Source organism: Rhinoraja longicauda, chromosome 28 (genome assembly GCF_053455715.1).
Source record: "Rhinoraja longicauda isolate Sanriku21f chromosome 28, sRhiLon1.1, whole genome shotgun sequence".
NCBI lineage: Eukaryota > Metazoa > Chordata > Chondrichthyes > Rajiformes > Arhynchobatidae > Rhinoraja > Rhinoraja longicauda.
The window spans coordinates 22,545,707-22,689,885 of record NC_135980.1 but is presented as its reverse complement, the minus strand read 5'-3'; the positions used below and the strand labels follow the sequence as shown (position 1 = coordinate 22,689,885).

Sequence of the window (144,179 nt, the reverse complement as noted above, 5' to 3'; positions counted from 1 at the left end):
TTTCATGTATTTAATCATTTTCCTTTTCCTTCTTCCTGTTTTCCCAAAGTCTTATCACTCAAAATTTCATAACCAAAATTTCATGTTTGTCCCCTGTCCACAACCGTAGTAGATATTTTGCTCTGCATATAAATAAGTTAAGTTATAGGAGCAGAATTAGGCCAGTTGGCCCATCAAGTCTACTCCACCATTCAGTCATGGCTGATACATCTTTCCCTCTCAAATCCCATTCTCCTGCCTTCTCCCCATAACCCCTGTCACCCGTACTAATCAAGAATGCTTGGTATTTTGTTGCATTTAATCATACTAAAGGAGATCTAAGCACAGACTCGTTTCCAATAAAATAACTTGAACACTTTTAATTTTTATGCAAATTTCCAGCCTTGTACATCTTTTGCAATTGATGCCCCTGTGATTACTTCTATCAGTATGCACAAATAAATTATTTATGAACCTGATGAACAGCTGCAGTCCCAGCACAACCTTCCAAGACTTTTACTTATGATCTCACTTAGTGCAGACATTCTTTAGGCAACCCTTTTCTTATGAGATGGAGGGTAAAAAGGTCCTGTGCAACATAGAATCAGACATCCAGGCCTGCCCGAAATGTCGCCTGCACCTTTTCTCCAGAGCTGCTGCCTTACCCGCTGAGTTACTCCAGTGCTTTGTGTCTAACTTCTTAAAATTCCTGCATTCTGAGTTCTTCCTTATTTGAAAAGTTGATTCACTTGCATCAACCAGCATTCCTCCTTCCAAATGCCATATTTCTGCTGCTGTGACTCATCAAAGGATGCACTTTAAATCTAGTCATTTTTCCTCCATAATTGTAGGATGAATTGAGCATTTTCAGCACTTTGTATATATGTTTGTTTATAGCATTTTAACATATTTTGCTTTGATTTTTCGCAGATTTTACCCTCCGTTCAGTCTACAAACTGTGGGCTTAACACTTGAGCAGAGTTGGTGAAAAGATTGCTGATTATAACTATAAATTATGTATTAATAAAACCTTAATTTATTGGCTGAGTTTAACCTCTGTGCAATTTTCCGTATTAACATAATGCACATCATGGTAGGAGGTGCTTACTCTGTATTACTGAACCACTTTTTATAATATAATTTTCCAATTTTATTTTTAATGTGTGCAGGAAATTACGAAGTTATCTTAATACAACATACAAAAAAATGTTCTGAGCAATGTAGAGGGACCATCTTTCCCTGACTTACAAATTGTTTATGAAGATTTTTTTTGTTTTTCACAAAAATAGATTGTACTGGAAAGTAACGAAGAAAAAGAATCAAATTTAACTACACTATTCCCAGGACAGAAAAAAAGAATTTCACATATTTCAAAGCAAGAAAATGTAAGTGAAGCAATGAGAAATCCCATTTTCTCTTGTACTTTACAGATTTCAAGCCAAAGACTCTTTAGAGAATTAGATTCATTCATTTTCTCGCCTGGTACTGAAGTTGAGATTTGATTAATTTAAAAGTCGATAAGTACATTTAGCAATTTTGCTGTATGCTGTTACTGCCCGAGTATCCTTTATCAAAAATAGAAAATATTATCCAGAGGAAATCGTTTAAGTAGCAAATATCATTGTTATGTAGCTGTTGTGAATATTCCCTGTTTTGAGGAACAGTTAAGCACAAAGTTAACCAGCGATCATACACAGCAGCAGTGTACACTTGCTGTGTTTTAGTTAAGTTTACGAGGTGGCCGACTTGTGAGAATTGTGTCAATGGAACTGGCTCATACACGATAAGGAACAATACATGTGCAGAAAGACCTTGGGTGACGGCAGTTGCCCACATCAGCTCTGCAGGCCTGAGACATCAAGGCTCCAAACAAGATTGTACTCGAGAGATAAAAGGGCTGCAACCAGTGTTACTTCTATGACAATCAGGATACCTCAGCTGCAGCAGAGAAATATTTAAATTGTTCCTTAGCCAAGTTGCCAGGCAGAGGCAGATGGCTCTGCCATACAAGAGCTCTCTCAATGGTGATCTTCCATGTTATATTATAAAGCACAGAATGAGAAAAGGTGTGTCTCTACTCCACCATTAAATCAGCTTTGGTTTATGCAGCTGCAATAGCACAGGATCAGAAATCAACAAACCCTTAATGTCTTTTTTGAGATACTCTCATTACTATAGGAAGTTAGCAGATTAAAGGACAGCTCCAAAGCAGTTCCCATAGTAACAGAGACAGAAGGCACTGTAGATGCTGAAATCTTGAGCAAAGCACAGTATTAGACTATAAGAAAATAACTGCAGCTGCTGGTACAAATCGATTTATTCACTAAATGCTGGAGTAACTCAGCAGGTCAGGCAGCATCTCGGGAGATGAAGGGTCTCGACCCAAAACATCACCCATTCCTTTTCTCAGAACAGCTTGTACTGGAGCCTACCAGGGAGAAGGCAATTCTGGATTTAGTGTTGTGTAATGATCCTGATCTGATAAGGGGACTAGAGGTAAAAGAGCCATTAGGAGGCAGTGATCACAACATGATAAGTTTTACTCTGCAAATGGAAAGGCAGAAGGGAAAATCGGAAGTGTCAGTATTACAGTATAGCAAAGGGGATTACAGAGGCAGGAGCTGGCCAAAATTGACTGGAAGGAGGCCCTAGCAGGGAAGACGGTAGAACAGCAATGGCAGGTATTCCTGGGAATAATGCAGAGGTTGCAGGATCAATTTATCCCAAAGAGGCGGAAAGACTCTAAGGGGAGTAAGAGACACCTGTGGCTGACAAGGGAAGTCAAGGACAGCATAAAAATTAAGGAGAGGAAGTATAACATAGCAAAGAAGAGTGGGAAGACAGAGGATTGGGACTCTTTTAAAGAGCAACAAAAGTTAACTAAAAAGGCAATACGGGGAGAAAAGATGAGGTACGGGGGTAAACTAGCCAATAATATAAAGGAGGATAGCAAAAGTTTTTTTAGGTACGTGAAGAGGAAAAAAATAGTCAAGGCAAATGTGGGTCCCTTGAAGACAGAAGCGGGGGAATTTATTATGGGGAACAAAGAAATGGCAGACGAATTAAACCGTTACTTTGGATCTGTCTTCACTGAGGAAGATACACACAATCTCCCAAATGTTCTAGGGGCCGGAGAACCTAGGGTGATGGAGGAACTGAAGGAAATCCACATTAGGCAGGAAATGGTTTTGGGTAGACTGATGGGACTGAAGGCTGATAAATCCCCAGGGCCTGATGGTCTGCATCCCAGGGTACTTAAGGAGGTGGCTCTAGAAATAGTGGAAGCATTGGAGATCATTTTTCAATGTTCTATAGATTCAGGATCAGTTCCTGTGGATTGGAGGATAGCAAATGTTATCCCACTTTTTAAGAAAGGAGGGAGAGAGAAAACGTAATTATAGACCAGTTAGTCTGACATCAGTGGTGGGGAAGATGCTGGAGTCAATTATAAAAGACGAAATTGATGAGCATTTGGATAGCAGTAACAGGATCATTCCGAGTCAGCATGGATTTACGAAGGGGAAATCATGCTTGACAAATCTACTGGAATTTTTTGAGGATGTGACTAGGAAAATTGACAGGGGAGAGTCAGTGGATGTGGTGTACCTCGACTTTCAGAAAGCCTTCGACAAGGTCCCACATAGGAGATTAGTGGGCAAAATTAGAGCACATGGTATTGGGGGTAGGGTACTGACTTGGATAGAAAATTGGTTGACGGACAGAAAGCAAAGAGTGGGGATAAATGGGTCCCTTTCGGAATGGCAGGCAGTGACCAGTGGGGTACCACAAGGTTCGGTGCTGGGATCCCAGCTATTTACGATATACATTAATGACTTAGATGAAGGGATTAAAAGTACCATTAGCAAATTTGCAGATGATACTAAGCTGGGGGGTAGTGTGAATTGTGAGGAAGATGCAATAAGGCTGCAGGTGACTTGGACAGGTTGTGTGAGTGGGCGGATACATGGCAGATGCAGTTTAATGTAGATAAGTGTGAGGTTATTCACTTTGGAAGTAAGAATAGAAAGGCAGATTATTATCTGAATGGTGTCAAGTTAGGAAGAGGGGATGTTCAACGAGATCTGGGTGTCCTAGTGCATCAGTCACTGAAAGGAAGCATGCAGGTACAGCAGGCAGTGAAGAAAGCCAATGGAATGTTGGCCTTCATAACAAGAGGAGTTGAGTATAGGAGCAAAGAGGTCCTTCTACAGTTGTACCGGGCCCTGGTGAGACCGCACCTGGAGTACTGTGTGCAGTTTTGGTCTCCAAATTTGAGGAAGGATATTCTTGCTATTGAGGGCGTGCAGCGTAGGTTCACTAGGTTAATTCCCGGAATGGCGGGACTGTCGTATGTTGAAAGGCTGGAGCAATTAGGCTTGTATACACTGGAATTTAGAAGGATGAGGGGGGATCTTATTGAAACATATAAGATAATTAGGGGATTGGACACATTAGAGGCAGGAAACATGTTCCCAATGTAGGGGGAGTCCAGAACAAGGGGTCACAGTTTAAGAATAAGGGGTAGGCCATTTAGAACGGAGATGAGGAAGAACTTTTTCAGTCAGAGAGTGGTGAAGGTGTGGAATTCTCTGCCTCAGAAGGCAGTGGAGGCCAGTTCGTTGGATGCTTTCAAGAGAGAGCTGGATAGAGCTCTTAAGGGTAGCGGAGTGAGGGGGTATGGGGAGAAGGCAGGAACGGGGTACTGATTGAGAGTGATCAGCCATGATCGCATTGAATGGCGGTGCTGGCTCGAAGGGCTGAATGGCCTACTCCTGCACCTATTGTCTATTGTCTCGCGAGATGCTGCCTGACCTGCTGAGTTACTCCAGCATTTAGTGAATAAAACAGTATTAGACTAATTCAGCAGGTCAGGCAGCGTCTGTGGGGGAAATGGATAGGTGACTTTTCTTCAGGCTGATTGTAGTAGGGGGGGAACAACTGAAAAAGAAGTGGGGAAGGGATAAAGCCTGGCAAGTGATGGGTGGATACAGGTGAGGGGAATTTGATTGCCAGATGGGTGGAGTAAGTGGCAACGGCTAGTGATGAAAAGAAGAAAGAGGGTGGCAGGTAAGCAGAGAAGAGGAGTTAAATGTAAATCCAGAGGCAGGGATATGTGGAAGGAGATGGGGGGGAGGGGAAAGAGAGGTGAGAGAGTGGGAGAAATAGATGTGCACAGGGATGGAGGGGGCACAAGACAGAGAGAAGGGGTAGGGGGGTATTACTTTAAATTAAAGAGTTCAATGTTTGTAATACAGTAGTAACAAGGAACTGCAGATGCTGGTTTTACAAAATAGGACACAAAATGCTGGAGAGACTCAGCGGGCCAGGCGGCATCTCTGGGGAGCATGGACAGGTGATGTTTTGGGGTGGGACCCTTCTTCAGACTGTTCAGATTGTGTCCTTCAACGCTTTTACTGTTGGGTTGCAAGTAAACCACAAAAGGTAGCAGCAGTAGTAGGGTTTAGGTGAAGGTTGAACACAAGCACCTATGTGGGCCTGTTGATTGAAATAGACAGCATGCTGTAAGTTTAAAGCAGGTTGCCACGGTATGATTTGAACTTGTGGCTTTGTGGCACTGGACTATTCTATTTAAGCTAAAATCAGCAATGAATGAGTTTCTTTGAACAGCCACTTCAGGAGTACAATAAAGATAAATCATCTTTAAAACATGATTTAAAGAGATTTAAATTTCTTTTAAGCCTCAACCTAGTATCTGGGGCTGACCTTTGGGAGATAGTTGTAGGCTCTCCTTATGCATATGCAGGTAATAACTTAAATTATTTTTCCACAGGTAGAACCTGCCAAACCAGTTTTCCGTCCTTTTCGTAGATTTACTGCCCAAGAGGTTTGTTATCAGCGGGGTCTGATGGCACATCAGCAGGCTGCACAGCTTGCAGAAGTAGAAACATCAGTCGGTGTATCTTTCATCAACCGAGGACAGAAGAAGAGAATTGCACATACGCCAAAACCGGAGATGACATTACCAGATAATCAATGTAAACAGTCCTTTCAATTATTATACAAGTCTGGATATAATATTGTTAATTTAGCAGTATTCCTTTTTGTTCCTGGGAATAGTTGTGACCCATCACTCTATTACCTATGATCTTTGTATATGTATCTTTGGGTCTAATTTTATGTCATTTGGGTCTGATGTCAGTTTTGAATGTCTCTCCTTGCTAAAGAAGACAGCAATTATAGATATGATGCAGTGTTTTGGCTCGGGTGAAATGAAAAGTCACTCTTAAAACTCAACACAAGAATTCATAGCTTCACATATTTTGGAATTAAAATATGCATTATATACTCATTTTATCACTCCATGCTGTAGCATGTTAGAGTTGCTGAAAAATAATTCTCTGGATAGGATTGTCAACCTAAAAAAAATGTTGAATAGTATTGACCCAACTATCATCTCACATCAGTCCCGTAGGTGCAAATTTCCCCTCGTGTATGACTGAAATCACAAAATTATAAGATTTTTGCTTTGTTGGCAATTAAAAGAAAACATAATTTTCCTTAAGTGACTCAAGTATGTATCTCTAAAGGTTGGTAGAAATGTTCAACTTCCTACTTTCTTCTCGCCCCTCATGGCACATACAAAAGCTATTGATGGGAGACAATTTAAAATTTGAGGTTGATTCATTTTTGTTGGGAATGTTAAGAGTTACAGATAGTTACAGATACAGGTAGATCTCATTAAATGGTTAAAAGGCTCAGACAGCTGTGTTTATACAGCTTGAATGCCAATTCAAAGCGTCAATTTAAAATGTGTGTCTGGACAGTGAAAGACTTTGTTTTTGAAGGAAGCAGCACATCCTCCTTTGACCCAAGCTAACATTCCCCTTTGGTAACTTGTGGTATAAAGAATTCGAAGCAGGAATTCTGGTGCATTTCCTCAAGGATTTGATTCTCATCTTCCCCCTCCCTCAACCCCCAAAACCATTTTAGAGTTCCTACCGGCATTGTTCTTTTGGTTAAATAATTTACTGCTAGTTAAAACATTCATCTTTGGCTATATTAGGCTGTACCCAATCCCATGCAAATGCTTTTGATCTTAAACAGATGTTAAGCATTAATAATATATAGATATTTGTTGTTTGAAGTTTTGTGTTCTTACTTTTTTTTATCCTTTAGCTCCAATGAAGCTGAACACAGAGCCAATAAAAAGAACTGCATGTCCTAATAGCCCAAGAAACAGCAGATTTGGCTTAAAACCTCAAACTGCCATTGGCATGGCATCAAAAACTGTATCAACTTTTGCACAGAAGAGGATAGCTCATACTCCAACTTTGAAGGTAAACCTTTTTCACTGACCTACATACATGCCAGAAAATGGAAATGGTAAATTATTTCGAGTATTGTAAAGTATTTGTCAGTGTAGCTCCTGATTCCGGTTCACTTGCAGCAATTAGATTGAAATGTCACTTTTTTTAAAAATCCTAGCTACCGACCTTCTCATTCTTAACCCCCCCTCTTGTTAGAGAAAAGTGTTACAAATCACCTGTGTTGCATCCAATTTGAATATTTGCCTTTGTGCTAAATGGCACATTCGAAATATTATTTAAGCAGTAGCATTACAGTCTATCACCTTGCAAGACAGTTCTTCCATTTAATGTTACTTGAAATAAATAATTTGTAGTTGTAACCTGAAAGACCTAGGGTTGGATTGTACCTTGCCTCTCTGGTCAGCTCCTGTGCTGAAGGACCAGATACATTTCATGTCTGGTGCCACAGCACAATGCCAAGCAAAGCTGGTGCAGTCAGAGCAGCCGTGTTCAGTTGAATAACATTGACCTTAACTTTAAAAAGCAAAGTGAAGGAAAGAAATGTATCTACTTATTAATTCATGTGTTTTTTTAATGTTCATAAGTTAAATGTGCTTTTATTTGATTTGTTACTTTTTAAAAATTAAATGTCTCTTAACTGTTTCCAAATGTCTCTGATTGTAGACATTTAGAAGCATTGGGAAGGACCTCTTGATGGCATGAGTTGTCAAAGAGCTATGAGAGTTGTCTGTTGATGGCCTTAATTTCCACAGCCTGTGATCTAGTTAGTATTTGTGAAACTGCACAGCAGGAAAGACGTTGAGACATTGAAAGCATTTTGGCTGTATGAAGTAAGTGAGATGCGGGCTTTCTGCAAGAAAGGAGAGCCTGATATAGGCCGTGCCCAACATGACTTGGTCTATAATCTATAGGGAATTATGTCAGTCAGTTCCAGGAGAATAAATTGAGTTTCCTTACCAAATCCAGTCCAAATGGTAATTGGCAAGAAAAATGATAATGTCATGTGGTTTCTTTCTTCAATTTATATGTAAAGTGAAGTTTAGGTTAATGGGCAGTGACAGTTGACCTGTGGAAGTGCATTTTGTAGAGGATGCCGAAGTATCTGGAAGAGTCTCGAGCTAAAACAGTGAAACTAATTCTTATACTTGGCATTTAATGTCCTCATTTACTTGTGTAGTAACCTTGAGCATCTTGTGGCATTTATTCATCCAGTGTGGCTTGATAGAATTGTTGCAACATTTGAACTAAACAAAATTATTTCCTGTACTTCCCAACCCTTTCACTGTGTCCCCCTCCAAATAAGTCAAGCTTGAAGAGACCCACAATTCCTACAGAATATGGGTCAAAAGTTCCAACTAACGTGAGGCAACGGTATTTGAATGTTTTCATCGATGAATGCTTGAAATTCTGTGCATCTGAAGAAATGGCATTTGACAAGGTATAAAATTTCATTTCTATGGTGAAATCATTTAAGATTTTCTGGTTGGTGAAACCCAATTCTAATAATGGAGATCTCCAAGCATTTGAAATGTAACACTTTTTTGAAAGGATTGCATGCCAAGCAAAATCTGTTTTAATGCTAATTGTGCTATCAGTTAGTTGGAGCTGCCCTTTGAACCAGTGATGAAGTATATTTAATTAGCAATTATCAATTGCTCACAGCGAAAGACCTAAAAATATACCTCCGTGGAACAGCATGTGCGAAGCGAAAGATTTGGTTCTATGAGCATAAAATCAATTAGCCTTGTCTCTTTGACATAGTAAAATTTCTCAAGGTGCATATTAGAGATAAAAGAATGGTGCTAGGCCATAAAGAGTTAGGAAAAGGGGAGGGGGGATAAAAGTAACTTGGCAAGAGAGAGAATTAAATAAAGCAAGATGATTCTGCTTTGGGACACAGTTTTTAATTCATCCGTTACAGTTTAATTCACAGTTCATTGGAAGGGACCAACCCGAAACGTCATCTATCCATGTTTTCCAGAGATGCTGCTTAACCCATTGAGTTACTCCAGCACTTTGTGTCCTTTACAGATTGAAATTGTGATACAATCTTTTCATTATTTTAGATATCAGGAAATGTATGATCTTATTTTTGCTGACTCATTTCTGGTTTTGAAAATATGATAAATATGAACATTGCTTGGGGGTTATGAATCGTTTTGCTGTTAATCATGCAAGCGTTTTCCAAAGTATAAATTGAAAATCCGTGCTGTTTCTTCAAAATATAATTTAGATATAAGGCTTATATGGCTAACTGAGAAATTGACTAAATTTGAAATTGCAGGCTTTGAGTGAAGAAAGTACAGTGTATCAGCGAAGTACCAGTAGAACAGTGTACTTAAATGTGGCTGTAAACACCTTAAAGAAGTTGAGGAGCCATAGCAATGGCATGCCATCACCTCCAAAAAGTACGTTACTGCATGATATTTATGTTTGTCTATCATCAAGCTAGTATGGTATGATCTTGCCTTTTCGCCTGAAAGCATTGACTGTTTGGTTCAGTTTGGTTCAACTGGTCTTCCAGTAAACTGAACAAATGTCTGTTCATAGCAAACCCTTTGCACTGAGTCTTTTGCAGGTTTGATGTTGGAAGAACATAACTTAATTAAATTGTCTTGTGTCATTCACATTATTCCTTGAACAGTCTTATTTGCACCAAGCCTTAAATAAACTCGGAGGAATACAGCACGGAAACAGGGCCTTCGACTCAACTCTTGACCAAGATGCCCTATCTAAGTTAGTCCCATTTGCCTGCATTTGGCCCATATCCCTCTAAACCTTTTCCTATCTGTGTACCTGTCCAAGTCTCTCTTGAATGCTATTACCATCCACAACAACTTCCTCTACCCTCTGAGTGGAAAAAGTTGCACTTTGGCCTCCTATTAAATTTTGCTCCAAATCTTGTATGAACACGTCCTAAATTATTTCACGGAGATGTAACGCAAGAAGAATTATTTGATGCAAGTAGGTGGGATTTTGGGAAAGGTTTCATCAGAGCAGATTGAAATGAAGAGATTGGGAGAAAAAAATCCAGATTGATTTAAAGCTTGACAATCAAAGATGGAGCCAAATGACGAGGAGGCAGGAAACTGATTTAAAAGGACCAAAGTTCAATGAGGTAGAGAGGATTTGAGTAGGCTGTAGAAAATTGAAGGGCTGGACAAGGTCGAAAAAGGAATTTAATACAAGGATTAGACATTTAAATTGGAAAGTTTGAGCCATGAAATATCAGCAAGAGAAGGTAAGATATGGATAGCAGTGTTTGGGGTGAACTGAAGTTTAAAGAGGATAGAAGATGAGAGACTGGCCAGTAGACATTGTAATGCATTAATTTAGTGGTTGCAAAGTCTTGGATGTATTAAGCAACAAATGGCCTAAGGTTGAGATGAGTGAGTGATGGTTTTTGGGTTGGTGAGGATATGGCATCAGACAAGTTGAAATGCATAGAGTTAAGGATAGTGAAGTTCAACCTGAGGTTCCCACCAGTAAAGTCAATGATGAATGGATGGTCTTTGTGGCAAGGATTGAAGTTAACGACTCCCATCTTACCAATGATTAACATGGAAACTCAATGTAAATTATGTCAGTCGAGATACAGAGAAGGTATTAGCACAGATGGAGAATAAGATGAAATCGGTCTGTATGTGGGTCCTGCTTTTGGCTAACTACAGAAGGCAAAATTCAAGCAGTGAGCAAGCATTCAAGTAAGAAAGTAATCGGAGGTGAGTTTCAGGGTAAGTGAGACTAAAAGGCTAGGCAACTTCAAAAGGATGAATATGAGCAGGGATATTTCTACAACGGATGCGGTTTGGTATAATTGGATCACTTTCCTCAGAGGTGAGGATAAAGTAAGCGAGATGGAATTGCCAAACTCTGGCTGCGGGAGAATAGGTTCCATGATGTCATGGGAGTTTGAAACAGAGAGATTAGTAACTTTTAAAATAGAGTTCAGAGGAGTAGAGGCAGATGCCATGTTTGAAGGAAAAGAGATTGCCGCAGCAGGGAGAGTAAACGGTGTGATAGGTGATCAAATTTGGGCAAGTAGAGTATAGGTCTAAGTTCTATAAGAAAATAACTGCAGATGCTGGTACAAATCGATTTATTCACAAAATGCTGGAGTAACTCAGCAGGTCAGGCAGCATCTCGGGAGAGAAGGAATGGGTGACGTTTCGGGTCGAGACCCTTCTCCAGCATTTTGTGAATAAATCGATAGGTCTAAGTTCAATGGTGATGAAGTGTCAGTTAGGAGCAAAGTCTCTGCTCTTGAATCAAGCTTATTTCAAAATTAAGATGTTAGTGTAATTGATCAAAATCTTAGGTGTTAGAGCCATGTTTATAAATAAAGCTCGAATGAATTGTCAAGTGTGAAGTGATTGTTGGCCCACTGACAATCTAAGGAGCCAGTGTTGGCATCAATATAAACGTGGATAGCCTTCCACCCCAGCCCCAATTTACACAAAGATTTTTTTTTCCCCCAATACTATCATTAAAGTGCATTGTTGGTCAGTACTACTTTAGGTTAATTTTCACACTCACCAACTAAAACAGGCAACTTCACATTATATTGATTAAAATTATCAAGATGTTAACATCTCCACAAGTTAGCCTATTTACCACGCGAGAACAAAAGTCCTCCACTTTCTTCAGTCAATTGTTAAGTGTCAGCGTTAACTGCTTCTCTTTTCACAAATTTTCTTTTTTCACATCTGAGTTTTTAGCACTGTTTTTCTTCAGTCAACTTGGCTCCAGATAAAATAATACAGAAAAAGGAAAGTAATATAAAACATTATTGTGGCAGAAGAATCACTTAAAACAAGTAAAACCAATGGCTGGCAGTTAGTGCTGTGCCAAACTCATCATCATCATCATCATCATATATATACAGCCGGAAACAGGCCTTTTCGGCCCTCCAAGTCCGTGCCGCCCAGTGATCCCCGTACATTAACACTATCCTACACCCACTAGGGACAATTTTTTTACATTTTACCCAGCCAATTAACCTACATACCTGTACGTCTTTGGAGTGTGGGAGGAAACCGAAGATCTCGGAGTAAACCCACGCAGGTCACGGGGAGAACGTACAAACTCCTTACAGTGCAGCACCCGTAGTCAGGATCGAACCTGAGTCTCCGGCGCTGCATTCGCTGTAAAGCAGCAACTCTACCGCTGCGCTACCGTGCCGCCCAAAACTCTTGACTATATTTCACAAAATTGGGATTCTTGTACAATTACAGAGATCATGAACTTGTAGGCCATTCTTCTGATGAGTATTTTTGACCTGTTCTCGCTGTGAATGCTCGTGGTTTTCCTTTCTGGAGCATTAACGTGCTACAATTCCTGAGCACTTACTCTGGGAAATCTGTCTTCTGACCATATACCTGCGTGGATCTGGTGTGAGAACAATAGGTCTATTCATTTCTAATTAAAGGATTAACTGTAAGGGGTGATGAGGAATGCTACAAAAATATACATGTTTACTTCTTGAAGGACATGTTAAATGTTTGCATCTTCAAATTATTTTAAATATATTTTTAGAATTTTATTGCTTGCAGTGATTATTGTATTTGTTGAGTATTTCACGTGTATAGTTAAGCTGTATTCAAACCCTTGACAGGTTTGACAGGTTAGACAGGTTAAGGATGTGGCATAGCCTGCGGTCAGTTTTTGTTTTCCCAACCATGTTATGGGCAGAACTAGTTTGGGCACTTTATTAAGTCAGCATAACATTCAGCTGCAGGACCTTGGTGTTTGGAATTCGCATTTGCCAGCAAGTGCGAATGATTTGGACGAGACGATTGGGGGCTTTGTGGCCAGGTTTGCGGATAATACGCAAATAGGTGGAAGGGCAGGTGGTGTAGAGAGAGCAGGCACTCTGTAGAAGGACTTGGACAGGTTGGGAGAGTGGGCAGAGAAGTAGCAGATGGAATATAGTGTAGCAAAGTGTGGTATCATGCACTTTGGTAGTAGGAATAAAGACGTATTTTCTAAATGGGGAGAGAATCCAGAAATCGGAGGTGCAAAGCGACTTGGGAGTGCTGGTGCAGGATTCCCAAAAAAGTTCATCTGCAAGTCGAATCGGTAGTAAAGAAAGCAAACTCAATGAAAACAAACTAGCATTTATTTCAAAAGGGCTTGTACAAAAACAGGGATGCAATGCTGAGGCTCTATAAGGTGCTGTTAAGGCTGCATTTGGAATATTGTGAGCAATTTTGGACACCCTATCTGAGGAAGGATGTGCTTGCTCTGGAGAGGGTCCAGAGGAGGTTTACAAGAATGATCCCAGGAATGAGTAGGTTAGCCTACGATGAATGTTTGTCGGCACTGGGCCTGTAGTCGCTGGAGTTTAGAAGAATGGGGGGGGACGTCTTGAAACATACAGAATAGTGAAAGGCTTGGATAGAGTGGATGTGGAGAGGATGTTTCCACTCGTGGGAGAGTCTAGGACTAGAGAAATTAAGGACGTTCTTTTAGGAAGGAAATGAGGAGAAATTTCTTTAGTCAGAGGGTGGTGAATCTGTAGAATTCTTTGCCGTGGAAGGCTGTGGAGGCCGTCAGTGGATATTTTTAAGGCGGAGATAGGTAGATTCTTGATTAGTACAGGTGTCAGAGGTTATGGGGAGAATGCAGGAGAATGGGATTAGGAGGGAGAGATAGATCAGCCATGATTAAATGGCAGAGTTGACTTGATGGGCCGAATGGCCAAATTCTACTCCTATCACTTATGACCCTCTGACCTTATGAAGCAGTTTCAGTTTAATATTACTACTGTAATTTATACTGGATCTGGCTTTGGGATCTGGCCCAAAAACAAAAGGAAAATCAATGTTATTCTGTGCTCCATCTCAGTAATTTTAGGCCTTGGAATTGGATGCATGCCACATATAAAAGTGTTGCAAAATCAAAGCCCAATGTGTAAAATGCATTATCACCTACTTAAAAGAATATACTTAAATATTCTTACTAAAGCAGCTAAATATTTAATAGACTATAATTTTACACTTGAATTGTTTCAGGTTATATAATAGGTTATTAAGTACACTCTCAGTTCTTGGTCAATCCTGTTTCAACTTCTATCTGCATTTTCACTCTGTTAGAAGCAGCTAATGTATCCACAAACAAGAAGATGCAGTCACATGAAACATTGCTTGGGGGAAAGTTAGCCATGAAAACAAGTTTCACTCTGAATAGATCTGGAAAGCAGCAAGATGTTGAACTCAAGGGTAAGTGAATATATTAATTTGATGTTTCAGCTGTGGACTTTTATTTCTGTGGAAACATGCCATGCTGTGAGATTACTGGGCCCATTTCTCATCTTGGTTTATTAATCGTGACCATAAAGATTTAAAAGGCACGCTTTCTAAATATTGAAGAATTTGTTTGGAAGCTTAAAGCTGACTGCCAATTAAAGTAGCTCTCGCAGAAGATCTTTTGCCTATAAAGCCGATTCACCTCTACCCCATTCAACACACAAGCCAGCCAGATCAGATACTTTAGGATCCAATGATCCTTTAAGTATTTGATCATATTCGTGGATTGGACTGTATTAGGCGCTCTGTCACTGTGGACTGAGATCCCATTTGGCACCAACTCCTTGTAGAGGATTGTGGTTTTAGATGAACAAGCAAAGTAAATTTATAAATGCGGTATTTTGCTAACCGGCACATTTTTGTTTTTAAACTCTTAACAGATTACCACTGCAAACCTCAAAATAACCCACCCTTGGTTTTTGGCAACTTGTTGGACGTTTGCCAGGCTTGAGTATGCTGTTAAAATGGAGATGTAAACAGTTGAATTAAAATAACTTCCACATGTGCATTGGTTAGCAACTTGGTTTGAAGACATTTTCACATGATGAATGAAGTCTACTTGGCCAAATGAAAAGAATTTATTATGATTTGTAATCCATCTATCTAAAATCTTGTTTATTCAGAAGAGTCTATAAACATTTTAAAAGAAAATGTAGATTTGAATTTGCAGAAACCCTACTCTAATCCCAAAGCTCGATCAATTCAGGATTTTTCCTTTAGATTATAAAATGTCTTCATATTGATTTGTTGTTCAGTGTATGGGGAGAACCAGATCAATGTGATTAGTTAGCCAGAGATATTTTTTGCTAAAATTGAAGCCAAATGTAGACCCTTTGGAAAATTATGCAAGGGCCAGGAGACAGGGTAGGGAATAAGATCAAATACTTAAAGGTTACTTGTGGTGTCTGGCAAAGATCTGTGTTATGGTGTCAACCGTTTAATTTGGTTAAAGAGGTGGGAAGCCTCCAATGCAGGTTGACCAAATGATATGCTTAAATAGCATTGCAAGGAGAGGAAATAATAAAATCTTAAAATTGCACAGATATTCATGTATTGAATAGGTTATGGTTAACATATTTCAACATGGGTTAATACAAAGTTGTTCATTTTGGATCAAAGGAGATGGAAAAGAGTGCCTTCAAGATTTGCAGCAGAGATGACTTCAAGAAGGACCGTGAAGATGGCCAATTAAAATATCAAGGATGTGTGGAAAATAATTCAAGGCTAATTGTATTTGGAGCTTTACAAAAATATTGGAAGACAAGGGCCAGGGTAGAATTTCCAGAACAGGGAAAGTTAAGGATTGTTTAATTGAAGTTTTCATGATATTAAAGAGAACTAATGCGATTGATTAAAAAAAATATATATTGTGATGACGGGTCAAGAACTAGGGATAGTGTCGGGTATTTTAGGATTGAAGTTGCAAACGCAGGGTGGTTAATTATTCCTTTTAAATGCGAGTATTGACATTTTATTAAATAAAACAAATAAAAAATGTGAGTGTATTGAGTTACTGTAGGTCTCATTGAATGACTGAATGGATTCAAGAGACAAAATGGTCAATCTTGTGATTTTTGGTGCATGCTGTGATTAGCATCTATTGACCACACATGCAGCAAAGTCTACTGCCTGCAGTGTTTAGAAGTAGTGTTTTTTTTTAAATTTCTTGCAGATGGCTCTCTGCGTCTTAAACATTGTTGTTTCTAGATTGTGAGGATTATGAGCAAAAACCTAAAGAGTCATTGTATCAGTCATCATGGGCTCATGAATGCATGAACTACAACATGTTGGAAAGCATAGTGGAAACTTGCTCTATGTTTGAAATTGAGAACCCCAGGTGCAAATTTTGCAGACATCTAACCCATGTGACCTTCAACATTCTCTTCATATTTTTGTCCCATAGCCCCACAGTGTGGTGGCTGTTAAAATTACCAATCTATATCATTTGGGATTAATGTTTAGAGAGCACCAGCTCGAGTCATTTTCAAATTAGGAATTTGTACGTGTTGGTTCTGTGCAGCTCTTTCATTTTAATGGGGATAGTGTAGGTGGATTCTTAGCCTGATGGAAGGTTTAAATTTCACGTGTTGCTCTCACTTACAGCAGGGCTTTATTGGGCTGGCGCATTTAAAACTCACTACTGTTGGCCTTGTTGGAGGTGCAAGTTTCTGAAGATCTATATGCAAACATTTCAACCTGTTCCACAGATTACAAAAGTAAATGTCGATACTTGAATTGAATTTTTTTTTCTCTCTAGAGTAGGTGGGCATTAGAAATAGACCCTGGAACATAACAACTCATTGCCTCTTAAACAAGCAGAGGTCTTGCTGCCTATCAACCATCACTACAGCCTGCATATCATCAACCAAGAATCTTCACCATTTACAATTACGTGGATTAAATATCTGTGTGAAAATTCTAGTTGTTGCCCAATTACAATTGCAATAGCCAGTAGACTGAGGCAGTCGTTATATATTATATTATATTTGTATACAGTATATACAAATATATTATATTATATACAGTAATGTGTAAACTTGAAGCTCCTTCTGTTACATCAGTGTAGTCCTATTCCTATTTTGAATTGGTACTCCAAAGTGCTGGGTAAATATTGCTCCATGTCATGCGAGTCATTTCCATGGACCTGAAGCATAGCAATGAAAGGAATTGGGAGTTATGGTAAAGGAGCTTCAAATATTAAATTACTCCCAATTCCTTTCATTGCAGGTGCTATGCTATACAACAGGCTAAGTGAATATATTTTAACCGAAGAACAATTGCGAGAGAATTGTTATCCGAGGCCCCATGCAGAGAAACCGGGTGTTGCAGTGCTTTTTAATCAGAATGAAAAAAGGAACATCCTTGACCGTGAGTAAAAGTATACCTCTTGGTGAGATTGTTTTTTTTTAATAAAACTAAAATAAAATGAATGAACAAAAGATCTAATATCCTCCTTTCAGTTACCTTAATTGACCCACTGTGAAAATTGAAATATTTGTCATAACTAAGCAACCAATTCAAAGTTACATTATCAGTAGTTTAGTTTATTGTCAGGTGTACCGAGGTGCAGTGAAAAGCTTGTGTTGCGTGCTAACCAGCCAGTGGAGAGACGATACATGATTACAATTGAGCCATTCACAGTGTACAGATACATGATAAGGGAATAGTGTTTAGTGCAAGGTAAAGCCAGTAAAGTCTGATCAAAGATACTCCTAGGGTTCCTGATGAGGTAGATAGTAGTTCAGGACTGCTCTCTGATTGCAGCAGGACGGTTCAGTTGCCTGATAACAGCTGGGAAGAAACTGTCCCTGAATCTGGAGGTGTGCGTTTTCATACTTTTTACCAATATAATTTTACCAAGATAGTTTTACCAATGCCCTTATTCAACAAGAATTAAAACTTAGAAATCCAAATGATCTTTTGAGTTTTCACTCATCACTCTAAAACTCGGTGCCAAGAAATTAGTTGATAAATTCTCCAATTCCCTGATTTTTCTAGAATCTACCACATCCCCTCCTCTCCCCCCCCCCCCCCCGAAGTGCTGCTAATTGTGCGCCTCTTTGCATCCTTCTAAACTTTTCAATCCACCTCCTTTGGCAATCTGATTTTCCCATAAAGGTATTCATGGCCCTCTGTTGGGAAATTGAAGGTGTTGGATGATTGAATCTATTGCCCTACTAGTGAATACCCTTCTGACCTTGCAGTCTAGGCATGGGCATGAAAAACCTTCACTTGAGTGAAGAGCCATGGGAATGTATAACCCGTGGAAGCATCTCATTGTGAGCCGTCTTCAGGAAAGGAGATCATTTAAAATTGAAAAAACATACTGGCTTGCGACATGATTATAGTAAATTCCAGGATATTTTTGTATGAGGGTGGGGGGGCACGGTGGCACAGCGATCGAGTTGCAGCTTTATTGCACCAGTGACCCAGGTTCAATCTTGACTACGAGTGCTGTCCGTACGGAGTTTGTACGTTCTCCCCGTGATCGCGTAGGTTTTCCCCGGGCGCTCCAGTTTCCTCCCACACTCCAAAGACGTACGGGTTTCTAGGTTAATTTGGTTTTGGTTAAAAAAATGTAAATTGTTCACAGTATGCAGGATAGTGCAGTGTATGGGGATCGCTGGTCGGCATGGACTCAATGGGCCGAAAGGCTTGTTTCCACATTGTGTCTCTAAACTACATTTTAAAGTGTCACAAAGTCTAGGTGTTTCAAGTTTGTTTCCTTACATTTAGCTTCCTTAAGGATCTGCAGCCGTTGTGGAGCTGAATATGCTGTTTCTGTTAGTGGGAACTGTATACGGAAAGAAGAATGCAACTACCACTGGGGACGGATGCGTCGTCAGAAAGGTAAGTTAAGGAAATTTAAATTGAGGAAATAAAAACTATACAATAGCAACCTTTTCCATATCCCTATAATTCTTGGATACATCGCAGAATATATATCAACACTCCACCGTGTTCCCTTAGTTCCTTATTAGATTTATGTGTGTCAATCTTAGTTTTACTCAATCCATCAGCACCTCAAACAGGTGGGCACGGCCTCCCTACATATATCTCAGCAAGCCATTTCATTATGTGAATATAGACACAAAATGCTGGAGGAACTCATCGGGACAGGCAGCATCTCTGGCAAGAAGGATTGGGTGACGTTTCGGGTCGAGACCCTTCAATTTTATCTGAAATTATCATTATCTGAAAACCTCTGTCAAGTTTCTCCATGAAGAGCATTCCATATAAACTGAACAGTAATACTCTGATCCTTTGGTAAATCTGCAAGGAAATTGTTAAAACCATGATTGAGTTTAACTGTTTGTGTCAGTACTAAATCATCCTAATCTGCATTTCTTGATGGATAGTAAGAAGATCAATATTTTGTGTATTGATTGTCAGCCTGACAGTATTTTTAATTAAATAGTCCCAAGATTCCCTCACTTTAAATAATCAACTCTCCACAAAAGTGTATATTACTCAAACCTCAATAAAATCTAAAGTTTTATTTGCGAGAAGCCAAGTAGTTAACCAAAAAGCAAATACCAGAATCAATTTTCTAATTTAGTTTGGAGATGTACCATTAAAATGGGTTCTTTGGTTTCCTGAGTTCACACTGATCATTGGTCACCCGTTCTCACTAGTTTTATGTTATCCCACTTTCACATCCACTCCCTACACACTAGGGGCATTTTTGGAGGCCAATTAACCTAAAGACCCAAGGTAGACACAATGCTGTAGTAATTCAGCGGGACAGGCAGCATCTCTGGAGAGAAGGAATGGATGACGTTTCGGGTCGAGACCCTTCTTCAGACACGCCTTTGGGATCATAAGGTCAAGTGATAGGAGTAGAATTAGGCCATTCGGCCATCTAGTCTACTCTGCCATTCAATCATGGCTGATCTCTCTCTCCCTCCTAAGCCCATTCTCCTGCCTTCTCCCCATAACCTTCGACACCTGTACTAATCAAGAATCTATCTATCGCTGCCTTAAAAATTCTGAGGCTATGACCTCGAGTCCTCGACTCTCCCACTAGTGGAAACATCCTCTTCACATCCACTCTATCCAAGCCTTTCACTATTCTGTATGTTTCAATGGGGTCCCCCCTCATTCTTCTAAACTCCAGCAAGTACAGTCCCAGTGCTGACAAACGCTCATCATAGGTTAACCTCATTCCTGGGATCATTCTTGTAAACCTTCACTGAACCCTCTCCAGAGCCAGCACATCCTTCCAATATGGTGCCCAAAATTGTTCACAATATTCCTTATGCTCACAATATGCCTTATAGAGCCTCAGCATTACATCCCTGTTTTTGTATACTAGCCCTCTTGAAATAAATGCTAGCATTGAATTTACTTTCTTTACTACCGATTCGACTTGCAAATTAACTTTTTGGGCATCCTGCACCAGCACACCCAAATCCCTTTGCACCTCCGATTTCTGGATTCTCTTCCCCAATTGGAAAACAGTCTGCGCTACGGGATGTGTGCGGAAACCCACATGATCATGGGGAGAACGTGCAATCTTTGCACAGATGACCCACAAGGTCAAGATCAAACCCAAGTCTTTAGGCTATGAAGCAGCAGCTTTACCAACTGTGCTGCCCACTAATTGACTAGTTTTCATTCTTTTACTTCCATTTCCCCCACCAAACTATCCAGGTCCATAGCTCGCAGAAGGTGCTTGAACAAAGTAACCATCAAACTATCTTTCTCCCCAGTAACAAACTTCCACAGTCACATTTCCAACCATGACGCAGTAAAAAGCATCAACCTCAGTATATTTGTACTTTATGTGCATACTGATTCTTGGTGCGGAAGTCTAAAGAAATCCTTGATTTTCTATGGTTTTGTTAAAGCCAGACTCTTTTCTAATCTTGTTTATGCTGCAGTACCTGGTGGTTGGGAAACACAGTACAACTGCTGTGCAGGAGCAATAGGATCTCCAGGCTGTCAGACAGCGAAGGTAAGCTCTTCAGATGACTATTAATTTGTCTGTAATGCTTTTTAAGATGTCTTGAGCGAAAGGTTCCATATAAATGGGTGACTTTCTATCACATGACAGCAGTCGGGATGCTAGTGTTTGTTCCAATGAGGCAGACTTTGTAAACTTGATCCATCTTTTAACCTCTGGATTTATCCGGATTGTGACAGTTAACAGTAAAAACTGCACAAGAACAAAAGAACTAAGATTTCCTGGAAACTAAACTAAACAATAAAAATGTTTAATATATTAACATTTTGATTCTTCTGTATCATGTTTTGTTACAACTATTATGCACACAGCGATAATACAGAAAATGTATTCCATTTGCAGCAACATGTTCAGGATGGTCGCAAAGAAAACTTAGCTGGCTTTATGAAGACCTTTGAAAAAGCAATGCCACCAGATGAAAACCCAGGGATCTTTGCTCTGGATTGTGAAATGGTAGAAAATATGGACCTACTACTTTATTAATCGTCATTATATAACGGGGTCAAAAGAAGTATAATTACGTTGCACCAAATCACTAAACTTGTAGATCAACTATATTTATTTCCCACATGGGGGAAAAATTAAAAGTTAACCTAGTGAATTTATGTCATCATGTTAAGAGTAGGTTAGGTGTTCTTGCATGAAAAGTGGAACCAAAGGGTTTAAAGAAATCTACATAAGATATTGATGTGGCTGGGTTTGTAATTCTGCACTTACCATAATCTTAAACAAGCAGTCTTCAACATAGCTTGGCTTAGTTGAGAGTAATAAACTGAACAAAACAGTATAGACAGGCTCTGGAGCACAAATAAGTAGAAGGGCTGTTTTATCATCAGTGTATTTGAAATGCAGAAAGCAAGAGCTAGAGGTATACATCAACATTTAGTCCTTTCAATGTCTTGAACCAGCTGCGTTAAGTAACAATTTGAGTTACTAATAACAATTACTTTAATGTTTCAGTGGGTTCATTTTTTAAACTTTATTTTCAGTTGACTTGTGGGATGACTTTTTGCTTAAAATCACTTTTTTTGGTGCAATGCCCAAATTTTTGAAGAAAGAAATGCTGATAAGTTATAAGAACCCACATTGATATCAATCCTGAGCAAGTATTGGAGTTTTGTAGGTGTTCAAAATATTATATTTTATAGGATTGTTACATAAATGAGTGCATATGAAACCTTCATGATATAATAATTTGTTTTCTTTAATATTTCTTTAATATTAATCTATTATTTTCTTTCTAGTGCTACACAAAGCAAGGTTTGGAGCTGAGCAGATTGACTGTTGTAAACTCTGATCTAAAGGTGATGTACGATACATTTGTCAAACCGGACAGTAAGGTCGTTGATTATAACACCAGGTAGGTTATCGAGTCAACAGTTGAGGTTCTTTGCAACATCTTAGAATTGGCTCAGAATGATAAATGCTTTCTGCAGTTACCTTTTTAAGACTTCGACTATCGTGGTTGAAATAGTGCCAGGGGCTAGTTACAATACTGAAGACTGACCACAACAGCAGGGTTACTAGTCATTCTGTAAAGCATATTTTATTTTCATGTCTAAAATTGGGGCCTCAAAATATTGTACTAAATGAAAAGCTTCTTATAAAGTGATACTTGGATGCTTCCCCTTAGCACCTGGATTCTTTCCAGAATATTTAAAGTTTATATTTAAACTGTTAGGGCATTAATGTAAACCCTGACTTTCCGAATTACAAATTTTAATATAAACTTAATGATTTAATTTCATATCTTGCTTTTGAAAATTGGCGTTCACTCTCCTATATTTCAGTTCTTAAAGTTTACTACTTGCATGACTGTAGTTTAATTGTGCTGTCAGTACTCGTATTGATTGTATTCACACTGATCAGTCCCATGGACAAAATAATTACACCTTGTACTGTACAAACATGTGTTGTTTAGTAGTAAGAAATGTAATTGACTAACTCAGCAGTCAGACATAGTGTCAAATTCAGAACTGGTTCAATGTCTTGCTTGATAGTATGACTGCTACCTTCAACATTGTGTGATTTCTTGTAAACCCTATTTAAAGCAATCTGTTATTGAAAAGCGATTTGGAAGATCTAGTTAAGTTTAGAGATACAACGTGGAAACAGGCCCTTGCGCCTACAGAGTCTGCGCCGATCAGCAACTCCCGTGCATTAACTAGGGACAAATTTACATTTAGACCAAGCCAATTAACCTCCAAACCTGTACGTCTTTGGAGTGTGGGAAGAAACCTAAGATCTCGGAGAAAACCCACACAGGTCACAGGGAGAACGTACAAACTCCATAAAGACAAGTACCCATAGTCGGGATCAAACCCGGGTCTCTGGTGCGGTAAGGCAGTAGCTCTACTGCTACACCACCATGCTGCCCGAAATGTTGATGAGAATGGGATCAATCCTCTAAATTATGAAATAAATTTAGCTCCACATTGCCACAATACATTAGACATCTCCTGAATGCGCTGAATATATTGTTTTGTTATACCTTTCTGAGCATCCTTTATACTCTACTGGAGTATACCCAAAATCCTACCCGGAGGTTCCTTCCAGGTGCATGCAAAAGTTAGACCTTAAATTGCACGTAATTTTCGTGAAAATCTGCTCATCACTTGGTATTTTCTACATCTTATTGGAATAGGCCTAAACTGAAACCTAAACTGGGGTTAAATCAGCAGAGATAGTTGGTGCCCAAGGAGAACACTGAATTATTATTTCAGTATTCTTACTTGGGCACTGTATGTAGAAGAATATCTGGAAAGAATATTTTTAAGACTTAAATTCAAATTGAAAATTAGGACGATCAAAATTGTCTTTAGTCTCGACGTGGCCTATATCCTCCCTGTTCCGTATCATAGCTGAAACCAGGCTGTTTACAGCCTTACCATCTCTTTTTGATCCTGAGTACGGCTTCTGGGAAATATTCTGTCCAATTCTCATTCCACTTACTTTCACATCGACAATATTGACTATCATTGCCCCTGACTCAACCTATCTGCTGAAGAATCCTTAAACTGTGCTTTTGTCAATTGAGCAATCAACCATATAACGCTCTTCTAGTTTTTTGCCTCCTTCTCCATCATTTACAAATCATAGCTCATCCAAAGCTCTGCAGTGTTCCTCTATTCCCTCAGTTCCTGAGCCATTATTGCCTTGATTTAATTGAAAAAATCTTCCTGTCAAAACCTCATCTCCATCCACTTTTGCAACACTCTTCAGCCCCACAATCCTCTGAGATTCTAAGGGGAGTAGGAGGCAACAGTGGCTGACAAGGGAAGTTAGGGATGGAATAAAACTAAAAGAAAAGATATATAACATAGCAAAGAGTAGCCGGAAGCCAGAGGATTGGGAAGCTTTCATAGGACAACAGAAGGTAACAAAACGGGCAATACGGGCTGAAAAGATGAAATACGAGGGGAAGCTGGCCAAGAATATAAAGAAGGACAGTAAAAGCTTCTTTAGATATGTTAGGAGAAAAAGAGTAGCAAAGTCAAATGTGGGTCCCTTGAAGGCAGACACAGGTGAAATTATTATGGGTAACAAGGAAATGGCAGAAGAGTTGAACAGGTACTTCGGATCTGTCTTCACTAAGGAAGACACAAACAATCTCCCAGATGTACTGGAGGACAGAGGATCTAGGGGGGTGGAGGAACTGAAAGAAATTTTCATTAGACGAGAAGAAAGCTAATGGCCTTCATAACTAGAGGTTTTCAGTATAGGAGTAAAGAGGTTCTTCTGCAGTTGTATAGGGCCCTGGTAAGACCACATCTGGAGTATTGTGTACAGTTTTGGTCTCCTAATTTGAGGAAGGACATCCTTGTAATTGAGGCAGTGCAGCATAGATTCACGAGATTGATCCCTGGGATGACTGGACTGACATATGAGGAAAGATTGAAAAGACTAGGCTTGTATTCACTGGAGTTTAGAAGGATGAGAGAGGATCTTATAGAAACATATAAAAGGACTGGACAAGCTAGATGCAGGAAAAATGTTCCCAATGTTGGGCGAGTCCAGGGGCCACAGTCTTAGAATAAAGGGGAGGCCATTTAAAACTGAGGTGAGAAAAAACTTTTTCACCCAGAGTTGTGAATTTTTGGAATTCTCTGCCACAGAGGGCAGTGGAGGCCAAATCACTGGATGGATTTAAGAGAGAGTTAGATAGAGCTCTAGGGGCTAGAGGAATCAAGAGATATGGGGAGAAGGCAGGCACGGGTTATTGATTGGGAACGATCAGCCATGATCACAATGAATGGTGGTGATGGCTCGTAGGGCCGAATGGCCTCCTCCTGCACCTATTTTCTATGTTTCTATGTTTAATATCTCTATGTTCTGGCAGATTGTTTGATGATCAGATGCACGTTCAAGTCCTAGATACACTGCTGTTAAATGCATTCGCTGCTTGCCTTCAAAATTTGGTGTCCTTTAAAGCACTTTTAGTTCATCTAGATTATTTAGTTCAATGTCTTGCTTTTGAAAATTGGTGTTCACTCCTATATTTCCAATTTGAAAGTTCACTACATGCATGGGTGTAGTTTAATCATTCTGTTGCACTCCAGTGTGGCGGTGTGGCACAGCAGCAGAATTGGTGCCTTACAGCACCAGGGACCTGGGTTCAATCCTGACTGTGGGAGCTGTCTGTTCTTTCTCCCTGTGACTGCGTGGATTTTCTCCAGGTGTTCTGGTTTCCTCCCACATTACAAGAATGTACAGGTTTGTAGGTTGATTGACTAAGGTAAAAATTCTAAAATTGTCCCTAGTGTATTAGTGTGTAGGGTGATCGTTGATCGGCGCGGACTTTGGTGGGTAGAAGGGCCTGTTTCCTAGCCGCATCTCTAAAGTCTCGCATGAATAAATTACATCCATGCAAGAAGTAAACTTTCAGAGTCTTGGTATAGATGGGAACGAAATATCCGCCCATCCAAATGTATAACCAGGGATCTTAAAATTTTGTGTTCATGTAGATTTTCTGGTGTAACAGAGGAGGATATGGCAAACACAACAATCACGATCCGTGATGTACAGGCAGTATTACTGAATATGTTCAGTGCTACCACCATATTAATTGGGCACAGCTTGGAAAGTGATTTATTTGCACTAAAGGTATGTTGTTTTCGTTAAAACTTAATTTTTACATTAATCCCTTCAGGCAAACGATGCAGTGCCTATCAAAAAAAATTGTTGTAAACTTTCTGCAGCAAGATGATAATTGTATAGGAATTGTTATTTAGAAAAGTATAGTGTGGGAAGCTTCATGATGTACTGCAGACTTCAGTTTTAATGTTAACCTTAATTTGATGATTCTCAATAAGAAAACCTATTTAAAAGTTATAGTCCTTGTTAATTACATGAAGCAGAAAAGGAATTTAAGTTGTAACTACATGAAAGTATTATTGTCCAATGTTCCATTATAGATTATGATAAATTACTTAGTTGAAATATGTAAATATAACAAGCTTCTACTCAAGTAAATCAAAAGTGCAGGAGAAGTGAGAATTTATCGTTGAGTTGGAATGTATTGAGTTTTATGATGATAAAAATGAAGTCTAATGATGGGCAATTGAGCAGATACTGACATAACCATTGTGACTCAGTTGATGGACTGATGATCATGTATCCCATTGTTCTGCTGAGCTCTGAGGCAGAGAGCCTCCCTTGAAACTCTCAAAAATACAAACACACACGCTAGGTTCTAGATTTTAGGTTTTTGCTCACGTTTCTGAACTCTTACTTTATTACTGGCTTTAATTATTTAGTTGTAACGCCTTCAATTGTTTAATTGGTCAATTCTGGAGTTCACTTCTTAAACTTCTATCACTCTCTCTTGCATCTTGAAAAAAATGAATTAAAATCTGGACAAATATTTTGCTTATCTTGATTTTAGATTGTATTTGATAACCACCCAGAAACATTCTGGCATGATAATTTTATATTAAAGTTGCTATACAAGTTGAGGTTTTGTTAATGTAACTTGGTACATTCAACTATAATTTGGCTGGAAAGATTTAAAATGGAGTTCAATTCTCATGAATTCCACTGAATTAATAGGTGGAGAATGGATGTGGTATAGTAATGAGTCAATACAATGTCTTTCTTTCCCTTCAGCTTATGCATAGCACAGTGATTGATACGGCGATTGTGTTTCCACATCGAATGGGCTTGCCATATAAAAGAGCACTGAGAAATTTGATGGCAGACTACCTCAAACGCATTATCCAGGATAACGGTAAGTGGTCAAAGGCAAGACAAACATTTTTATCGTCTTTGAATGTAAGCAGTGTCAGAACTCGGATTGGAAGCTCTAGTTATATGAAAATAATGTTGTTATATATTTAAGCATGAGTTTACTTTAGGCTTTGACATTGTTGTGCCAGTGACATCCCATCATCCTTCAGGATACTAAGCTGCAGACGACTGTAGATGGGAAATGTGCGTAGTTGAACGGAAAACAAAAATCATTTCTGCAGCTCCGAAAAGCTTGGATGCAATCCATTAATCAATTTGATTTTAAAGAGCTGGTCTATCATTGATTTATATTTGCTGGAATATCGAGGCTACAATCCTTCTATGGAAAGCAACAAGTAATCAAGCCAAAACGCAGAAGCTTTTGAAAATTCCTTTGTACTGAATAGGCATTATATTTAGAGTTTTAGAATTTATTATTCAGAAATTTGTGGGAATCTTTAATTATTGAATAATGTTACTATGAATAGGGCAATGCCAAACCTTGAACCACAATTGCAACACTTTTCATTGGTTAGTGCTGGAAAGAGATCGGCTCAAATAATATTTCTTGAATGATAGATGGGCATTATTGGAAATCAGTCAAGTTGCAACTATAAAATAAAAGCAGAAAATGTTGGGAACATTCAACAAGTCAGATCGTATCTGGGCAGAGTAACAGAGTTAATGTTTCGGGTAGAAGACACTTCACCAGAGCATTCTTTACCTTGGATCTGAAATGTTAATTCTGTTCCTATTCCCACAAATGCAACCTAGCCTACTGAGCATTTCCAGCCATTTTTGTGTTTATTATAGCAGATTCTCAAACATTCCCTTGAGAAATAACACCGTTGTTATAAAACTTAATTAGGTACAGTGCTTTCGTTGTTGAAGGGTTCATCAAATTTGGACAACTGTAAAAGTGAATTTCTTCATTAATTATTTTTCTTATTTCCATTACCTAGTTGAAGGACATGATTCCAGTGAAGATGCTAGTGCCTGTATGGAACTAATGATCTGGAGATTAAAAGAAGATGCAAAACTAAGAAGATGACATCTCCTGTGTCCCTTCTTTTGTCAAGCACCTAGAGGACTGGAATTGTCAGCAAGATTCACAGTGGATATGACAAGACAGGGATGTTATGATTCGTAGGATATTTGCAAAACTAAAGGCAAAGATTGGCTGTTTTTTTAGGGAAAGAAACAATCTGATTCAAAATTGCCTTTTTTGTTTACAGTATTTATTTGTTTTTGTACATGTGGCAATCTTTTCAGACAAATTGCTCCATGTCTATTGTAAATGTCTAAATACCGTAATTTGACTTGGTAGCATTATGGCATTTCTTTAAAATGGCATTCCAAGAAATGCAGACATTCTTGCTGCAACTATTGTGTAAGGTTAAGTGTAACTCAAATGTGCAAAACCAGTGATTTTTAAACTCTGATTTAAGAAAGAAAAATGGATATGCTTTCTCCTCCCTTTTCTGTTTCCTTTCTTCAGTTTTGTGGTTTCCAATGCTGAAAAACTGAAAGGTATGGTTCTTTTGTATGTAGTGCCTGCTCATAACTTTACCTATTTGTTGTACATGCCTTTTCAAAAAAGGCATGGTATGTTATCTTCTATGTCTAGTGTTGCATTATACTTCTGAAGGAGCAACCTATTGGATTGTTCTTCAGATGTCATGTCCTAATTTTCCCATTATCCACCAAGAATTAGAACAGATATGTACATGTTTTCCTATCGTTTTGGTTAAGCATTATTTCACTGCTCTTGCGCCTTTTTAATTGGCCATGAGGGTCCATTTTTAGAAATTTATAGACCAAGCAAGGCACACTGACTCCCTTTTGCACTGGTTAACCATTTATTACTGCCTAATTTCATACTAATCTTTAAATAGTACTGACTGATATTCTGACTTTGTTATGAGATTGATCTTTTGTCTGTATTTCTTTTGTACTGTACTTTATTTTTTATCATTTGCCAACTGTTGCAATAGAAGTGGAAAAGCTGGGAGCATCTTTAGTGAACACATTCTTAAAAGTGTGCTGCATTGCTTTACTGACCCATGCACCTTTGAAATGCACCCCACTCCCATGCCAGTGCATTTAAAAAAGGTTAAATTAAATGTAGGTGTTTATACTGAAAATATTTGGCTGTTTTTTATAGCTCAAAATTGTACATCAATGGAATGTCTTTCTAAAACAAAAATACTGCTTTTATTTGCAGAATATTTGTTTGGATTTGCTTCAGAAAACTCCAAGGATGGCACTAAGACACTTGCTATAATGAAAATTCAAACAGAGCTGTAGTTGCACTTACAAATTGTGTCTTGTGCAGTGCATATATCCTGATTGTTGCAATTTATATCTCTTGGTTTTCCAGTGAATTGTATAAATATCTCTGTATATTGTTTACACCTATACTTTAATATTTAAGATTGAAAGTAGGTGACAACAGTTTGAAAGTATCACTGGATACTTTCATGATTGTAACTGCTAAAATTATTGATTTTATGCAAGGGAGTCTTTTTCCTCCTAAAGACCATTTATAGTAACTATGGATCTGCACGTCAAGATATGAAGACAATCGCGAAGTTACAGAAAGCTTGTGCCATGTGGCATAAAGGGCTGGTGTCGCTAATGGAATGTAAAACAAGGACAATTCATGAGTTAATATTACTGTGGGCTGCTTGAAAGTTCAGTTGATTAGAACATGGAACAGTAGAGCACAAGATCAGGCCTTCCGTCTACAATGTCTGTGCCGAACCTACAGATAAACTAATCTCCTCTGCCTGCATGTGATCCATATCCCTTCGTTCCATGCATGTTCATGTGCCTATTTCAAAGCCTCCAATGCCACGATCACATCTGCCACCACTTCCACCCCTGGCAGTGCGTTCCAGGCTCTCACCACCCTCAGTGTAAAAACAGAACTTGTCCTGCACATCTCCTTTAAACTTTGCTCCTCTCACATTAAAGCTATGTCCTCTAGCCTTTGTGCAATTAATAATCAGTGTAGGATAGAACCATACTGGAAGTGTTTCGTGATTAGTTCCTAGGCAAGGTCGAATTGATGAACAGCAGTGGATAAAAATATGAATACTACAGCTAAAAGAATCAGCTAATGATTTCTACTCTCCATTCAAAAGCAGTCTATGTAAGGGGGAAATGGAGAAAATCTACTTGAGGTATGGGAGAGCTGTCAGCATTTTATGATGCAAAAATAAGCTGGAGATTTCAGTTCAGAAAATTTAACCAAAAGCTAGCAAATAAACAGTCCAGGTTATTCAATGTTTGGAATGTGCTGCTTATAAATATTTTATTAATCTTAAATAGTAAGGAGAAAGATTTGTACTGAATATGTCGGTGAGAAAAATTTAACTATCATCTTCAAATTATTTTCATGGAGCTCCTTCATGGCTTGGAGGAATGTGCCATTTTCTGTGGTCCAAAACGAGACAGGAATTTCTGTTCTTTTCTGGCTTAACTAAGTTAAGTGACCTCAGCAAACGTTGAGGCACCATAACTGGCCACTGCCTTTTCCTTAACCCTGCATGCTCCATCTGTCTTTCAATGGTTAGTCCATACTAGAAGCTCTACTGCTCAGGGCACGTTTGTGGTAACGACATAATTTGGCTTCTACTCAGGGGATCTGGAATTAATTCCAGAAGGAGTTGAGAAAGGAACCAAGGGGAAACTGTTCATATTTAGTTAATTTGACTTCATTGAATGCACAGTTTCAACTGCAGCTAAAGACACATTCATTATCTGAGCTTTATCTCTTGTTTCAAAAAGGTAACAGAGGCTATAGTGATGGAATAACAAATTCAGTTTTTAATTACTTTTTCAGCTCTAAGCAATAATTGATCATCTTTTTTCTACCGAAACTCCCCAGTTTTAATACAGTGAGACAGTGATTAATGCAGAAGACTAAGCCATTATTCAGGGCACCCGACTCTGAATCTCTTTCTACCAATACTCGCTGTTTCAGCAAACCACCTTTCTTGATCTTGGACTACTAAGATCACCTCATGATGGCAGAACAATTCAAGCAAGGACAAAACGAGCACTGATCTGCTGAATTGTTCCTCTTGCTTGCTGTTGAATAGCAAAGAAAGGAGGGTAGTGTTCGGGCAGTCCTACTTTTTTGGTTCAAAATCTTTGATTAAGTCCAAATGAAGAAATAAGCACATTTAGAAAGCAATGTTGTAATTACTACCAAAATTAGTAAGTTTGGAAGAGGAGAGATTATTTGTCAAGATTGCAAGGTTTAATTATCATACGTTCTAAGAGCAATAGCAAATTAACAAGTTTCACTTAAAATGTACAAACAAATTTGCAAACATGACCTTTTGAGTATTTTTTTAAATCAAAATCATTACAATAGCAATTCACCACTTAATATCTTAATCTATTTAATGTGCTGTGTATTATTTGTTTTTTTTTACTTTAATAGATGTAAAGCGCTATAGTTCTTCCTCAGAATAACTCAATGTTGTGCATTGTTCTGTGAACCAGACCAATGTAGAACCTTTAATGTTCCTGAAGAATGAAAATAGTAAATTTTGTAAAGAGAAAGTATTAAAAATATGTTCAGTTCCTCAATTTTTGTGGCTATTCTCTGAACAGAAAATAACTGTGCTAATAATCTGAAAATATTGATAAATTTAAGTATAATACTTATCCAATCTTGCACATTGGGTAGAAAACTAACTTTCTGTAGTGTATAAAATTACTAAGAACTGTGAGTATACAGAACATATACCGTAGTAATTCATGTTCCTTGTTTTGCAATAAACTTTTTTGTTAAAAAAGTGAAAAAGAAATTGTAATTGCTTATATTTTAATGCTTACAATAATACAATACCAGTGAAAATAAATCCTTCAAAAGCGTGATGCATCGCAACTGTTTTCATATGGGTAGTTTTTACGAGAGAGTTTATATCTCGTTACTTTTCTCAGCATTTATCCAGTGGAGTACTGTGATCCAGATTTCTTTTGTGAGGGAGTTGAGCTAACAGAAGCGAGCTTCCAGTCCAACACTTGCAGCTTGTCACAGCCATAACAAAAATTAAATCAATGGAGAAATCCATAGTCTAGAAATCTTCCAGAGAATGCAAGGCAGCGAAACAGCTCTTATTTGTGATAAACAGGAGCTGAAAGAGCCATTTGAGAAACAGGTATTGGGGGCTATATTTACAAAGTGCATTAGCTGGCGGTGGTTATTTATTCTAGTTACTCCAGCACTTTGTGTCTTTTATAAACCAGCATCTGCAGTTCCTTGTTTCTACATTTTGATGGTCATTTATTCATTGTTTTAGTCATAGAATTAATTAAGCTTGGGGAGGAAAGCATTTTTAGGTCTTCTATGTTGAAATGGATTGTACACCTTAACTGAAAAGACCTACAAAATCACACAATATTTTGCCAATAAGATTTAAAAGCCATTGCTCGTTCATGTGAAATACTTAAACAAGTAACTCATTTGGCGCAACAGTTTATTTAATTGATGATTGTCATTACTTTGTGCGATCCTTTTCAAAATGACCAACATTTTATCTTAAACAGTTGTATCCTTCAGCCCTGACGGATAGAAAAGCTGATTTTGGGTGACTGATCTGTAGATTTGTTTTCCAAGGGCTAGCCTCATCTGTTGACCTCTACACAATGTCCGTGACCCTTTGGGTTATAGGTGAACGGGGAGATCGAATTTGGTAATCAGGAAGTCTTTTAACTTTTTCAGTATTGTGCTTTTGGTAGCACATGCTATGTTGTCATCTGTTTCTTAAAGTTGAAAAGCTACATTGTGGTGCCATTGATCACCAATTGAGTTTTGCAGAGCAGTAAAGAGCTTTTAAGTGCTTAACTGACCAGTGAATACCAATGTTAATTTCTATATTGATTGGTGATTATCAAATTGACCTTGGACAGATTGGCTGATTGAACATCTGTTGTAGAGAGAAAGCCAATGCAAATTTTAGAAACCTAGTTTTCACCTGCTCATATATATATATATAATATATATATATATAATATATATATATATATATATATATATTACCCACCTTATTTTCAAAATTAGATTTTGTAACTAATCTAAACAACATTAGAATGCATGTTTCACTGCAAAACACTATTAAACATGTCAGGATGAATATTATTTTTCTAAAATGGTGCAGAATACCTGGTTTAACTTATTGACAAATTTCTTTGATTTGTAATTCTTCGCCAACTGCCCACTGGCATCATAAAACAAGCAGCAGATATTTAGCCTCAAAGTACGTTGAAATTTGTGCATCAGAACGTACTTTGAGGCTAAATATCTGCTGCTTGTTTTATGATGCCAGTGGGCAGTTGGCGAAGAATTACAAATCAAAGAACAGTGCATATGAGCCACAAACATTGCCTTGCAGTTTTACTCCATAAACTGAGTTTAACCAGTGAGTTAAATCAAACCATGTACAGCTTTATGGATGTCAATGGCACTCCTTTTTTAAAGATGGCAAAAAGTGTTGCAGGCCACTTTGGTTGCCGATTGAAGACAGAGCAATGCACTGTCGGGATGAAGGGAGTAGAGTGGAACTGAATTCTATTCAATTACCTGAAGAAGAATTATGAAATTTAACATCTAAAGTAGCCAACAATGTTTACAGTGATAACAGGGCATGAAATTAAAGGACCTTCTTGACCAATCTTGAATTATCTAAGTGACAAATGGTTACACATTCCAAAACACTTTTGACAAAGTTCCTTATGAATTAAAAGAGGAGGTACAAAAACGAAACATGTACTTGGAGGAATGATCTCAGGGTGAAGGCGGAAGTGAGGGTTGTATTTAAGGCTGAATGGGATGGCCATGATCTTGTTTCCATTTCACATTGACGAACCCCATGCAAGTTCAATTTTGCAGATTATCAACTAGAATAGTCATTGTAGTGAGGAGACAACTTGTAAAGTACCATGCCAGGTTTTAGATACTGGAGCAAAATGTTTAAAATGTGATTACAAAAATATCTGAAGGGATGTGAAAGGAGATCACGTGCTCTGAATTTGATTGAATTAGTTAAGAATGAGGGTGGAATAAAAGTGCTATCAATTGTTGGTGATTGGCATTTAACGTGTCTTACTGGTACAGATATGACAACGATTTGTCTTGCCAAATAACACAGCCTGTCTGCACCATTCTAACTACACCTTGAAAAGTATGCTGGTGAGACAATATATTGTGCAATATATCCAATTCTGTTCACATAAGCACATGGAGCAGCAGATATTGTAGACAGTTCAAGAGGCACATAACTATTTCAATATGAGTTGCATTGAGAGACTTGGATAGTTTGGTCTTGAATGCATTTATGAGGCAACTGGGGAGGGGGGGGGGAATTAACCTGGCACCCGTTTTCACTCAAGGCAAATATCAGATTCGGGAAGTACTTTGCAGGGAACATGGAATGGACTCATTTAAAGGGTTGTGGGGATGGAATTCCTAGAACGATTTAATAGCTCACCAGATACATTGAGAGACATCAGGGCCATTCCTGATGGATGGCCCAACTACATCTGCAATAATTTTGTGATTGTGATTACACTTGCTTTAATGTTAGTGTTTTTTAGATTCAGAGATATGGTGTCGAAACAGGCCCTTTGGCCCACCGAGTCAGCAGGGACGTCTTTGGAATGTGGGAGGAAACCGAAGCACCCGGACAAAACCCACGTGGTCACGGGGAGAATGTACAAACTCCGTACAGACAGCACCCATAGACAGGATCGAACCCGGGTCTGGCGCTGTGAGGCAGCATCTCTACCACTGTGCCACCCCGCTCTTCAACAACCACCATAATCAAAGGATCTTCACCTTGTACTGCTTGCTTGGTTATATCCTACAGAACAATAGCAGACTAAAATCATTTTACATATAGGTGTACTTGTATTTTCAAGACAGTATATAATTAATGGTTTGTTCAAGTTGACATTAAGATATTATTTATTAAGATGTGCAAGTACACTATTTCTTAGAATATAACAACTATTTTTCATGAACTTTAGGACATGTCCTGAATGCATGTTGCATAAGGTAGGGGAATATTATGACATAATATAATTGTAAAATAGATGTTGCTGGTCTTCAAATTTCGGTTTGGAAAATAACAAAGTAAAACTTTTGTCTCCATCAGGCTAACGGACATGGTGGAGATGGGTTGCCACATTTGTCAACAGTTCCATTGGCTAGGAAAACGTTTACCTGCAGCCAACAGGTCTGACACATCTGACTGGCCTCTCTATGGCTCAACTTACCACAGAGCCCAGCAACAGAGTACTGGTGTCCAGGTACACTTTGTATTTACTCCGTCAGCTTCATGCCAAGGCAAACTGGAGTAAGAACCCTGACTTTGTTCATTGTACGAGGATTACCCACCCTGTGAAGAAAGGTAGACGAAGGTAAGTGGATGTGTTTTGTTTTCCATTATTTTTAATAATTATTTGCAGTGCTTTTAATTGAGTTTAATTTTTTAATTTTTGTTAGCATAGTTATTCAAATCTACTTAAATAGTTCTCTTACCACTGTTTGGAGCTGCTGGAGGTGCAGACCTTGGTCAGGCTCATGGGTCACATCTTTGGAACTGTAGGTTCCTGAAAGTTTTCCATATCGGAAATAGTTTAATGTAGGTGGGTACCACCAACAGTGATTTGGAACATAGAACAGTACAGCACAGGAACAGGCCCAAAGGTCCACGTGACAAACATGATTCCAATTTAAACTATTTTTTTTTGTCTGCATGTGATCCATATCCCAACATTCCCCAGTATATCTACATGTCTATCCAAAAGCCTTTTATATGCCCCTATCGTATCTGCCGCCACCATCACCCGAAGCAGTGCATTCCATGCACCAATTTCAGGCAAAAAGAAAAGTGCTGGAGTAACTCAGCCAGTTTAGACAGCATCCCTGGAGAACATGGACAGGTGACGTTTCGGGTTGGGACCCTTCTTCAGGCTGAAGACTGTTCTTCAGAGATGCTGCCTGACCCGCTGAGTTACTCCAGCATTATGTATCCTTTTGTGCAAACCACATCTGCAGTTCCTTATTTCTGCCAATTTTAGGCAGCCGGGCAGATCCATTATGCTGTGACTATCGAACAATAAGAAGTGGACTTGCTGAGCCTTGTCCTTTTTCGTCACCCATCAGTCCCTATGTTTAAATTGGTAGTAAATTGTCAATTGCCATGAATTAAACTTCTGGAAAGGGAGAGACTCAGCCATGTGTCCTGAACAAAGGTTGCATGGACCACAGCTGGTAGAAGTAGATACCCTTCCCTGAATGCACTTGCTAGTGATGATTTAGCTCTTTTCATGCACAGTTGCTTCTGTCAGTTTCAAAATGCCGAGTGCATTGAATTTATTTTCACGTTTCAGAATTTGAGCTCATAAATTGCTCGTCCAGGTGCTATAAAACTGTAAATGGGTCTACATTTCAGAATAGCTCTAGAAAACTGTGAAAATAGGGTATCCTTGTCAGTGTCATTAAACACAGGCCATGCAGGCTCTTGAGTGGAAACTCCCCTCTTGCACTCAATTGCACCAGGAAAACAAGATAACGTATTTCATATCACCAATGCATCCCCAAGAGAGATGGCAAGCATTTCAGATCACCAATCTGAATTGGAATATAAGCAAGATAGTTTGAAAATTGAAAGGATACTGCACTGTAAACAGTAATGATGGTTGAATGTGTTACAATGCATGCATCAGAGTTTTAGTTAAACTTGGGTCATTGATACAGCATGAAAACTGTCCCTTCAACCCAACCCATCCATGCCAACCAGGTTTTATATATATTTGCCTTTCAACCATTTTCTAAACCTTTCGTATTCATGTATCTGTCTGATTGTCTTAAACATCACCAATGTACCTCCTCTACTGCTTTCTCTGGCAGTTCATTCCACATAAGCACCACCCTCTGTGTAAAGAATTTGCTCCTCGGGTCTCTGTTCATTCTTTCCCCACTTATTTTAAACTTGTGCCCTCTCATCCTGGAATCCCCTACCCTGTGAAAAAGACATCTCACTATTCACTTTATGAATGCTTCTCGTGATTTTGTAGACCTCTATAAGGTCACCCTTCAGCGTCCTACCCGCCAGGGAAAAGAAGTGCCAATCTATCCAGCCGGTGGTGGTGGATCTTTCCTGTATCCTTTCCAGCTTAATGACATCCTCGGAGGTGGAAGGTGGAAGTTTGGAAACTGAGCAGGAGAGCATTGCAGTAGTTTTATTGTGAGAAAACCTGTAATGATAAACTTCTAATCATCATCTTGATGTTGGCCTCTAAGCTGCACACCATCCTGACTTGGAAATATATCGCCTTTCCTTCACTGGGTGAAAATCGTGAAACTCTCTCCCAAACAACATTGTGGGTACACCCACACCTCAAGGGCCGCAGCAATTCAAGAAGGCACCTCACCACCTCAAGGGCAACTAGGGATGGGCAATAAAATGCTTGAATGAAATTTGAAAAAAAAAACAGAAGAGTGTGGTGAAAGTATCAAAGGCAGCGGCAGAATAATTGTCAAAGTCTGCCGCACATAATGGGAGCTCTAACTCAATTAGAGAGTCATAGAGTGATACAGCCTGGAAACAGGCCCTTCGGCCCAACTTGCCCAAACATGACGGCCAACATGTCCCAGCTACACTAGTCCCACCTGCCTGCGTTTAACCCATATCTCTCCAACCCTGCCCATGTACAGTGCCCTCCATAATGTTTGGGACAAACGCCCATCATTTATTTATTTGCCTCTGCACTCCACAGTTTGAGATTTGTAATAGAAAAAAATCATATGTGGTTAAAGTGCACATTGTCAGATTTTATTAAAGGGATTTTTATATATTTTGGTTTCACCATGTGGCAATTACAGCTGTGTTTATGCATAGTCCCCCCATTTCAGGGCACCATAATGTGGCTTCACAGGTGTTTGTAATTGTTCAGGTCTGTTTAAATGCTGCCTTAATGCAGGTATAAAAGAGCACTCAGCACGGAGTCTTTCCTCCAGTCTTTCCATTGGAAACCTTTGGAAACTTTTATTGCTGTTTATCAACATGAGGACAAAAGTTGTGCCAATGAAAGTCAAAGAAGCCATTATGAGTGAGAAACAAGAATAAAACTGTTAGAGACAACAGTCAAACCTTAGGCTTACCAAAATCAACTGTTTGGAACATCATTAAGAAGAAAGAGAGCACTAGTGAGCTTACTAATCGCAAAGGGACTGGCAGGCCAAGGAAGACCTCCACAGCTGATGACAGAAGAATTCTCTCTATAATAAAGAAAAATCCCCAAACACCTGTCCGACAGATCAGAAACACTCTTCAGGAGTCAGGTGTGGATTTGTCAATGACCACTGTCTGCAGAAGACTTCGTGAACAGAAATACAGAGGCTATACTGCAAGATGCAAACCACTGGTTAGCTGCAAAAAATAGGATGGCCAGGTTACAGTTTGCCAAGAAGTACTTAAAAGAGCAACCACAGTTCTGGAAAAACGTCTTGTGGACAGATGAGGTGAAGATTAACTTGTATCAGAGTGATGGCAAGAGCAAAGTATGGAGGAGAGAAGGTACTGGCCAAGATCCAAAGCATACCACCTCATCTGTGAAACATGATGGTGGGGGTGTTATTGCCTGGGCATGTACGGCTGCTGAAGGTACTGGCTCACTTATCTTCATTGATGATACAACTGCTGATGGTAGTAGCATAATGAATTCTGAAGTGTATAGACACATCCTATCTGCTCAAGTTCAAACAAATGCCTCAAAACTCATTGGCCGGCAGTTCATTCTACAGCAAGACAATGATCCCAAACATACTGCTAAAGCAACAAAAGAGTTTTTCAAAGCTAAAAAATGGTCAATTCTTGAGTGGCCAAGTCAATCACCCGATTTGAACCCAATTGAGCATGCCTTTTATATGCTGAAGGGAAAACTGAAGGGTTCTAGCCCCCAAAACAAGCATAAGTTAAAGATGGCTGCAATATAGACCTGGCAGAGCATCACCAAAGAAGACACCCAGCAACTGGTGATGTCCATGAATCGCAGACTTCAAGCAATCATTGCATGCAAAGGATATGCAACAAAATATTAAACATGACTACTTTCATTTACATTAAATTGCTGTGTCCCAAACATTATGGTGCCCTGTAATGGGGTGGACTATGTATCAACACGGCTGTAATTTCTACATGATGAAACCAAAATGTACAAAAATGGCCTTTATTAAAATCTGACAATGTGCACTTTAACCACATGTGATTTTTTCTATTACAAATCTCAAATTGTGGAGCACAGAGGCAAATAAATAAATGATGGGTCTTTGTCCCAAACATTATGGAGGGCACTGTGGTCCCGTGGAGGGTGATTAGCAGTCAGTTCGGGTTGTAGTGGATGTAATTGCCCATTCATCCACGGTCGTTAAAAGAGAGACAGAAGAAAAGAACTGAAGATGGATTGCATGAAGCCAAGGAATGGCAGTGTAAAAAAAATTACTATTGTGATTAGCACTTTGCCCAATTACCAGCATCTTATACCTGGCATCATCCTTACTGTTTTAACTCTCTTGTCTTTGAGAAGATCACAGACCTCCACTCTTAACAACAACCCCTTTCCTGCCTTTACGTTTGCTTAAAACACGTTGAATCTCTAATTTTACTGTTCTAGTGAAAGATCAACATTTGGTTCAAATCAAGTTCATAACAGCATGTTCATCATTATAACTTGGGTTGGAACTAAGGGGTGGATATAGATTCTGGTGAAAGCTGAATTGAATGGTGAGAAAGTAGTTCAGATTGTGTACCTGATCAAGGAAGGTCAGGCATGTTGAAATTGTGCTCATTTAGACATTCTAGGTTGTTTAAAACAAGCAGCGGCGCCAGAGACCCGGGTTCCATCCTGACAACGGGTGCTTGGCTGTTCGGAGTTAGTTCTCTTTATTTTTTTTCCCGGTGCTCCGGTCCACTCCCATACTCCAAAGGTTTGTAGGTTAATTGGCTTCGGTAACATTGTAAATAGCCCCTAGTGTGTTGGCTAGTATTACACTACTCCATAGCTGCTTGGAGCTCAACTAGTGCTGGTCGTGAACGGTGGTCGTGGCTGGCGCGACCCGATGGGCCGGACTCTACAGTCTAAAGTAAAATTAAAACAGTAAGCGCTTGGAATCCTTGTTAAAAATAAGTGACGTTAAGTAAGGGTATGGTGGCATTGGCAAGGTGACCGTTTCATGCTGATAACCAGTCAAGTCCCAACAGACAATGTTGTGTAGGAAGGAACTGCTGGTTTTACACCGAAAACAGACACAAACTGCTGGAATAGGTCAGCGAGGCAGGCAGCATCTCTGGAGAAAAGGAGTAGGGGACGTTCCGGGTCGAGACCCTTCTTCAGACTGAGTGAGAGACGGTGGGGAGGAAAACCAGAAGTGTGAAAAGGTGCCTAACGCAACACAATCTTGCGTTGGGGAAACTTGTTCCCATGGCCATTCCTTGCAGCTTGAAATCCTGAATGAAGTCTTGGGCATTCAAGGGGTGTCTTTGCAACCGGGGCGGAAGAAATATTCAGCGAGGGAGGATGAAAAGAACAGGAGATGGGGCATAAAGAAGGCAAGGAACTGCAGACGCTGGAATCTTGAGTAAAACAAAATGCAAGTCAGCGGGCCAGGCAGCATGAACGAAGGGAAACGGTCGGGACCCTTCTTCAGGCGAGAGTTGGATGCAGTGATAGACGATGTGACCCCTCTTACCTGCTCCGTTATTCACTGAGATCTTGGCTGGTCTGTTCAATTTCACTTCCCTGCCTCATCTCCATAACTTTTTTTCTGTGCAAGAAGGAAAGAAAAAGTCTCATTCTTGAATATCAAAGTTGTCACACTTGGCCTTAAAGAAGGTGTCCAATCAAGCAAGGCACGCCAGCTGGAGACTGAGGGTGGATCTCGCTCGTACAATGGTCACACCAACTCTTCGACAAAGAAACACCAAGGAAATCGACCTTGCCCTTGCGATTGCCAAGTTAATTGTCTTTTTTTTTTGCGACCTTAGCCGCAAAAATAGAGTGTGCGATGACCATTTATATTAAAAGGAAACTTTAGAGGTGGAAAGTGCTTGCAAACTATAGACATTGAGTAGCGCCGTTGGGAGATACATTTCTAAACCTGCAACAAAACATTTGACATGTTGATATTTATGTTCGTGGAGAGAAGTCTTTTCCCTCTCGTGCTCTCTAATATTGGCCGGCCGGATAACACGTGTTATCAATTCTGGTGTAAAATTACATCACAGTTTTTGTAGGTGGGTCTTTCTTTTTTTTTGCTGGGACGCAAGTCGGGGCCTGGTCAACCTGGGCGAGGGTGTCTGAGGTTGTGAGACCCGATGACCCCCAGGTCACATCACTGAGGATGCGTCCCAGTGCATCCAGAAGATGTATCTTGCACACATTGGTGTCTCTTGCTGCGCGAATGTAATATCCTGACACAATTAAACTCTGTGCGTTTTGTCTTCCCGAGAAAGTACCCGCTGTCTTGTTTGGGAGGGGTTGTCGCAGGTGGATTATCGGCTTTGGAGAGACAACTTCGGAGAAGATGGACTGCCCTGTCGATGTTTATGACTCAACTTAGATTGGCAACTGGCGGCGAGCTCCCTTTCATTCTGAGCTGGGGAGAGTGCGAAGATCTGTGTGTACCGAGAAATATACACAAAATCGCACACATCACGGACACATTGCCAAGTGGCTTAAACCAAATAACTTTTCACTGAGGTAAATTCATAAGTGATAGGAGCAGAATTAGGCCATTCCGCCCATCAAGTCTGCCCCGCCATCCAATCGTGGCTGGTCTCTCTCTCTCTCCCTCCTAACCCCATTCTCCTGCCTTCTCCCCACAACCCCTGACACCAGCACCGTTGTGTTTGGCTGCCTGCCACTGTATGTTTCTTTTTTTTTTCCTAATCAGATGTGCAGCACTTTGGTCAACGTAGGTTGTTTTTAAATGTGCTATACAAATAAAATTGACTTGACTTGACTTGACTTGACTAATCAAGAATGTAAAAACGAACCCCGAAACTTTCATTTATTCACAAAATGCTGGAGTAACTCAGCGGGTCAGGCAGCATCTCGGGAGAGAAGTTTCGGGTCGAGACCCTTCTTCAGACCGAAACTTTCATTCTTCTTATTGGAAAATATAGGGTGACTCCAGAAATGGAACCTAGAAACATAGAAAATAGGTGCGGGAGTAGGCCATTCGGCCCTTCGAGCTAGCACCACCATTCAATGTGATCAGGGCTGATCATCCAAAAACAGGACCCCGTTCCTGCTTTTTTCCCCCATATCCCTTGATTCCGTTAGCCCCAAGAGCTAAATCTAACAATCTCTTGAACACATCCAGTGAATTGGCCTCCAATTCCCAAAGTGGTCGTTCTTTGTTCGCCTTCTCTTTAATAACTGTCTTGTAACATGATCAATAACTGTCCCGGGCCGGGCGCCTGCGAGTCCTCTTTGCTTGTCAGACTACATTAGTTTCCAACAAAATAAGTCGTTTAGATCATCTTTTGCCCAAATTCTCAAGTCTTTTGGACTCGGCAGATTAGCGCGGGGGGCTTTTGTTTGGCCACACAGGGGATTAGGAAAGATGGGCCGCGAGAAAAAGTTGCGATTTAATCGTCCGTTTATCCCTCAATGCCACGAAAATGGTGTTGGTTGCGGATTAGATACTTACAAAGCGACGCCTTGTGCACAAGAAGCTGATGGGGTGGAGATTCTCCTGTTGGTTTCTAGTCAGACGCATGGCTGCGGATTTGCCGTGTGTTATTGTTCCTTTACCCAAATCCTGCTTTTAATTTGTTGGCCAACTCCTCGATCCCTTTTTCAGCAATCAATTCCAACATTAACTTCACAATAAACAGCAGGGTCTCGGTTAACGTCGCTCCGAATTTCCAGGGCTCGGATGCTCAGCGCCGACCCATTCTCTCCAGCTCTGGTCGAATCCCTCTGAACTATGAATGCTACATGTTCCCGCCTTGAACGTTGTCACCGACGTTTCACTCGATCGCCTGCATCTCGGGGAAGTAAAAAAAAAAATCATTGTGTCAAATTGCATCAAAAAATAATTTCCCAGCTAGTTTTAAAATTGCGTTTAGCTTTACGTTGCTTGAAAAAGTTTACAGATCAAGGATATATTGGCTTGTCTTTTAACAAGGGGGAGCCTAAGTGAAGCGACAACAGCCTCCGTGTTGATTTTGAATAACATGCTCAATAAACACTCCTCTCAAGAAAGTTTGTTGTAGCAACACGCTGCCTACTCAGAATTGTAATATAAGAAAATAACTGCAGATGCTGGTACAAATCGATTTATTCACAAAATGCTGGAGTAACTCAGCAGGTCAGGCAACATCTCAGGAGAGAAGGAATGGGTGACGTTTCGGGTCAAGACCCTTCTTCAGACTGATTGTAATAGTCTTGGTGGGTTTTTAAAAAAATCAAATAAGGCAGCGAACACCGAAACAATCTGTCGATAAATTAATGGACATCATGTAGCATCAAATAATGAATGACAGCGAGGTGTTTTAAGGAAATTTCGTACAGATAATTGGTTGAGTGGGAAATTCATGGTGATTGATAGCACCCCTCTCTCCACGCAAGTATATTCCTCTTTTGTACAGCACAGACTTCGGCCCTTCGGCCCACCTTGTCCATATCGACCAAATTGCCATTTTGGGCCAGTCCCAATTACAGCTAGTAGATCTAGTAATTAGAACATAACAACCACGAGTTGCTATCTATTTGTTGCTATTTAAACCACGACCCGGACTGGTGATGTAAAATCTCACTCGCATTCCCTGATGGCAATGTACAATGCCCTCCATAATGTTTGGGACAAAGACCCATCATTTATTTATTTGCCTCTGTACTCCACAATTTGAGATTTGTAATAGAAAAGAATCGCATGTGGTTAAAGTGCACATTGTCAGATTCTAATAAAGGCCATTTCTATACATTTTGCTTTCACCATGTAGAAATTACTGCAGTGTTTATACATAGTTCCCCTATTTCAGGGCACCATAATGTTTGGGACACAGCAATCTCGTGTAAATGAAAGTAGTCATGTTTAGTACTTAGTTGCATATCCTTTACATGCAATGACTGCTTGAAGTCTGCGATTCATGGACATCACCAGTTGCTGGGTGTCTTCTCTGGTGATGCTCTGCCAGGCCTGTATTGCAGCCATCTTTAGCTTATGCTTGTTTTGGGGGCTAGTTCCCTTCAGTTTTCTCTTCAGTATATAAAAGGCATGCTTAATTGGGTTTAGATCAGGTGATTGACTTGGCCACTCAAGAATTGACCATTTTTTAGCTTTGAAAAACTCAATTGTTGCTTTAGCAGTATGTTTGGGATCATTGTCTTGCTGTAGAATGAACTGCCGGCCAATGATTGGGTTTTGAAGGATTTGTTTGAACTTGAGCAGATAGGATGTGTCTATACACTTCAGAATTCATTAAGCTACCATCAGCAGTTGCATTTATTTCACAAAATGCTGGAGTAACTCAGCAGGTCAGGCAGCATCTCAGGAGAGAAGGAATGGGTGACGTTTCGGGTCGAGACCCTTCTGCAGACTGATGTCAGGTGGGCGGGACAAAGGAAGGATATAGGTGGAGACAGGAAGATAGATGGAGAATTGGGAAGGGGGAGGGGAAGAGAGGGACAGAGGAACTATCTAAAGTTGAAGAAGTCAATGTTCATACCGCTGGGCTGCAAGCTGCCCAAGCGAAATATGAGGTGCTGTTCCTCCAATTTCCGGTGAGCCTCACTATGGCACTGGAGGAGGCCTATGACAGAAAGGTCAGACGGGGAGGGGGAGTTAAAGTGCTCAGCCACCGGGAGCTCGGGTTGGTTGAGGCGGACTGATCGAAGGTGTTGAGCGAAACCATCGCCGAGCCTGCGTTTGGTTTCGCCGATGTAAATAAGTTGACATCTAGAGCAGCGGATACAATAGTATCAGCAGTTGTATCATCAATGAAGATAAGTGAGCCAGTACCATCAGCAACCATACATGCCCAGGCCATAACACCCCAACTACCGTGTTTCACAGATAAGATGGTATGCTTTGGATCTTGGACAGTTCCTTCTCTCCTCCATACTTTGCTCTTGCCATCACTCTGATATAAGTTAATCTTCGTCTCATCTGTCCACAAGTACTTTTCCCAGAACTGTGGTTGCTCTTTTATGTACTTCTTGGCAAACTGTAACCTGGCCATCCTACTTTTGCAGCTAACCAGTGGTTTGCATCTTGCAGTGTAGCCTCCGTATTTCTGTTCATGAAGTCTAATGCTGACAGCAGTCATTGACAAATCCACACCTGACTCCTGAAGAGTGTTTCTGATCTGTCGGACAGGTGTTTAGGGATTTTTCTTTATTATGGAGAGAATTCTTCTCTCATCAGCTGTGGAGGTCTTCCTTGGCCTGCCAGTTTCTTTGCAATTAGTAAGCTCTCTAGTGCTCTCTTTCTTCATAATAATGTTCCAAACAGTTGATTTTGGTAAGTCTATGGTTTGACTGATGTCTGTAGCAGTTTTATTCTTGTTTCTTAGTCTCATAATGACTTTTTTGACTTTCATTGGCACAACTTTGGTCCTCCTGTTGATAAACAGCAATAAAAGTTTCCAAAGGTGATGGAAAGACTGGAGGAAAGACTAGGTGCTGAGAGCTCTCTTGTACCTGCATGGAGGAGGCATTTAAACACACCTGAGCAATTACAAACACCTGTGAAGCCATGTGTCCCAAACATTATGGTGCCCTGAAATGGGGGGAACTGTGTATAAATGCAGCTGTAATGTATCCTCAATAAGGATTGTAAAATAGTTATTTAAGAATATTTGTTCTATGGTGATTGGTTTGTTTTGAATAATTTCGTGCTGTAAATGGGGTTCGATCCTGACCTCGGTTTGCTTTCTGTGTGGAGTTTGCACGTTCTCCCAATGACCTCGTGCATTTCCTCCGGCTGCTCCGGTTTCCCAAAGACGTGCGGGTTTGTAGGTTAATCGGCCTCTGTAAAAAATTGCCCCCTGGTGTGTAGGGAGTGGGCGAGAAAGTGGGATAACATAGAACGAGTGTGAACGGGTGACGGATGGTCGGCGTGGACTCGGTGGGTCGCAAGGCCGGTTTCCGTGCTGGACATTTCAATTAAATGCAATTCATTTGAGAGGTGGGTGGATCCATTGGCAATCTCTGGAAAATCCATTGGCTGTCCAGCGCTAGCGGGCAGTCCCATACCTGCCCCAGCGGGGGGCGGCAAGCCCGGGCATCGCTGCTAGGACGTGGAAGCATCGCGCTATAAATAAGCCCTTGTGGGGAGGGGGTACCCTAGTGGAATAGAGGACACAGCGGGGCGTTTGAGGTCGTCTGCTCCCGTGAAACGGTGAGTAAAACCTAGCGCTGGTGAGTCGCTCGCGGCCAAAAACAACAGAAACTTTCATTCGAAACCAACTTTTTAAACTGCTAAATCTAATTGACTATTAGATGACACAGATGGGGCTGCAAATATTTAGTCGGGGTTAGCCTTGGATTCGAATTTGGGTTGGGGGGGACGCATGAAAAGAAAAGATAGAGGCAAAAACGTGAAATTATAGAGACACGAGGGACTGCATGCGGTTGCTGGGATCTTGAGCAAAGTGGCTTCACAAGGGGAATAGAAGTTGCTGGGAAAATGAAATTAAAAGTGCTGGAAATCAATTCGATCAATAACTAAGGAGAGCAAAGACTGGTTGATATTTTGAGGAAGACGCAGAGGGGCTGGAGCAACTCGGCGGGTCAGGCAGCACCTGTGGTGGGAATGGATAACATCCCAAGTCGGGACACCTCCTTCAGACTGATTCACTTTAAAATTAATTTATCCATTTTTGCTGCAGATTTAAGTGACTCATTTGGTGACTTTTGTTTTATTTTATTTTTAAACATATTTTTTAAAAATAGACTAGAACATTTGTGAGTTTTGCTTTATTAGTTGAGTGCGAGATGTGCGTTTGTTGAATAGTCTTTCAGCGAGCACGGGTTTAAATCAGAACCATTCACAGCTTGAAGATAGACACGAAATGCTGGAGTAACCCAGCGGGACAGGCAGCATCTCTGGAGAGAAGGAATGGGTGACGTTTCGGGTCGAGACCCTTCTTCAGACTGGACGTGGGGTCTGAAGAAGGGTCTCGACCCGAAACGTCACCCATTCCTTCTCTCCAGAGATGCTGCCTGCCCCTCTGAGTTCCTCCAGCATTTTGTGTCTATCTTCGGTTTAAACCAGCATCTGCAGTTCCTTCCTGCACCATTCAAAGCTGATGCATGTTGTGGTTTGGGTTGGGGTATTTCAGAACTTTTGGTACATGCCTTGCAGAGAGAGATAACCCAAGAGTGCTCCCCTCATGTAGAACTCATAAAGATTGACATTCGTTCCATTAAACGCAGTCCATACATTGCATTAAAAAAAAATCCCCCATACATTCCGTTCGAGCCTTCTGACAATTACACAGTCGGTCAGACTCGCATTGCCAAGCTGCCTTCCACAAGAAGGATAGTTGTAGCACCGAGTTCCGAAAGCGCTGTGTAAGTGAGCTGTTAATTCCTTCAATCGTGATTGAAGATTGTAAAGAGAAAGCGACTTGTTGGAAATAAGGACCTGGGGCGCGAGGAAGCACTTTGTGCTTTGAAAACCGCGACTGGACAGGATTTCTCTGTGCAAGCAGAAACTGCAAATGCTGGTTTGAACCGAAGACAGACACAAAAAGCTGGAGTAACTCAGCGGGACAGGCAGCATCTCTGGAGAGAAGGGATGGGTGACGTTTCGGGTCAACACCCTTCTCTGTAACGATCTCTGACTGTCATCTCTCTCTCTGTCTCTCTGTCCATCATTCTCTGACTGTCTTTTTACCTCCCCCCTGACCCTCTAATCTCCCCTTCTCTTTAATGATCTTTGATCTATCTTTACCTCTCTCTGACAATTTGACTTTCTGATTCTGATTCCCCCCTCTCTCCCCCTCTCTTTTTCTCTCTCTCTCTCATTACAGGACGCCCACCATTCCACAGGGAGATGAGTTCTGTCTCAGGAGATTCCAAAGGGTGGCTTTACACCAAATAATCTTGTGAGCAGAATTCTACTGACCTCAATTTTTCCTGTTTTCCAAGTGTCTCTCCGGTCCTTAACATCCAGCTGTTTAATGGGGCAGTGGGGAAATATCAAAGCACTCAATGTCTTTGTTTAATATATTAAACAAATTCACGTCTTTTCTTTTTTTTTTAAAGATATTAACTGTGAAAAATATAAAGGAAAACTTCAAATCTCTCCATATGACAAGGTTTGCCAAGTGTCATGAACAGGGTGTATTATTATAGCGAGAACACCCACTGGTGGCAGAATGTGAACTCGCTGGCGACAGGATTCTACCTGCACCGTCAGGTGGGTGAACAGGTGGAGCCAGCACAGCCAGGAGGGCGGCAGCCACTCATCCACACCCTCACCGTGGCCGAACACTTAGCTGGTGAGTGTGCATTGTTCAGGAACCCAGGAAAAGCCAAGGGGGACATAGCAGGAACTCCAGTGCTGCTGGAGTAACACAGCAAGTCAGCAAACATCATCCCTGGAGAACGCGGAGAGGTGACGTTTTGGGTCAGGACCCTTCTTCAGACCGATTGTGGAGAGGGGGGGGAAGGAAAGAAAGCTGGAAGAGAGGAGGGGGGGGGGGGACAAGACGAAGCCTGGCAGGTAATGGGTTGATACAGGTGAGGGGGGCGGGGGTGGGGGGTGTTGATAGGCAGATGGTTGACAAATATTAACGATTAAAAGACAGGTGTGAGACAAAAGGATTGAAGCATTGCAAATTTGTGAAGATAGATGAAGGGATGGAGGTGGAAGGGGAGAAATAGGTCTAATTCTAGGTGGGGCACAGGGTAGAAGAGGTGGAGAAAGGGAGGCTGGTTGGGGGGGAAGGGAGAGTGTTATTTAGTTATCCACGTTGGGCACAATGCAGGAGGGGAGGGGGGGGGAGGGAACAACAATCTGTTGTGTTTTAATGATGTTTACCCCTACCAGTTAAAACTTGTAACAAACTAATTACTGGACCACTAACACAAGCACTGCACCGTCATCATACCTTATGTCATGTGCCACCAAATCCATTACCATTCCATTGATTTCGTTGTTCATGAAAATTGGGCATATTTTTAATAAAGCAGTGGCAATTTTAGATCCACTCGCATTTTAGGTGAATAGGATGAGTAATTTTTTTTCATTTTCAACAAAATCCTTCTGAAAATTTCCATTGTGAATAATTGCACACATCACTTATTTGTCCGTCCAGTGTTCTAACATTTAATATTACTGCAGCCTTGGCCTATTTCACAGACTCGCACAATTTCATGCTGTGAACATATCGAACAGTACAGTGCAGGAACAGGTTCTGACTATCTACCCTGTCTATGCTAGTATAATTGAATATACATTGATCAGGTCTTCCCTTCAACTCCAACGTGCCAGAGGAAAAAAAATCAGTTTGGGCAACCTTAAAGCTAATACCCGCCAATCCAGACAGAATTCTGCTTTAAAACAAAGGTGCAAAGTGCTGGAGTAACTTAGCGGGGTAGGGGACCCTTCTTCGTACCCGAAACGTCACGTATCCATGTTCTCCAGAGTCACTGCCTAACCCGTTAGGTCACTCCAGCACTTTGCGTCTTTTTTTTGGAAACCAGAATCTGCAGTTCATTGTTTCTTGCAAAGGGTGAAGAGGAGGTTTACCAGAATGATGCCTGGATTAGGGAGTATTAGCTACAGGGAGAGGTTGGACTGACTTGGATAGTTTTCTCTGGGACACTAGAGATATTTAAAGTTATGAGAGGCATCGATAAGGTAGACAGTCAGAACCTTTTTTTCCCCCCAGGGTGGAAAAAAACAAATACTAGAGGGCATGGCTTTAAAAAAACGAGAGGGGCAAAGTTTAAAGGAGATACACGGGGCAACCTTCTTACACAGAGGGTGATGAGTGCCATTTAAGAGACTTTTGGACAGGCATATCGGTGTGGAGGGGTGTGAATTATGTACAGTTAGATAAGAGATGGTCTTGGCATCATATTCGGCACAGGCATTGTGGGCTGAAGGGCCTGTTCTTGTGCGGTACTATTCTAAGTTCAAACAAAAGCTTTTCACTGCCTCTCGGTATACATTACAATAATAAATCAATACCAAGGTAGTTCATTGATTGTGAAATAATGGTGCCCTGCACTTTTACTTTAGTTTACTTTAGAGATACAACATGGAAACCGCCCCTTCGGCCCACCGAGTCCGTGCCGACCAGCGATCACACCCTACACACTAGGGACAATATACAAGTTACAGAAGCCAATTAACCTAAAAATCTGCATGTCCACGGAGCACCGGAGAAAGCCCACGCGGTCTCAGGGAGAACGTACAAACTCCATACAGACAGCACCAGTAGTCAGGATCGAACCATGGTCTCTGGCGCTCTAAGGCAGCAACTCTACCGCTGCGCCACCATGGATCATAAAGGAAAAGATAACAACAATGACATTCACACCATAGCATATTAAAAAAATGCCGCAGCAGCTTGTTTGTGAATAGGGGGTCATTCAGTGTGATTTTCACGCGACTGGTTAATTTATGTTTTGAAGAAATCATCCTGGAAGCGAGGTTCGGCAGTGACCATCCGAAGCGGCGGCGAGGCAGGACTGCCTTCAGCTCCCAGCAGCTGGAGGCCCTGGAGACGGCCTTTCACACAACCCGCTATCCCGACATGGCAATGCGGGAACGGCTGGCCATGTACATCAACCTCCCAGAGCCAAGGATCCAGGCACGTTCACAGATCACTGTTGGACCGATTTGTCATTTTTAGCAGCCAGTCCTTTGGATAAATAGTCAGAGCAACTGAAAGTGGTCTTTGTTGAGCTGGAACATTGTCAGCATTCTGTTCTAGATGGGTAAAATGGCACTCGCTATGACACTTTGCTTTGGCAAAGGAAAGGAATGAAAGGAAAGTTTCTTTCAGTGGGAATATGGGGCTGGCAGCATGGACGAGTTGGGCCGAAGGGACTGTTTCCGTATTGCATGACTCCTGTGTTGGCAACAGTGGTGTAGCTGGCAGAGCGGCTGCCTCGCAGTGCCAGAGGCCCAGGTTTGATCCTGACCTCAGGTACTGGTTGTGAAGTTTGCACATTCTCCATGTGACGAGATGGGGTTCCTCCCACATCCCAAAGACGTGCCAGTTTGTAGGTTAATTGGCCTCAGTAATTTGCCCCGAGTGTGTAGGGAGTGGATGCAAAAATGGAATAACATGGAACTAGTGTGAACGGGTGATGGTTGGCCGGCGTGGACTCAGTGGGCCGAAGGGCCTGGTTCCATGCTGTATCTCTAAAACTAAAGTGTCACCCACTCTGATTTTTTCAGCCAAAGGAAGATCCCTATTTATTTGTAAGCATCCTGGGAAAAGAATGCAGAAAATATACAATATTTCAAATCGTGTCCAATGTAATATAAGAAAATAACTGCAGATGCTGGTACAAATCGAAGGTATTTATTCACAAAGTGCTGGAGTAACTCAGCAGGTCGGGCAGCATCTCGGGAGAGAAGGAATGGGTGACGTTTCGGGTCGAGACCCTTCTTCAGACTGACATCAGTCTGAGGAAGGGTCTCGACCCGAAACGTCACCCATTCCTTCCCTCCCTCCCGAGATGTTGCCCGACCTGCTGAGTTACTCCAGCACTTTGTGAATAAATACCTTCGTGTCCAATGTAACTTGGGTAGGAATTGCGAACGATAGTTACAGTGTATTTGTTTTGTCGTTGTTAGTTATAGGTATATATCATTAGCAGTGTGGTTTAAACAAAAATAGTTAATTTTTCACCAAATGTAGGTGTGGTTCAAAAATAGAAGAGCTAAGTATCGCAAACACCAGCGGAGTTTGGAGAAAGTTGAGATTGTGAAGGGAATAAAGGAACGGGAAACGAGTGAAAGCAAAGAAAGAAATATCCAACAGGAGAAAGACAAATGTTACATTGGTGGTGAAGGCTCATTGGAATCCTGTGGCACTATTGACCAACCGCCAGTGACTGAGACCAGAAACACCAGCTTGTCTGGTACAAAGTCCGGCAGCGAAAATCGAGAAAGTCGTCATCATATTGCTGCAAGTACAGGTGAGAAACGGAAACCTCCACCCTTTCAGATTTGTCCTTCACCCTGGTGTATGTTTGAGATGTTCATATTGAGCGGTCAAAAAACAGAGCTGCACAGTGGTGCAGCTGGTAGAGCTGCTGCCTCGTAGCGCCAGACACTCGGGTCCAATCCTGACCTCGGGTGCTGTCTGCGTGAAGTTTGCATGTTCTCCCTACGACTGCATGGTTTTCCTCCGGGTGTGGATTGGACATGGTGGTCGGTGTGGGCAAATAGGGCCAGAGGACCTGTTTCCACGCTTTATGACTATATGACACACACTGTTTTTTTCACACAGAGTGGTGAATCTGTGGAATTCTCTGCCACAGAAGGTAGTTGAGGCCAGTTCATTGGCTATATTTAAGAGGGAGTTAGATGTGGCCCTTGTGGCTAAAGGGATCAGGGGGTATGGAGAGAAGGCAGGTACGGGATACTGAGTTGGATGATCAGCCATGATCATATTGAATGGTGGTGCAGGCTCTAAGGGCCGAATGGCCTACTCCTGCACCTATTTTCTACGTTTCTATGACATGACCATAGAAAGTAGTTGCAGCAGTAGGCTATTCGGCCCTTCGAGCCAGCACCGCCATTTAATATGATCATGACTGATCATCCAGAATCAGTACCCTGTTTCTGCTCTCCCCCCCCCCCCATATCCCTTGATTCTGTTAGCCCTAAGAACTATATCTAGCTCTCTCGTGAATACATCCAGTGAATTGGCCTCCACTGCCTTCTGTGGCAGAGAATTCCACATATTCACAACTCTCTGGGTGAAAATGTTTTTCCTCATCTCAGATTTTCTCAAATTTGGAGACCAAAACTGCACACAGGGCCCTGTACAACTGCAGTAGGACCTCCTTGCTCCTATACTTAAATCCTCTTGCTATGAAGGCCAACATGCCATTTGCTTTCTTTCACTGCCTGCTGTACCTGCAATCAGCACCTCATATTTCGCTTGGGCTGCTTGCAGCCCAGCGGTATGAACATTGACTTCAACAACTTTAGATAGTTCCTCTGTCCCTCTCTTCCCCTCCCCTTCCCAGTTCTCCCTCTATCTTCCTGTCTCCACCTATATCCTTCCTTTGTCCCGCCCCCCTGACATCAGTCTGAAGAAGGGTCTCGACCCGAAACGTCACCCATTCCTTCTCTCCTGAGATGCTGCCTGACCTGCTGAGTTACTCCAGCATTTTGTGAAATAAATACCTTCGATTTGTACCAGCATCTGCAGTTATTTTCTTAAACTAAAATATGGTATGTTTCTTGCAGGTCCCATTGCAAAGACTGTTCAAACAGAGGAAGATATCAGGATTCCGCTACCAGAATGTCCCAACCTACAGCATCGTGGTGCAAGTCTCCACACTCAGATCCAGCATCACTTGGCTTTGGCAAGTGTGCTCCCACAGTCATACAATGGAATCCCTGCTCCAAACCCACATGGTAATCACGCTCCTGCCCTGTATCCTGCTTACTCCCGAAAGCTTCCCTCTTCTCTAGAAACTGCTCCTGCCTCCTTCATTCATCACTCTTATAAATTATCAGACTTGATTCCAAAACCCAGTGCCATGGGGAGTCTCAGACAAGCCCGACAACAGGCCAATCTACTGGGCCTCAACCTCCAGTATTAAAGAGCCTTAGTGAGTGGTTGACCAGGTATGTTCTTTGTAAATCATTTGAAAGTGAATAAAATTAATACATTTACATTGAAACGCAATACCTTGGTTACATTAATCTTCTTGATCTCACACAAAACACTTTATGACTGGTAGACACTTATAACTGCAGATGCTGGAATCTTGAGCAAAACACAAAGTGCTGGAGGAACTCAGCAGGTCAGGTAGCATCTGTGGAGGCTAGGTGACATTTTGGATTTGAACCCTTCTTCAGACTGATTGTTGTTGATGGGGGGGGGGAGATTGACTGGAAAATGGGTGGACAAAGACTAGAGATGAAGAGCAGAGAAGAAAGAATGAAAAGTAAAGCCAGAAGGGGGGATATAGTGGAAGTGGACGGAGGATGTATGTGATGCGGAGGGGGGGGGGGGAGGTGAAAGAGTTAATAAGAATGATCACAGGAATGAGTAGGTTAACCTATGATGAGTGTTTGTCAGCATTGGGCCTGTATTTGCTGGAGTTTAGAAGAATGAGGGGGTACATAATTGAAACACAGAATAGTGAAAGAATTGATAGAGTGGATGTGGAGAGGATGTTTCCACTAGTGGGAGTCTAGAACTAGAGGTCATAGCCTCAGAATTAAAGGACATTCTTTTAGGAAGGAGATGAGAAATTTCTTTAGTCAGAGGGTGGTGAAACTGTGGAGGCCGTCAGTGGATATTTTTAAGGCAGAGATAGATAGATCCTTGATTAGTACAGGTGTCAGAGGTTATAGGGAGAACACAGGAGAGATGGATCAGCCATGATTGGATGGAGGAGTAGACTTGATGGGCCGAATGGCCTCATTCTACTATTCCTTATGAAAGAGGGCCAGGAGGACTAGTGGCAGGAATGGGTGCACATCTGGTGCGGGGAGAGTGTTGGGTCATAGGAACGAGAGAGGGAGGGGGTGTACGTAAAATTTGAGGAATCAATGTTCATACAGTTGGGTTGTAAGCTATCCAAGCAGAATATGAAGTACTCCAGTTTGCGTGTGAGCTCCATTTGACTGAGTGCAAATAAAAATCCCGGTCTGTTTGTCTGGATGAGGTGTTTTTCACTAAATTGGTCACACCGTATGCCTAATGGACAGTACTTCGTGGTTGGTTGTTTTGTTCTAACCACAGCCCTAATCATTTAATCTCATCTCGCAGTCTGATAGGTTTTATCTCCGCCAGTTTTTCATACAGGCCATGCAAGGTGACCTGACCCACTTGACAGGTTGCCCGCATCATAGCTGAGCAAAGTGCATTGTGGCATTACCGCCAAGCACCTACTGTAAATAACTTTCCGGTTGCTGAAAGTTACTTGAAAATAACCTCATCTCTTTGAGGCACCCCAACCTGCAAGATCAACAAAGTGGAAATTCGACAAGCAATTTAGAACAGAGCACAGGAACAAGCTCAATTTTGGTTCATACTTTAAAATAGCTTATTATATTAACAAATGGCATTAAAGTGAGGCAAAAGGGATATTTCCTGATTTGCCCCACAAAATGTGGAGGCTGGAGGAGGCAAGATGTCACCAGGGCAATTATTTGCTGCATTGTCAGTGCCAAATGCCAAAGACTAGACCCATTACAGAATGGAAATAGGCCCTTCGGCCCAACTTGCCCATGCCGACCAATATGCCCCATCTACACTGGTCACACAAGCCCAGGCTTGGCTCATAACGCTCTAAACCTGCCCCATCCATGTACCTGCCCAAATGTCTTTTTAAATGTTATGATAGTACCTGCTTCTATTGGAGGTCCACCATCGATTGTCCGGCACCCTTGGTTCCAGAGCCTTGCCGGATTATCCATTTTACTGGACCAAGAGAGGTCACGTAATAATAAATCAACAGTACACCTCTGAACCACTAATTAGACCCTTTCCGTGTCTCTAAAGCACCATCCACTGCTAGAAACATGAATAAAGAATTGACAATTAACAAAGAAGTAAACAGTTAATCTTTTAGGACGGAGGCACTCATCCTAAAAGAGCGTGTTTCTGTTTCTGTTTTCTACTGCACAACCGCCAACAACATGCCACATGCAATGCTCTTGGAATTTTGTCCAGATTAAAGGAGGTGCCAGACCATCAGTTTCCGGAAAATTGGTAGCGTATCTGTACCAATGACGAAATGGGCTAAAAAGTGGAGTAATTAGTAAATCAGAAATCCTTGTTGGAATCTTTGCGTATTGCTACTGTTTTTTGGACTCTCCAGCAATTCAGACCAATTTTTCTTCTTCCATCTGTCTATCTAACCTCAGCAGCTGAACTGCTGCAATAAGATTACTTTATAATAATAATAATAATAATAATAATAATAAACATTTATTTTTTTATAGCGCTTTTCCAAATGCTCAAAGACGCTTTACAAAAACAGTCAAGACATAAAAACAAACAAACTATCCTGATGAACAGAGGATGAAAGACAACTCCAGCTGTGTATCTCACACTTTGTTGCCCACGTCTTATGTTGCGATCTGCAGCCAATAAGCTGGATCAATAAGCACAATACAACTAAGCTAAGACACATAGTGCCAGAGTTACTCCAGCATTTTGTGCTTTAAAAAAACCCCGTAAACCAGCACCTGAAGTTCCTTGTGTCTCCATAACTAAGCTAAACGCACACAGCTTTTGGAATTCCAGTGTTTATGGAGTCACACATGTTCTTCAAACAAAATTAGAAAAAAAATCTAAACTAACTGTGTATTCACTTCACTGGACTATAACAGTGCATTGGAAACTTCAGACTATTATTAGTTTTTTATTCACAAAATGCTGGAGTAACTCAGCAGGTCAGGCAGCATCTCGGGAGAGAAGGAATGGGTGACGTTTCGGGTCGAGACCCCTCTTATTCGTTTTTTTATTAGTCTGCATTAACAGATAAAAATGGTTATACTTTTGAGATTTTATGAATCATTCTACCTTCTGCAGGATGGGCGGAGGGGGAGAGAGGAGGGGGTAAGAGAGGAGGGGGTAAGAGAGGAGGGGGTAAGAGAGAAGGGGGTAAGAGAGGAGGGGGTAAGAGAGAAGGGGTAAGAGAAGGGGTAAGAGAGAAGGGGTAAGAGTGAGGGGAAAAAAGGGGCAAGTGTGGAAAGAGGGAAAGAAAAGGGGTAAGAGCAGTGAGAAAGGGGGTAAGAGTTGGGAGAATAAGGGGTGGGAGTAATGGGGGGAGGGAGAGTAAGGGTGTGAGGAAGAGAAGGGGGATCTAAACACATGCAGATTGTTTCCTCAGCATTCAAACATGGGTATGATGTTGCTCAGCAGTTTATACCCTGTAAATGGCTCGATTGTAATCACGTATTGTCTTTCTGCTGACTGGAAAGCACGCAACAAAAGCTTTTCACCGTACCACGGTACACGTGACAATAAACTAAAGTGAACGGAACCGATGAAAAGATCCAAAGAAAATTACCAAGCATGAACAGACAGCAGGCATTGAAATAAGCTGGATCCACAGTTGCTAAGTCTTGCAGCAGTTCTAGACAACATTCTTCGTTTCTTTTCTCACTGACCTTTGTGACACATCGTCATTTTTTTGCTGGTGTCTGGAACAAATTAAGATATTTTATTAATTTATAAACTTGTAGGATTGGGAGGTGAAATTCAACACCAATAATTGAGGAAGAGTTGGGAAGTCACATACAAGTTGGAAAGTGAGGGGCTGGGTGGAGTAAAGAAGGATGGAATCTCATCGTGCCAACACAACAACCTGGCAGTGCAGCACTCAATTACCTTGTCTGGCAGTTTGTTTCATACACCCACCACCCTTTGTGTGAAAAAGTTACCCCTTGGGTTTCTATTAAGTCTTTTCCCCCCTCACCTTAAACCTATGTTCTTGATTCCCCTACTTTGGGCAGGAGACTCTGTGCGTCCATTCGACATATTCCTCTCATGATTTTGTACACCTCTCCAAGATCACCCCTCATCTTCCTGCGCTCCAAGGAAAAGAGACCTAGCCTGCTCAACCTCTCCCTGTAAGCGAAGGCCCTCGAGTCATGCTATCTGTATCATTGCTGCTTGTGGCCGCTGCTGTGTTCAAATTTATTGCAAATCTTCCTAAATTACAATGGTCATCACTTAAAATGAACAGCCTCGCCAAGCAGAGAAAGCGGGTATATAAATAAGCATCAATTTTCCAGTTACGAAACAATTGCAGGCCATCGCCCTTGAATGTCAACTTTCTTTCCACAGATGCCGAGTACTGCCAAGGTATTGCATTTTCATTCAGGTTTGCAGCATCTGCAGTTTTACGTTACCATTGCAGGTCACAGATCTTTGACCGTCACGTATCCTTTAAAGAGCAACGTCCTCACCTTTTCTCTTTGCAAATCAAGGTGAGGCCAACTGTGATGATAATCACCAGAGCGACTACTTTGCAGATGAGGACAGAAGCAAAATATATCAGGTTGTTATTGACAGCTGTAAAGGAAAAAAGAAAATAGTGACCAGCTGAGAGAGGTGAAAATTAGATTTGCTAAAAACACGATGAATATTGAGATTTTGCTATTATTTGCAATCAAACACTCATTCTGACTGTATTCTTGTATTTTGCACAATGTCGGTGGAGCCACATTTGGAGTAGTGTGTTCAGTTTTGGACAATCTGATAAAGGAAAGATGCTGTGAAGCTGGAAATAGTGCAGAGAAGAATTGAGAGGATGTTGCCAGGACTTGAGGGCTTGAGCTCTAGGGAGAGGTTGGGCAGGCTAGGACTTTATTCCTTGGAGCGCAGGAGGACGAGGGTTGATCTTGAACTGAATTGAATTAAGTACATTTTATTAGCCAAGTATGTATACATACAAGGAATTTGCCTTGGTGCTTTGCTCGCAAGTAACAACATGACATACAGTAAACAATTACGAATAAAACATTATAATTTACACGTGTGAAGAATGAAATAGAATACCAGAGCAAAAGGAGGCAACAGACTTTTAGTTGTTGAGTAGGGCTACTGCTCGTGGAAAAAAAAGCTGTTTTTATGTCTGGCTGTGGCGGCTTTGACAGTCTGGAATCACCTTCCGGAGGGAGGCTTCTAGAGGTATTTAAGATTATGAGGGGAATAGAGAGAGATAAAATGTTCAGTTTTTTACCTAGATTAGTGGAATCAAGAACTAGGGGAGAGGGGAAAATTTTAATAGGAATCAGAAGGGCAACTTTTTCCCACACAGAGAGTGATGAATATATATGGAACGAGCTGCCAGAGGAGATGGTTGAGCAGATACTACAACAACATTTAAAAGACATTAGGACATTGCTCTTTAAAGAATTCACAATGGTCAATGATCCGTAACCTGCATTAGGACGGGTACATGGACGGGAAAGGTTTAGAGGGACATGGGCACAGGCAGGTAGGACTAATGTAGATGGGGCATCAACCAATGTAGATTGGTTGGCATGGGTAAGTTGGGAGTAAGGACATGTTTCCATGCTAGACAAAGTGCTGGTGTAACTCAGCGGGTCAAGCAGCATCTCTGGAGAAAAAGGATGTGTGACTTTTCAGGTCAGGATCGTTCTTCACACATCCAGAGAAAACCCACCCAGTCACAGGTAGAATGTGTAAACTCCATAGAGACGGCACTCGTAGTCAGCATCGAACCTGGGTCTCCGACGCTGTTAGGCAGCAACTCGACAGGTGCGACACTGTGCTGCCCCGGTGCAGTGGCACTTCTGAGATTGTTGGACTTGCCACTGACGTCCTTTTCACTTCTACCTCCATTCTGTCTCTTTGGCTCCGTTAACTCATTTTACATGGCTAGCCTTGGGATACAAACTCTGATTGGGCACAATCCTGTAAGCTTCAGCATCTAGTTTAATCCCCAATGCCCCAAATTGAACTATGAACAAAACTCTACAAGTTTCCATCAATAATAAAAGCATGAGTATAATTGACTAACTTACAATGGACATGAACATTGATCAAACCCACTCCGATGATCTGGGCTGACAATTGTGAGGCAGCACAGCAGTAGTACACTCCAGCATCTTCCATCTGGAGGTCGGAGAGCGTCAGAGTAAAACTACGTTTGTCAGTTGCCATGGTTTGGTTGCTGGTTTTGTATCTGCTCAGTGATTCATTACAGTATCCGTTATCCTTTGTCCAGTGCACTGTGAGAGTTGTATTCAAATACTCATCAAATTCCACAATACACCTCAGCTTGAGGGAGTCTCCTCTAAGCCCACTCAGTTTGGAAACCGGAATAAACATTTTGAATTCTTAGGAGACAAGAAGAAGCTATTTGTAGAATAATAATATATTAATAATAATATTTAGCAATATGTATATATAGATAAAATATGTAATATATATATGTAGTCATATTTTAGTAATAATGCAGTAATAAATAATATCGTAATGATAACAAATAAAGTAGTATAGAAGTTGAGATTATTTATTCAAACTAAATACCGGAGACACCACTCTTAATTAGTTTTTTCCCCCTAATTTTTATTGATCATGTAAAGGTGGTCTCGAACTATTTGGAGTAAACAGGCCCTTCAGCCCACCTGATCTATGCCAGAGCGGAAATGAGGGGATAAAAGGGAAATGTGGGACTCAAGGATGGAATTCGAGTGTGGAATGGGAGAGGAGCAGACAATAATTCTGGAATAGAATTTCCAATAGTTGATATGCGTAAGAAGGAACTGCAGATGCCGAAACGTAGAAAATAGGTGCAGGAGGAGGCCGTTCGGCCCTTCGAGCCAGCACCGCCATTCATTGTGATCATGGCTGATCGTCCCCAATCAATAACCCGTGCCTGCCTTCACCCCATATCCCTTGATTCCACTAGCCCCTAGAGCTCTATCTAACGAAGATAGACACAAAAAGCTGGAGTAACTCAGCGACAGGCAGCATCTCCGGAGCGAAGGAATGGGTGACGTTTCTTCAGATTGAGTCTGAACTTTTCAATAATTAAACGTTTCAATAATTCATAAATGCTTTCTGGCTCCAAATAATTTATAGAGCAGCAGGTTTAATTAAAGATAATTAACTTAAAATGGAATGCATGTTGATAACTTAACTAGCTTATTATCAGTATTACAAGTGTTAATAATTAAATTTATTCATAATCGGACTAACGATGTTTCAATTTGGCACTGTTAAGATATCTTCTACTTGAAGTAAATTAGTGTATTGGCATAGTCCCAGTAACAAATAAACCTGGGGAAAAAACGACATCTTTAATATTTATTCCATGTGCCCTTAAAAAAGAATTTTACTCCATTTAGGTGATAACGTACATGGGATTAAAATGCCATGAAGTTGTTCTAATTGCATTGAAAGAAAAAGGTCATTTCATTGCCAACAGAGTCTTTCACTGTGGACACCCCTGCTCTGGTGATCACATAAGAATATGTGAAATGCATAAATGGCTCTCACTATTTCAGATGTATCTGAACTGTGAAACCTTTTCAATTAAAATTGCATTCAACTGCTTATACGTGGCTGAAATACACAACAAAAATTGGGGCAAGTTTAAACTGTTGTTAAAAGCATAATAATTATAGGTTCAGTGCCTTATTGAAATATTATGTCATAAAATCATTTGAAACCATACTATCTTACATCAAATGTTCTTGTACTTACTAATCACCAGAACTGTTATCATATGGCCCATCGCAGTAATTAGATTGAAGCTGGGAAACTTGGCCTGACACTGATAGATACCGGTGTGGTCGATGTGAACTGGGGAAATCTGCAGAACTGAAATCAATGTACCCGATCCAAAATGTACAACGGCTTTGGTTCGATTAACAAATTCAACCAAATGATGTAGAAAAGTGCAACCATTTGATGTCTGCTTGCACCAAATCAACTCTGGTTTCGAGGGACACTTCTCACAATAGGTTGCTTTGCATGCAAGAGAGAACATGCCACCTTCCACTGCGTAAATGGTGGATCTTGAATAAAAGACTCTTAGTAGACATCCGCCTTGACTATGGCCTAAAGATGGGGAAACACAAAAAGTAAATTTCCGATAATTTGTGGCGTATAAATTATTAAATTATTTTCAATAGTTGTGATCGTTTACTACCTACTGTTGAGAGAGAAGATACAAAGAACAGCAGACGATGGTTTACAAAAAAAGATAAAGTGCTGGAGTAACTCAACAGTTTTCCAGAGATGCTGCCTGACCCGTTGAGTTACCCTGACCTGCTGAGTTATTTCGGTACTTTGTATCAGATATGCAAGATTGTGTTTTAATTGGCCTCTGTAAAATTGCCCCTTGGTGCGTCGGGAGTGGATGATAAAGTGGGCTAACATCGAACTCGTGTGTGCGGGTAGATGCAAGGAAATGCAGATGCCTGTTTACAAAAAAAGACACAAAGCGCTGGAGTAACTCAGTGGATCCGACACAACCTCTAGAGATATAAGAAAATAACTGCAGATGCTGGTACAAATTGATTTATTCACAAAATGCTGGAGTAACTCAGCAGGTCAGGCAGCATCTCGGGAGAGGAGGAATGGGTGACGTTTCGGGTCGAGACCCTTCTTCAGACTGATGTCGGGGGTGGGACAAAGGAAGGATATAGGTGGAGACAGGAAGATAGAGGGAGATCTGGGAAGGAGGAGGGGAAGGGAGGGACAGAGGAGCTATCTGAAGTTGGAGAAGTCGACGTTCATACCACCGGGCCGCAAACTGCCCAGGCGAAATATGTGGTGCTGCTCCTCCAATTTCCGGCGGGCCTCACTATGGCACTGGAGGAGGCCCATGACAGAGAGGTCAGACTGGGAATGGGAGGGGGAGTTAAAGTGCTGGGCCACCGGGAGATCAGTTGCGTGTCGGCGTCGGCGGCAGCGGCCCCGGGGAGGCGGTGGAGGTCGGCGTCGGCGGCAGCGGCCCCGGGGAGGCAGTGGAGGTCGGCGTCCCCGGGGAGGCGGTGGATGGTGATGGCCTCAGGTAGGCCTCGGCAGTCGGCGGCCCCGGGGAGGCGGTGAGGAGCGGTACTGCACCTGGTGGCAGTAATGGCGTCGCGGGCCTCTGCCTCGTGGTGTGCCGGCCGGCAGTGCGGAGCAGCGGTGGAGTTGCGGGCCTGCGGGCGGTCGAGTCACTGCCGAGGATTGTCGGTGGAGGCATCCGTCTGGAGGCGGGTGAGTTTGCGAGCCTTGGTGGAGTCCAGGTAGGTGAAGAATCGAGTGTTGAGGGCGTGGATCCGGCGTAGGATGAAGTATAGTTGGGGCCCGTTGCAGGTATGGGTGAATGAGGCCCAGCACTTTAACTCCCCCTCCCATTCCCAGTCTGACCTCTCTGTCATGGGCCTCCTCCAGTGCCATAGTGAGGCCCGCCGGAAATTGGAGGAGCAGCACCTCATATTTTGCCTGGGCAGTTTGCGGCCCGGTGGTATGAACGTCGACTTCTCCAACTTCAGATAGCTCCTCTGTCCCTCCCTTCCCCTCCTCCTTCCCAGATCTCCCTCTATCTTCCTGTCTCCACCTATATCCTTCCTTTGTCCCACCCCCGACATCAGTCTGAAGAAGGGTCTCGACCCGAAACGTCACCCATTCCTCCTCTCCCGAGATGCTGCCTGACCTGCTGAGTTACTCCAGCATTTTGTGAATAAAACAACCTCTAGAGAACCGTACTTGACCTGCCGAGCCACTCCAGCACTTTGTGTCTCAATAAAATATTACCATGACTAAAAATAATATAAATTAAGTTTGATCTACTTTGATTTTAAAGTGCACTTTAATACAAATTGTATTCTCTTTGAGTAAAAAAGCATGTGATGAATTCTAAAAAAAGAGAGTAGCATACTGACAGAGATACAAAAAAGTATTAAAAAAATAATGTTCCTATAGGTTTTAAAGAGCCTATGAAATTCTAACTTTTACAGAATGGGATATGGAGTGCAATGCAAGACCAGTAATTAAAGAATGATTCAGATTGTTGGACTAAATTTAGAACGTGTTCAGTTTTGGGTGAATACTCAAGGAATAACGTCCAACCCATAGATATGTTGAAGAGCTTGTTTAGAATGATACAGGGGTTTTTATATTTTGAATGAAGTCTAGGGATATTGCAGATGGTTTCAATCAACAAATAAAAGTATGATCATTTCTGCTGGTAAAAAATTGTGCAAGTCTTTGATAAATATCAAAGTTACTTAGAAATTTCAACTGTACTTGCAGAAGGGGTAAGACACATTCTCTCACCCTTTGGAGGAGCAGGTCCAATTGACTAATCTTAACTGTTTTGGTCTATGATCCAACAACCTAATTCAGATAATATCTGATTCAACTTTGCATGAACTTTCTTTGCTATAAATTGTTGGACAAATTGTATGTATGAGGGCAATCACTAATTAATCGGGTGTAAACTTTTCTCTTCACCAATAAATCAATTTAGCTAGCACGATCATTTTCATTAAACACTTGTAACATAACTTGTATGCAATTGTTTGAGAGCCACAAAAAAGGTATTTACCATTATTAAAAAGATTACCCTGTGATCAAACAGATGGGAGCGAGTTACACTGTGGCACTAAAGTAAACATGGGCGCGTCAGGTTAAATAACCCTTCATGTCCCAATTTTTAGGATATTAAAACTTCCTTAAACTTATGTCTATAGTCTTCAACGCCGAAAGAAAATGCAAACATAAAAATGGTCTTACCTTGTACCATGTGCATCCACCAAATAATTAAGAAAAGTATCCTAAGATGTATCCTTCCACCTTGAAGACACACAAGGGCCATCTCAACAGGCGTTCACAACAATGTTTTCAGTTGTATGGTTTTAAAATAGATGTTGAAAAGCAGCCCAAGAAGCTCCAATGGTCTTATGTTTAAGTGCAAAGATAAATAGTGGCCAGCAGGATGTGGTTCTTTTGGAAAAACAACTTTGACCAAAAAGGTTATTGTGCCATCAGATAAAACAAAGCAATTATTCCATTATTACATTTAATTTTCCATTTTCGTGTTATCCACTACTTCAGAAATAAATTGTCATCTATACATTTTTAAATTGCATTGCAGAATTAGTTTCTAAGGAATAGAAAATGTAGCCTATAAAGATGATTATTGCACCAATGACCTCATCGTAAAGGTGGAGGGTGCCTCTGTAAAAATAAAAAATTACAGCTCACAATTATCTCACCTTTGACAACCTCAGCAGATCCCAGAGTGTTTTTGAATACTGTTGTAACCGAGGTAGGTCGAGAATCACCTTCATTAAACCATTGTATTGCAATTGCAAGGAAATTACAAGGGCAAAATGTTCATTTATTTTGATTGTAAACCTTCATTCTGCCACAATATTAGCTTTAGACCAGCAAGACTAGTTTAGTTTTGTGATATTGCATGGAACCAAACCCTTCGTTCTACCGAGTCCACACCAACCATCGTTCACCAGTGTCAGGAAATTAAACGGAGATCCTTATTATTAAATATCCTTATCAAATAGAGAATCTTGTCATTAGATCCCTGCTGAAACAGACAGTGGTCAATATGCCAACTGATCTTTTACATCAAAGTAAAAACATTTTCAAATTACATTGAGATAAGGCTAGATGTAGTTTCCAAAGAGAAATCTGGGCAGTGAATACGAACAGTTGTTCACCCGACCTTCTCCCTCATTCATTGTTATGGCTAAACTTTTACCTTCCATCATTCATATGTTCAAAAGTCTTAAGAGCAGAATTAGGCCATTCAAGTCTACTCTGGCTGATCTATCTCTTAGTACCAAAATCTTATTGTCTTACAAATGCATTTTTTATTTGCTTCCTATCCGCAGCCCTCAAGGGCATTCAAAATGATTGCAAAAATCATTCATCTGTCTTAAATGGCTGACGTCCCTTTTTCCAGCACAATTGCACAGCTGGTAGAGCTGCTGCCTCACAGCGTCAGTGACTGTGGTTTGAGCTTAAACTTGGGTGCTGTCTGTGTGGCTTTTGCACGTTCTCCCTGTGACCCCGTGGGTTTTCTCCAGATGCTCCGCTTTCCTCCCACAACCCAAAGATGTACGGGTCTGCAGGTTAATCGGCCTCTGTAAATTGCCCCTGGTATGTACGGAGTGGATATGAAAGTGGGATAACACAGAACTAATGTTAATGGGTGATCAATGGTCGGCATGGAGTAGGTGAGCTAAAGGACCTGTTTTCATGCTGCGTCTCTAAACTATGGTCTCTAGGTCATGACTCTCAAATTGGGAGAAAAACAGAACAGCCTCACATCCTTTCGATCAAGTTCTCCAATAATCTTACACGGGTTCACAAAAACACATGATTCTGCATTCTAGGTACTACTCAATCCCCACTTGTATTGAAGTCCACATTCTAGGAACCGGTGAAAGGAACCTTATTTTAAAATAAAGTTGCTAAATAATTTTCTCAGGAACGGAGGATTCGGCCTCGGGGAAGTAAAGGAAAACCATATGGCACTCCAATATAACACCTGATCAAATGTCTCTGAAAACTGAAAGATACCATTATCCATTGGTACTAGTTGCATCTACAAAAACAAATTGATCAAATGCATATTACGTTCATAAGAATGCTGACCACAATCACAATGTTATTTGCCAAATGACCTGCTACTATATTTTTAATAGACTCTAGTAATTTCTCAGCCCTGTAGTAAACTAACTGGGCAGAGTTCAGTTTCTGGTCTTATTCCTTTTATAAATAGCATGGTTAGTCTCACTGTCTTCCTGTCCATGAGAACCATTTAAATCGAGAAAGTTCTGCGTGAGCAATATTAATGCGCCTGCTCTCATATCAGGATGTAGGCAAAAACTAAAAATAAATTTGTTGGCTTTTATCCCTAATGATTTCCTTTGTGCATTTTCCTTTCAAATATTAATGACCTTAATTTCCTATTACACCCTTGGTTCTTCAGCTTTGTACTTGTGCTATCCATAAAGAAGACATTGAGAAATATTTGTTAAAAACAACTTTACCATTTGCTTAATCCCATTACATTCAGAAACTGGAAAATTGTAAAGTCCATGTTTTCTGTTGTCAATCATTTTTCTGAAGAAATCTTCAAAATCTGTAATTTTTTAATGGTTACTCATTCTGTTTTAAGGGGGAGTTTTAAGGGGGATGGAGTGGGTGAGTGCGGTGGGGATGGTTGGGGAAGGGGAGGGTGCTACACCAATGCAGGAGGTCTGTACCCAATGGGTCCACAGCAGCTAGTACACCTTTAAAACTTTGCTTTCTGAAAAAAAGACCAAAGACCTCCTCTGTTCCCTTCCAAATCCTCAGATTTGTCTCCAGTGACTTTTACAGACTTCTACAGGATGTGAGGTGAAACTGGAGCACCCAGAAGAAACCAATGCAGTCACAGAGAGAACATGGAAACTCACAACAACAGCATCCGAAGTCAGGATTGGATCTGGGTTGCAAGTGCTGCCAGGTAGCATGTTCTACCACCTGCGCCACCTGTAAATTTAAGGGGCATTTCAGATTTGACCAAAAGACTTTCAAACAACGTGAAATTCAGGGTCACTCTTTTCTTCAGTATTTATTAAAGAAATGATTAATTAATTAAATTCTCTCATTAAGTGCTAATCATGATGAATGCATTCCTTAAAAGAAATTCTTTTGGCTGATCAGGACGGGTTTGTAAAAGCAAAATTACAAAACATAACAACTTTTTAAAATGGCTACAAGATTGAGGTCCAGAAAGTAAGACAACAGCTTTCTGAACAGCCATGTTTCCTACATTGTAATGCAATCTTCCAACCCATTTATAAGACAGCAATGTTTGGTTTAATCATATTACCCATCTTTTGTCACCCACTAACTCTGTGCAGGATGCCAAACTGTGGGACTGAGAATTAACTGTAAACATCTTGCAAGCATCCAAGGTTGGACGTTGGATTCTTAAAGACAGGACTTACAACCAAGAGCTTAGCCCTTGCGTACAATGTTCACATGGGAAACCTGTGGCCCAATAAATCTTCAGATCAACCTCTGCACTTCTTGCCACAACAATACATTTTCAGCCTGATTCTCTGCTTGCAATGGGAATTGTGCCCAATGTTTTTAAGAACGGAACAGCAACTGTCAGCAGGCATCTCCGAGAAATGAAGTGGTAGGTTCCATAGAAATGAAGATGGGGTATGAACAGTACAACAAAGATTTTTCACTTGCGCTTTCAGATAGAATCTTAGCAAACCCACTAGTCGGGTATACATAGATTTATTTATAGGTGGAGTTTTACAAAGAGTTTCATCGCTACCCCATTGTGGACATTGTCTATGGAACTCATGCTCTATAATGCAGGAACTATATTCTGCATTCTATATTTTCCTTTGTATTTTTTTTAATCTATTGCACTTGAATTTGACTTGACTGTATGTATACAATATCTCATGATTTTGGATCGCATGCAAAAAAAAGCTTTTCACTGTACCTCAGTACATACAATAATAATAAAGCCTTGGATGTTTTTTGATGTTAAGCTGGAGAGAGTGCAGAGATTTACTAGGTTGTGAAGATTTGCGGGTATGAGCTTCAGGGAGAAGTTAGGCAGGGTAGGATTTTATTCCTTGGAGTGCAGGATGAGGAGTGATCTTTTAGAGGCATATAGGATCATGAGAATAGATAGGGTGAATGCACAAAGCCTTTTACTCAGCTTAGGAGAATCAAGAACATTGAACATAGGTCTAAGATGAGAGGGGAAAGTTTTAATAGGAGCCTGGAGGGATACATTTTTCACATAGAGGGTTGTGGGTAAATGGAATGAGCTGCTAGTGGGGGAGTTGAGGCAGTTACTATAACAAAATGTAAAAGACATTTGGAGAGGTACCGTGGATAAAAAAGTTTAGTGGGAGATGGGCCAAACAAGGGCAGATGGGACTCGTGTATACGATGCATCTTGGTCAGCATGGGCAAGTTGGGCCTGTGTCTGTTTCCATGCTGTATGACTCTAATGAAGCCCTTGATTATAATTGTTTCTATCATTACCCTAATAGCCTGAAACTAAATGATAGAATCTGATGCATGCTAAGCCCACAAATACATTGCCTCTGTGTGATGATAAGCAGATCCATTGTAAATTGGTTAAGCTCTGAATCACAGATCTGTGTTCCAAGTAATCGTCGTGTAGTCACACACACACACAAAGCACATTTTCAGCCATGATTGAATGATGGGTCAAATGTCTCTATTCTGCTCATGACTAATGAAGTTATGAACATTACAAGTATTATAGAATCCATCCTTTGTTCTTTATAAAATGCGTTTCACCCTCTCGGCTTTGTGATGGAGTTGAATTATTTCAGAGATTCGTTCCACAAAACACAGTCGGCAAGAACCTGGTGACTGATGCGATGTTAACGTTAATGTCAAAATCGACTAAAAATTGACAACAGGCTAGCGTGTGTACATTTTATTTTAGTAACAAGTCCATACAGCAAGGTAAAACAGGCAAGTAAAACCTGTTCTTGATATGGTGTGAGCATTTGCTTTTGTTTAAAGATTTTACACGATAAATGTGACACATCTCTTGAACAAAGCAAGTTCACAAACATTGAAAAAAACAGTAATTGCAGATGTTGGAATTCAGAAAATTCAACAGAAGGCTGGAAATACTCAACATCTTTGGAGAGAGAAAGAAGCAAAAGTGACTGCTTTAGGTTGATGATAGGTTAATGGTTTCTCTCGACACAGATGCTGCCTGACCCACACATTTCCAGCATTCTCTGGCGTACTGCTGAAATATTTTTGTTGTCTGATTGGCGAAGAACAAAATAACTTCCAGCAGTGAAAAATAATTAGACAAAGGTCACTGTATGAAAAAGCAAAAGGCGGCATAGATTTTATATTTTTATTTGTTTATCGACACAAAAAGGTACAGCAGCTTGTCAATTTTTCTCCAAGAGGGAATGTTGATAGTAAATTATTTTAAACACATGGTTCAAAATCCTAGAATAAACACACAGAATTCTACAAGAGTATTCTACATGCCATTTTGACAGTTTTGACCATCAAACAAAACACCACTATTTGAGGAATAAACATTTAAGAAAGACAAATTGAAAGTAAATGTTCTTTCTCTGGACACAGGAGTGGCAGGCTACTTTGGGTTGAAAGCTGCTTCCACAGAATCACTACAGTTCAAATCTTCAGGAATGCAGTATCAATTTTTAATACACAAACCGGTTCAATACACTCAAAGGGTCTGGACATTTTAAACATTTGCTGGTCTCAGTAACCAGTACATAATACACATGGCTGCATCATGAGATCATGTTCGAAACCGTGTTTTGTAGCGGCCAAAAGGAAACAAAAAAAATCTTGAACACGCGATCAGAATGTCTAACGGCAAATGATTGTGAAGATAAATAATGCACATGCCTTGTGTTATGTAGTTCATGCTTTCAAGGAAGAACATAATACAATTCTAGTGGGATTTACAACAGCTCAGCAGCTTTCTGTCAATGTCTGCTTCAATTCATCAAGTAGGTTTCCCAGAAGAGTAGAATCGCTGCATTTCCCATCCACAGAGATGGAGTTATCACCCTATGTAAAATAAAATTGTAGTTCTTCAAATAAAAATTCTCACAGAGACAAACCTCACAGGTACAAACCACTCAGCCCAACACGTCCATGCAGACCAGGATCTAATCCAGTCCCATTTGTCTTCTTTTGGCCCAAGTGTCTTTTAAATGTAGTTATTGTACCTACCTCAAGTACCTCCTCTGGCAGGTTGTTCCGTATACCCAAAACTCTGAGTGAAAAAGATGCCCCCTCGGGTTCCTATTAAATCTTTCCCCTCTCACCGGCCTTGGCATCCAAGTAAACTAGTTTGATAAGCCAGCCTTTTGTATTCAATATTTAACTTTGATAATAGTTTCTCAAAATCTTGAGCTCTCTAATCAAGTCAGCAAATGAAGTAACAATGTTATCCGGAGCAATTAAAGTCAAACGTTAACTTTGTCTGCAGTGAATGAACTAATGAGACCTCGACTACCCATTCCATCTCTCCAGAGATGCTGCCTATCCCACTGAGTTACTCCAGCATTTTGTGTCTAGATTTCCACTGATGTCTATGATGATGCCCCTGAAATGCCTGTAACACAACCACCTCTTTTTCTAAGATGACCAAATAGGCAACTAGAGTCTCTGGAGCTTTAATCTAAAGGCAGAAGAGGAAGAACATCAGAACCTTTTTTTGTTTTTGTTTTGAGCAGTGTGTTGGGAAACAGGATTTGTTTATAGAACAGTAATCATTGCCCCACCAATGAAGACTGTCACTGGCTTACAAGTTGACAGTGTCTGCAGAATAGTTGTCTCACCATTGTCCACTTAACCCCAAAATGGGCTAACCGATTTCAAACACAAGTTCTATGCAGTTTTTGAAGAAAGCCGGAAAGAGCGTAGAGAATATTTACAGGGATTTTGCCAGGACTTGAGGGCCTGGGCTATAGGGAGAGGTTGGGCAGGCTAGGACTTTATTCCTTGGAACATAGGAGGATGAAGGTTGATCTTATAGAGGTATATGAGATCATGAGGGAAAGACTTGTGAAATGTGCAGTCTTTTACCCAGAATAGGGAAAATCAAGAATCTGCGGGGAACGCTTTAAAGTGAGAAGATTTTATAGGAACCTGAGGACCAATCTTTTCGCCCACAGGGTGGGGGGGTATATGGAACGAGCTGCCACAGGAAGTAGTTGAGGCAGGTACGATAACATATACAAGGCATTTGGACAGCTACATGGAGAGGAAATGTTTAGAAGGATAGGGTCCATACCCAAGCAGGTGGGTCAAGTGGGCATCTTGTTCGGCGTGGGCAAGTTGGGCCGAAGGGCCCGTCTCTATACTCTATGACTCGATAGAGCCAAAGGTGGTTCTGCTCCAGAGCAAAGTTTGAAACAACAGAGTACATCTCCATTTTATCCCTAATTAACACAACCAGTGAGGAAAAAGCAATCGTGTCACTCGCTCATCAGCAAAGCAAGCATCGTGTAATGTGCAAAATACAAAAATGGAGCTTTGAACATCCCCACACCTTAAAGCAATTGTCAGATTAAAATAGCCAGTTTGAAGCCGACTAATATGACGAGGTTAAATTCATGGAGTCACACGAAAGCCTTCAACAGGTGAATGGAGGTCAAGGTAGCACTTGCATCACAATATTCTGGTTATTGATTCATACTCACGATTTTCACCAAAAGACACATGTGATGACCCTGGATAGAGCGGCTATACATAGATGCACATGAATTGATTCGTTCCACAACTAGGAGAATGGAAAGAATCACATTTTACACATCTCATGTCTTGTACTGTCAACTCTACTGTTTTTAAAACAATCTTTGGATACAAAATGTGAAGAATCTTTGCAAGGTCTGTTGCAGTAAACTGCTAAATATTATGAAATTATTGTAGAAAATTATGATGTAGTTTGGGAAGTCAAAAGGATGGTGCAGGTAGTTACAGTAAGTGAATATTGCAGGGCTGGGACAAAAGGAAGAAAGACTGTCTTTCATTGTAACCTACAATTCCACATTGGTATTTAACCAAGATACTGCATTCTTTAGAAGATCATGAATCACATTATATTGAGATAACAATGGGAAGAACATAAAAGAACACTGGCCCTCAATGCCTGTGCTGAACATGATGCCAAGTTAAAGTAATCTCTTCTGCCTCCACATGATCCACATCCCTCCCTTCTCGGTATATCCACGTGCTTATCTAAAAGCCTCTTAAATGCCAGCATCATATCTACCTCCACCACCGTCCCTTGCAGCGAGTTCCAAGCACCCATCATCTTCTGTGTATAAAAACCTGCCTTGAACTTTTTAAAACTTTGTCACCTTAAAGCTAAGCCCTCTAATCTTTGACATTTTCACTCTGGGGAAAAAGGATCTGACTGTCGACCCTACCTATGCCTTTCATAATTTAATATACTTTGTTAGGTCTCCCTTCAGCTTCAGAATTTATATACCAATAGAAAGTTTGATTTAACATTAAGGTAAAAATAAAATAGGTGTTTACTCCATTCGATCCCTTTCCTGTAATAAATACCCGTATCAAATTGTATCAACCAACATTCTCAAAAAACAGAAGTATGAAGGTTTGGAAGTCTATTTGGGTGACCAAAGCGCGCAAGTATGGGAAATCAAAAATGAGATCAATTAATAGATTTCTGACTAAAGACTTGTTAGGGAGCACATTTTCAGTTTCTATACTATTTAGAAGTGACATATTTCTGGCACAATTCTTGCCACTGTGCAAGAATGAAGCCTGGTCTGGCCAGAATTTTGAGATGACTATTAAAATCATTTTGAACAACAGTGGCCAAACTTGCTTACATAAATGATAAAAAATGAAATTATTTTAAAAATCAGTGTAACTAATATAAATGTAGCAAGAACATGTTAAGCAGAATTAATAGGCATTGCTTTGAATGTAAATCATCGAAATTGAGAAAGGAACTACGGGGCAGGTCAGTCTGATCTGGTAAGAATAAGAGCTGTTTCATAGGAACTTAACAGTGAGTCAGCTCAGACAAATTCTAAGAGCTGTAGTCTCCAACCCACTATACAAAGAATGCCTCTGCAACTCTTTCAATTGTCTAGTCTGAGGAGAACTCTGATGATGCATCTTGTCACGTTGTGTTGGGAAAGTAAAATTAGGGCTAGTTTCAATTATAACATACAAAACAATGCAATAGATTCAGACGATTTAAAAGGGAGCTAGAGTTTGGGTCGCAGCGTGTACAACACTGCACACATTCAAAATCAAATGTGTTGAGTTTGTGCATTATTGACTAAGAATAAGAGGGCACATCACAGAAAAAAAAAACCAAAAACATTTTGTCCACTTGAAAGAAATTGATGACAGAGAACAGCATTCAGCCAGTACAGTTCTGCTTTCAATTTCTATCACAATGTTAAGAGTGTTTTCTATTGGTTTGGATTGTTCCTCAATGGCTCTGAACTGATCAGCCAGTACTTCATGCAGCTATTATTTCCATTCAATGCATCTGCAACAAACTCTTTAAAAAGTACAAAGTCAGCTGTATACGTGCAATCTACATTCAAGGGAATCTCAAGTGGTTGTGAGGAAGCTCAAGAAACAAATCTGCATTAAGTACCAGAGAAGTGGTGATGAAAACAAATCTTTGCCAGAAGAAGTTGGAATGAGATACTTATTCTGTCCACTTTTATTGAACTAATCTTTAGTTCACCAGATTCCAGCAATTTTGAAAACGCGTCACTGCAAAAGAGGAAGCATTTTAGAAACAGTATCGGGAATCTTACAATAAAATAGGATAACGCAACAAAGGCGCATGAGAATGCAATATATATTTTTAATAAGAGATCACAAATTTTAAAATACTTTAAGCACATCTCAAACGTTCCCAACAACCAGCCTAAACAGGAGAAAGTTCTACTTTATAAGTTTATTATTACTTATCAACATGTTACTAGAATCATTCTGCCCATATCCCGTCAGTAGTATACATAAAACACAATGCAGGAATGTCCGGGAGTTCCCAAAGTCCCCATTCGACGGCAAAGCCACATTTATTGCCATCTATGCCAGTAGGCGAGAGGAAACCTTCACAAAAAATAACCGTTCCCTTAGATTTTTTAAATTGGATATCAATAGTCAATTAAATGGTGAAACTTAAGTCGAAGAGCAGTGCCAGAGTCACTTGCTGAAGATCTTTAATCAACCATTTAGATTCTTACAAAACAAAAGAGGTTTAAGAGGCACTCTTTCTCCTGTTTGTTTAGGAAGTCAGCTATTAGATTTTTATCCTCTTGCCATTGCATGCCCTGTACCATGATGGTCAAAAAGCACTGCTGTATTTGTATTCAACCCCAGCAAATTATGGAGCCACAAGGAAATGCAACTGCTGAAATCTTGAGCAAAGGCTGAAGTCTGAAGAAGGGTTCAACCCAAAACATTGTCTGTCCATTCCCGTGACAGATCGTGCCTGGCCCATTAAGTTCCTCTAGCGCTTTGAGTTTTGATACAAATTATGCCTACATTTTGACGATCAGCTCAAAAGGTTACCAGATTTATTGATGTTAGCAGTTCTTTTACTGTCCTGCCATTAAATACAACTGGGAAGTTGAAAAGTTTGCAAGTTCCCACTTAATTTGTTCCTATTTTGTTCGCAATTAAAAGCTCAGCAATCCTGTCATTGGACGTAAGCTGCACGTTTGAGCCACGAAAGGCAAATCGAGCCAATTCTGTTCATCTGTCAGACATCTAGCAAAATGGTAGATTCTTGAGCAGAGAGTAGACCTCAAGAGGAGGTGGATCTGCTCTCAGGTCATCAATGACAGCCATTTCTATCTTAGTTTGCAAATACAGCATGGGAACAGGCCCTTCAGTCCACACCGACCAGCAATCACCCATACACTACCTCTTACCCTACACATGAGGGACAATTTACAAAAGCCAATTAACCTACAAACCTGCACCTCTTTGGAATGTGGGAGGAAACCAGAGCACCCGAAGAAAACCCGTGCGGACACAGGGAGAATGTACAAACTCTGTACAGAGAGCACCCATAGTCAGGATCGGACCCGAGTCTCTGGTGCTCTTGAACTATTTTAAACATCTCGGACAACATATTAAAATACTGAGAGGTAATTAAAGAAAATATAATAAATCAAACATTTTTTTAATTGAATCGGTGATCTTGTTCAAGTGTGTTGGGAGCACCTCAGTTAAAACCCTGGTGTGAATTGCATGCTGACCCCCTCTTCAGCATGTCACTGCTCCACTACTGGGCCTCAATGCAGTAAAGCAGATAGCTATTGTATCTCTAGCCATTCTTGGGACTTCTCTGCTTTTCACCATGCACAAGTTGATCTGCAAATGATCTGCAATCATCCAACAACTGATGGTTCTCTTTGGAATCAGTCAACACAATTGGGGACATTATTCAGCTGCAACTATATTAGCGTTTATGCTGTGATGGCACTCCTGGGAGCTTGTGAAGTTTATGTAGAAATGAGCATTCACATTAAAACGGAAAAAAAACATGAAAACTCACCTATAACAAGGCGTCGTGATCATGTACGAAGTGCAAGTGAAGTGCAACTTGAAATCAAGTTTTTCATGAGAAGATCCATCATCCGTCTGGAAAAAGAAGTAATATAGAAGACTGAACAATACCCAAAAGAAACAGAAATAAAGATTAGCTGTCGAATGGACTTACTTTGATTATAAATGTAAGTGTTCCTTTCAGTTTCTGTGGCATGACGATGCTTTCCACAGTAAACACAAACCGAGCTTCGTTTGAAACATCTGGAACAACAAATTGCAAAAGGTTAGTTTTCAAAGAAACACCAGTCAGAGTGTCAAACAGGCCTCTTGGCCCAAGTGGTCTACCTCCGCTAGTCCCCATTGCCTGTGTTTGACTCATATCCCTCAAAACATTTTGTGCCATTGTACTTCTGTTGTTGTTGTAATTGTACACTCCTCTAATAATTCTACCGAGTAATGAAAGGCCTACATGAAGTGAATGCAGAGAGGATGTTTCTAGAAACTGAAAGCACAGCCTCAGAATTAAAGGATATATCTTTAGATTGGAGATGTGGGGAATTTCTTTAGCTAGAAGGTGGTGAATCTGTGGAATTCATTGCCACGTGAAGGCTTTGGGTATTTTTTAAACTGAGATTAATAAGTTCTTGATTAGTAAGGGTGTCAAAGGTTATGGAGAGAAGGCAGGAGAATGGGGTTGAGAGGGAAAATAGATCAGTCATGATCAAATGCAGGAGTAGACTCGATGGGCTGAATAACCTAATTCTGCTCCTATGTCTGATGGTACTCTACCACTTACTGTGGCAGCTTGTTCCTTATACCCACAACCCTGTGCGAAAACATCTCTGCAAGGTTTTTATATGAATCGATCCTTTCAAACAAATTCATTGGCGCACACATGTAAAATACTCAAATATTTCGTAATTTTGAAAGAAAAAATGGATTGTCTTGCAAGCATTCAACATGCACAATGTTCCATTATTATGTTATAGATGGCTGCTCCTTTTTTTATCCATTGTGGTTGGACTCCTCCACATATATTGGGAACAAAACAAGTGCGACAACACTCTGTGACAATTAGTGCTGCACAGTGGCGCAGCTAGTACAGCTGCATCCTCACAGCCGCAGAGACCGTCATCCGTGTGGAGTTTGCATGTTCTCCCTGTGACTGCGTGGGTTTTCTCTGGGTGCTCCGGTTTCCTCCCACATCCCAATGACTTGTTGGTTTGTAGAAAGTGGGATAACATAGAACTAGTGCAAATGGGTGATCAATAATTTGTGTAGATTTGGTGAGCTGAAGGTCCTGTTTACACGCTATCTCCAAATACACAAGAACTAATAAGCAAGTAAAATGACTAATTACAGCAGACGAATGAAATGTCTTACCAGGTGGAAGTTGGAAAGGAACTGATATACCGTCATGTATGGAGGAACCTTCTGGTCGAATGAGTTTAGTGTTCAGAGAATTTAAAACATTGAAGTCCATCGACTTGAGATAACCATTACTTTGGTTTTCAAAGATGACTGATACAACTACTTGACTTCCATCCTGAAGATTTCCTTGAATATCATACATCTAGCAAAAAAATTAACAAATTGTATCATATATTTTAAGTTTCTTTTGCAAAAACAAAATGTCTGTTGAAATGCAGAGATGGTAAGAATCTCAAGCTTGATTTTTCACTCTGATTCTGACTAGTGCATGGTGTTGACTCGGTAGTTTAAATGTTGAGAATGGCATCCAAAGCAATACAGTAATAACCTTATATTGTTGAAGGTGGGATGCAAAGTGAACTCCGTTAATTAATCATTCAAAGAATAACAGGTAAGTAAGATTTTCTAATCACACTGCCTCCAACTTGGAGTTGAAGTTTCTCTATTGTCAAGTGCTCCAGATTGCTTGTCAGTATTGCCTTAGATTGATGTATATTGGGAATTCTTGAGTTCAGGTCTCATCTTAAGAAGCCCAAGAAACTGGAAAGGTACAGACTCTTTGGTTTAAAGCAAGGGTTTCTACATCTAATATAGTTTAACATTCCAATACTGCTTTTGGAGATTGCTTTCTCAGTCAATTTGTATCCAGGATTACTGTATTAGTGTAAGAGAAGAGCTTTTCCAAACCAATACCATTAACGGAACAGACTGATTGCAACTAAACTGGACACACTACCAATGCATTGCTAAAAACACCATGTGGTGTGGAGCAATGAAGGTAATTGCTCTACCACAACCCGAATTGGTTTAGGGGAGTTTAGCATCCAATATTACAAGACATAATATTGAAAAAATCAGCACTACCTATAAACAAAAAAAATGATGCTCACAAAAAGGCTCCTATGCATACATAGACTGCGCAGTTTTATTATAGCTGTTGGTGAGATAATGTACACACAATGACTCCTTAACATTGTTCTGCTTCCAATATTAAATTATAGACATGAAGGTACAGCCCTTGCTCTGACACTGTATAAATCCTACTTGCAAGCTTGAGATTTTCTCCGTTGATTTACTTTACAGGTGTATATAATTACTATATAGTAGTTATAATTCCGGGTGAAACATTAATTTTATACAGATTGTACTGAAAGTATAATGACTCAGGCAACCATAAGCCGTCGTACAAGTGCATTATATCAATAATGTGTGTTATAAACTAAAAATTACAGAAACTCATTTCTATAAAAATACATTGCAGTGGAGCCAGATCATAAAAGTACAGAACAAGCCACAGCTTACATGAAGGTATCTCCACCTCGAACGTTTTAGGAGTTTAAATTGGTTTGTATGAATGTAAATAATATATCAAAGAAAATCATAATGTTCAGAACTTTGTTCAAAAAAATAACCGTATAAAATATATACTGCTCAAAAATACTGAATTAATGCACTCACCATTTTTACAAAGGAATTTTCTGCAAGGAGGGAGTAGCTGGACATTGGCTGCAAAATATTGAGAACATCAGTACCAATGATTATTAAATATATGAACGAGAACTTCTTCACTGATCTGTTCAATTATACAACACAGCAGCAATACTCATGCATTGGCTTTTGACCATTTTTATCCATCCAAGACCTGGAAAATGGGGTTGAATTGGTACCTGGTTGATCATTAATGAACACTTGGGGACAAATGGTGCCCCTCAATGTCATCAATTTCTTTACTGGGGAAAAATAAGTAAAAACCACATGGGGGGCTGAGAGATGATTTGGTAAAATTAATCTCTGACCAACACTGGGTAGTACACATTGGTGCAGGAGATCACACTAACACTGCCTGACCTCAGAGAAATACAGGAAACTATCGTTTCTAGCATAGGCTGGTAATGTTCACAATTCTCAATGAAAAGTACTGCTCAACTACCAGCCTCATAAACTTCACCCGTCATCTTCTTTGATAATGAGTTTATGTAAACACAAAGTAGTTTATTTGTGTACTTTCACACCCAATCGACTAATCCATTAATCAATACTTCAACTACAGGAAAGCTAACTTAATCTAGCTGGGCAATTACGAACTGGGAATTATTCTTGGGTTCTTTATGTTTCTTCAATGACACAATATTGCCAGCCATGTGCAATAAACAATGCAAAAGTTGTACTATTCTAAAAGCGGCTTCGCCAAGGTTATGTATGAGAATAATATGTTATGTATGAAAACTGTATACTTTGATACATAGTGAAAAGCCCTCTCCCACCAGTTGCTGCTTCATGGCTAAATGTAGCTCTCTGAATCTTGGCTATTGTACCAATCTCAGCTGATGTTAACCTTTAAAGCTTCAATCAATAACTTTCCGCAATTGAAAATGAGGTATAGAAATACATTTTCAAAATATTTCACAGCTATCGTGCCTGTCCTGACAATATTTGTAACGGGATAATATAAAATGTGAAAGAATACTGAGAATAAAATACTCAAGGTTAATAAGGATGTTGGCTGGACTGTACACTGTTAGCAATGTGTAAAGATTTAATAAGTTAAGATTGTTTATTTACAGAACAGAGCATGCGAATGTTTAAAAAATTAGGGCCTCGATAAAATAAAACAGGAAGGAGATTTTTTTAATCACTTCAGAATACACAAACCAGAGTTTAGGTTACAGATATAAAGTAATTGGTTGTAGAGGAAGATGTGGGACAATGTTTTCACCCAGAGGGTGACAGGGCACTGGTATTTGCTGCCCAAATAGTTGTTTAAGGCAGAAATATTCACCACATTTAAAATAAACTTGACATACGAGTTGTGACCTGCAGAGCCACAGACTTAAATGCTCGAAAATGGGATTAAGCTGGGTAATTCTATTTTCGGCCTGCGAAGAAATGACAGGCCAAAAAGACTGTGTTAGAAATTTTCTGATGGTATGTTTCAACCAAGTCAGGGTCAGCTGAAACCTACTTACTCCGGAATTAAAGCCTAGATATCAACATACAGCCTCACAAATTCTGACCACTTATGAAGAATATTTTGTCTTTTTCTGTGAGGTTTGCTAGATTTCAATTAACTGCTGTATATTTTTCTCAATTGATCTCCACATTCAGTTTGAATTTTTTTTATTCCAACATTTAAAAAAAATTAGAAAATCCAATTTTGGATCTAATTACGTAGAAAGGCCATTATAGACAAATCAAGTTATTTAAACACTACAGTTCCTCCCCAAATGCATCTCTGACAGTATTGACGACTGAAAAGGGGGAAAAGACAGTTTTTCCTCAGAAAAAGCACAAAAAATTAGTTGAAGATAATTAATTCTAATTACTTGACATGACATGGTACATGGATAGGACAGGTTTGGAGCGATATGGACCAAATGCAGGCAGGTTGTACTGGGACATGTTGGCCGGTGTGGGCAAGACGGGCCGAAGGGACTGTTTCCACACTATATCACTCTATAGCTTTCAATAATGCTCATATTAAATCGATTCCTCATTAAAACCACATCTTACAGAAATAAGGTCCCACAATAGAGGAAAAGCAAAAATCATCCACAATATATATTTTATTGGAGTTACTTTACAACAATTCTTTGCATAAAATAACTCTAGTCCTGTATCAATGTACAATTTATCTTACCGGTAACGGCTCATCATCAATGCTGCCATTCTGAACAGATTCTGGGGCCCCTTCAGCACTGCGGTGTTTCTTTTTCTGTGATTTCTTTTCCTCTTTTGACTTCTCTTTCTTATGCTTCTTCTTCTTGTGCTTTGATGATTTCTAAAGCAGTAATGATAAAGAAATCACAAAATTTTAAGACAGGCTGCTTACTAGGAGTGTGACCTTACTGTATTAATATTAAAATTCTAAAGTTGACAATGAGAATTTTAAAACGCTGAATATATTCCCTGTTTTTTTATTGCAGATCAAATTATTTTTTTTAAAAATTGGCATGACATCTAAAAATGGGAAATGCAATTCCTGCATTAATTGAGTCTGATTTTTAAATCATGCTCGATAAAATGCAGATTACATAATTAGCATAGTACCGACATAGCAAGGCTGATTTTGCAATATTAAGAAGCACTAAAGATGGTGGAGATAATCAAGGGATTTCCTTGCCTACGTTTGAGGTGGGTCTGATCTGCCTGTGAGAGGATAAACATCCAGGAATGGAATAGTATGGCACTTCAGAGAATTATGGATCCCTGAAGCTGACTTCGCCAGGATGTGACTTGATTTAGTGTGTAGAAAGGAAAAGCAGATGCAGGCATATACAAAAGATAGACAAAGTGTTGGAATAACTCAGCGAGTCAATAGACAATAGGTGCAGGAGTAGGCCATTCGGCCCTTCACTGTGAACATGGATGATCATCCACAATCAGTACTCCGTTCCTGCCTTCTCCCCATATCCCTTGACTCCGTTATCTTTAAGATGCTCTATCTAACCCTCTCTTGAAAGTATCCAGAGAATCGGCCTCCACTGCCTTCTGAGGCAGAGAATTCCACAGGTTCACAACTCTCTGGGTCAAAATTGAGACATAAGCCACACATAAATCGCCAAAGATAGACACAAAGTGCTGGAGCAGCCCAGCGAGTCAGGCAGCATCTCTGGAGAAAAAGGATGGGGGATGTTTTGAGTCGGACCCCTCCCCTATACTTTCAGTCTGAAGAAGAGTCCCGACCTGAAACGTCACCCATCCTTTTTCTCCAGAGATGCTGCCTGACTCTTATCTACTCCAGTACTTTGTTTTTTATCTTTGATGATTTATGTGTGGCTTATGTCTCAATTTAAACGCCATATTACATGGTTATATCATGAATGGTTTGGTTGTACTCATGTATGGTATGAATGAATTGATAGCATGCAAAGCAAATTTTCACTCCATCTCTGTACACATGACAACAATAAAACAATACCAAGCTTAAATGGGTTAAAGCAACTAGGCAGAGACTGAATGTTATCTTGGTCTGCTGGTTTTATCGTTATTCTGGTGTTGATAAAAGGATTCAGAAAAATGTACAGCCTTGTCTTTCTCATAAAGTTTGTTTAATTGAAATCCATGTCCTTATGGTAAAAAAGTCAATTTAGATAAACTCACTGATTCTATATCCCGCAAACTCTTTAAATTTCAGATGCCTATATTTTATACATTGTGCATAACAAATAAATCTCCATTGTACAAACACCACTCCTTTAAATTGTGGAAACTGTAGTAAAACGCCTTAAAGCACTTAATTGTTTCGACATGCATTTTGTAAATAATGAAGGAAGAATTAAATTCCTGTTGGTGGAGCTGTTGAGCCAATAGAAACTAATGTACTTCTATCCCTCACCAACCAAACCCAATACATCTGTAACTCAGAGATGCTGCCTGTCCCGCTGAGTTACTCCAGCTTTTTGTGTCTATCTTCGGTTTTAAGTAGTTTGGATACCCTTGAGAAGAAGAGTTGCTGTTACAGTTAGAGTTACAGTTGTGTAAGAAGGAACTGCAGAAGCTGGTTTAAACCGAAGATAGACACAAAAAGCTGGAATAACTCAGCGGGACAGGAAGTTTGCCAGTCAAAGTCCTTTTTTTACCCTTGTTGTTATCTCTCTCTCCATCACCAAGTATTTCCTGAAGTTATTTGATCTCAAGATCGTTGTCTACACCTCAACAGTTCACTCAACTTTCCTTACTGATACCCCTACTGATCGACATTCAAAGTTGGCATTCACTCAACTTGGGTACAATCGCAAACTCCCCTTTCAAACCTCACAACTATCCACTCACCACAGCCCATCTGGGCACAACTCCAATCTGAACAAGAAAGGATTTAATCTATCATCCATTGTTCTTTCATCAATCATTTTAAATTCACTTTGTGGGGAATCCTGATTGTTCTGAAAACATCAACTTGCCTTTCAAATAAATAATGTAGGAAAATAACTGCAGATGCTGGTATAAATCGAAGGTATCACAAAATGCTGGAGTAACTCAGCGGGTCAGGCAGCATCTCAGAGAGAAGGAATGGGTGATGTTTCGGGTCGAGACCCTTCTTCAGACTGATGTCAGGGGGGTGGGACAAAGAAAGGATATATAATCATCCCAGTTTCCTCAGTTCCACCTAAGTGAACTTACAAATTCAGTCCATTAAGTAATTTCGATACCATCATTGGAGTCATGATTTCTATCTTGATGCCAGCTCAGCAAAGAGGGGGTTCCAATTTAGTTTTCTCATTCACCTCCAGACCATTCATAGAAACATAGAAACATAGAAAATAGGTGCAGGAGTAGGCCATTCGGCCCTTCGAGCCTGCACCGCCATTCAATATGATCATGGCTGATCATTCAGCTCAGTAGCCTGTACCTGCCTTCTCTCCATACCCCCTGATCAACAACCTCCCACTGACCATTTTGTAGCAGCATCACCTCCTTGAAGCCTGTATCCGTAATATAAACATAGCACAAAAAGTAAGGAAATTTGTGTTTGGTAGATTATTTCTTTGTTGTAACAATGCTTCTTGGCAATAAATCTTATACCGTTGGAAAGCCTGTTTATTTCCCTTTTAAATGGTGCCACATTTGCAAGGAACATGCATTTGTGGGATGAGCAGCAGAGCTGAGTATATGGGTTGCGCCCATGAAAAATTTGCCAAATCTTCTCTGCCAATGCCAAACAGCTTATTCTGCTGTTGCTATTGACTCTTGTTTTGAGCTTCTGGTACCCCCAGATGCTGACAATCAGGTGCCTGATTGGCACCTGATTGGCAGCATCTGTGAGCATGGGCCCTGCTACAGTGGTCAGTAGGTGTCTGCTCCAAGAATCGGCATGCCACGTTTGACTGATCTGGATAGGGCCCGTGCGATAGGGCAACTTCAAGCTGGTGTTCCGCAAAACCAAGTTGCGGCATTATTTGGAGTGAGCACTAGTACCATCTCCAAAGTGAAGGCCAAGTTCCATATAACGGGGGATGTCAGTGACAGGCCGCGAAGTGGGCGTCCCAAGAAGACGACACCCGAAGAAGACCGTTTCCTCACCCTGTCAGCACTTAGGAACCGTAGGCTGTCTTCTACAGATTTGCAGTCAAGGTTTGCAGGACGATATGGCCGACGGCTCTCTGCCCAGACAATTCGGACAGACTGCACGCAGCCGATCTCCGGTCTCATAGGGCTGCCAGGAGGCCTGCCGTGACTGCCCTTCACCGTCAGGCCCGTTTGCGCTGGTGTCGGCAACACGTGCACTGGAACCTGAACATGTGGAGGAACGTTATGTTCAGCGATGAGTCCAGATTCTGCCTACGGCAGTTGGATCATAGGGTCAAAGTGTGGAGAAGACGCGGAGAATGCTATGCTGATTGCTGCACCGATAGAGTAACATCTTTTGGTGGAGGCAGTGTGATGGTGTGGGGCGGCATCTCCCTCACTGGAAAAACGAGGCTTGTCATCATTGGAGGCAATCTCAATGCAGAGAGATATCGAGATGAGATTCTGCAACCAGTGGCAATCCCATATCTCCACAGTCTGGGACCGAACTCTATCCTCCAAGATGCCAATGCTCGCCCCCACAGAGCAGGGTTTCTCAGAGACTACCTCCAGAATTTGGGAGTGGAGAGGATGGAATGGCCTGCCAGCAGTCCTGACCTCAACCCCATTGAACACTTGTGGGATCAGCTTGGGCGTGCTGTTCGTGCCAGAGTGACCAACACAACCACGTTGGCTGACTTGCGACAAATGCTTGTTGAAGAATGGGATGCCATCCCACAACAGTGTGTGACCAGGCTGGTGACCAGCATGAGGAGGAGATGCCAGGCTGTTGTGGCTGTGTATGGTTCTTCCACACGCTACTGAGGCTCCTGTTTATTAAATGAATAAATTGTTAAATTGCCAATATGTCTTGTTTCTTCAGACTTCAATCATCCAATCCACCAAACAACACCGAACAAGAGTCAATGGCAGAATAAGCTGTTTGGCATTGGCAGAGAAGATTTGGCAGATTTTTCATGGGCGCAACCCACATACTCAGCTCTGCTGCTCATCCCACAAATGCATGTTCCTTACAAATGTGGCACCATTTAAAAGGGAAATAAACAGGCTTTCCAACGGTATAAGATTTATTGCCAAGAAGCATTGTTACAACAAAGAAATAATCTACCAAACACAAATTTCCTTACTTTTTGTGCTATGTTTATATAAGTTCTCTCTATCGCCTTCTTCTCAAGGGTATCCAAACCACCTAAAAAATCTCTCCCTTGTTAACTTTCCATTGTCTTAGTCTCCCCCCCTCCCACAAGTGTAAAATTAACATATCGGAATATTCTCCTGAGTAGCTGCTCCTTTTCTCTGTCCCACAAACGACACTTTCAACAATCCAGTTGTCAATCCTTTGCCCAGGTTCTTTCGCAAAGCATAATTTTTTTGAAAAACCAAGAATTTGGGCAATTCACCTTTAAAGGCCACAGAAAAACCTGTAAACATTACACTGCAATTCAGATCAAGTTCTTTATGGAGAAAAATCATGCTTTCATATTTCATCCTGGACAATGCATCTTTAAACTCAGATAAGTAAGTGCAGGTAGGTATTGCTGAAGTATAAATGAATCTTGGACCTGAAACATTAATTCTGTTTCTCGTCTTAATCTGAGCATTTCCAGCAATTTAAAATAATTTCAGATTTCTAGCATCTAGTTTCTTTTTTCCCCTTGTCTTGCTGATACTGCACCAACAAACGCTGTTGGGCTATAAACATGCAGTCCCTCATGCATGCAGTTGCAGATTTAAAATTTAGTGTTTGCAAGCAACAATTTAAAAGATTTAGCATCAGCAGCAGATTTTATATGCGGTGGCAAAGGACTCCAAACAGGGATGGTTCTGGGGCTCAGCGACTAGCGGAAACAGTATTTGTTGGTCTTGATGGTTATGTAATTCAAGGATTGGTTTAGTCGAGTTCCTGTTCTGCTCACATGCTATTGTTAGTTATTCAGTTATCCAGCAAACACGAAGAGATGATGGCAACCCTTGACTTGAAACTAGGGTGTTATTGTATATATATATATACACACACATACTTTTAAAATTACTTCCAATATTTTTCTAATATTACATACTTCAGAACAGTTCACTAACTTTTACATTCAAAATGGACTAATTTAAAGAATTTGCAGGTTATTTAAGCATGGGCACATTAGATTTACATATTTTAAAACAAAGTAAAAGAATTTAACAGATGCATGGTAATATACAGATGTTTTTGGTTTATGCAACAACTGTTTTAATGTTAACAATTTTCAAAAGAAACCTAGCTTGATAAAAGAGTAAGTGGATGCTAACAAAGATTAAATTATATAACTGCCATTCATTAAAGACAGAATGACAAATTCTAGCATTACCAAGCAGACCCCAGGGAAGTTGGTTGCAACAAAAAAGTTGAAGGATTTAATTTTCAACAGTATATAGTTGAGTAGCAACAGTGTAGAATTTTATCATTGAATTTTTATACCTACCAAACGTCATTTTTTTGGGGGAAAAAGTCATTGACAACAAAAGCGCAGTTTCAAAATCAGTTTTCAAAATACGTTGCAACTTACTGCTTCCTCTTCTTCCTTTGTTCCAGATATTTCTTCTACTATAGAAGCTTCTTCATTTTTAAGTGATTCTGTCTGTAAAAACATCAAAACTTCTGCTGAATTTTATCTGATTATTCAACATTTTATCACAATTTCAGATCTTGTTAAAAAGCAACCAACTGGCCTGCAAATGGAACACCAAATCAATAATATATTGTCTTAATGCCAACATAATAAAAGTTAACTTTTTTCTCAGATATGGGGAAATATATCCAAGGTTATATATTGTCCAGTTTTTGAGTGCTGGAGTAACTAAGCGGCTAAGGCAGCATCTCTGGAGAACATGAAGGAGTGACATTCCGGGACGGGACTCTAATTCAGACTTCTGTGTCTGAAGAAGTGGCCCCAACCTGAAATGTCACTATCCTGTTGAGTTACTCCAGCATTTTGTGTCTTTTTTTTGTGTTGATGGGTGATTGATGATTGGTGTGGATGCAGTGGGCCGAAGAGCCTGCTTCCATGCTATACCACTAAAGCAAACTGACCTGTGATTTGCTTTGTTCTGGAGCTTTGGACAGCCAGAAGTCGAGATCTGATCCCTGAACATGGGAATAAAGAAAAGGAAAATATATTCAAGGTCATCGCTAGTTCTGACATGAAACTTTGCTCAAAATCACTCCGAATCTCTTCACTGATATTTCTATCTCTGCAATAGCACTAAAGGTCCTTATAAATTTGTAAAAGCTTTTATTAGGTTGATCATGAAAATATTCTTTGGGTGCAGGCAGGAGGGAGGTGGCAGGAGAACTGTTGATAACCATCTTCACTATTGTTAGTACCACCCACTTTAGTGTCATCGGTCTCCTCCATTACACTGTGGCCTGAGCATCACTCAGTCCTTCTATTGTTATTCATATCTATGTAACCTCCACACTGTCACAGTCACAGTACAATACTAACCTCTGTGGGTTTTTCATTGTCTGCTTCTTCTTTCAATGTTGGTGCAATAACTTCTTCAGGTGCAGCATGTTCATTCTCTGGATTTTCATAAGACTTCCTATGTTTTTTGCCAACCTTCTCTTTACTTTTCTGTCGTAAGAGAAGTGAGAGCAAAAAAAACAAAAACATTCATTACTTGTGAACAAACTCAAATATTTCTCTCTCTCACAGCATGCCAGAGGTCTGAGTGATCAAAAGCAGCGAGCCCCTGGGCTACCTTTTTTTGTTGCTTGAATTGAAAACCATGGGTCAGATTTATACATATACATCAAGTGGAACGTACTGAACAGGCATTATTGATTGACTGCAAAATTTCTGGTTGGCAAATACCACCAGTTTATCTAAAAGTCATTCAACTCTGTAGGCATTTCAGGATAGTTCCTGCAACTTTAGCAATGACTTATGACATTTCACACAATATTTATTCCCAATAAACTGTGCAAAGACTTTCAACAAACTTCAAGGAAAAAGGTTCATTAAGTTTTCAGAAAGAGTAGCGATAAAAATGAGTGGTGCTTAGCCGCAGTTTTAACAGCCATAAGAATTCTTACTGCTGCTGTAATGGTGACATTCAGCAAGAGTAAATTTGTCATTGTGCCAAGAGGAAATGGGAACTTTGAGTTGTTTAAATGCAGGCCACTGCATCTCATGCTTCATTAAGCACGTTTTACAAGTAAAATCCCAGACCCACTCATCTACGTACACGTCCAAGCAGAAATGACCGTAAAATAACAAATTTACATCACTGGAATTAACATTCAGAGTCAACACAGTAAATAATACCTTGCAGTAAGTAGCTTTAAAGCCTCATTTTATGCACAAAGGATTTTTGAAATGCCAGCTTAAAGAGCAGGAGAAAGATTTAAATTTGTTGCCGATTTCACATTCACACAGGATGTGTCTGGTCATTAACACGGTACATGTGCTGAGTAAAGCTCTTTGGTTCTACTCTCCAGTGGTGGCTGTCTAATGCTCCATATATTGATGTCTTGCTGGCAGTTCCACAGAAAATCATGCGTGAGCTGCAGTGAGAGTCAGATGGGATCCAAACTTCAACAATAGAAGAACATCTCCAATGCTACTCCAGTCACTAGGAATAGATGGGCAATAAATCATAATGTTCTGTGTGGCTTAGTAATCAACTGGTACACTGTCCTGGGCTTCCTCCATAGCAAGACTAAGGCTATGTGCAAACTGGAAAAACAACACACGGTGGTACAACCGGTAGAGTCGCTGCCTCATAGCACTAGAGCAGGGTTCAATCCTGACCTTGGGTGTTGTCTGTGTGCTGTTTGCAATCTCCCAGTGACTGCATGGGTTTTCTCCCACATCCCCAAGACGTGCGGTGTGTGTGTGTTAATTGGCCTCTGTAAAATTGCCCTTAGTGTGTAGGGAGTGAATGCAAAAGTAGGTTTACATACAACTAGTGTGAACGGGTAATCAATGGTCGGCGTGGACCTGGTGGGTCAAAAGGCCTGTTTCCATGCTGTATCTTTAAACTAAACACCTCATTCTGCTTGGGTAGCTTAAAACCTAATGCATCAATACCAAATTCTCTAATTTTAGGTGACACTCTCCTTCCTCTTTTCTTTCCTGTGAGCCCTACCCCTGTGTGCAACCATTTCTCCAACTATCCCGCTGCTCTTTCTCCCTCCCCCAACCCTGCTCCCCTCCTCCCCTTCCATCTATATCCCTCTCTCTGGCTTTACATTTCATACCTTCAATAGGAATCCGAGGGGTAACTTTTTCACATAAAGGGTGGTGAGTGTATGGAACAAGCTGCCAGAGGAGGTAGTTGAAGCTGGGACTATCCCATCGTTTAAGAAGCAATTAGACAGGTACATGGATAGGGCAGATAGGATAAGAACCGTTTGGAGGGTTATGGACCAAGCGCAGGCAAGTGGGACTAGTGTAGCTGGGACATTGTTGGCCGGTGTGGGCGAGTTGGGCCGAAGGGCCTGTTTCCACACTGTATCACTCCATGATCTTTTCTTTCCTTATCTGACACCTTATTGTCTCCTTTTCATCTCCAGTGTCACTAACTCTACCCACCTGCTATCCCACCCCCCCCCCCCTCACTTGTATCCACCAATCACTTTCCAGGCCATGTCTCGACCCATATTACCCTTTGTCTATCCCTCCTATTACAATCAGTTTGAAAAAGAGGTCTATTCCAAAATGTTACCTTTCCATTCCCTCCACAGATGCTGCATGACCCACTGAGTTACTCCAGCACTTTGTGTTTTGCAACAAATTAGAACTAGTGTTTTACTTTTACATTGGGCCAGGTGAATCAAATTTAGATTTCTGAGATTCAGAGAATCTGGATCTATCATTTAAACTACTTCTGAAAATCCCAGGGAACAATAATTTCATAAACTGCTTAAAGTATTAAACAATTTCAATTTACCCGTTTCTCTTTATCTCTCTTTTCTTTCTTCACTTTCTTGGAAGGTTTCTTACTTTTTTCTTCTACGGGAGCAGCTTCAATCTCTGGCGACTTCTTTTCACTTACTCGGTGCATCCTGACAGGCAGCTTTTCATTATCTGTCAAAGGCCTTTAAAATGTATTAAGATTTACAATTAAGTGGCTATTAGCTTCATAAAGCTATGAAAGAAATGAAAAAGTATTTGAATTTCCATTCACTCTTCCATAACTTAAAATTCAAACATATTCAAAAATATTTTTGCCTATCATTCATGGAACAAGTGAAGTCGTGCAAGTTGAAAAATTGAAGACAACACTTGCAAGACAGTATGATAAGACAATTCTCAGCACATCTGTTGAAATTATTTGTTTGGCCAAAATAAGCATCTTTGACAACATAGCTCTCTTAGAGAACTACTTGAAGAACAATACAAAACACAATCAAAATTATCGCAATGATGAATTATGGTTTCCAGGTGTTTTTTTATTACCAAAGCTTGAGAGAATGAAGCTGGGAGATAGAATCATTGAGTATGGAAGCATGCTCTTCAATCCAACTCGTCCATGCTGACCAAGATGCCCATCTATTCCAGTTCCATTTGCCTGGGTTTGGCACAAATTCCTCTAAACCTTTCCCATCCATCCATCCATCTGTCCAAGCCATAATCTCACAGACCATTTCTGATTTTATCACTAACACCATGTACTAACACCTTTCGTACCACCCTATATACCTGTGATGCCACTTTCCCTCTGCTCTATTCCGGACAGCCTGATCATTCCCTATGAAGGTCCTGCCCTGGTTTGACTTCCCAAAACGCAACACCTTGCACGAATCTGCATTAGCCATTCCCGAGTTCACTTATGCAACTGATCAAGATCCTGCTGTAATTTTTGATAAACATCTTCACTGTCTACAAAACTGCCTACTTTAGGCCATTAAAATTTCTATGGTATGGTAAAACAGCTGAACATGTAAAACCTGGTTGACAACAGAAAATAATAGGCATCTTGTTACTGTGTGTATATATAATCAAACACATATAATAATTAAAGATTTTTGAAGGTAGAATGCTGAGAACAGTTTATCAAACTGGGAGAAAATATGAACACCTAGGTTTCGGTCTTAAATATATCAATACTGCACTAACAGTCAGAACACCGACATGCCTAATACACAAAAGGAGAATAGGAATCAACAAAGCCAGTTATCAAGTATTCATGGGCATTAAGGAATGAATATAAAAAGGATAGAAATTATTTATTTTGTGATGTTGTCAGGCACAATGAAAGAAAGTCAGATAATAAGAGATTTGAAACTAACTAAGAATTTCTAATGAACTGCATGGCATTTGCCCATACCAAACCTGTGTTTAACCCTTTGAATATTGAAATCGTGAATATGAATGTGTTAAGAAAATTGAGTAGCCGAAAACTGATTGCACTTGCCATTACTTGGCTTTTGACAAAATAAACTTTTTGTATTTTTAATATTATGCTTCTAATTTCAATGGGTTAAATCTTTAAAACCACATCAAACCCATCTTCAACTCAAACGGGTTGATTTAAGGTCAAGAGCAAACACAATGTTACATACCTTCCTTTGTTCATAGGATTTAGACTTTTGTTGGGACACAAAGAGGATGGTTTTGCGAGCAGGAGAAAGAATGACAGAGAGAGAATGACAGAGAAACATGGAGCGGCATATTAAATGTATAGAGAGAAAGAAAAAAATAGAGTCACAGAACCATTAAATAGCCATAAATGTGATATTCATTTCGGATCAATTATAGAACTTATCACTGATGCAATATAGTGTTATGTTACCATAACACATTCAGCTATCATTGTAGTTACATTACAAATGAACAGATATAAACAAAAGGCTGTAGTGCCAGAGGTTAAGTTTTCTATAACGGATTTAATATTAAGATGGAGGTGTGTGGGAGAGTATGGGGGGATGAAGGGAAAGTGGCGGAAATTGAGAAAGTTAATGCGTCAAAACTTATATGTGCATTGACATAAGCCACAAGTAAAATGATCCATTCAATATTAAAAATAATAACATTAACAAATTCAGTTAATTATATTCCAAAGTCAATTGATATACAAGGTATGATTTAATAAGAACCCGAAGGGCACATTTTTCACTCAGAGGTTGGTGCGCATTTGGAACGAGCTGCCGGGGAGGTAAATTTGCAGATACTATAACAGCATTCAAAAAAATCACATGGTAAAGGTTTAAAGGGATATGGGCCAAACATGGACAAAAGGGACTAGCTTAGATGGGGCATCTTGGTTGGCATGGACGAATGGGCTGAAGGGCCTGCTTCCATGCTGTATGGCTCTCTGTTTGCACTCTTATGCCAATGGAGAAGGATTTTGTTAAATTATATAAAATGGTGTAGATTCAATACATGCTTCAAATATCTATGTATTTCATTAAAAGCAGTTCATGTGCTTTGCAATTTCCTATTTGACAAAGGTTTGACAGAGGATGCACTCCCTGGGGGCTTCTGGCCAAAGACGTAATAGGGAAAGGGATTAAGAGGAAACAAAAATAGAAAGTCAGCTCATGTGACCCATTTGATGCAATAACAGGCAGCCAGCTCAAGATGTAAACCTGGCCACTAAAGGCTCTGATAGAAGCTATTAAAGGAGCAAGGAAGGAAAACAAGAGAAAAGAGAACCAAATCTAAAGAGACAAAAGGTATCTGAGAGAAATAGATGTGAAATTATAGCTTTTATGGATCATCCAAATTTGATGATCAAAAATTACAAATGTCACTTTTTTTTAAATAAAGGAAATCATCTGTTGTAAAAATACTGCCTGGATTTAGTTCAGTCCATAAAAATTGTGATCAAATTTTTTTAAAAATTCATTCAGGTAAATTATACAAATGTTAGGGTTCAGTACTCAAGAATGACCTAACTTTTACAAGACCAAAAAGAGCATAAATAATTTGCATAAGCATTCATAAACATCAGTTGCAAAAAAATAGAGATTGTTTAAAAATCAGTCTATTCACCAAAAATTATCAATGTACACTTACTTATCTAGATCAATATCCAATGCTTTGTAAGGATCGTTGGGATCTTTGTCATCGTCATCACTTGGCAAGGCATTCTAAACAAACCCCAACAAGCATTGAAAATTATATTTTAGTAAAGTTTTGTTTGAAAACCAATGAAACAGTATCTTAAACTTTCCTTTGTCATTCAATGCCCCTGCCTTATCCATCAATTTCACATTAATGTGAAGTAGCAGTGGGGCAAACCAAATGCAAGGAGCAAGTGAGGACAGCAGAATGAAGGCAAGTGAGAGGAGAAAGTGAAAGTGACTGTACATAATAAAAGTAAGAACACGTGGAGAGAGTGGGTATCACACCGAGCCTGCATTACTGAACAGAGCACAAAACTGTGTACACGAGGGAATGCAAAGACAGAAAGAATCATGCACAAGTTGGGAAGGGGGTGGGGGAAATATCTGCCTTTGTATAGGGCTGCTTCACTTCCTGAAAAATTGGTCTGAATATTTTCACTAAAACATTTGGACGTGAATTGATATGATTAGGCAAATAGGGCTGCTGATTTCCCCAAAGTAAAAGTGTAATGCCTGACTAATTCATCTATTTCTTCGAAGTTATCTGACTGAGGCTGCAATAACAAGACTTCTTTAAAAAGTTAGACAGGATCTTAAAAGGTAGTGTGCAGTAAAGATGGTTTGGATTAAATCTCAATTAAATATATGATGCATCATAGCAGTACACCCTCAGTACCACATTAAAATTAGATAGATAGCTCTTGGGGCTAGCGGAATCAAAGGAAATGGGGAGAAGGCAGGCATGGGTTACTGATTGTGAATGATCAGCCATGATCACAATGAATGGCGGTGCTGGCTCGAAGGGCCAAATGACCTCCTCCTGCACCTATATTCTATACCTATGTTTCTATGTTTAAAATTACATTTAGTTCAGCATTCCACAGTGAATCTGCGTTTCCATCGCCAGTCAATGTACCAATGCGGTAAAATTATAATTACTCGGTACACCCAGAAGATAGATGAATGATGCTTTTAAAATAACAAGTGCAACTTATATTTAACATTTTATTGAGAAATTTTAGGAAAATTTTAGAAAAATACATTATATTTTTGTGCAGAGTTAATTTGTCAAGTTTGTTCAGGAAAGTTTCCTTAGGCAATATGGAAGGGCCCTACAAGGGAGAGGGCAAAGCTTAATCCACACTTAGGAAATTGAGAAGGGCAAGTGACGGAAGTGTCAGTGACAATCCTTCTGGGACCAGCGACCCGAATTCTATTAGCTTTAATATAATTGTAGGCGAGGACAAGGCCCCCAAGTTAAAGTTCTGAATTGGGGCAAGGCCAACTTTGATGGTATTACACAGGAATCTGGGCTAAAGTTGTTTGGAGTAGGATGTTTGCAGGTAAAGAGAAGTTCGGAAAATGGGATGCTTTTAAAAGAGTGATGGTGAGAATTCAAGGCATGCATCATCCTGTTAGAATAAAGAGCATGGCAGCTGGGAATAAGGGACTCTGGATGATGAGACAAATCGAGGCTCTGGTCAGGTAGATCAAGTGTATACTCAGAGGAGTTTAGGGGACTGAGAAGCATACTTAAGAGGAGGGCAAAAAATCACTCTGGGGCAGGAAATCACTCTGGCAGATAAAATGAAAGAGAATCCAGAGATTTTATAACCACATTAAGAGAAAGAGGGTAACGAGAGAAATAGGGCTCCTCAGAAACTAAAGCAGTCATCTATGTGTGGAGTGTCAGGAGATGGGCAATGGCCTCAATGAGCATTTTTCCTCTGTTTTTACCATGGAGAAAAACATGAAAAACAGGGAACTTTGGACAGTTAATGGAGATGTCTTGAGGACAGTCCGCATTAAGGTTGAGGAGGTACATGATATCCGAGGGCTTCTGAAGGTAGATGAATCTCCTGGGCCTGATCAGATATATTCAAGGTGACTGTGGGAAGCTAGAAAAGAAATTACAGGAGCCCGAGCTGACAGGTATGAATCATCATTAGACACTGATGATGTGCCAGATGACTTCTAATTAAGAAGGGCTGTAAGGAAAAGCCAGAGAACTATAGACCAGTGAGCCCAACATCTGTGGTAGGTAGCTTACTGGAGAGGATGCTGAGGGATAAGATATATATGCATTTGGATAAACAGAGGCCAATTTGGGATAGCATGGTTTTGTACATGGGAGATCATATCTTACGAAATTGATTGAGCTTTTTGGAATGGTAACCAAAATGTTTGATGAGGGCAAGGCCGTATATGTTGTCTACATGGTCCTCAGTAAAACCTTTTGTAGGCTCCTCCAGAGGGTGAGAATGCATGTGATCCAGGGAGAGCTAGCAGACGGGATAAAGAATTGGCTTCTTTAAGAAGGAAGCAGAGGGTGGCGATTGGAGTGCTTTTCGGACTGGAGGCCTGTGATGAGTGGTGTGGTTCAGGGATTGGTGCTAGAACTAGATTATTGCTGTTTGTGGTTTATATCAACGATTTCGATGAGATTGTACAAGTCATGATTAGTACAACAGCAGATGACACTAAACAGGGTGGTATCATAGAGTGTGAAGATGGTTATAAAAAATTAGGGTTGCAGGGTCTGTTTCTGTGCTGTATCTAATAGTTCTAGGTCTGTCAACCACTTAAATTGATCCGACAGCAAAAGGTGCTACAGAAGTTTTAATTCTAACCTCAGGCATTTCTTCAGTGATAATGTCCACTTGATGAACTGGAGCAATGTCTTCATCACTTTCTGTATGAAGTGAATCATGGCGACGTTTGCCTTTCTTGTCTCTCTTTTGTTTCTTCTTCTTTTTCTCTCTGTCCCGTCTCTGTTGTTGCCTGCGTTCTTCTTCTAGCTTAAGATACTGATCTGACAAAGGCATTCCTGTGCACATCAATACAACATACAACAATATACAAACAACTGTCTATGAAGAATTTAAGGTAAAGGTGGCGCAAGTTAGACCACAACTTCTCAAATCAAAACATTTTCAACTCTAATGGGAACACGTGCTGGAATAAGTCAGGGGGTCAGGCAGCATTTTTGGACACGGATAGGTAACATTTCAGGTTATGACGCTTCCTCAGATCCTTACTATTATCTCCTATCCATGTGAATGGTGTCTGACCCACTGAATTATTCCATCGCTTTGTATTCTACAAAAGATGACTGCATCTGCAGATCCTTGTGCCTTCAACTCTAATGTGTCTGCTTCAACATTTGCAGATGACACTGTCATCAGATATTGAATCTTTCCTATCAAATAATTTAGATGGTTGGCTATATTAATTACTCATGTAAAATTACATATCACATTCTGGCTGACAATTGGTCAGTCTCAGCCCTCGAGGAATCGGTGATCTTGATCTCATTTCTTTTATTTGTCAGCAGGTTCTCACACTTGTTAAATATAGTTAGCGAAACATAATGCTACTTCAAAGAAGTGGCGTTCTCGCTAAACAAATAAATTTAGATCATGCAATGCTTAGCTATAAAATAATAGCTAATAAAATGAATGCCACTAGATTCCTTCTATTTTGACTATACAGGAAACAGACTTGGGATCCAAAAACCACCAATTATCGCAACAACTACCTTACATTCAGTTCATGGAACACAATTACCTGGTACTCTCAATGGCACCGTAAGATCAATCTGCACCACAGGTATGTGGTCCACCCCACTAGCATCCTGGTAATTCTGAAATTAAACAGATCAATTGATTATGATTCTCACCTTCACAGCTATGCAAGTTCATGCATTCTAAAATGTTGCCATAAATGGAAAAGCTTCACGCACTTATCAAATGTGACATTTTCATGCACATTAATACTTTGGAACTGCTCAAAGAACAGAGTATTTTAATTAAAGCTCACTTGACTTTATCTTTAATGAAATTAAAATGTCCAAAAGCTAGAAGAGGCAACTCAGTGAGAGTCCAGGCAGAAATGGCCAGCAGGCATGTGTATCCCACATTCTATCCAAAGGTCCAACTCTGTTTGCAGCCATCATCCACATTTTCAACTAAATTAATGAACACAAGTCAGGATGGAAATTCTGGATTATTTCCACTCTTCCAGCTCTAAGAAACCCAAGCCAACTGCAACCCTTCAAATTCTGCACTAGCCGATGAGGTAAAACAATACAACTGAATCAACCCTTAAGCCTCCCAGTATATGACTTGAAATGATTGTCTTTAGCCCTTTCCACCAACGAAAGCATCTGTATGGGACAAGGCGACATTTATCATCAGAGGATCCCCATTATAAGACTAGGTTCAGGAACAACTATTTCCTACAATTATCAGGTTCTTGAATCAACCTGTAAAACCCTAATCCTACTGTAGAAATGAAACACCATGAACCACCTCATGCGCTAACATAGTCTTGTTTTCTAATTTGTGTTTTGCAATATCTTGTTTTTTTCCCTCTCAACAGTCTTGGTTTCTTGTCTTGCAGAATCTATCAGCAATTTATGCATAATTTATGTTTTTATGTCTATGTCTCTGCAATGCTGCTGCAAGCAAGATTTTCATTGTCCCTGCACCTCACTGTACTTGCATCAAGTCAGAGGAATGACTCTCATGTTATCTATTTGTTCTATTTTCTTTACTTTAATGACAAATTACGAACACTATCTTCAGTCTGAATTCAAGGCCAGTTGGAAGTGAAAAGAGTAAATATACAATTGAGATTGAAAGTTAAATTGTATAGCCCAGCTAGATTTATAGAAGCCCTGAATTGGAAATAAAACACCCTCATTCCATCCAAGAAAATTGCAGCTGCGTCACAATCACAATACTGAAGAGAAAATACAGCAAGAATAAAATTATGTGTGCTCAACTCACCTTCTGAGGAGATGGGGAACTTTTGATGTAAAATGGATTGTTTGCCTGCTCTTGTTTTCGCACTTCTCGCCTCTAGGATGAGGAAACAAACCATCTCATGTTAAAAACAATATATTGTTTATTATTTGAAGCTTCCCATTGTACAAAAAGTCCCCGAACTACCAAAATATACAGATTCTGGTTCAAAAAAATAGGAATTTGTGCAAATACTTATTTAAGATTGGGATGTTAACTTTTCTATCAAAATGAATTTTCCAAATCCAATTCATAGAAATGCAACATTCTCAATGTAACTTCAGAAATCTGTTAGCAATCCAGGGTAATTTAGATGTTGAAGTTAGAAATTACCCTCGCAAGCTCATCTTCATCCATTTCTGGCTGTCTGTGCCTGATACTTCGTTGCTCCTCCTCATGGAAGATCGTTTTCTTAGTGTTTTCATCGTCTGAAGAGCTTTCTGCAGGGGGAGCATCATTAATCCAGGCATCAAGATCCAACCTGGAAAGGGGGAAAAGTCAAATAAAGGCATTTTTCCATCTCAAACCTATATATATCTGCCTGTCCTGCTCAGTTACTCCAGCACATTTGTGTCTACCTTATTTGTCTTGCCATCTGACACACATGCAAACTGAATTACCTTTTCAAAGTGGTCTTCTAATTTGGAAGACAACTGCAACTGCATGCATATATTACAATGACACACCAGGTTTGGTGAAGGAAGAGCATTTAATTTTGGCCAGGGTAATCGGTATTTTCTCTTAAATTTGTGGCTGTTTAATCAGTTTTCTCTCAGATACAGGGAACTTAGTTAGTCAAGAATAATACTAATAGATCCAACCCAAAATCTTTTTCAGCTTTCTCCGACGAGCATGTTCAGATTTCTATAGTAAATTAATTGCTACTAGTCCTATTAGGGATTCTGCATTTTTGACCCAGAATGGTTATTCTGTTTAATTTCAAAGTCAGAGTTGGGATTCTAAGGGGAAACTCCCATAAATCTTCCATTATTTCTGTTGATTGTCAGAAGTAGATTATAACAAAGGGGAAACTAAAAATAATATTTTCAGGCATTTATCTCGACATTTATTGGTCCAAATTAACGATGGAGGCAGACAATTTATCAATGAACACACCTTTAAAACTTATGCAGGCATTTGCCAAATTATAGAGTAAATGTGCTTAAAATGACATAAACCTTACTGCTTTAAATCAGTCTATTTGGCTGTTTTTTTGTATTAAAAATTGTAAAATCCAATTACAACTCAATTTTACAAGTACCATCTGATGGTAGATTAATAAATTCCAATAAGTTATAGAGCAAGTTTTCTCATTAAAGGTAGCGATGCTAACATTTATCAACGTTTGTCAACATGAAAAAAAAATCATTATCTTCAATGTTCCTTTGGCAGCACTATAGGGACTGCTATTCTTATTGGTTTGGAAAAGGATGGATTTTTATCGCATTTTGGCATAAAAGTAGTTATGTTGATATTAATAATCAAGTTTAATATACAGAGCAATAAATTTGCTGTTCAGAAAATGTTAGAGAATCCAATTTGATTGTCAGCCCTATTTGGCCAAACCACAGGGAATCGGGTAGATCAGTGAACAGATAATAAGAACCAAAAAGGCTGGCAAAAGCATCAGGCATCATCTGTGGGAATGGAGTTCTAGAGGAAAACACCCACCCCCACATCTAATTTTTCTCCTCTCCCAAAAATGCCATAGTACATCTTTTAGATGCTTTTCACCTCTAGAGCGTTAAGCACGTAAACGTATTTCATGCCAGACTAGATGGCATGTGAAGTCATCATTGGTAACAAGGCAGGAGGATCAGGTTTACTCCGTCGTCACTTGATGCCCATGTGTGTTATCCATTGCACATATAGAACACAGAACAATCCTGCTTTGACTCATAGGACATGGAGGAGTACAGCACAGGAATGGGCCCACAATGTTTGTGCCGAACCCAATGCCAAGTTAAACTGATTTCATCTGCCTGTTAATGATCCATATCCCTCATGTCTATCCAAAATCCTCTTAAACGCCACTGCCGTATCTGCCCCCACCACTCTGTGTAAAAAAACAAAACTTGCCCCACACATCTTCAGCAAACTTTCCCTCTCATCTCATAGCTATGGCCTCTAGTGTTGGACGTTTCCACCCTGGAAAAAAAAGTTCTGACTGTCTAAAATTGGCTAAGACTATTTTATAACTTCTACATAGTTATAGAGTTATAACTGTATATAGAATACTGTATATAGCTATGTTAGTGACAGAGAGAGAGTTTTATAACTCTCCAAGACTGACCATCTTGGCCGAGTGCTTCATCCACTAACACCAAGCCGGCATGAGATCAGTTAACTTAGTAGAGATTTTTAATTAACTATGAAATATGACATTATATTTAGTTTGGCACTTCATTTGCCGAGCAGCAAAGGAGCTACAGCTTTTTAATGGTGGAAGATATAGTTCAATCATTCTCAAATCTAGTAGACGCCACGACAGCAGAATGAACCATAAAGTGAAACATTAATCCTTTTATTTAGAAAATAATGAAATAATTTGTTTCCCCAATTGTAATTTTGTTTCCTTTAATTTATACCATTAAAAAGTTAAAAAACATTTTCTGCACTAATTTTAAAAAATGATCAATTGCGCTTCAAATGGTGAAAATCGAAGTCTTACCCATCTGGCAGTGGGACTTTCTTCTGTGCTTTAGGGGCAACAGGATTTAGTTCTCCAGTAAATAAGGCCATGACTTCTTCTGCCACGGGGATATCCTTAGCTTGAAGTTTATGTATGTATTTAATCAGTTGAAGAATACACGAAGCCTGAACAATAAAAGACAATAATGCGTAACATTAAAAATACGCCGTTGTTGCTGCTCACCTCATAGCCCCTGGCTGACAGTACTTTATTCTGGCGGCCGCTACCGACAGGGCACACTTAGTCACCATGGGCCACCCTCCCATATCACCAGCAGCCAATTCTTCCTATTGGCCATCACTTTGTCCACTCCACCACTCCCCCTTCCACCGCTGCCTCTTCCTCCTTCTCCTCCAAAGTCCCCGACGGTCTCCTACCATCATTTTATCCACTCCGCTGCTCCCCACTCCATCACCACCTCTTCCTCCTTCTCCTCCAGAGTCACCGACATATTCCAAGGTGGAAGAGATACAGCGTAGAAACAAGCCCTTCGGCCCACCAAGTCCACGCCGGCAAGCGATCCCTCATACTCTAGCTCTATCCTCCACACTACGGACAATTTACAGAAGCCAATTAACCTACAAACCTGCACATCTTTGGAATATGGGAGGAAACCAGAGCTCCCGGGGAAACCCCATGTGGTCACAGAGAGAATGTACAAACTCTGTTCGGACAACACCTGTAGTCATGATCGAACCTAGGTCTCTGGCGCTGTAAGGCAACAACTCTACCGCTGTGCCACTCTTTGTTTCTACCTAGATTTAAGATGGTTCCAACTTGTGTAAAATCTGACATACTGGTTTGACTGACTGACTAAGGGTTAAAGGAAGTCGGGAAGTTTCTGTACTTTTATTTGGCCCGATTGTACTTGTGTATAGTATCATCAAATTTGATTGGAGAGCATGCAAACAAAGCTCCTCACTGTACCTCGGTAAAGTGACAATAATAAACCTGGCCTACGAGTCAGGGCAGTTAAGTAAAACGTGTGTTTGTCGAGATGTGAAAAATGGTTAATAAAAAATATACATTTATTTGGAGGCTTACTATTTTGGTGATGAGAGAAGAACTAAACACCTAGCAATTAAAGTAATTCATAGTAGTTTTCTTACAACAAATGAAGAATATGACAAAGAAAATATAATAATGGACATAGCAGGACAAATACAAAGTGCACAGTGAATCTGTGAAAGGAAATGCTGCTCACGTACCCGCTCCTGCACTTCAAGATCTGCATTCTGAACAAACTGGGGTAGCTTGTCAATTAAAATTTGTGTTATTTTCTCAGCAGCCTCCTTGTCACCTGCTTGCTCGTGTTGTTGTAATATTGATGCGTATAGTTTTGCAGCATTCTGCACGTAAACTGCCTGTATGTGTCCTGGTAGTGTTGTGACTTTGGACTTCAGCATAGCTTCCAGTGTTTGATTAGGCTCTTGAAGATGTCTGGTAAATGCACAAGTTAAAATATTAAGTGCAATTTCTTGCAAGTGGAGTTGACACAGAGATTTCTCTATTGACTGACTGAAAGATCACTTTTGTTAATCAGGCACGAGTTATGAAACAAACGACATAAATGTAGCAACACCTCTTTACACACCCGGTCATGATACAGAGTCTTGGTCAAAAGTGTGATTACCCCTTTGTCTCCACAGATGCTGCCTGGCCCACTGAAAAAACAGGTTCCTCCAGCAACTTGTTTTTTCCCCCTGCAGATAACCAAGATGTGGCCCCAAGTCAATGTCCTTATGAAACAATGGATTAATTAATTGATTGATTGATTGAAAGATACAAAATGGAAAAAGGCCCTTCAGCCCGCCAAATCCATACTGACCACCGATCATCCACTCACACTGGGTCTATGTTATCCCATTTTTGCATACATGCCCTAGGGACTATTCAACGAGCCCATTAACCTAGAAAGTTGCACATCTTTCGGATGTGGGAGGAAACCGGACCACTTGGAGGAAAACCACATGGTCACAGGGAAAATTCCACACAGACAGCATTTGAGGTCAGGATTTAATCCAGATCTCTGGTGCTGTGAGGCAGCAGTTCTTCCAGCTGTGCTACTGTACCATCCTGCTGAGGTAATCTTTATCCAACAAAATTCACAAGATTCTAGCATTAAAAACCATGCACATTTACTCAAATGGGCCTGTGCAGTTCTCGGGGTTTTGGTTTACAAGACACAACTGCCGCAAATTTATCAATGTCATTTGGCCACGTGTACAGAGAGCTGGTATGGGAAAATATTAAAATATATGGAGACACAGATGACAGCATCTGGAACAAAAAACAAACTGCTGGAGGAACTCAATGTGTCAGGCAGCTTCTGTGGAGGGAAATGGACAGAGGATCTTTTGGTTCGAGACCTTCCGCAGACTAAAAATACCAAACTAGTACAGTGGAAATTGGGGTATGGTGGAGGAAATTTTAAGAGTTAACTCATATTGCCTTGGAAACCACGAAGTGACTCTGGTTTGTGAGCCATGAATTACAATATACATAGTGGAGGCATGAAATGCAAGTGTTCTATTTGCTAGTCAAAATGTGACATCTTCAGCACAAATACATGCATTCACATTGCGACACCATGTAAAATGTCCTTATTTTAGGCAGTACTTACTCTGAAAATTCACCACAAATCCATGCTGCGGCATACAGAACTTCACAAATTCCATTCCTTTGCATATTGCCAGCAAGTAGATGGGCATTATCTAACAACATAGCCATCTGTGACACCGCAAAAGCTCGGATGGCCTTCACCCGAATAGCTACATCAAGCATTTGTGCTGCAATTAAGTGACCATGTCGTGTGCCTTCCAGTCGAGTCAGTTCCACCAGAATGCTAATGTACCTATGATTTTAAAAAAGGAAGCTCATCTATATTTTAAAAGTTTTGGAGTAAATACATGATTCATTCATAAACCATTAGCAAGTATCAGCATTAATTTTATAGGTATTCTAGATGGAGGTAAACAAACCAAAATGTGTTTTATAGAGGCTGAGAACTCACCATTCAAAATTGGTGATGTATTGATAGTTGGATTGACTACAAATGTCAATGATTTTTGTCAGGAGTTCATCTCTATACGTTGTGCCCTCTGCTTTATCTACATGAATCATTAATTTCTTCACAATTTCCATCAGATTCTTCTTTGAAACCTACAATATGTTTTCAAAAATTAATGTTTAAGTACTGTCAAATTATAAGCTTAATTACAAGTATCCAAAATTTGAACTTGATTTATGTTCTTCAGCATTTATCATCCAATACAACAAAGTACAATCTTTATAAATGATGAATTGCATTACATTTATTTGTACTTCAAAAACTAAATGGTCTGATTTCCTTCCACTTACACTTGTTAGGAAAATAGCTACCCACTCCAAACCAGTGGACCAAGCAGCAATATGGAATTCAAGATTGGCAAATGAAAAATTAGAAAATTGGACACGTGTTCCAAGTGAACCAACAACGTAACTTTTCTGCAATTATGTGCAATACAGCAGATTTATAGTGGATTACAGATGGTAGTCTTGAAACTAAGAAATTCTATTTGTAAAATTGATTGAGGACTTAAGTGAAGAGTCCACAGAAAGCTATCTCATTAAAATTAACCTTTCAGTTTACATCACTCAGATCAAGTATTCAAATGCCAACCAAACGAAAAGAATGCATTCTGAACACTTGTATGGCAAAAAAGTAAATTAAAAAAATAAACTGGTGGTTTCAAAAGCTGCACCCTACATAATTGTAAGAGTGGATGCATGCTAATTAAATTATTTTATAATACCAAGAAAGAGTTAGAATATATAAGAGATAATAAGAAATGATAATTTAGGTCTGAAAGTTAGTTGACTTCAAATAAATTTAATGCCCGGGAGAGTTAATGACAATACAATATAGATTGCAAGTCATTTTAAACATACAATATCCTTTTCAAGAATTCAAATCTCATTCAAATGCACAACATGTACAATAACAGGGTACAGCCTTATATTATCCTATCAAGCTGTGTTCAACAACTTATGTTTACAAGAACTAGAGCAGTTTTTTCACGATAAGTCCAGGCTGTCCATAACCAGTTGTGCTTAAGCAGGAAAACATATCCAAGCTCAAGATCTTTGGCAATGTATAATTTAGTATCCAAAAAAGTCAGTGCAACACATTCCTATTGCATGCTGCCACAAAAATACTGTTCTGTTCCCATTATCTCAACAAAGCTTTTCTCTTGAATAATACCAAATTATTTTGAGATACAGCTCTATACATGCTATGATTCCTCTGAAATATTGTGATATTTATCATCCATAAGAACATGTAACCAACACGACCTACAAGATGATGATACTCTTCAGATTTTCAGTTTAGTTATTGTAAAATGTTTTCAATCCACTGAGTTACTACTTAAAACGCCCAACACATTAGCAAAGGTGGTTGGTTAACAGTGTATTGTAATTTTCACGTGTTTCATCAAAAGAGCAGGGGGGGGGGGGGGGGGGGGGAAAGTAAATTACCATTCCATATAGAAGATCTAGAGCTCGTAGTCGTATAGATTCATCCTTGTCATCCAGACACTGTAAAATTAGATCCTTGTGGGATTGTACAGATTTGGGATGAGTCTTCAAAATTTTCGACATGGCCAGCAAACCCAGATACTTCACTGTGAAATAGTTTAGAATATTTGGCAATTTCTCATCATTATAATATATAAACAACAAAAATAAAAAGCAGTGGTCACCTATAACAAAAAATAATTTTTATACAGTAAAAACCGACAGTTGCAAAAGCTCGGGGTTCTTGAGGCTCTGTTAATGTTAAGCTCTAATAATTAATATTAAGCTCTATTAAATAAACTCTGCATTAATGTTCTGGCTAAGGAACCAAAATTCAGAGCCAAGTTTCAAAATGAAAAATCGCCTGCACTGAATTAAATTTCATTTAAAAATCCGTCTATCCCCCAAGACTAATTTTGGCCTCAGCTGTTAAATTAGTGGTGGAAGGTCAATTTGTCATTGCCGATAAAATGGCTTAATACGAGGGAAAAACATCGTGTGGGAACCCTTCTCCACCTACAACATGAGATTCAATGGAAAAAGGGGGCGCACGTTACAGAAAATTGTGATGTGGACCGTTTTCTCAGAATGCAAACCCTCTGAAAAAGGTAGTGGACACCTCTGTTGGAACATGCAAATAGGCAAGAGAGAAAAAAAAAAGTGGACATGGTGCATTTCAATTTTCAATACGTTTTCAAGGATGCCTCCCATTCAGAAGGTTGGTCGACAAGGTTAGAGACCAGAGAATTGGAGAACTTGGATGGATTGAGAACTGTTTAACGGAAATATAGCAAAACATGAAAATAAATGCTCCTCTCTTAATTGGGCAAGCTGTGAACAGGGGGGAGTACTATACGAATTAGCAGTATACTTTCACTTTCAAACTAATGAAATAAGTGCAGAACTACCTACTTACAGTTTTGGTCAGAATCTTCAATAAGTATTCGCAACTTCTGCACACAAAGCTGAACAGAAGAAAATAATGTCATATGTTGTGATATTAAGAAAAACTTTAATAATCTATAACTGTTAAGCAGAAAGATGAGCAAAAATCAAATCTACACCAAAAATAACTTGCCACACAGGATTATGATCAGGATTCCAAAGAACACATCATAAAGAAATGGCATTAACACTTCAAAATATGTCCTTAAGAATTTGCAAAAGACTTCAATATGTTTAAATGTTGTTGACAAGTTTTCAATATTAAATCACTGTAAGGGCAGGAACCAAAAGGGCAGGAACCAAAAATGTATTCCATGACTAAAACCCAAACCCATAAAACAAATTAAATAAACCCTGTCAATGAGAGGCCAGAAAAATTAATGGAAAATTATGCAGAATTAAGAAAAATATGCACATACTGTACTCTGACAGAGGATGATACAGCTGAGAAAAACTGTTACCTGGATGCTGGCACTATGATTCGGCATTCCAGAAGAGAGGGAGATGAGAACTGTACAAAGAATAAAATATTAGCCTCAATCTGGTAAATATTTTCTTGCAGAAGAATCTAATAAGAATATTCAAGAATTTAAATTTGAAAGGCAATTGAGAATACACCATTTGACTGAATACCATCTCAATTCTTAGTGTAGCAGTTTAAATTATGAAATCCTAAATCCCAATAGCAATAACATCATTTTGCACCATATTCTGCATGTGGATCATAAGGATTAGATGAAAATGAAAAAAACACAGATGTTGAAAATCTGAAACAAATATACTGGTAATAGAAAATACCAGTATGTATTTTCTGATTAATAGGTAAACAGAAAATGCTAGTAAAACTGAGCTAGTTAGGTTGCATCTTCAGAAACAGTGAACATTTCAGGAAAAGATACGGCAAGTTCAAATGGAAAAACAGGCTTCAAGTGGTCAAGCACTTCCTGAAACAATATTCAAGATGAGAACTATATTTTGCACTCTATGTTTCCCTTTGTTCTACCGATTGTACTTGTATTGGTCTGGATTGTATTTGTGTAGTATTATCTGATTGGACTGGATAGCACACAAAACAAAGCATTTCAATGTACCTCCATACACCTGACCAAAGATATGTGAAACTGTGGCTGATCTCGCAAAGATAACTAAATTATTAGATACCGTCTTATAACCAACAACGCCCAACCTCGAGTGGAAACTAAAAGCAATGATGAGGGTGGGGGGGGGGCCAGAACATCCATAACATCAAAAGGATTACAATCACTAATTTTGTCTAACACGGCAATTACCTTGGACCCAGGAGTATCAGACAGTAATATAATGTAGGCTGCATCTGGTGACAACATTTTAGTCAATTATGACTATATAATTTTTCCTGAGATTCTCATGCCCCACTCAATTTCTAATTCATGAAATAATGTTTGAGCAGAGCATATTTAGATAGGAAAGATTGGTAAACACTGGCTACACCTCTGTGGGCTCTTCTTCAAATAGTCTAGGGAGTCTCAAGGGCTATCAGACCTCTTAATTTATCCCCTTGTTCAAAGGAAAATCTCCAGCAGGATTGCACAGTGCTGCAATTAAGATGTTTACTTTTTTTAAAAAGAGTTAAATCTCAAATCATAACTTCACCCAGTGCAATATCAACATTGGCAGCACGAAATTTGCAATTTTTCTTCTCACCTCTGCCAAAGTACTCTCCAAGTGTACATTGAAACTGTATTCACATGTTTAATAATGATAAAGCTAATGGATTTTCACAAAACTAAGATACCAATTCTTTTTGAAATAATTATAAAATACATTATGGAAACTGCACTATATCTATGATAATTGAGTCCAAATCAATTTCCCCCAATAAGCATTCCTTTAGTTATATCATCCCATGATTAAATTAATATTTTGACAGTTCTGACAAAGCAACACAGTTTTTTGGATATTTTAAATTTAAAAGCAAAAAAAATGTCAAGGTAGAATTTTGCATAACTAGTGGAACAGCTGAGATACAAACATTAATATTCTAACAAGTATTCTAACATTATATTAAAACATTTTAATTTAAAAAAACAGTTTTGCACTTGGAAGCAAACAGACTGCTGATCACCAAGAGGATATTACCTGCTATCACGGTGTTCACACATTCATACAAAAGGGACATGGCTGAGGTACTGCAAAGAAAAGAGAGAATAATAACTTGCCAAATTGTTATTTTACATCCCAATACCAACTATACCAGGTCTTTTCTTCTTGGGATACTCAACTTGCTACCATATAGCCTGCAGTCACTTGCAGGATCAGCCTGTTTGGCGGATAGGAGAGAAAACCGGGGCTTGGCCAATTATACAAGTTTCTTTATGTATTAATAATGCAGTATATTTTCCAACTCTCTTGCAAGTTTGAGATTCTAAGATTCCCCTCTCCGATTTTATGACGACATTCATGGTTCCCTGCAAAATATATATATCCAAAGTTGCATATCCCACACTACCAATATTCCAATTGTTAATTATCTCTTAGTTTTTTAGGAACAACCAAATACAACTTCAGGAACAGCTCAATGTTAATTATTGAATGAATACATATTTATTGCTTTCCTCCAATTACTTCTCTACCTCCACTGCATCCCCATCTCATACTCTAAAGCACATACAAATAACCTGAATACTGATTTGGGGGGAAGCCGCCAAGCAGGCCCTGCTCGTCCCCCAAAGACCAGAGAATGGGACCGGTGATCAAAGAAGGACGTGACGGATGAGGAACAAGGCTGGTAGGGAAGAAAAATAGGGTCTGGCCTATTGTGCCCTCAAGGTCAGCTGCGGGAGGCGCCCCTATGGCACAAAGGTGGATGGGCGAGTGGTGAAAGACGTTGGTTCGCTGCTCGTTTCAGATGTCCACGGTAGGTAATGGCTGGAGACCCTACAGCAGCCTGGGGCTTATCTGGATCGGACCACAGTGTCAAAAAAGAACCATTGAACCATTAAAATATCTTTCCTGTTATATACTGGCATGCTTTTGCAATAACACTTATAATGCAGTGGCTAAACAGCAGTAAGAAATCCCCAAATTAGTTGGCCCATATTAAAAATAGAATTCTACTGACAGCGTATTATTTCACCATAACAGCAATTCTTTCATCAAGAAATATTCAAGTTTTTTTTCTGCAGGCAAAGATAAGGTGAACAGAGAGCCCTCTATATCTAATATACAAAACTCTTACAACATACTTAAATTACATAATGTTTCTACCAAATTAACAAAGCTTGACAATATTCAGTCTCGGACTAATGAAAAAACAAAGTTTGCCAAAAATATGTTGACTAATAAAATACTTCAATGTTTTTTGCAAGTCTTATATTCAAATAACAGCAGATTTTCAAAATCACAACTAAATCTAATTTTGATAGATTATATATTTTGAAATCCTTTTTGGGAATAATTTCATCAGTCAGAGATGCAATTGAACTACCATAGCATTTTAAGATTCACCACAAGAGCTTGATAACAAGATTTTATGCTGGACATTTGATAAATAAGTGTGAATGCAACCCTTCAATTTGCTATACTAAAGATAATTACTCATACAAAGCAAGTTTGCCAAGCACACTGAACAGTGCCACTTTCTGTCCGTCCCAGATCATTAGATTTTACAGTCTGCAACTTATCTGTGTATATTCTTGGATGGTTAACGTTGTTTATTCACCAAAATATAAAAAATAGAACAATCAATGCCATCACTAACCTGTGTATTAAATTTGTCAGTGGCTCAATGAGTTTCTTCCCCAGCCGCGGCTCAAGTGGGGTGAGGGCTCCAAACTAACAGAAAAGTAGGTATTAGTATTACATGATAGCTACCATTGATGTGCACTAACACTTAATTATTGATTTAAAATCATCATGCCATCTGACCATTGAACAAAATCTTTTAGTCTAGAACAGCTCATTATTCTGGATGGTTCTGCATTGAAAAAAGACACTCAAAGTTACCAATGTAATGCCAAGAAAACCTGAACACACTAAATATTACTGCAAATAAGCCATTTTAATATAACAGTCATGATTGCAAATTTATGGCTCAGTTCATTTTCTTTGAAATTATTTGCAAATTGCTTTGTTTGGACTTCCTCTATCTAATAATATTCTGACAGTATGATACCATGACACCATTCCTCTTGGTTGAGGACATTTATTCTATTCATTTCTTCTGCCTTGTCATGAGCAGATTGTGAAAGAAATTTCCAATGTAACTGCATCATAGCTTGTTTTTACTGACCTTCCCTATTTTTAACCAAAGCAAACTACCATAAAACTGCTGTAGCATCAATTTTCCACTCCAAACTGTCACGAGTCAAGAGACGAGAGTCAAGTGTTTAATTTACATATTTTCAGGCAGCGGAACAATGAAATGCTTACTTGCTGCACCATTACAGGCCCATTAATTCAATAATACAACAAATATACAGTAATATATACCATAAATTAATAATCAATAATGCAAGGTAACCAGACCATAATTCAAAACTGATGTGGTGCAACTAAAACAAAGTCCACAGTAGATGCCGAGATAGGGTTGTGGTTATTGTTTTGCAGTGTTCAAGAGCTGATAGTTGATGGGAAGAAGCTGTTCTTGAACTTGTAGGTCACAGCATTCAAGCTCCTAAACCTTCTTCCCAATGGTAGTAGATGATACTACCATGGCCAAGGTGGCATGTGCCTTTGAAGATATTAGTTGCCTTTTTGAAGCAGAACCTCCCGTCGACCCCTTCAATATGTGGAGGTCAGAGCTTGTGATGGACCAGGCATTTCCTATCACTTTCTACCGACTCTTTCGAATGGGCTTAGGAATTACTGAACCAGGTCATGATGCAACCAGTCAGTAAGTTTTCTATTGTACACCTGTAGAAGTTTGATAGAACATTCGGCAACATAACAAATCTCATCAATCTTCTAAAAAAGTAGAGGCATTGGTTGGCTTTCTTTGTGATTGTATCAATGTGCTGTGCCCAGGATGGATCTTCAGAAATATGCACGCCTATGCAACCTGAACCTGTTTACTCTCTCCACCACTATCTCGACATGAGGACAGGTTTGTGGATCATTGGCTTTCCTTCCTGAAAACAATAATGGTCTTGCTAACATTGGGAGATTGCGGTTCTAGCACCATTCCATCAGATTATCAATCTCCTGTTCTCTGACGCATCATTCCCTGTTACTCATCCAACAACAGCGCTATCATTGGGGAGGTTAATGATGACGCAGAAGCAGTGTCTGTCAACACAGTCATGGGTATAGAGTGTTGAGCATGTGTATATAATTCCGTCAATATGCCCCCATTTTCACATCATCAGAATAAATCTATTCTGAAAGGTGTACAGGAAAATAATTTTCTGCAAGATGCTGACATTCTTTCCTTTACATTTGTTTTTCTCAAGTTTGTGAAAATAATTGCACTTTTTAATTCATGGAAGAGCAATTATTTTAATTATTTGTGGAAATTCTGTCCCCGGTAATCTCAGTTAATTCTAAGATTCCCGTGTTAATAAATAAAAATTGCACCTCAATTGCATCCACCTTTAGTTATCTATCTATCTATCTATCTAATCTTACTAAAACTCTGACTTGTATGTATATCTGTAACAGTGATTTCGGCTGATTTCTGCAAAACGGTGAGGCGTAGCGCCACAATTTTTGCACCGCCTTAATCACACCGCTGGACGCTTGCCGAAAATGATATTGTTATTTAATTCGGTCGTATATTTTTTAAGTTACAGAGGTTTAAAAGTCTTTTTTTAAATCCCCCCGACCTTTCACTGATGCGCTCCCCCCCCCCCGGGCCTTTGAATGATGCGATCTCCTGCACCCCCCCCCCCGGACTTTTCACTGATCCGATCCCCCGCACCCCCCCCCCCCCCCACCGGGCCTTTAACTGATGCTAAGAGTGTGTCTGGGGGAGAGAAGATGGGGGGGAGGGGGTCTGAGAATGGGGAATGGGACAACAGGGGTAGTGCGGAGGGGAATTGGTGGTGGGGGAAAGAGGGGTACTGGGAAAAGGGCAGGTCCATATCCCTCCCCTCTCCCCCATCCCTCCCTCCTCCCCTCCCCCTCCCCCCTCACTCTCTCCCCCCTCCACAAATACCGCCCCATCTCTCATCACCCTCCCCCCCTCCATCCTCAACACCTCCCTCCCTCCACCACTCCCTCCCTCCACCACTCCCTCCCCGCCCAAGGGGAGGGTGTGGGGAGAGTAAGAGTGGGGCTGGGGGAGGAGAAAATGGGGGGTTTGGGGACGGGCCCAACGGGCCCGCTTTGAACGGGCACACTTGTTCTAGTATATATATAAAATCACAAACTACATGCAAGTAGCTCCAATTGTAAAACTTCATGAGGCAATTACATTACCAGCACCTGTCAGCAAATGTCTTTTGCAGCCATTTTGATCTCCCTGTTGCCAGCCATTTTAATTCACCTTCCCATTCCCACACTGACTAGTCTGACCTCGGTCTCTTCCTGTCAGGACGAGGCAAAATGCAAACAAGAGAGCAGCACTTCATGTTCTGCCTGGGTTGTCAGCAACCTAATGGGCATGAACATTAAATTCTAAAATTTCAGGTAATCCACACCCCCATCCTTTTCTCTCACCTATGATGGTATCCCTTATTCACCTTACTTCCCACCTTATACACAGCCCCATATCACCCCAATTTCTCCCCATCTGCCCCCCGTTGTTCTCATCTACCTCCATCTCTCATTCAGTTTTATTCTTCACCTTCCTTTACTATCTTATTCCCGATTCTGCAGCCTTTTGGTCTCCACTTAGAACCTCTCAGCCTCTATTGCCTGTCCCATCGCCTGCCAAGCCACCCTTCCTCACCTATACCTACCATCACTTGCCAGGTCTTGCCCCGCCCATCTTTATACCATCTACCTCCTCTCTACTCTTTCAGTCCAGATGAAGGGTCGACCCAAAACCTCAACTGACCGTTTCTTTCCATAGATATGGCTTGACCCTCTGAAATCCTCTTGCTGCTCTATTTTTTTTCCTATTAATTTAAGGTCTGATTTCCTTGTTGTTCGATAAAATGTATTTTTAATTAACTTACAAGTTTAATAATTTTAATGAGGACCCAATTATTAGTTGATGATGTCATTAGTTTGAAAAAGAGTGGAGCCAGAGAAAGGTAATTCTTGGGATTCCGTCGGGCAAGCTCACAGATGACATTCACAGCAGCAGACTGAACACCTGGAGAACAAACAGAGGTAACAGACTTCACTGAGTGATCAAAGCAAGTAAAACATTGAAAATCGACAATGTTGAACCATTCCCTTGAAGAAGTTGTGCCACAGTTAATTCAGCAACTAGTACATTTGGGCAACTTTATTGGTACTGTTTTTTTAAAAATAGAATTGGTTTAAAATAAAAGTACACAATACGAAAATGGTGCAAAAACTACTCTGAATTAATACTTGGAAGACAAGACGATAAGCACAGTCTTCCAAGTATTAATTGGGAGTAATTAATTAATTCTAATTTTAAATTTAGGCCCAATTTGAGAAACTGAATTTTGATTTGGTTCAAACTTGATTTGACTTGTATTGCTGTTACCATAGGACATAGGAGCAGAAATAGGCCATCCAGTCTGCTCCGTCATTCAATCGTAGCTGATCTATTTATCCCTCTCAACTCCATTGTCCTGCCTTCTCCCCATAACCGTAATTAAAAAACTATCAATCTCAGCCTTATAAAATACCCAATGTCTTGGCTTCCACAGCTGCCTGGGGCTATGAATTCAACAGATCCAACACCCTCTGGCTAAATAAATTCCTCCTCATCTCCATTTGGAAGATACGTCCTTTTATTTTGAGGCTGTGCCCTCCAGTTCTAGTCTCTACCCATTTAGACCTGCAATTTCTGAATCCTCTCCCCATTTAGAAAGTAGTCTACCCCTTTATTTGTTCTACCCAAGAGGTTCTACCATACACCTTTCTATGCTGTATTCCATTTACCACTTCTTTGCTCACTCTTCCAACCTGTCCAAGTTCTTATGCGGACTCCATGCGTCCTCAACACCACCTGTCCCTCCACCTATCTTCGTATCATCCTCAAACGGCCACAAAGCAGTCACTTCCCTCATCCAGATCATTAACATATAATGTGAAGAGTAGCAAATCCAACACTGACCCCTGCGGACACCATTGGTCACTGGCAGCTAACCAGAAAAGCCCCCCCTTTATTCTCACTCTTTGCCTTCTGTCAATTTCTATAAATTCAAACTTCAATACATTCAAAATCAACAGTGCATGCAGTTGACCAAATTAACCAGTCAAAATTCTAAGCTACTTAAACTGGGCCTAAAGAATCAATGTATTCCTTAAAATAAATAAAATAATTCAGCATTTGATTCACTAAAATATTACATGACCACTGATGTAAAAGTGTATATTCCACAAACAAAAACTTCTTGAAAATAGCTGGACCCACACCAAAAATAAATAAAAATTCTGCTTGATCATGAATTCCTACGCTAAATTGTGCAATTAAATAGGCACCAATTATTAGCATGTTCTGTGAAAGCAACTGACCCGAATCTGGATCTTCCAGTTTCTCTTTAAGGCGTGGGAAAGCAGGTCGCAGGGATTCAGGGTATTTGAGGAACACCTTGTACATGATAAGCACAGCTTTCTTTCTAATGTAAGGCTTTGTGTGAGACATCTGTGGATCAAAGTAGCTGTTAGTGAATAAATATAATTACAGAGATCAAAAAAGAACCCTTCCCAAGCCCGTATGTTTTAAAGATAAAACAACGTACCAATGTCATAATGTCATTTGCCAAATCCCTGGCAAGATCCGGAGTAACAAAACAGGATAAACCTGTCAAAGCAACTCCTGTATCATACTGATTTGGGCTGCTGAGATCCTGTTTATGCATTAAAAGAAAGCTTGGATTAGAATTAAGAATACTGTACAAACCAAATAAACGGCACATTTTAATTAATTACGTTTTTCCATCATTTAAAATTCATAGATTAATCGTCTCTCAACTTGCCTTACGAATCTGATTTGTTGTTAACATGATTACATCAGTCCCTTCATAAAAACACTGAGAGGCCGCCAGGTATCCTATTCTCTGCAGGAAGGAAAAATGCAGAGTTACAATAATGACAACACAACAATAAAAACCTCAGTGCACAATCTTTGAAGGTAAATGCAATAATCTTTGTAATATAAAAGGAACAGCTGTGCAACTAGATGTTGTTAGAAAAAGTAAGACTGGGTTTTCAGGATGGAATCACCTTTCCCAAATCTACTTCCCCTTTGAGATCTTAAACCATATAAGATAAAGGAACAAGGATAAACAAACACAAACACATTTTAAAAAATAAGCTTGGCAGAATGCATAAATTTCAACCGATATACAAGTTTGCTAATCATAAACTAAAATCCTGCAAGGATAAACAATAATGAAATGTTAGTGATTCATAATCAGCAACGACTGCAATTAATATTAATGTACTCTACAGCTTATGCATTCATCTAAGCAACGGTATACATTAAAAAATAGAACCTCTACCTTGAATGTAAACTTCGATGAACTCATTACTTCAATAATATTGAACGCAGCCCAACTGATGTCATATCCCACCATTTGCAGCTATTGTGGAGAGAAAAGAAACACTTTAAATGTAACTGAACCGGGCAATATATTATAAAATGTGGATATTATAATACAAGAATGTAAGGAATACAATTAGGAAAGAGTCACACAATCAACCCCCACACCATCCAACCCTCCAAGCTGCTTTGCCATAGACCTTCGAACCCAATCCCCATTTGTCACAATTTTCTCAAGCATCTTAAACTACTTTACACCTGCAGAATATTCAATGAAAGGGTACACATATAATAAACACATTTTTCATTTCAGTCCTCAGTTAGCTGCTTGAAGGATGCAGGATGGCGCCAAAACCATAGCGACTCCTGCGGTTTGACTCAGTGTGGTCTACTATCTTACACTTAGTATGATTACGCCTAATGTACAATAGGATTGTCACTGAATTATAAGCACAATATTTTTTTGCATTATTAGGTACACATGATAACAAAGTACCATTGAACAATTACCATGTTATTTGAAATAACTCCATGTGATATCTTATAAGCAACGACTTCCATGGTGATGAACCCAGTAGGTTAGGCAGCATCGGTGGAGAGAAATGGTCAGATGGCGTTATGGATCAGGACCTTCAAGACGTTCTCTGCATATTTCCCCCCACATGACCTGCCGAGTTCTTTCATCAATTTGTTTTGTTGCTCTCTTTATCTCTTTTGTTAACCACGATTGTGCCTTTTTCTCATGGAATTCATCTTTTTCATTAGAACAAAACCTTGCCTAACAGCTTATTGAATATCAGTCACTGTTCCTCTATTGATCTGTCTCTTAGCTTGTTTACCTAGTCCATTTGAAACAACATCTCCCTCATATCATCACCATTAATCTAAAGGTTATCATAATTAATGGTTATGAAAATTTACAGCATGATCTTGAAATGTTGGGCAAGTGGTTAATGGTGTTTAATGCAGATAAATGCACGATGTTGCATTTTGGAAAGTCCAATCAGGCCTGAACCTTCACAGTGAATGGCAAGGCCCAGGGGCGTGTTAGAGAGCGGAGGGATCAAGGAGTGCAGCACATAGTTTCTTGAAAATGGCATCACAGGTAGATAGGGTGGTCAGTATATTGAGTTCACTACCCTTGAGGCGATCTTTAACCACAAGATCCCCGATCAATCATTCCTCATTACATTAGACCAAACCAAAACTGCCAGTTCCTGGGTGAGGTCCACGATGTATGGCTTTAAAAACCATCCCTGATGCATTCCACAAATTCTTCTTTAATAATATGCATGCCAGAATTGTTCAATCAATCAAGATGTAGATTGAAATCTCCCATGATAAGTGCAGTTCTCTTTAATACCCTTGATATTTCCCCATTTATGTTCTGACTGATCGAGAGGTCACATTTTGGGGATTGAAAGTCCACTCCCACGCTTGCCTACCTTCCATTGCTATTCATGATTATTGTAACCAAAACTAATTCCACCTGTCCAAAGGCTTCCGCTGCCTTTACATCATGTAGAAACAAGGAATTACAGATGCAGATTTATACAAAAGGACACAAAGTGCTGGAGTAACTCAGCGGGTCAGGCAGCATCTCTGGACAACATGCATTGGTAATTTTTGACTCGGGACCCTTGCTCAAAAGGGTCCTGATCCAAAATGTCACCTATCCATGTTCTCCAGAGATGCTATCTGACCTACTGAGTTACTCCAGCATTTTGTAGCCTTTACATCATGACTCAGCATTGTTCTGACACCTTCAATTAATAATGCCTCCTCTCCCTTTTCGTCTGTTCTGTTGGAACAATGATCGACCTGGAATATGGAGCATCCAGTCCTGGGCACCCTGTAACTATATCTTTAAGAGCCATGAGATCATACTCATATGTTGCTGCCTGTACTAACACTTCTACCTAGTTGCAAATGCTCTGTGCATTCATATAAAGAACATTAAGCTTTGATTTTTGTTTACAGTTATTTACAACATCCGTGCCTTTATACTTAAGCCCTTCAAGCATTTCATAAATCTTCCAAGTTGCATGTTGTATCTTTATGTTAATGCATTTGAACCAGCGCACCAATGTTTCCGTACACCATTCAAAAACTCATACCAATTATTTCAATCAAGATTGACTTTATATTTCCCACATTACATACCAGTCTCTTTCTTTCCCATTTAGTATATCCATTTCTCTTTGCAGACACTATATCCCTTTAGTTTAGTTTAGATACACAGAATGAAAACAGGCCTTTCGGCCCACCGAGACCACACTGACCATCGTCACCCATTCATACTAAATCTATGTAACCCCATTTTTGCATCCACTCCCTACATACACACTACGGGCAATTTCCAGAGGCCAATCAACCTACAAACCACCACGTCTTTGGAATTGGGAGGAAACCGGAGCATCTGGAGAAAAACCATATGGCCACTGGGAGAACATACAAAATCCACATAGACAGCACCTGACTGAGGTCAGAATCAACCTGGGTTTTTGGTGCTGCAAGTCAGCAGCTCTACCAGCTGTACCACTATACCACTCAAAATCCTTACCAATTCCCCACCTAGGTTTATATAAAATATTTATTCTCAAAAATGAAGTGAAAATATTTGAAGAGGAACAGGGAGATAATATGAATATGTTTCAATCACTTAACATTTCATACAGACTAATAATTTGAAGCTACAAAAATAGTCTTTGATTAAAATAACCTCTTGCAGGGAAGGGTTCGTACTGTGCTGCACATTTGATGCGAGTCTCAGCTTTGCATCTCCAAGGTAAACTTGTTCAGTTTAGACCAGGTGCATAGATTAGAAATGATTACAAAGCAAAAATACAAGCAGCAGAGTAAGTCACTCTTATTAGTATCTTAGCTCTAAATTTAGAGTGCATTTGTTTCATAATTACAGAAGCAAAACGTAAACAAAAATGAACCGGGGTTTGGGGAATGGGGAGTTTAAAGGGGTAAGATTTGAAGGGTGAACCAAAACTGCTATAATATTCAGCACTTGAACACATGCCAAGATCATGTTACCAAAGGATGCAGATTATTCTCGTGAGATTTGTAAAGCTGAACAAAAAGCATACTGTAAAACGTTTGTTACAATTTATTTAATTTTATTTAAGCAGAACATTAATCAAATGTATGACATTTTGTACTTACATATGCAAGCTTGATGACTGCATTTGCCTTGACTGCAATATTGTCCTGCTTGAGCTCCTGCTTTATTTCATCAAAACATTGCGAAATGTATTTGGCCTGAAAACAAGATTAATCGGCAATTAAATTCAGCACTTGAATGAAACTATTATAAAGGAGTGCTTTGAAAATAAAACTGGAAAAAAATTCCCAACTATTATTTTAAATACACAAGAATTATGAAATGGCTCACTATCATCGGCGTACATCCCCACCAACACATCCATAATGTAGGTGTACAACCATGTCAAATGATTGATTATCTTGCAAGCAGACAGGAACTCAAAACAACAATTTTTTTAATTGAAACAGGAACGTATAATTATGTTGTTGATCCAAATCACTGATGACAGATGAAATATAACCTCTTTCTTCAGATGCATCCAAACTTATTTTCAGCATTTCTTATTGATGAAATTACTGATATCAAGTTACAGCCAATGGTTAAAAAAGCACCACCATAATGTGTAGCATAATTAAATAATCTCAAATAAAATGACACTCCAATGCTACAGTTGACCATGATTACTGGATTTGCCAAAGTATGTTCCTGAAAGGAACTCCATTGCCATAAAAATATATCTGCAGATGTAATTGAAATATAATACATCCAAATTTTAATTATGGCATGCTTGGTTATAGAACATAGAACAGTACAGCATCAGAAAGGTGTCTTTTGGCCCACAATGCTTGTGCCGACCGTGATGCCAAGTTAGACTGACCTCATCTGCCTGTACATGATCCATATCCCTCTACTCCTTATACTTCCGTGTGCCTATCTAAAAGCCTCTTAAACGTTTCACCACTTGTATACAAATGTATTATCTCTTACATTTGAAAGACCAAAACTTTACACAGCACCAGGTGCGGAACCACCAATCTACTGTGAAAGTGTATCAAATGTACTTGTGAAATGTGAAAGTGTACTTTTATATTCTCTGCAATAAAGGCAAATATTCCTTAGGTTTTCCTGGCTTGTTCCTATACCTGCATGATAACACTTTGTGTTTCAAGTATTAGGATCCCAGAACCCACTGTTTCACAACATCTGGGAATGGCGTTTAAGATAATTGGGGGGGGGGGGGAAATATTAAAAAATAAGACGAAGCTTCCCCTGAAGTACAATTTTCATGTGATATTCTTTCATTTATGGTCTTTTCAGGTTGTGACTTTTACCAATTTAGATAATTTCTACATCAACTTTCAAAAGAGAATCAATAATTAAGGAAATTAAAAGATGCTCTACAAAGCACTGGAGATCACAAACCAATTCCAGTAATGGTTTTATACTAAGAATGCTACATATATGGGAAGCTGGAAGTTACTTCAATATTGTAAGACTGTAGAGTATTTAAATACTCACATTACAGTTTTGAGTTTTCCCTTTCAGAATCTCCGCTCCTTACAAAAAAGATGCAACTTGTGCATTACATCTTTTCCACAGTTGCAATGAAATACCTCCTTCATCTAGACTTGAGAGTCTGTTCTAATACTGCCAAATCCATTAGGGATTCATTTTGAGCTTCTCTGAGCTTTATTTTCTTTCTGACAATGTGAGTAATATGATTTAAAAAAATACCCAAGGCATCAGATGGCACTGGAATTCTATTTTAAGATTACAGGCGGCAAGTCAAAGAACAGATCTAAAAGATCAAAACAGTGTTACAATTCTTCTTCAGGATTTCAATTCTAATGACGTAGCCTCCTCGACAACCCATTTCCATCCAGGCAGATGTCACATCTGTCCCTAGACCTCATCATTCATTTTCACCCTGGAATTTTAACAACCCTTCCAGGTGAAAGAGAAGTTCACTTGCATCTCTTCCAACCTTATCTATTGCATTTGGTCTTCCTAAATATGGCCTGCTTTACATCGGTGAGATCAAGCATAGACTAGGTGACTATTCAGTCGAACATTTGCCTTCTGTCCTATTCTGCTTGTTTTCAGTCTACTCACACACAAAATAAATCAATCAGTTTATTCTCCTTCACAGCTCATCCGCTCAATGGAAGCCAATAAACATCGTAAGACATCGCAGTAACGCCTAGATGCCCTTCATCATGGTCCAAGGTCATAAAACTATCCAGCTGGATTATTCTGATCAGTTGTCTCAAATTCGTTTAGAAATCAAAGGCTTCTTGTTCTGACCTAGTCACCCTAAATCTAGACACTATCAATCCCAACTAAAGGTTTGCAATGACCATGCAGAATGTTTTACTTTAGTAGCTTAAAAGGAACCCAATTTAGTAATCTGCGGTAAACAAATTATTTAATGGACTGGGTATTTTAACTTGGAACTGGCAAGCAAACATTCGGGAAACAGTTCACTGATTTTAGTCAACATAGCCATTGGCAAGATTTGAAATAGAGAAAAAAAATATGCATTGTAAATTAGTGACTTTGATATGCCTCCTTCAATCCAGCAGAGAGATAAACCCAGAGAATAGTTCCTTAGAAATTTCTGATCTCTTTCACAATGGAAAGATAGATAAAGATGGAAACTACTAGTTGCTTACTTTACAAGGTAATTGAGAGAGGGTGGTTAAGTGCAGTAGATCATTCATGTGATATTTCAAGTTTCTTTGGCATAATCAATAAGATGCATGAAAGGTGGATTATATTTAGTACACGAAGTTTAAAAGAAGATTGCAATCGATTCTATGCATTTGAAAGCAAAATTGCATGAAAATTATTTTAAACCAATTTTATTGGCAGTTGTCAGTCGTGGTCAATAAGATAATGCAATATATTCTGCACGAGATGCAATGCAGGAATAATAATAATAATAATAATAATACATTTTATTTATATAGCGCTTTTCATATACTCAAAGACGCTTTACAGAGATTTTGAGAACATAGGGAAATTAATAAATAGATAAATAAGTAAATAAATAAATGAACAGAGAAAGGAGACAGAAGGTGAGGTGACCTTCAGTGGTTGAAGGCAGTACTGAACAGGTGAGACTTCAGCGATGTTTTGAATGTGATGAGTGTGGGGGAGTCTCTAACGGTTTGGGGTAGTGAGTTCCATAGGGTGGGAGCAGCGATGGAGAAAGCCCTGTCCCCCCAGGATCTGAGTTTAGTCCGGATGTGGGGGGATAGGAGATTGGCAGCGGCAGAGCGGAGGGTGCAGGTGGGAGTGTGCCTGTGGAGGAGGTCGGTCAGGTAGGATGGGGCCAGGTTATGGAGGGCTTTGTAGGTTATGAGGAGGATTTTGTACTGGATTCTCTGGGGGATGGGGAGCCAGTGGAGTTTATAAAGGACGGGGGTGATATGGTCACGGATCGAGGTGTGTGTGAGTAGACGGGCAGCGGAGTTTTGAATGTATTGAAGTTTATTGATGATTTTTGAGGGTGCGCCATAGAGGAGGCTGTTGCAGTAGTCCAGACGGGAGGTGATGAAGGCGTGGATGAGCGTTTCTGCAGCTGTGGAGGAGAGGGATGGACGGAGACGGGCAATGTTTTTGAGGTGGAAGAAGGCTGTCTTTGTGATGTGTTTGATGTGTTTGTCGAAGGAGAGGGTTTGATCAAGGATGATTCCAAGATTCCGGATGTGAGGTGAGGTGGATACTGGGAGACCATCAATGTTGAGGATGAAGTTATGGGTGGATTTGGTGAGCATTTTTGGACCAATGATGATGATTTCAGATTTGTTGCAATTGAGTTTGAGGAAGTTTGATTGAAGCCAAGATTTTATTTCAGTAATGCAGTTTGTCAGTGTAGAGTGTGTGGTGGAGGAGATTGACTTGGTGGAGATGAGGAGCTGGATATCATCGGCGAAGCAGTGGAAGTTGAGACCATGACGGCGGATTAATTGACCAAGGGGGAACAGGTAGAGGATGAAGAGGAGGGGGCCAAGGACTGAGCCTTGGGGGACACCTTGGGGGAGGGGAGCGGTGGGGGATTTACAGTTGTTAATGGAGATGAATTGGTGTCTGTCAGAGAGGTAAGATTTGAACCAGGATAGGGCTGTGCCGGTGATGTTAAGGGAGGTTTCAAGTCGGGTGAGGAGAATGGAGTGATTTATGGTGTCAAAGGCGGCGCTGAGGTCAAGTAGGATGAGGATGTTGAGGTTGCCAGCGTCGGAGGAGAGGAGAATGTCGTTTGTGATTTTGAGGAGCGCAGTTTCAGTACAGTGGTTTGAGCGGAATCCAGATTGGAAAGTTTCATACAGGTTATTGGTAGAGAGGTGATATTTTAGTTGGGAAGCTACAGCACGTTCCAAAACTTTGGACAGAAAGGGTAGGTTGGAGATTGGTCTGAAGTTGTTTGGGGTGTCAGGGTTTAGACCAGGTTTTTTCAGAATGGGGGTGACAGCAGCAATTTTGAGGGATGGCGGGACGATGCCAGTGGACAGGGAGGAGTTTATTGTTGCAGTGATAAGTGGAGAGAGAGCAGGAAGGCAGGCCTTGACAAAGCTGGAGGGGATGGGGTCCAGAGAGCAGGTGGCAGTTTTTATTCCTGTGAAGAGGTCAGAGAGGTCGGTGGTGGAGATTGGGGAGAACTGAGGCAGGGGCTGACAGGATAAGGGGGGGCAGGTGGTTTGAGGGGGAGCAGGTGCGTTGGTGGTTAAGGTGCTGTAGATGTTGTCTATTTTGCTTTGGAAGAATGAAAGGAAAGTGGTGCATTTGTCAACTGTGAATGATTGGGAGATGGTGTCCAGGGGGCTGAGGAGTTTGTTTATTGTAGAGAAGAGTGTTTTGGGGTTTCCGGAGCCAGAGTGAATTATTTGAGAGTAGTAGGTGGAGTGGGCATGGGAGAGGGCATCTTTATAGTGCTGTATGTGGTCTTTGTAGGCTTGGGAGTGAATTGTGAGACCTGTTTTGTTGCGGAGTCTTTCAAGTTGGCGGGCATGAGTTTTCATCACGCGGAGTTCAGGGGTAAACCAGGGAGCAGAGTGGGTGAAGGAAACTGTTTTGGTTTTTATAGGTGCAAGCTGGTCGAGGCAGGAGGAGGGAGTGCGGTTGTAGTAGTCAGTGAGGTCAGAGGGGCTGTGGAGGTCAACGAAGGGAGAGGCGGACATTATTTCAGAGAGGGAGGATGAGAGCGAGGTAGGTGAAACAGAGTTCAGCTTGCGGAAGTTTATTTTGCGTTTTTGCTTTGGAGCTGGGGTGGGAATGTTGACGGACATGGTGATGGCTAAGTGATCAGAGAGGGTGGGGTCGGAGCCAGAGAGGTGATGTAGATTTAGTCCAGTGGAGCAGACAAGGTCCAGAATGTGCCCACGGTTATGGGTGGGAAAATTTACGTGTGAGTGAGGTTAAAGCAGTTGAGTATTTCAGTGAAGTCAGCGGTTATTGTGGAGTCAGTGGAGTCCATGTGGATGTTGAAATCACCGAGGAGGAGGATTGAGGGGGAGAGAGAACAGAACTGGGTCAGAAAGTCAGAGAAGTCAGAAAGGAATGATGGGTGTGGTTTGTGAGGGCGGTAGACAACTGCCATGACTAATTTTGTGTGGCCAGAGTTTGAAAGCCAGGTGTTCAAATGACGGAGCAGATGAGATGGAGATGAGGTTGATCTTGAAGTCCTGTCGGTGAATTACGGCAATCCCACCACCTCGGCCTTCCGAGCGTGGTTTATTGATGTAGGAGTATCCGTTGGGTGTAGTGAGGTTGAGTGAGAGGTAATCCAGAGGTTGTTGCCAGGTTTCTGTCAGACAGAGGAAGTCCAGTTTATTTTCCAGGATGAAGTCATTCAGAATGAGGCTTTTATTGTTGAGGGACCGGATGTTGAGCAGAGTGAGCTTCATGTTGCTTTGTATGGTGTGGATGGACACGGGTGATTTAGCCAGGGCTTGTAGACAGGGGGCACGCTCGTGTGCGTTGTTGTGATGATGTAATGGACGAGTGGAAGTCCGATCAGCTGACCAGAGTGCAGGGATGGAGTGACCGGTCTGGGAGTAGACAAACTTGTGACCGGAGCCTCTGTGGATGTATTTGGGTCGTCGTAGAAGTCCGTGGTTGATGATGGCAGAGATGCATGGCGGAGTGGAGTGGTTGTTGAGCTGGAGCAGCCTCACAGCGAAGTACCTCAGTGCCATGCCAGGCAGCAGCGAAGGAGCATAGAGCCCGGAGAGATCAAAACGTCACAGCAGGCACAACAGGCTGATCCAGAGCAAGGCCTATGAGGATCGAGGAAGCTGAGCAGCCTGAGGGTTAATACTGAGCTGAGGACGTGCAGGCAGAGGAAGTAGCCAGGCAAGCAGGCAAGCAAGCAGGCAGCCAGGCAGCTGTTAGCGTTAGCGGTAGCCATTTGATGACGTCAGCGCTAGCTGTCAGGTAACCCACAGGGGAGCAGTCCAAGCCAGCAGAGACAGGAGCACAGACAGGAGTGAGAGGTCCAAGGGTGCGGAGTCCAAGGGTGCGGAGGCAGCGGTGGAAGAGCTGGGCAGATGATACCAGGTCAAGCAGAAGGATTAGTTTAAGTAGAGGGATTTTTTCAAATCTGAGAAATCTTTTTAAAAACGGCAAAATTAATCCAAAAATAGAAGTGGTGAGAAGCGGCGAACAAACAATCAGTACAAGATTGCAGGCTTTCAAGATGTACAAAGTTTTAAAATGTAAATATTGGTTTCATGTTTTGATTCAAGATTGTTGAAACATGTTCATGGCTATTGTTGCAGACAAACATGCAGAAGGTACACATTGTTCTGCAGCAGAACATCACATTTGGATGAGATACAACAGAGTGCAATGAAACCCCTTGTTCACATGAAGTTCACAGAGTAAACAAATACGTACAATAATGATAATTACAACAATGAGTTCAAAATGGCTGCATGGTGCAAGGTTGTAGTGCTATACAAAATAGTGCAAAAATTATTAAAGTATAATGGGATAACCGAATTAGGTTAATTTGACAGTGTTCCTAAGCTAGTTAGTTTAGTTTATTGTCACCTGTACCAAGGTACAGAGTAAGCAGAGCATCTTTTGTTATTGTGGGTGAAGTGTAATCAGAATCCCTCTGAAACTTTGCACAAATACAAAATTAGAATGGAAGTTTTGAAGAATTTCCCATCGAGTTTCCTGAAGTAGTCATGGTACGTTTTAGTTACAGGTTGCTGTTTTGGACCGGATCATCAGTGAATGTGTTTATTGCAGACTTGATAGTGTTGCTTGTCTCTTTACAGTTTGTTTATTTGGATTCCCTGCACATGGCATTGTAATTATGGATCAGTTAATCTGTTCAGAAATGAAAATTGAAAAACAATGCTGGAAATTATCCATCAGATCTGTGAGGAGTAACATCGTTAACATTTGCCGTTGATGCATTAGGGAAAAGTTTTTAAAAACTTTTAAGTTACGGAAAAGTAGGAGTGGAAAGTACAAAAGGAATGTCTATGGTGGGGTGGGGCCAAAGGAGAATGGGGAAAGCTTATTAGTCAACACTAATCTGTCTGGAGTTCTGTTGAAGCTCTTTACACCTCAAATATATATTTTTCTCGCAGATGCTGCCTGATCTGAGTATTTCCAGCATTTTCTTGTCACTGATTTCCAGTATCTGCATTCCTAAAGCTAAAATAAAAGTCTTCATTGTCTTTCAGTCCTTCAGATATATTAAGTGACTATGTTAAAGTTCACATGAGTGAGCTCCATTTTAATTCATGCAGAAGCCTCATTATGCCAATTAGAATCTTATAATAATGGGACTTCTAGGTTAATTAGCATCTGTAAAATTCCCCCAAATGTGTAAGGAATGGGAATTAAAGTGGGATAACATAGAAATAATATGAACAGGTGATTTATGGTCGGCATTGACTTGGTGGGCCGAAGGGGCTGTTTCCATGTTGTGCCTCCAAATCAACATTTTGCAATGTATAGCATGGCACATTGTATCTACTGCATAAAACCTCATTAATAGTAAACTTTCCCCCCCAAGTATTCAGGATGCATATAGTGCTCGGAGCAATATTTCTGGACTTTCATCCTTTTGTGTTGTTCCTGTTCTTAACCTTTTATAGTGCAGTAACCTCCTGCTGGCCAATATTGGAGTCCTGGACTCGTAAAGCACAGAAGCAGGTTTTTCGGCCCACAAAGATTGTGCCAACCATCAAACACCCTTTTGCACTATTACCATCTTTTATTGTGCCCATATTCACAATGACCCACCCCATTCCTAGTTACAGGGAGAACGTGCAAACTACACAGGTTTGAATCTGCTTTTATTGGAACTGCGAGGACGCAGGTCTACAAGCTCCACCATGCTGTATCTCTAAACTAAAAACAAAAGAAACTTAATCATTCAAGCTATTCAATACAAAAGATAAATTAAATCTGTTACCCCAAATCCAAATTGCAAAAATCACATGAATTATTTGTTTATATCTACTCCATCATCATTACTCGAAAAATATAACAAACAGTAACGTAGCTCATAAATTGTGCTTGACAATCTGAATAAATCATATTAATGCAGCATTGGCGATATCAGTAATCCATTTATTTTGACTGCAGTTCATGACAGTCAGCAAAAATCAACATTTCGTTCTCTTTCTTACACAACTTGTAATATTTAATTTTATTGATACAATAGAAATCTAACTTGCAAATTAAGCTACAATTTTAATTCAATTTTGATAAACAATTGCCAAAGTCAAAAGAAATCAATGGTAAAGTAACAGTAGCGTGAGCAAAACCAGCAGAAGAGCTCATATTGCATTTGAACACAGATGTAACCATGACATTTCCAACCTGTGAAATTCAGACGCGTACTGTGAACAGTCTGAGTATCACCAATGATCTGTTATGGACCAACCACAGTGATGCGACAGCCAAGGTGGCACACTAATGCCTCGACTTCCTGATGAGACTGAGGAAACTCAGCACGTCTCCAATGCAAACTTCTATAGATGCACCACAGAAAGCATACTGTCAGATTGCATCAGAAGGAACTGCAGATGCTGGAATCTTGAGCAAATCACAAAGTGCTAGAGTGGGTCAGGCAGCATCTCTGGAGAACATTTCTAGGTGATATTTCGAGTCAGGTCCCTTCTATTTGTGTTCTTATATTTCTTCCCAGTTATTGCTACAATGTGAATCTTAGCAGTATTTTCATCATGTGAAAATTTAACAATCCAAATAATTAATTCTTGGATTAAGAAACTGTTTAAATTGTCTTCATTTGATTCAGACCACATTTCTTTTTTATTTATAACTTGCATGATCATTGGCAAACTAGTCAATTCATTAGCAGGAGTTTGCTGCAAATATAGAATTCACCAATTCTACTTTTTTTTAAAATTGCCGAGACACGTGGAGAAAATATGTGGATTTATACGAATAAATGTAATTTATATACTTCAAGTTTGAAAACACAAAATACAGTATCTCTTTCAGCCAAGGCTACAAAATCATTACAATTCAAAGTCTCTGCAAAAGCTGAAAACGGATATGCCTCAAATAGACTTAATGGAAAAACGGTGACCATATTTGAACATGCAAAACATTAAAAAATAATCTCAATTAAAGTTGCTTAATTTGTTGCATTCTATTCCCTTCTGGAAAATATTTCAAAAATTAGATGTTATTTGCAACAAAAGCAAAATATGCTGAAATATTGTTTCTCATGGTTATCAATCTGAAACATTTAACTTTAACTCCCACCGTTTCTGTGCAGAGAGAAATAATGAGATTTACCGGTATCTTTGCACTTTGTTTCATTTTTCCCCCAAACATCTGAAGTTTTTTTTTTTTTTGAAGCAATTTGAAATTTTGCTTTCAAGTTGCGGTGATGTGGGAAAAATGATGGCAGGCAGGCTTCAATACATTTTAACATAATCAGAGGATATTTAATCAGTGTAGGAGCCATTTCAAAATGTCCTGATACTTTGAAGCATAAGTTGGTTTTGAAATCACATGGTGCAGTTGTGCTAAACCTGCAATCAATAGGAAACAGATGCTGCATGGTTGCAGCAGGGAGTTACTTGATAGAAGTGATTTGGAAATTGATCAGTGTTATATACAATGCAATGAAGTAGGCCTCAGCATATACTGTACATTTACAGTGTAAGAAAATAACTGCAGATGCTGGTGCAAATCGAAGGTATTTATTTCACAAAATGCTGGAGTAACTCAGCAGGTCAGGCAGCATCTCAGGAGAGAAGGAATGGGTGATGTTTCGGGTCGAGACCCTTCTTCAGACTGATGTGAAGTACATTTATATATATTTATATCCAACACTGGAACAGTGCAAACATATGTCTTTGAGGTGTTTTCATATCAGTTAGCTAAACAACAAAGCCACCTCGACGCAGCTGAGACAAAAGACTATTAATTGGACTCCAATCAACTGCCTGAGACTGACATCGAAACTCCAAGCCACAGCATACCAATGACACCAGAATAAGGAAGATCAATGTACCAGGCAGAGGTGTAAAAGGTACCACCGGGTAGCCGAGAACAGCCATTGATGCAGGTAGACAATAGGCAATCTGGTGAATGGTGCAGGCATTATAGCCACAAAACATTTAAAAAATATTTTAAAGAAGTTCCAGGATGGCTGCTTTATCATCTAGGCACACCAAAGACAGACATGATCACATTTGATGGCTGTCAACTGTTTGTCATGTACTGACATTGTATCGAAAAAGTATAAAACTTGATATATTTGAGTTAAGGAGATTCTTCCACTCCACTGTTCCCTTACTTGTATCGAATAAAAGGCTTTTTACATCCACACCTCTCAATTCCAAGTGGCTTTTCAACCACAACAATTAAGTGACAATTCAATTTTACAAGGCAGCGGATAAAACACAGCAAATTCTGGACAAGTGCAACAATGCCTAGAAACTTACCATTAGCTGGCTGCTAAAATAACTAATAAATAATTAATAGCCAATACATTTGTTTGACCTACATGATCAGAAAAAGCCAAACTGAAAATCATGTTGTTTATCCTCACAATATCATTTAAATGAATTTAATAGTCCTGTTCCCCACCCCCTCCCCCTTCAAAGAAATCAAATTGTCAATTACTCATAAATTCAATGCCACCTTTGATCTCAACAGACTGGAACCTAATATCCTTAGAAAAGCTTCCAAATATTCACTAGACCTATTATTATATTTGAGACTTATCTTTTTGTGACATTGGGATCAAAATTCATTTCCTCGGCTAGGCCACAAGTTTGAAATAATAATCAAATATAAAAGCAAGACATGCGTCACACGACTAACAGATAGACAATAGACAATAGATCTTGATTTAACCAGAAGTTCTCATCTTAATAGATTGGAATACGATCTATAGATGTTCCTATAATCCAGAACCTGCAGAAAGTCATTGACTATGTTATGATTTCAAAGACCACCACAAAGGATAATCAATGTACTCCATTCTTTGGCACCAAAATATGCATCATCCAACGCAGAACACTCACTTTATTGAACCATTACATTTCTCAAAAACTCAATATTATTCCATCTGAGGTAAAAGAATTTTGAAAACAGATTATTGGTCAAATTATGTGGTTTCAAATTCAGAAAGAAACTACCCATGTACTGCATGCAACAAGGGTGATCAAGACACAAGCTTCTTTAAAGAAGCAGAAACATAGATCAATTAATTTAATGCAGCACAGGTGTCTATCTTTGGTTTAAACCAGCATCTGCAGTTCCTTCCTATACATACCATTTCGTTTCCAATTTAAATTTCATCAGTTTTTACTTTTTGCAGCTAGTTTCGACACAACGGGAATTCACAATACACCAGTAAAGCTGATGCATGACAAAATCAAAAGGGATTTTTTCTCAGGTTTTTGAAACTTTAGGAAAAAAAACACATTTGGAGGCACAAGGAACTGTAGATGCTGGAATCTAGAGTAAAACACAAAGTGCTGGAGTAACTCAGCAGGTCAGAATGCACCTATGGAGGGTAGGCAGAAAATGCTGGAGTAACTCAGCAGGTCAGGCAGCATCTCTGGAGAAAAGGAATAGGTGATGGTTTGGGTCATGACTCTTCTTCAGACAGGGGAGAGGAAAACTAGAGATATGAAAAGATGCAAAAAAGAATGAATGAAAGGTACGGAAAAAGGACACCTCAAAGCCAGCAGCGATGATCAAGGAAAGGTGGACCCCACAATGGTCCATTGTTGGCTGTGGAGAAGGTGACAATGAAAGGATACAAACAGTGAAACTAAGCAGGACGACAATGAAATGAGTAGGCGAGTGGGAGAGGGGATGGAGAGAGAGGGGATGCAAGGGCTACTTGAAGTTAGATAAATTAATGTTCATTCCACTGGGTTGTAAACTGCCCCAGCAAAATACGAGTTGTTGTTCCTCCAATTTGCGTTTGGTCTCACTGACAGTGCAGGAGCCTCAGGACAGAAAGGTCAGGATAGGAATGGGAAGGGGAGTTAAAGTATTTGGCAACCGGGATATCGTGTAAGCCAAGGCAGATTGAGCAAAGATGTTCAGCGAAACGGGAATGGACAGCAATGAAGAGGGGTGTGAAAGTCTCTCACACGAAGTCTCAGTCCTGTGGATTAATTACTACTCTCCATCAATTTAATTCCTTGCTGAGCAACACTTGAAAGAAGCACAAGGGAATAGCATGGGCACAAAATGCCCTGTCAGTGGTGAATTTCACTATCCATCACCCAGAGCTGTTCAATAGTATTGCAAGTTACAAGGAACACAAATGACATTCTGTGCTTGCAACAAGTGGCAAGTGAACCAAGGAGGAGAAAATAAAATCATCTTAATCACTGACAAATTTGGCACAGGTGATCACTTCAAAATTATTTTCAAATCTATATATTTTGCTCGGCCCTATCACAAGAATAAGTTAAGTAGTCAGACAAATCTAATAGTTTAAACCCTAGGCATTCATGAGACATCACAAGTTATCAAGAACAACAGCATTCCATCTTAATCTATAATCAGATCATCACATCCCCGCTAACTATTGAGAACCTTTAGGTCATTGGAAAAGATGCTAAAAGATTTACGAGGATATTACTGGGTCTGGAAGGCTTGAGTTACAAGGAGAGGCTAGATCTTTTTTCTCAGGAGCAGAGGAGGCCGAGGGGTGAACTTATATGCATACAAAGGAGGATGAACACAGCTTTTTTTTTGTACGTTCTCCCCGTGACCTGCGTGGGTTTTCTCCGAGATCTTCGGTTTCCTCCCACACTCCAAAGACGTACAGGTATGTTGGTTAATTGGCTGGGCAAATGTAAAAATTGTCCCTAGTGTGTGTAGGATAGTGTTAATGTGCGGGGATCATTGGGCGGCGCGGACCCGGTGGGCCGAAGGGCCTGTTTCCGCACTGTATCTCTAAAAAAAAAAGAAATTAGAAGGGCATGGGCCAAGCCAACTTTCTCAGCATGGATGAGTTGGGATGACGCGTTTCTGAGCACAGAGATTACTCAAAAGTGGAGAAACATTCAGGACAATATTGAAAGCTAGAGTCCGTGTATCGTGAGAACACATAGAATCTGCATAAGTAAAGGAAGGAGCACCCATCCGACAAACTACCCTTCTACCTCATCTCTGGAAGAGTTTGCAGTCCATACACCAGTCATCTCAGAACCCACAAAACCAAATGAAAGTAAATAATCTCTGATCTTAATAAGAAAAATCATACCTATTCCTCACTCTATGTCATCAAACCAGGGATCAACACAAGCAGTAAACAAAAAAACAACAAAATGCACCACCCAATAGGTGAATGGGACTAGAAGCTTGCTAACTGCAAGAATATTCAATACAAAACTGACGTCAATTAGTAAGCAATATTTGCTCTATAAAAATTAGTCAGCGAGCATTAAAACAATCTTGTCCGACATTAAACATAATTAATACTGCCAAAAACAGCTGTAAAATGAGCAGGCAGCAAAATCTTACATGGACATTCCCCACTCTTTTTATAGATTCCAAATTATTATATAGATTGAATGACTTATCTCCAGTTTCCCTGAAGCCTTCTTACGACATACAGTGCATCTCTCAGTCAAACAGTTCTTGTATCATTCAAAACAAAGCAAACTGGAGGTCTAACATTCCAAACATTCACTTCTCCCACCAGTAAACCAGAGATCTCACGTAGAATGGTAAAATTCATTGCAGTAACTCACCAAACCTTTCACATCAACACCTCCAAAATTCAGACCTCCAAAGCTTAGCAGAACCAGCACAAGATGACACAAAGCGATGCACCATCTATGAGCTCACCAAATAATTGTGGGTATCATGGAACACTCCTGCACTAGACCAATTGTCGATTAAAAAAATTTGGATGGGTTTCTGTTATCCAGAGGAATTAAAAGGGATGGTCAAACTGAAGACAGGTCATAACCATTCAACTGTACAAACGATAAGAAACTTCAGGAGCTACTCCCAATTCTGTGCTCCAAACTGCAATATAGAAGCCAAAAATAATTTTGGAAAACTGATGCCAGATCAGGACACATGATTGCCCATGCCGATCAAGATGCCCCATCTGCACTAGTCCCACTGGCCTGCATTTGGCCCATATCCCTCTAAACTGTTACTATCCATATATCGTCCAAATGGTTTTTTTTAAGGTTGCTGTAGTATCTGCCTCAACTACATCTTCTGGCAGCTCATTCCATATATTCACCACCCTCTGTGTGAAAATGTTGCCTCTCAGATTCCAATTGCACCTTTTCCCCCTCACCTTAAACCTTTGTCCCCTGGTTCTTGATTCCCCTACTCTGGGTAAAATACTCTGTGCATTCACGCAATCAATTCCCCTCGTGACCTTATACACCGTTATAAGAGCACCTCTCGGCTTCCTGTGCTCTAACAAATAAAGTCCAGGGCTGCCCAATCTCTCCCTACAATTCAGGCCCTCAAGTCCTGGCAATATCCTCGTGAATTTTCCCTGCACTCTTTCCAGCTTCACCATATCCTTCCTATAGCAAGGTGACCAAGTGTCTGGCACCATAAGAGAAACAATAAATTGTACTATGTATTTGTATTATACACTGTGAAATGGAGCAATTGACATATATGACTGAGTGGATTTAAATACAACGGTGGCAATCTTAAATTCAGATCAGTTAGAAGCCAGGAAAATTATCCAGTATGGAATGTGGAAAGCAGAGCTCTGGAGGAACTGAAGGTTTAAAAAAAAAACCTGTAACTATTGCCAAAAGTGGTAAAAACACTAAAAGGAGATTTTGTTCATGGATGAAGAGTGATGGATATGGAAATGGAAAATGTCCACAAAGAAAATGTCAAGGTCAGAACTTTAGCCTGCTTTTGATTATCACAGGAAAGGTAGCCTGGGAGTTGATGTACATGGGTGATTGGAGCAAAGTGCTAGTGAGTTAGAGATGTGAAAAATTGCCAGGATTGACAAATTAGTCGTGCAATAAACTCACAAAGTTCCCGTATTTTTTCTGTATGATTCTGATTTACCTGCCCCTTTCCTAAAAGGCTGAAATACACAAGCAATGTGTAATTCTAGAAAAGCAGTTTAACAGAAATTAAGAAGTGTATATTTATTCTATTTGATCTTAATTCTAATAACTAAAATATTTCTATAATATTTTAGACTTCCAGCATGTGCAGTTTTTTTTAATACCATTTATTTCAGTTCTGCTTCCAAGTTTTACTTCCTCAAGTTCTAGAATGCTAGGCTGCAGAAAGCAGAATGTGGTTTTGCAGAGGTTACACTGCCATGCTGAAGCAAGGCCTAGGTACATTAGTAGCAGGAGATGAATTGGGAAATTACAATGCTTAAAAAGTACTGAGGCAACAGTCCCTATGAAACAACAGGACAAAAAGTTCATATTTGAAATGCATAATTTTTGGCATTTATCTTCAATTAATTTAAAAGCTCAACATGGATACTGATCCTGCTTTTAAAAATTAAAATTTAACCAAAGTTAAATTTGGTTTCAGATCAGCCTCAGATCAGAACAATGAAGGAAAAGTGTAGTACAGTGCTTTTATGCTATTGCACCAGTAATAGAGAACTAGACTAATGGCCTGGAAATTAAGAATGTAGTCCCACTTTAGCAACAGATGAATGCAACTGTTTAAATAAATAGAAACTTGGATTACAAAGCAGGTATCAGTAATGATGATTGTGAAACTAGCAGAGCAGTACCCTTCAGGAAGGAAATTAAGCCTACTTTTGAATCCAGACACGCAGCAATGAGGTTGACTTGTTTTTCGGGTGCAACTTTTAAAGTATGATTTTATACTGTGACAACAGAAGGTGGACATTTGGGTCATGCCTCTTCTGAGGTGAGATAACATAATCAGTAACATATGGAGACAAATTATGTTATACAGCATCGCCCTGTGGGTATGTCCTCAATAGGGCAGCTGAGAGTTGCTGAGGATAGGGACATTAACAGTTCACCGTACAATGCAGTGGATTCCTCAGGGTTAAAATTAATTCGAGTCCGACTGCCAATTTGGCCATCAGCACATAGGCAATAGAGTAATAGAGTAACAGCACTCCTGGAACAGTCGCCTGAATAATGTCCATAGCGAGCATTGAATCAAAATGTCAAATTAATTCAAATTGTTTTCAATGGAACGCAAATTCTAGTCTGACAAGTTCAAACTCAATCAATGGTATCCAAGTATTTATTTGGGTGCAGAAAACCATAAACAGTTTACACAGACTGTATTCGTACTGTATTCCAACAATGATCCAAAACCCATTTATTCCCACTTCCTCCAATATCTGCCTCAGATATACTATTAATTTCTCATAAATATCCATGCAGGACATGGAAGAATTACCAGTTTTTGTTCGTGGATGTATGGCGCTTCAGAAAATGCACACACTGTAAATGCAGCAGTCCATCACTTTCACTTTAAAATCAGAAGTTCAAAGGGTTTCATTGGATAATTCTTTCACTCCGTTTTACTGGAAATGAATTGTTGCGAATCCAGTTTTAAGTTAAACTGGACTGTTCTATTATTTTCATTGAAGTAAAATATTTCAATACACCTTGCAAAAATGTTCTCTCTTGAAATAACAAACATCCTATGAGATCAGAGGCCGATTTTTATTTCTCCTCCTTTCCCACAAACCATCCAATTTTCACCTTTTCACCCATTAATTGTATTGCCAAAAGAAAACTTTCATTTTGGTATTCATAAATCTTTTACAACTTAATTAAATTCAGAAATCACCAGCTCCCAAAATAAATTCCCTTTATACTGTTGTGCAATATTCACATCTCCATGTCAACATACTTTCCTTCAAGTTTAAATGCATTGGAAAAAATAGAAAGGGCAGAATCTGGGCTATGAAGGCCATCTCCGCCACAGTACCAGCTATTTATATACCCATTTCACCTCTTCCATCTTCTGTCACACATCCTCAAAAGAAAGATAACGTGATTAAAAAAGGTTAAAAGTAGTCAGGTTGAGTTTATTGTCATATGCACAAGTGCAGTGTGGAAGAGGTACAATGAAAATCCATTCCAACTAATCTGTTCCAGCAGTTTCTAAGCCAATAAGTTTTCTTCATCTAAATTACTCCAAAAACTTAGTAACCTTTTTTGCCAACTTGGTAACTTGCAAGATACCCAAAATTTGTTACAACTTTAATTGACATGCATGCTTGGAAAATGACAAAGATAACATACATGTCAGCAACAGGACATCCAGCCCTCAAGTCAGTTTACCCATGCAACAAGATCACAGCAAACCTTCCAACTTAACATGTTTTCCTACACTATCCCCATATCCTTTTATTTCCCCAAATACCCAGAAATCACAAAGCTCTAGGTGCTGTTTCATCACTGCTCTATACAAATATAATACTTCTTTACTCCTGTATTCAAATATTCTTGTTACAAAGACTAACATGCCATTTACCTTCCTAATCATTTATTGTACCTGGACCTTGTCCTTCAGCGATTTGCACACAAGGACACCCAGGTTCCACTGAACATCAACACTGCCTACCACAACATTTATAAAACACTTTCTATTTTGAAGACAAAAGTGGATGGCGTCACATTCTTGCGCATTAGATTCCATTTGCTGTGTTCTCGCCCCTTCAGTCAGCATTTCCGTGTCCTCTAAAGCCTCTTTGCATCATTCTTCCCTTCCTACACAGAATCCTATCTAGATAAAAAATAATTTACAAACCTAGAGATGCAAATATTTGTTCCCCACAGCCAAGTGTGTTAATAGCTGGAACCCAAACAGTGATTTCCGCAGTACCCGACTGGTAGATCCTGCAAACGTGGGAATAATCCATTTATTAGCATTCTTTGCTTACAGTCCAATAAACAATTGTCAATCCATGTCCTTATATTAACCCCAATTCCATGTGCTCCAACCTCCTACACAAGATCGGATTGAAAGTCTTCTGGAATCCAAATACATCGCCATCCACTGGTTCCCCCTCATCTTTTCTACCAATTACAGGAGCATGAAAACTGTATCTTCCAGGTTCAGAAACAGCTTCTCCCCCAGCAACCACCAGCCTATTGAACACTATGAACTCCAACTAAACTCGGAACTATGAAGTGATTGCATTAGGAACTTTGTTTTTGAACTATATTGCTTTTATTAATTTATTTAATTTCTTCTTAGGGTATCTACTAAGTATTGTGTTTACATACCTGTTGTGCTGCTGCAAGTAGGGATTTCATTGTTCTGTTTAGAGACATCTGACAATGATACACTTTTAACTCTCGTGATCTTCAAATTAGCTCAAACAGTTAATCAAATATGCTGTTCCTTCCATAAATTCATGCAAATTCTACTTAATTCTTCAATGCTTTTCCACAAATACCTTTTAGATTTCAACATTTCCCACAATGCGTTAGCCTAACCCATTGGTAAATCTCAGTTTTCACTCTTCCATCTTTCTAAAATAGTGGGGTCACATTTGTTATCCTCGAATTGACAAAAGCACTTTCAGGATATTTAAAAATTTGAAAAATGAGAATCAAAAGGTTTAACGTTTCTATAATCCCCTCTTTCACAACTTTCGCACCATGAGACATACTCCATTGGATTTCAAGCTCACCAATGTTCTTTCTCAACTATTTACTTCAGTTCCTCATTCTTAAACAACTCTTGGTTCTCAATATTTGACAGATTTCATCTTCCTCCATCAAGACCAACAAAAAGGTATTTTAAATACCTCTACCACATTACATTTAATTTCTTATTCCTCATTAAAATTTCCCTTTAAGGGTAAGAGGCCAATGTTTCCCTTTGCTAACCTTTTCCTTTTTACATAGATATAGAAACTCTTAGTCTGCCTTTTTATGTTTTTACCAATCATGTCTATTTATAAAAGAAAAAATCAATTCATTTGTTCTCCTTTGCCGAGTTCTAAAATGACACCAACAGAGGACGACTGCCAATACTGGCAACTTTCTAAAGCCTTGTTCTTTGATTGACTGTTATCTTTAATTTTTCCTCACCCATTTCCTTTTGGATTTGGGGGTGGTCAATATTATACACTATTTTCCATTCTAGCCATTGCCTGTCCAGCAAACTTTTCAATGCATTTTCCCAAAGGTGCCACAAAGATTTTAAATTATAAATATTCTATTCATCATTTTATATTAACATAACATCTTGATCCTAAGACTGAAATACGAACTCGAACGGTAGACTGAGCACAAGGTAGCTGATTAACCAGATAAGTAGAGCCGTGCTGGGCTAGATCGACTTCACTGAGCTTGCGTTTAGTTAATTGTTAGGAGGGTCTCTCAAGTTCTTAGGCAAATAAAGGCTACCCAGGCAGCATTTTCGATACAAGTAGGCAAAAAGAGTAATTTGACTAGCAGATGAACATTGCTCATAAAGCTTCAAATATAGACCAAGGGTTAAATGAAACACTTATTGAATATAGAATGGAACAGCACAGGAACAAGCCCTTCGGCCCACACTGTATGAGCCAAACATGATGCCAAGATAAACTAATCTCATCTATCTGCACATGATCCACATGCATATGAATATTCATTGCAATATCCATATGCCTATTCATTCAATATTACTTGGGAAAATGTGTGTCATATTTAACGATGGATATGTGAAAGCATACATTTTATAACCATGCCAAATGTTTTCTTGAATATAGCGTTTGTTACCACTTTCCATTTTTACTCATTTAACTATTTCGCCTGTAGACTTAATGGAATACTAAGTTGAACTGCCAAAAACGAAAAGTGAGAACTCTCCTGTTTTTGCTAACTGTAATGTCGCTGGCGAGGCGAGAGCAAAAGCAGAAATTGAACGCACATGTCTCCCAACTATCGGGTTAGTAGATGCAAATGTGTCAGCAAAAGCAAAATACACTGGGTCCCCGAGCTGTCAGCGGGGTGGGGAAGAGGAATGTCTACCAAACGAGGTGACCCACTTAAATGCCAAGTTGTGGGTTGAGGAGAACCGCGGCGGCAGCAGCAGCAGCAACAACGGTAGAAGCCGGCCAGAGAGAAGGAAGGAACAAGGAGCCCGGGGGAATAGAGCCCCAGGGAGGTCCCGGGTCCCATGAGGGGTCCGGGGCCACGAGAGTGGAACAGCTCCCTGGTAGGGTTCCTCGGTGGAGTGTGCTCTCTCCTCCCCCCCCCACACAGAAATCCGGGTGCCGTGAGGGAGCAGGGTCCTGAGTGAGGGAGCGGCGCCCAGGGACGTGTGAGGGAGCGGGATCCTGAGGGAGAGAGTGAGGGAGCGGGGTCCTGAGGGAGGGAGTGAGGGAGCGGCGCCCAGGGACGTGTGAGGGAGCGGGGTCCTGAGGGAGGGAGTGAGGGAGCGGGGTCCTGAGGGAGGGAATGAGGGAGCGGGATCCTGAGGGAGGGAGTGAGTGAGGGAGCGGGGTCCTGAGTGAGGGAGCGGGGTCCTGAGGGAGGGAGCGGGGTCCTGAGGGAGGGAGTGAGGGAGCGGGGTCCTGAGGGAGGGAGTGAGGGAGCGGGGTCCTGAGGGAGGGAGTGAGTGAGGGAGCGGGGTCCTGAGGGAGGGAGCGGGGTCCTGAGGGAGGGAGTGAGGGAGCGGGGCCCCTGAGGGAGGAGCGGGGTGAGGGATCCTGAGGGAGGGAGTGGGGGAGCGGGGCCCCTGAGGGAGGGGCGGGTTGAGGGAGCGGCGCCCAGGGACGTGTGAGGGCCCCTGATGGAGGGGGGCGGCGTGAGGGAGCGGGGCCCCTGAGGGTGGAGGGCCGTGAGGGGGTGGCACTCTGGGGTCCGGGTCGTGAGGGAGCGGCCCCAGGGGGAGGGGCCTGAGGGTGCAGCGCTCAGGGGCCCCTGAGCCTCTGGAGGGGGGGGGGGGGGCGTGAAGGAGCGGGGCCCGGGGCCTGCTGTCACCGCCGGGCCTGCGCTTGGCTTGTCATCGTCGCTGAGCCGGCGGACGTGGCGGGGCGGGCTGTGCGGAAGGCGGACACTCACTACTCGTTCACTCACCTCGTCATCCTTGTGGTTCCTGATGCCACGTACCAGGTCCTGCAGGTTCTTGTCAAACATTCGGTCGATGCTGCCTTTCACGATCTTCAGCGCCATCCTCGCGCCTTCCCGTTTCCTCCCTCCCAACCACCTTGCTGCAGATCCGGCTCCCGGTGCTGATCACACCATGCCCGAGTCCTCGGCCTCCCCCGCGGTCTTGGTGCGCCGAGGGAGGGAGGGAGGAAGGAAGGAAGGACGGAAGGAGGCGGGCGGCCGCTGCTTTGCCGGAGCCGCGCTTACCTTCGCAGCACAGAGCGAGAGAAAATGGCGGCGGCCCGGCTGGAGTCAGGTGACCGACTGCGGGACGGGATGACGGGGAAGGAGGGAGGGAGGCCTGGCTCTGTCCCTCTCACTCTCACACACAAGGGCAGTTCTGGTTCTCTGTCTCATCCATTCACACATACATACAGAAGGACAACTCTCGGACACAGAGAGACAATTCTGGTTCCCTTACTTACACACACACAGGGCCAATTCTGGTTCTCTCTCTCTCACACGTTCTTAGTACCTGAACTTGATGTACAGGACTTTGGTCAACGTGGGTTGTTTTTAAATGTGCTATACAAATAAAATTGACTTGACTTGACAAACATAGACAATCTGGTTCTCTCTCTCACACACACACAATCACACAGACAACTCTGGTTTACTCTCTCACACACAGACAACTCTGGTTCTCTCTCTCACACACAGACAACTCTGGTTCTCTCTCTCTCACACACACAGACAACTCTGGTTTTCTCCATCTCACACACAATCACACAGACAACTCTGGTTCTCTCTCTCTCTCTCTCACAACTCTGGTTCACACACAAACACAGACAATCCAGTTCTCACACACAGACAACTCTGGTTCTCACACACACGCAGACAACTCTGGTTCCCTCGCACACAGAGAGTCAACTCTAGTTCTCTCACACAGGGACAACTCTGATTTTCTCTCACTCACACAGAGGGACAACTTTTTTTTACACACACACACACAAACAACTCTGGTTCACACTCACACACAGGGACAATTGTGTCTCTCTCACTCACACAAAAACAACAAACACAGACACGGACTCCCAATTCCTCCGTCTACTCCGCATCTGCACCCGGGATGAGGTGTTTCACACTAGGGCGTCAGAGATGTCCTCATTCTTCAGGAAACGGGGCTTCCCCTCTTCCATTATAGATGAGGCTCTCACTAGGGTCTCTTCTACATCCCGCAGCTCCGCTCTTGCTCCCCCTCCCCCCACTCGTAACAAGGACAGAATCCCCCTCGTTCTCACCTTCCACCCCACCAGCCGGCGTATCCAACAAATCATCCGCCAACATTTCCGTCACCTACAACGGGACCCCACCACTGGCCATATCTTCCCATCCCCTCCCCTTTCTGCGTTCCGCAGAGACCGTTCCTTCCGTAACTCCCTGGTCCACTTGTCCCTTCCTACCCAAACCACCCCATCCCCGGGCACTTTCCCCTGCAACCGCACGAGATGCAACACCTGTCCCTTTACCTCCCCCCTCAACTCCATCCAAGGACCCAAACAGTCTTTCCAGGTGAGGCAGAGGTTCACCTGCACCTCCTCCAACCTCATCTATTGCATCCGCTGCTCCAGATGTCAACTTATTTACATCGGCGAAACCAAACGCAGGCTCGGCGATCGCTTCGCTCACACCTGTGCTCGGTCCGCGTTAACCAATCTGATCTCCCGGTGGCCCAGCACTTCAACTCTCCCTCCCATTCCCAGTCTGACCTTTCTGTCATGGGCCTCCTCCAGTGCCATAGTGAGGCCCACCGGAAATTGGAGGAACAGCACCTCATATTTCGCCTGGGCAGCTTGCAGCCCAGTGGTATGAACATCGACTTCTCCAACTTTAGATAGTTCCTCTGTCCCTCTCTTCCCCTCCCCCTTCCCAGATCTCCCTCTATCTTCCTGTCTCCACCTATATCCTTCCTTTGTCCCGCCCCCCTGACATCAGTCTGAAGAAGGGTCTTGACCCGAAACGTCACCCATTCCTTCTCTCCCGAGATGCTGCCTGACCTGCTGAGTTACTCCAGCATTTTGTGAATAAATACCTTTGATTTGTACTAGCATCTGCAGTTATTTTCTTATACTCACTGTCACATCACTCACACATAGAAAATAGGTGCAGGAAAATAACTGCAGATGCTGGTACAAATCGAAGGTATCACAAAATGCTTGAGTAACTCAGCAGGTCAGGCAGCATCTAGGAGAGAGGGAATGGGTGACGTTTCGGGTCGAGACCCTTCTTCAGTCTGAAGAAGGGTCTCGACCCGAAACGTCACCCATTCCCTCTCTCCTAGATGCGGCCTGACTTGCTGAGTTACTCAAGCATTTTGTGATACCTAGAAAATAGGTGCTCTCGGATTCACTCACTCTTTTACATGTAGGGACCTCTGTGGTTCACATATACACCCAGGGATCTCTGGTTCTTTCACTCACACAGCCAACTGTGGCTCTCACACATTGACATCTTCCCTGACTCACACGCATTCGCACTGGGACGTCTTCTCAGGTTCACTCACTCACATGAGGACATCTGAGTCATAGAGTGATACAGTCCCATCTGCCTGCGCTTGGTCCATATCCCTCCAAACCAGTCCTATCCATGTACCTGTCTAACTGTTTCTTAAACGTTGGAATAGTCCCAGTTTCAACTACCTCATCTGGCAGCTTGTTCCATACACCCACCACCCTTTGATGGGAAAAAGTTATCCCTCAGATTCTTTTCCCCTTCACCTTGAACCTATGTCCTCTGGTTCTCAATTCCCCATCTCTGGGCAAGGGACTCTGTGCATCTACCCGATCTATGCCTCTCATGATTTTGTACACCTCTGTAAGATCACCCCTCATCCTCCTGCACTACAAGGAATAGAGACCCAGCCTACTCAACCTCTCCCTTTAGCTCACGCCCTCTAGTCCTGGTAACATCCTCGTAAATTCATTCATTCAGTCCCATAAAAACAGAGACATCCAGCACCCTCATTTACAGAGACATATTCTCTGACCCCCCCTCCCCACATACATGCGCACACACACACACACACACCACCGCCTTCCCCTGCTCACTCATTCACTCTCACCCACACTCATAGGTTTGTCTTCTTTGGCTCACTAAGGAAATTCAGCATGTCTCAAATGATTCTTAACCTCTTCAGATGCACCACAGAAAGAAAGCATTCTATGGGGATGCATTACAGCTTGGTTTGTTAACAGCTCTAAGGCATTGAGTCCAGTCCATCACACAATTTATTCCCCCCACCTCCCCAGTTCAGACATTCCTTCTCTCCTCTCCAGTCAGGCAGAAGATACAGAAGCTTGAAAGCACATACCAACAGATTCAAGAACAACAACTTCCCTATTATT

At 40.4% G+C, this 144,179-nt stretch overlaps 3 protein-coding genes across 5 annotated transcripts in view; 2 read left to right on the top strand and 1 right to left on the bottom strand.

The window, feature by feature from the left end:
- The window catches only part of rexo1 (REX1, RNA exonuclease 1 homolog), a 61,175-nt gene extending 29,055 nt beyond the window's left edge, over positions 1-32,120 (top strand). The window contains exons 3-16 of the mRNA XM_078423599.1: positions 1,269-1,364; positions 5,771-5,975; positions 7,117-7,277; positions 8,572-8,706; positions 9,553-9,676; positions 14,363-14,488; positions 17,303-17,443; positions 18,812-18,925; positions 20,959-21,032; positions 21,384-21,494; positions 22,286-22,401; positions 26,006-26,144; positions 27,147-27,267; positions 28,229-32,120. Coding sequence (XP_078279725.1) covers positions 1,269-1,364; positions 5,771-5,975; positions 7,117-7,277; positions 8,572-8,706; positions 9,553-9,676; positions 14,363-14,488; positions 17,303-17,443; positions 18,812-18,925; positions 20,959-21,032; positions 21,384-21,494; positions 22,286-22,401; positions 26,006-26,144; positions 27,147-27,267; positions 28,229-28,317 — 1,752 coding nt within the window. The 3' untranslated portion in view covers positions 28,318-32,120. The remainder of the gene's footprint in view (positions 1-1,268; positions 1,365-5,770; positions 5,976-7,116; positions 7,278-8,571; positions 8,707-9,552; positions 9,677-14,362; positions 14,489-17,302; positions 17,444-18,811; positions 18,926-20,958; positions 21,033-21,383; positions 21,495-22,285; positions 22,402-26,005; positions 26,145-27,146; positions 27,268-28,228) is intronic.
- A 19,261-nt stretch (positions 32,121-51,381) lies between these two features.
- LOC144607207 (uncharacterized) lies at positions 51,382-54,125 on the top strand. The gene is made up of 3 exons (XM_078423888.1): positions 51,382-51,396; positions 52,187-52,466; positions 53,749-54,125. The coding sequence occupies exons 1-3, from the start codon at positions 51,382-51,384 to the stop codon at positions 54,105-54,107; spliced, it is 654 nt and encodes a 217-aa protein (XP_078280014.1). The 3' UTR covers positions 54,108-54,125.
- A 15,276-nt stretch (positions 54,126-69,401) lies between these two features.
- ap3d1 (adaptor related protein complex 3 subunit delta 1) lies at positions 69,402-141,098 on the bottom strand. Of its 3 annotated transcripts, none has more exons than XM_078424106.1 (34): positions 140,764-141,097; positions 119,371-119,466; positions 116,156-116,236; positions 115,631-115,711; positions 115,394-115,501; positions 115,167-115,296; positions 113,687-113,826; positions 110,329-110,402; positions 108,708-108,757; positions 107,051-107,100; positions 106,561-106,609; positions 105,606-105,751; positions 104,101-104,249; positions 103,711-103,941; positions 102,296-102,527; positions 101,067-101,212; positions 98,729-98,876; positions 98,381-98,452; positions 97,158-97,233; positions 96,221-96,417; positions 93,541-93,614; positions 92,085-92,108; positions 90,470-90,617; positions 88,021-88,149; positions 87,606-87,659; positions 87,082-87,153; positions 81,153-81,293; positions 78,974-79,021; positions 77,468-77,657; positions 76,257-76,345; positions 76,092-76,177; positions 74,172-74,293; positions 72,229-72,308; positions 69,402-70,588 (listed from the first exon to the last, which is right to left on the bottom strand). In XM_078424106.1, exons 1-34 carry the CDS (start codon positions 140,857-140,859, stop codon positions 70,490-70,492), a joined length of 3,708 nt encoding a protein of 1,235 aa, XP_078280232.1. In that variant the 5' UTR covers positions 140,860-141,097; the 3' UTR covers positions 69,402-70,489. The 3 variants fall into 3 exon arrangements, with proteins under 3 accessions (XP_078280232.1, XP_078280234.1, XP_078280233.1); XM_078424107.1 differs by having other exon boundaries at positions 69,404-70,588; positions 96,221-96,402; XM_078424108.1 differs by lacking the exon at positions 92,085-92,108 and having other exon boundaries at positions 140,764-141,098.
- Between the last annotated feature and the right edge of the window lie 3,081 nt (positions 141,099-144,179).

Excerpts from the sequence above, each read along its gene's own strand:
- LOC144607207 (XM_078423888.1), top strand. Across the intron at positions 52,467-53,748 it reads TCATATTGCTGCAAGTACAG|GTCCCATTGCAAAGACTGTT; the intron begins GTGAGAAACGGA and ends TGTTTCTTGCAG.
- ap3d1 (XM_078424106.1), bottom strand. The coding sequence starts at position 140,859 with ATGGCGCTGAAGATCGTGAAAGGCAGCATCGACCGAATGTTTGACAAG. Across the intron at positions 116,237-119,370 it reads CAGTCATCAAGCTTGCATAT|CTGCAAATGGTGGGATATGA; the intron begins GTAAGTACAAAA and ends TCTCCACAATAG. Across the intron at positions 102,528-103,710 it reads ATTTGTGGTGAATTTTCAGA|ACATCTTCAAGAGCCTAATC; the intron begins GTAAGTACTGCC and ends TGCATTTACCAG.